This window comes from Mchenga conophoros, linkage group LG7 (assembly GCF_057382185.1).
Source record: "Mchenga conophoros isolate Kocher_MC1m ecotype Shallow Benthic linkage group LG7, M_conophoros_male_GT1.1, whole genome shotgun sequence".
Lineage (NCBI taxonomy): Eukaryota > Metazoa > Chordata > Actinopteri > Cichliformes > Cichlidae > Mchenga > Mchenga conophoros.
In genome coordinates this window covers 12782650-12926828 of record NC_140532.1, presented here as the reverse complement: position 1 = coordinate 12926828, position 144179 = coordinate 12782650, and the positions used below count along the sequence as shown (strand labels likewise).

The 144179-nt window shown below is 40.1% G+C and overlaps 2 protein-coding genes and 1 long non-coding RNA gene across 5 annotated transcripts; 2 read left to right on the top strand and 1 right to left on the bottom strand.

Annotated features, from left to right (window-relative positions):
- Nucleotides 1–9090: 9090 nt before the first annotated feature.
- Nucleotides 9091–12957, top strand: LOC146569698 (uncharacterized). Its single transcript, XR_014893394.1, has 4 exons — nucleotides 9091–9820; nucleotides 10171–10326; nucleotides 10779–10871; nucleotides 11161–12957. It is a non-coding gene; the product is annotated as an uncharacterized LOC146569698 (long non-coding RNA).
- A 31003-nt stretch (nucleotides 12958–43960) lies between these two features.
- On the bottom strand, nucleotides 43961–45750 carry c2cd4a (C2 calcium dependent domain containing 4A). The gene is made up of 2 exons (XM_085281097.1): nucleotides 45630–45750; nucleotides 43961–45513 (listed from the first exon to the last, which is right to left on the bottom strand). Exon 2 carries the CDS (start codon nucleotides 45485–45487, stop codon nucleotides 44144–44146), a length of 1344 nt encoding a protein of 447 aa, XP_085137223.1. The 5' UTR covers nucleotides 45488–45513; nucleotides 45630–45750; the 3' UTR covers nucleotides 43961–44143.
- Nucleotides 45751–48604: 2854 nt separating this feature from the next.
- On the top strand, nucleotides 48605–143131 carry tln2b (talin 2b). 3 transcript variants are annotated; one of them, XM_085282174.1, is made up of 57 exons: nucleotides 48605–48726; nucleotides 90226–90402; nucleotides 90490–90587; nucleotides 90776–90905; nucleotides 91558–91713; nucleotides 92157–92299; nucleotides 99801–99928; nucleotides 100225–100288; nucleotides 100447–100551; nucleotides 102304–102459; nucleotides 103192–103293; nucleotides 103413–103489; nucleotides 105768–105951; nucleotides 106169–106282; nucleotides 106698–106806; nucleotides 107410–107618; nucleotides 107865–107963; nucleotides 108617–108784; nucleotides 109136–109430; nucleotides 111749–111915; nucleotides 112586–112714; nucleotides 114003–114116; nucleotides 114292–114405; nucleotides 114495–114629; nucleotides 116435–116563; nucleotides 116707–116809; nucleotides 117539–117747; nucleotides 118189–118308; nucleotides 118476–118673; nucleotides 120054–120193; nucleotides 120716–120809; nucleotides 121260–121349; nucleotides 121465–121587; nucleotides 122684–122827; nucleotides 123052–123213; nucleotides 123362–123502; nucleotides 124196–124377; nucleotides 125151–125283; nucleotides 125401–125502; nucleotides 125618–125788; nucleotides 126498–126644; nucleotides 127722–127823; nucleotides 127952–128071; nucleotides 128742–128888; nucleotides 129791–129957; nucleotides 130309–130492; nucleotides 130847–130972; nucleotides 132476–132592; nucleotides 133045–133230; nucleotides 133689–133796; nucleotides 134540–134645; nucleotides 135934–136058; nucleotides 138436–138561; nucleotides 138657–138719; nucleotides 138820–139002; nucleotides 139084–139209; nucleotides 140945–143131. In XM_085282174.1, the coding sequence occupies exons 2-57, from the start codon at nucleotides 90267–90269 to the stop codon at nucleotides 141071–141073; spliced, it is 7635 nt and encodes a 2544-aa protein (XP_085138300.1). In that variant the 5' UTR covers nucleotides 48605–48726; nucleotides 90226–90266; the 3' UTR covers nucleotides 141074–143131. The 3 variants fall into 3 exon arrangements, with proteins under 3 accessions (XP_085138300.1, XP_085138299.1, XP_085138298.1); XM_085282173.1 differs by having other exon boundaries at nucleotides 123052–123237; nucleotides 138439–138561; XM_085282172.1 differs by having other exon boundaries at nucleotides 123052–123237.
- The last annotated feature ends 1048 nt before the right edge of the window (nucleotides 143132–144179 follow it).

The window sequence follows — 144179 nt, the reverse complement described above, 5'->3', positions numbered from 1 at the left end:
AATGTTAGCGCCTGCTGCATCGCACTCCATATCACTTCGCTCCATATGAAAAATAGTTTGCTATTTTGGAACCCCCTGGCAGCCATAGTGGATCACCACAGACCCAGAGCTCATTTATCTTTTGTCAGAGATGAAGCCAAACTAACGCCATCTCCTGAAGCTGCTAAAGAATGAGGAGGGACATAGGGAGGGTAAAAATAAACCTGGAGCCCAGGTAGCTACACAAAGAAGTCATTCTACAAGTAATGGGTGGCTTCTGAAAGTGGAACTCTGTGTGGAACTCTGCTTGGAACTGTCTCTCTGTGCGGAAAAAGATACTATTTACTGTTTAAGTTTATTCAGCTGCCTTTATGAGACTACACATGTAACAAAAACGTCTGAATGTAATGGCATTATTACCTGGCAAGTGTTCTGACCAATTAAATTATGACTTTGTTTGATTTACAAGCTCCTGCAAATCTCATACAGTTAGGAGACAAAAAAAAGTGCTTCTAATTGTATTATATTACACTGCTGCCGTAGGGCACTAATCATCTAATTAATCATCTGAAAAAAATACACCACTGGTGTAGAACACTGGTGTATAACAGCACTTACTTTATAAATGAAATCACTTAAACGTCTGCATATTGCTCTGTAAATAATTCCATATGTAGTCCACCTTTTACACTTTTTTATTATACTAATGTAGACCGAGGTATACTAAGAAACAAAGTAAGAGGGTTATTGCAGGTTATTGCAACACCTAAAAAGGGAAAGAGTTGAATAAATTATTATTATTGTTTTTATTTATATTTTTATTATTATTATCAGCTTATTATCAACTTACAGTTGTATAGAAAAAGAATTTGGAGCTTCAAACTGCATAAAAATACTGCATCTCAAATATTTCTTTTTAGTTTTTCATGTATTTGTAACTACTGCTATAATGCAGCTTTATCAAATATGTAACTATGCCATAGGAAGCTGTTATTAATTTGAGGGCTGACAGCAAATGATTGCTGGTTTCACTGGTTTGAATGTGGCTTGAAGAACGCTTTTTTTTTTTTAGCAGTGGTTAGCACTGCCCCTTCACCTTCACATATTTTGGTTGCAACCTCCCAGAATCCAAAGACATGCTTGTTAGGTTAACCGATGACTGTAAATTGGCTGTGGGTGTGAATGGAAAATGAAAAAAGGGCTTAAGTGCATAGAATATAGTGTTGTATGAATATTTGCAAGAATGTAAAATGCGCGTCAGTAAGATGGAGAAAAATAAGCTATAAAAGAACCAGTTCATTCCTTTCCAAATTTACCACCTGGCCTATGGAGATACCTGCTCTGGTATACAAACTACCACAGTGAGCTGGCTGGCACTGACAGGCTACACTTAAAAAAATAAATTCATGACTGCATCTTGCATGGTTGTAATGTTATCATACAGGCCAAACATGTCCACAGACAGACACGTGGGAATTAAAACACGTGCCTACGTACCCTAAATCACCTGTGTAGCAGTAGTTCCTGCTACAGTGGGTGTCTCCAGCATCATCTTTGGCTGAGATCCCACAGACACATATGCAGGTCAATGTAAACAGATTAGGTACTTTGATTTTGCAGCATTGAAGTTCTTAGATACATTTTCACAATATATTCCATTATAAAAATCCAAAATGCGATTTCCTTTCAACAGGTTTACGCTACCAGCAGACAGCGAGTCTGTGCTCCCTTTCACCTCTCTATGCTGCCCATTACATCATCAGCACCAGGTACAAAAAACACCTGCACACCACATCCAACCAAATAAATGAAAACTAACCTGTCTATTGCTAAAAATCTAAAGTGGTTTTAGCTAAATCTTTTATAGTCTGCAACCAAACATCTATTAATTTTGCCATGAATACCAGTAATAATATAGTAAAAACTCCTTTCTATATTTTATATATGTTCTGGTTTTCCAAATGATTTATTTAAGGTCCTTATCAAAAGCTGTTCAAAGCTCAGATATCTTGGGTTACCTAAGCTTTTTCATGCTGTTATTCACTGTAAACCAGTACCAAAAAGAATACATTTGGCTTATCCAGAATATTAAAAGGAATGTTTTATCTTTACCTTTTGAAATTCAGTTAATCTTCTAGTTGCTTACTTCAGAGTAACATCGTATACACATTTTGGAGCGATCCATGCTGCCATCCGAACAAGCAGGACAATGCCAGATGTCGAGCAGTACAGCTCTGTCAGCAGTCTAAACCTGTCAGCCAATGAAAGCATGTGACATATCATTTAGAACAAAAAAAGACACTGCTGAGCAGCAAGAATGCAAATAAATAAAAACAAGTAAAAATATTGCCTTTAACACTAAAGCAACCAAAGGCTTGCTTAAAACTGGGGGATGACCAAACATGCAAACATGGCGCATTCCAAACTTTTTACAAATTTGTTACTGGTCTCAAATTCATAACCATGATCTGTTTCCGATTAGATTTGTCTTGATGCATGTTCAGTCATTCAGGTAAGGAAATCCCAGAAAGCTGATTCTGTTCATCTGGATGTGGTCTCCCATTGAGACTGAAGAAGAGTGACAAAACATTTCTCCCAGTAAAAACCTAATGTCCAGATGCACAGAATCACCTTTATGGGGTTGTATCTTTTATTAAACAGGGGGTTTAAATCTTGTGCAATGCAGAAGATTCAAGTGTTACGAGATTTCCCAAGTTCTTTTTAGAAATTGGGTTTTAATTTTCAATTCATACAGTTTAACGGGGCATAGCGTGTTGTGAGAGGTGTTGGAAACAGGGTGACAATTTGTGACAATTTGTGCAACATATGTGTGAAACACTCTAGCCAAAGCCCTTGGATTGGACAGTTTAAAATTAAACATTAAATACATTAAACTGCCAGTAAACACCATTAGTACTGTAATGTTTTCCTACTGTCACCACAGGTGAAATAAATAAATGGAACGGCTTTGCGTGGTAATTGCTGTCTGAAAATAGCAAATGTTCTTGGAGAAAGAAATGCCAACAGAAATGTGTGTCTGTCACAAAATAAATCTTTCTCTACACCCCACACATTTATAGGCCATATGATCAGTCATCCTTTGCATATTTTCAGCTCTCCACATGACCGAATGGATGTGTGGCATACTAAACTGGAACTGTAGTGTAGCATATCTCTTTGACAAGGCAATGAAAGATCAGGCTGTGTCTACTCAAAATGAGTCATCTGTGGGTCCTGGTGCTGATCTGCTTTGCGGACAATATGACAGTCCTCAGGTATATCTCTCAGCATGGTGCAAGCTGATAGTGTATGTGGGCTGGTGTGATACACTGCTTGCTTACTGTTACAGATGGATGAACCTGATGTGTCTGGCTCTCTCCTCTATCTCCACCCCTGTCTTTATCTGTGTACCTCTGAGAAGTTCCACTGCTAAGGCAGGCAGACAAACGCACCCATAACCAACACAAAGCCAGGGGGCTTGTCATTGCGGAAAGCACACCATGACTAAAAAAGTCCTCGCTGAGATTGCCTCTCCATGCCTGATGTGGTCTGATGATGGCTCATCACTGGCCCAGAGATGAGAAGCTGATGACCTGTCAGCAGCCAAACAGCTAGAAATCGACAGAAAAAAGCTGCATATAGGGAACATAATAGACGAAGTGGGACGCTCTGACATCTCCTCATAGGCGGTAATACAGTATGATGGCTTCTCTCTATCTGCCTTGCACATACAATAATATGCTAAATGACACCAACAATCCAGAGTGCAGCCTCTTCACTTGAAAACAACAACTGGTTATATTTCCGTTGGAGTGTTAATTATAAAACTGCTGAAACAGGCTGACTGTATTGTTTCATGTTGCACAGCTATTATCAGTGAAACGTATTATTCTCTCTCACGGTAAAAGATTTCATCACATCTGCAAAGCTTGGAACCAGCTTGACTTTGATCTCGACGTGTCTTTTTAATCAAGTTCCAAAAAGACGTCTTCATTGTTGCAGGCCCTGGCTAGGCAGCTCTGGGAGACATATGCTAAGTTTATCTCCAGCAAATAGATCGGCTGTGCTTTAATATTTCTGCACTATAATGTTCTTTTTTTTCCCATTGCACTGGGCCCATTTGGCATTTTTTGCTGCTGGGCATGACTTCTTAATAGAATCGGAATTCCAATTTGACTCTCCCGCTTAGCAGCCCTAATTTGAAGACAGGCTGTCCACAGCCTTGGAAAGTGGAAGGCGGTAATTTGAGCAGACCCCCCCTAGCATTACCACTTCTGCATAAAGCATAATTCCTGGTTAAGTTTTTCTTCTTCTTTGAAGGCCACAAATGAAGCACCAGTATTTTTTTTTTTTACTGTTTTCCCATCGTTCAGTAGAATTATGTATTGCTATGTGATATTTAACTGGTCCCCACAATGTAAGGAGGTTCATCTTTTTGCTTGTCTCCCCCCCTTCCGGGTGGTCAAGGTACAGGTTAAGCAAAAGATGTACCGGGCTGGGGTTGGTAGCGATTCACACATCTCCTCAAGGACACTTCAAAAGGATGGATGCATTCTGTCATGGGGGCCTGAACTTAGACCTTTTGGATGAAGGACAGTCTGGATATCAGACATCTAACTTCAGAGTATTGCAATTCACTGATTCCTTTAGCACAAGGAATTCCAATAAGCTTGCACACCTAAGCTGTAATACCATGGGCGTCAATAAATGATTAGCTTAAAGGCAACAGACACAAAGAGGCTGCTAATTGAGTGTATAATTACTAGAACATGAAGGGAGGTAAAGTGGTGCATCACAGCACTAAGCACCTGACCAGGTGGGTTATTGAGAACCTCTTTTAAAAATAATTTCCTGCACTCATCCTGCAAGTGACTGCCTCCTGATGATGGTAAAGGTCTAGAAATGAACTAACATTTTGAAGATGTACATAAAAAGATGATATTTTATTGATAGGATGGGGCTGAAACTGTTGCATTTCCAGGTGAACTAGAAAGTAAGCATGGTTATGTTGTTTTTCCACCTCATTAATCTGTAATTTATAGATGACATTCATAATACACACATACACAATTAACTAAGTGAACATAGCCCTTATGACTGTACCATCATTTGTGAAACTGAAAAACAGCAGTTCAGTGTGTGTAATGTGGAGGGATAAATAGGGGAGCAGAACGAGATGAAGAGAGAGATGGCTGCCCAGTCTGCTGGCACGCAGACCCAGCTGGGTTATGGGGAGGCAGTGGCTGCCTAATGAGCCTCTTTTACCCTAGAGAGCTCACCCCACTCCTCCCCCTAGAGCCCCTAATATAAGGATAAAGGACTGCACACACTCCATCACTATCACATGTGTTGCTTTTCCAATGCGCAGCAGGGGATCTGATGAAAACACAATCTCTGTCTGTAAAATGGTCACTTGCTCACCAGTTAGCTGCACATTGTCTTAATCCACAGGAGTAACACTGATACCTAACACAAATACTCACACGTACAAGCGAGGCAGTTTTTAATCACCGCTTTGTTGTTTTCTGTGTCAGCTTTCAGAAAGGCTGCAGTCATGAGTGATCCTCTGGAGATCTGTTTCGCAGTAAAAGGACTATAATGTCCCCGCTAATGGCCACCAATGCTACTGTGGCAAAGGTGGATGCTGCTTTGTGTTTAACGACAGCGTGAACACATTTTCCCTTTTGGAGTTTTGAAATTCATGGCTTGTCCGCGAGGTCTGTCTAGCTTTCTTATGCTTGTAAAAACCCTGTTTAATAGCCCTTCCTTTGTAAGGTCAAAGCCATAGTTCAACCTATGCAGAGCTATACTCCCCAGACAGTTGTAAATTCCAATAAAAGGTTTGTGCCAAAGTGTGCGTAAGTGAGTTATTCTGTTAAGGAGGGTAGTGGGCAAAACTCCAGCGGGTCCTCTTTCCATTACAGCAACTCCCCAGTGCCTAATGGTCAAGGCCTGTCTCCACTGGGTAAATGTTTACCCTACAATAAGAAAAGAAGAGGCTTACCACAAACAGGCATACACAGGCCAGCATGGGCAGTGAAATAATGAGCTACTATCAGCCTCCTTGCTTCCCTGCCTCGGCCACAGCCAATGCTCATTAAAGCCTGGGTGATGTGCAGGAGAGTTGAGTGCACTCAGTCAAGTGGTTCTCCACTCTTCCGGAGTAGAGAAACCTGCCTTCATATTCAAAATGAGAGAGAAGAATCAACAGTGAAAATATTTGAACAATCTATTCAAACACCTTGTGGATTGTACTGAAGGCAGGCGGCCAGAGAGCAGTTGTTGAGAATGGGCAATGAAGAGATGGCGAAGACTCGCAGGCAGTTCAGTGGGTTTTTTTTGTCATGGGCTGCCAAAATGGCTTTGATTTACTGAGGGACCTATTGATAATTAATTGTATCATCTGTTTCCTCCTCCACTCAAGCCAAGAAATGCGAACCCCAACTCTTCATCAGAGGGCTAGGCACAATTTATAGCATCAGAGAGGGCGATTGGACTTGAGCTGGCTGTTCAAGCTGTCAGCAGATGGCAGCTAGAACTAAACACCTTTCACTCTCAGCCCCGAAGAGAACACAGACTCATGAGTCCAGAACTTTGCCAACGTATGGCAGAAACAATTAATAGTATACTTATGAACACGCCACTCTGTATGCCGATAACCTAAATGAATAAACTGGAAAATGAGGGGCTTCCTCATACCTGTGCTTTCCATTAAAGTAATGGCCGACAAAACAAACCCTCCCACTGATTATAGCCAGTCAAAGTCGATTTCCAGGTTTAAGCAAAAATCTGCCTTTGTGATTGTCCAAGACTAATATTTTCTGTCTGATTCCAGTTTTAAAAAAATAAATAAATAAATACAAATCTCCCACACTTCTAGGGAGTATACAATGTCTACATCAAGCTACAGTACATGGTTGTATATGGAACATACTTTTAGCTCAATAATTCATAATCTTGGAGGGATGCTGAATAATTGAAGTGAACTTGGAGGCCTTTCAGCTCAGCAGAGCTTTGCATGTAGCTGATGGATCTGTGGGATTCAATGTACATTACAAGGGGGAGAGGGGAAATATAGTGCTAAGCTGTGTTTCTGTTTTCACTGCAAATTCATTGATCAATTATTCAGCCGGGCCCTCTGACTGTGACCTACAGTTCTGAGAAGACGGGCCTGTGACAGCATTTCTCTTATTGTGCTTCTTTTTGTGCTCAAGCCAGCGCGCACTTGTATAGCGTATAAAAGACACTTAAACTTCTCTCTGAAATACTCCCGTGTTGTTGAGCTGCGTGGCCACGGCTTCACATATTACAGTAACTGTCTTTCATCTTCCTAAATGAGTCAAAGCGGAGAGGATGCTTATGAAATGAGCAGCACGGACACTTCAGGCAACCCTGTTTCTTCTCTTATTCTCCACAGTCAGTGGGAAAAGGTGCAAAAAAGAGAGGGGTGGGGTCCCAATTGAGGGTTTCTTTATCACACAGACCTTCTCATGACTGCTAGATCTTTTAATCAAAGAGATTATTTCGCAGTAAAACCAACCTCGCAGCCAGCATAACTGGGAGGGTCTAATTAACACAAAAGAAAAACACCTCAAAAACAGCAGCCTCCATCAAGGCAATCTTAGATACCCTTACATTACCCGCAAACGCTGTTTTTCACAGTCTGATGAATTTGCCCACTGTGGCCCTTTTACCGTGTTGAGGATAAAGTCAGAGCTTTCTATGCAGAAAACAAATGATTCACTGAAGGCTTAGTTTATCGTCGATCAGTAATGAGCTCATTTAAATACAAAAAAAAAGAGCTATTATGTGCAATGTAGGGCTTGAGAAGGAGGCGCAGCATTCTGTCTCCTCTCACGAGTGTCTGAAAGTACGACAGGAGCAACTGGACAAAACCAGATTGTGTGTTATGCAGAATCAGCCCTCTGGGATTATGTCTGCATTGTTCAAAGCTCATATAAAGTAAGTATACCTATTGAGGCCAAAAGACATCCTCACTGAATCAGAATAGCCTGATATACAACCGTTTAGAGGTCAAGCTGAGCTTTGTCTGCTGTGATTTATGATCCACACGCTCACCTACAGCTGTAGGAGAGAATACATGTCATATAACATTGCTTTGTTAGAAAAACACAGTTTGATACCGTTTTGATAGATGGATTTGAAGTTACCCGGGCTTTCTGACATGAGCTGAGTGTGTTTTAGACAGTGGTGTTTAATCTTCATCCTCACTGGTAGGCTCCTCACGTCCCCTGAGCTCCTTGTTTTCCTGTATTGATTAAAATCTGCCCTATCCACCTTCCTGGTGTAAGAACTCCTTCAAAGAAGGCTCAGTGGGATTATTCACCGAGAAAAACTTAGCCCAGTCTTTGTTCTGCCGGTTGCTCTACCTTGTTCAAAGAGGCAAGTCAGTGTGCCAGTATTGGTTCAGAAAAAAACTTAGTTATGAACAGGCATTTTGTAGTTAGCCCTTTTGTGACTGGTACATTTTATGTTGTGCATCAGGTCATTTATCATAATGCTGCATCACAAAGCGTATTTTGAGGGTCTAAACTGCAAACGGAGCAAGTCAGAGGTGACCTTTGTGCAGAACGGACAGCTTCCCTGTTATTTTACTTTGACCCTTGAAGCTGCGGTCTGCACAGAGCAAATGAAGAGGGGATTGAAACCAGGGATTAGTTTGGAAATGAGCCCTGCCCTATCTTTAAACAGGGACCAACTGCACTCAAAAAAATGAATGAGGTGGATTGTTCAGTGTATATTAATTATTTATTTTCATTTTACTTAAAATATATGTTTTTGTTAAGTTAACATATGTTTTTCTAATCAAGTCTACGTAATTGTGTCTATTATTCAACGTACATAATACTAATGTGTTACTTGATCGCATAACATTTAAGTTAAGTCAATTAGGATCGATATACCTTGTATATCCACAAGGTGGCAGTAATGCAAAAACAGTTGTAATGAAACCGCGCAGAACAAGAAGGTTTCACGGCTTGTGCCTGCTCATGCGCAAGACTTCAAATTTAACTGAAAAAGGCTGTTTTGGCGCCAAGCTACTGTTTCTTTGAGAGGTAAGACCACTTTTTTTCTTTGACTATGTTGTGTAGTATCTACATGTCGAGCATGGTTATATTTTGCGTTTGTCTTACAAGACATGTTATATCGTTTGCGTGCGCTTGTTTTACATTAGTTTTACTGGGTCCTGGACATGCTTATTTTGTGGACTGTGTAAGAAACATTTTTATTGTTTTTTGTTTTATTAAGGGATTAGCTACAGGGGTTCATGGGGTTATTCTTTCAAGGGGTTATTTTTCCATTTGCTTTCTTGGGATTCCTTTTCTGTAATCCGAGAGTCGGAAATATCGAATAGGATAGCAAGGATAGCATAAAGTGACATTTAAAATCCAAAAAGTCAAGGGCGAAAGCCACTGTGACACCATTGTTCTGCTCTATCAGTAATCTGTATTATGTAAAAATGGTCTGTAAATACAGCATGTTTCCTAGCGGAGTTATACATATCAATGTAGTTATAAATTACAGTTTGTGAAAGTACACACTTAATTTTTTTAATAAAATTATTCAAGACATGAGTGGACAGACAATGGAGGTCGACAGACCTGGTGATAATTGCTTCTATAGAAAGTTAGCACATGGCAGTGTCAATCTCTTGCTTTTCTTCTGAGTAGTATTTTATTTAGTTGTAATTCAAACAATAATTTGCTTCTTGAAATTAAGTAATGAATTTCTTGTTTTACTTTATAAATCTCAGATCCTGCCTTTACCTGCTCCCTCCTATACTGATGTGGTGTATGTGGTATTGCTGAGCTTGTATGTGGTATGTGAACTGTTATACTTTTAAAAACAAAACTGTTTTATAAGTTAAGTTTTCTTTTGTGACCCATCCCATGCCCCTGTTATTTCTTCTCCACATCTGAACCATGGTAAAGGTTGCAGTTCAAGGGCCTGAGGCATGAAATTCTTTTCAGATCAGCTGTGATCAATATTTTTTGGAACTTGATAAATAACAATAAAAGCTGTAATGGCTCCATTAGCATTTTGTGTAAATGTTTGTGTTAAAATTATAGCTTTAATGAGGTCTTACTACATTAGTTTTAGTTTGTATATGTGTACATATAGTATGTATATTTACAGTACAGTATGTTGTGTTTGTTGACATATTTTCAGGTGGAAGCAGAATATGTGAGGATTACTACTGCTGCACATGTTCCAAGGCTTTTTACACAACTTGACCAATACACTGACCAGCTCATAAAAGTCTTCAAGAAAAAAGGAGGCGTTGCAGGGAAGAAAATTAGACAAACTTTGGCCCCAGCCACACAGGTGCGTTATTCTGTTGGTAGCAAAATATTATGGCTAATAAGATCATTTTCAAATTTAAACAGCTAGTGTATGGTAGCTGCACAGTGCACTTACATTTATATTAAGCAAGACAAAGTTTGGTACTCAAAACGTTGGAAAATTTAAATTACCTAAACATATGTAAAATCTGATCCCTTGATTTAGGTTAAACCAGAAGTGAATGTTTTTATGTTATGTTTTGAATGCAAAAAAGATGATGTATTAGTTTGTCTTTACCTCCATTATGGACATATATAATGTGGTGGAAACCCTGCCCAACAGGTTAACTATTCATGTCCATGTGATGATTAGTTGGTCTTGTGTACATGTCTATCTGTGCAGTGGATATGTCATTCATTTTGCGTATAATGTGAGTTTCTGTCATCCTAAAGTATATCTGTTTTCTCTTCCTGTATCTCTGCCACTCTCTACAGAAGGAAAGTATTGAAAAGGGGAGGGAGTGTGTCCTCAGGGCACTACCTTTTTACCTGAATGAAGACCCAAGCATCCTCTTCAAAGAATAATTGGTTGGTAATTTTAGTTTAGTTTTTTATCTGTATTAAACCAAATTTTGAATAACTAATGTTGTTGCATGTTGTTGTTGTTGTAATTTGCATGGAACCTGTTTAAATGTTTTGGGAAATCTTCTTGTATACCCAAACTATTTATATTTATCGTTGAATCTGTAGTCTGAAATAGTGGCACACTGGGGTGCATGTTCCTAATATTGTGTTTACGTCATTAAAGGGTAGCTTTGGCCCTTTTTCTTTCTTTTTTTAAAACTGGATGCCATTTTTCTATGTTTTTGTGTCTAAGCTACAGCTGTTCAGAGGGAGCTGGAACAAATTACCCTTGCTATCTTTACCATCGAAAGAGCTGATGCCAGCACTCCTCCAGCCGATGTGGGTATAACCATCTAGTGTGTCCTGCATGACCTGGAAGACCTGGCCTCTGCATGTGCACTCTTAATGGGTGGGATATATGCACTGAATCTCAGTTAACCTCAAGACTGAAAGCTTTCTTTGAAGTACTTCAGAAGCTCTTCCTTCATCTGTATGTCAGCATACTCTTGACCAAGGTACAGTTGCTCAAGAATACACTGAATGAATAAGCCAACCTTTAATTTGGATGATGAATGTTCTGTCAGATGGACAGAAGTTTTTCGGAGGCTGAATGGGAATAAAATGGTAATTTGTAAATGACAGATAACGGGAAAATTACATTTAAGAGAAATTTAGAACATTTTGAAAAGTTTGTAAACTACTACAATTTGAGAGATTTTACTGTTGTGGGGGGGCTAGTAAGAGACAATCAAAAGTATTGAGATTTAAAGGATTTAATTGAGAGATGATACTGCACCAGAAATGTTGAAGGGTGGTGTGTATATTAGCGTTCAAGGCATATTGTTATGAGGTGGAAATATGTTCATATTCAGTTTGTGTTACATTGTGTGCATTGTAAAGGTAATTGCAATACATACTAAAAATAAGGGTAAGTTAGGAGGTTGATCTGATATCCTCGTGTTGGTGTTGTTCCCAGATCATCATACTAAATGTTGTTCCAGGATCAACATTGCAAGTGACCAATCAGAATGTTGTGACGTCATACTTTTGCGACTTCGGGAAAAACCGGCGTAAAACAAAAAACTGTACTTAAGCTGCGTGAAACCGCCTCTGTCCGCCGATCAACTGACCCTAACCCTAACCGTAACCCTTTAATAAACAGTAAGCAGAATTGATATTGTCCTTGCAACATTGAAATTTCATAAATGCACGAATGGCTTGGCGCGCAAAAGAATAACGTCACAACAATGTGACAACATTTTCATGATGGTCTGGGAACAACACCAACACGAGGATATCAGATCATCCAAGTTGGGAATGCAGGATGAATGTATATTTTGTGGACTTTTAAAGACGAACAATTGTTTCCATGTTAAAATGTTTACATCTGAAGTTTTTTGCCCAAACACTAGTAAAATAAATGTTGACAGTGGCAAGTGTTAAATGGTTACTGCTGTGCTGTTGCAAAAAAACTGAACGCTGACAAGCTGTTTTATTGTTAGACCATAATGTTGGCATGTTTTGTTAAAGTTTTATTTGGGATGGTGATGTAATTTTCTTTGATTGCTAATATCAGTGGACTATTTATTATTATTATTATGATTATTATTATTGTTGTTGTTGTTGTTGTTGTTGTTACATAAATTTTTTTTTAAATTGTGGCTGTTGAGGTGGACACTTCACTTTGCATTGTTAAAGGAAAGCACTTCATTGGCATTGTGTTACTGGACTGACCCTAAGCAATCATTGCAAATAGCAACTTTGCTATCCATTTTAGACACTAAAAGAAAAAAACACTCACAGACCTTACTAGCATCACATGTGCATAACTCAAGTGTCATCTTATCAATGTGTTATGTGATCTTCAATGCGTTTTTTTTTCTCTCTTCTATTTCTGGTAGATACAGACATTTAATTTAAAGTCTTGATGTTGCATCTGTCTACATACTGTTAATTACTAACCCTAATGAGCTGTTGTGTTTTATTTTGGACTGGGTTTACACAAATGCTCACTGAATGTGTTGGCAATAAAAGAAATTTTAAAAAATAAGTTGGATGTACTTAATTCATTTGTGTGGAACCTGTTGACAAAATAGATTTATGTAAAACTAATTAATAAAGCACAAGGTGGCTGAAAATATAATATTTGAATTAATCTAACTTAAATTTAACATTTTACTGCCACAAATAAGAAATGTGTTGAAGTAACTAATCTAAACTATCTAACCTGAAAATATATCATCTTTGTTCATACAACATAACTTGATTTAGTTAGTCTTAAATATGTCTTGTTAATCTTAAGTAGTTTTTTTAAATTAGATGAACTAAAGATTTTTGCTTTAAACTAACATAATTCAATTTCGTGGAACCTGTTGACAAAATAATTTTAATTAAAGCCAACGTTTCATTTTTTTGAGTGTGAGGACTGGGTAGCTTGCCTCTTATCTTTTTTTTTTCTATTATTGTTGCCAGAGCTGAGGATATAATTTGAACACACACATTCACAGGTCCATGTCTGTGGGTATGTTCTACAAAGGTATGATGGCAACAACCACTTAATTCGTGATTAGGGCTTTATTCAAAGACATGTTTATTCTCCCAGGAATTCATTAGATCCAGAAGCTGCTTCATTTTTTTTTTTCATTCCTGCGACTCATTCCCCCAGTGAGGTGATTTAATGCTAGTCTCTTGGTGATAAAAAACTGAAGAGCATGACCACAAATACACTGAATACATTAGCTCTTTTTTCCTCACAAACACAAGGAAGGTTATTCTATCATGCAAATTACCCAGTGCACCAACATATTTCTCTTGTGTCTCATTCCACAGACATCAAATTATTTTAGGTTTAGTGCCAGGTGACTTACCTGTAGTGTTTTTAATGTTGCTATATGAAAAAAAATAATGTTTGTGTTGTGGCAGATAAAACTACTTGAAAAACATTCTGTGCCACGAACTTTCTGTAAGGATTAATGCAGTAGAACAGAAAGAAAGTAAACCTTTTCAAATAAAGACAATTTTGAGGTCATAAGAGACAATAAAAACTGGAAGTGCACGTGTAAGTTTCTTCCTTTTAATTCAACAGCTTTTGACACAATATTTATTTATTTTTATTTTTTAAAGATTAAAATTAAGACACTAAGATTTTTTAAATGAAAGTTTTGACCTGAAATTCTACTGTTTAGTTTAATTAAACTAAATAAACAGAATTCACACAACAGTAGAGGATTTGCTCCACTTACATTTGTTTGGCGAGGAGGTAAGACTTGGGCTAAAGTAAGTAAAGTTACAAAATTGCAGTTATCTAAATGTAGAACTGAAACAAGACTGTAGCAGTTCAGGGGATTGGAGAACAACAGTGCAAAGACAGAGTCTCAAAAAAAAAAAAAATCAAGAATGGCAAAGTGCATTTACGACAATGACCTTTATGCTATTTAGCAAGGATTATTTCTTCATTTGTTTTTGATTTAAAACATATGGATGCAGCATCTCTGAGTCAGCACATATTTTTCATTACAGTATGTGTGATCTTGTGTCTGTGTTGAAATGCATGGAACAATGCATTGCGCAATATTGTTCTAATCATTCATTTTAAGTACAATAGACCACTTGACTTGACAACTAACAATGGTACTGTTTCTACTCCTTAGTGAATGACATCCATTTAAGTACAGTCACATCCCGAATGTATGAATCTGTTCAAATACTGTTTTGCACTGTAAAACAAAATAACTTTCCTAATCTTGTTACAATATCTAACCAGTGCACTGAGTGTATTCTATCTTCTAGCCTTATTAGTCCGAATTAATTATATTAATTATATAGCAACATAAAAATATATTCAAGTTGCCTTAACTTATTATTTTTATGCAAAAATGATAACAGCATTTTAAACTGGTGAACTACTGAGGAATAAAACTAACTGGATTCAAGAAACCCAAGAAGTTTATTTTGACTTTTTAATCCTAATATGTCTTTCTTCTTCTTCTTCTTCTTCTTTTGATTCAAGACGAGGCTTCATGTCCAGCTCGGTCTGGTTGTAGCTGTAGCTGCTTGGCAGATGGTGGAGCCCTAGCAGGATCATCTGAGGCCTCACTGTGATTTGTGCTTCAGCAAACAACCATACCAGTGAAGTCTCTGTTGCTAAATTCAGTAAAGAAATTTCATCAGTTAATAAAATTTTCTCTTTTCCCGTTTCCCTGTTGTGATGGACATCATTACACATTTAACAGATTTGTGGATAAACAAACTTAAAATCCCCAGAACTTAATTTCATCTTGGCTGAGGTAAAAAAAAGAAAAAAAAAAGAAAAACTTTTCAGAGCTCAAAGGTAAAGAAAAGCACACAAATCATCAATATTATTTACAAAGAATTAAAGCCTGAGTGACTAAAGGTTAAATGTAAGGTGGGTGTAAAAATTATAACCATCAAATCTGAGTCAGAAAGGCTTCTGTTTTTTTAAACAAAGAGGAAACGGTTATTAAATCCCTAATAAATAAAAAAAACTAACAATTTGGAGTTAAGTCACTTTGCACCTGTGCAGCATCAGAGTCTTGCCCATGTTAGTAGATGATGGGTGTGCTGTGAAAGCTATGTTTCCAGGCGGCTTTGAGCTGATCTGCAGTGCACCATCTGTAGCAGCCAAGAGGACAACTGTTGCTCATTAAATTAGCCAGTTCCATCATCCTGATGCATCAGAGGAGGACCTGGGATCTCAGTGACCTTTCTCTCCCCCACAACCAAGCCCTTTCCTTCACTAATATAGATGCAAACTCAAGTAGGTCAAACACCAGGTATAAATCTTTCTTGGCAAGCCGCTGCCGCGTTTGCCAGGTATGCACTGCAGGCTGGCGTAACGGACTGTGAGCGGAGGTGTGGCTGAAGCATGAAGTGGGCACGCTGTTGCTGTTGCCAGCAGGCTGGGACCAGCTTGCCGCTGGCCGAAGGGTTTGCCACCTACATGGGGACCATTTGGCTGCAACAATGTGTTTCTGAAAACAGATATTTGTTATCAGAATCAAGCTGACAGTGCATTAATACCAGCAGTTGTGAACAGAGTGCTGCACACCAGACTACACATATGCAAAAGTTTCAAGCAATTAAAAGTTTTTTTTAAAAATGGAAATGTGCTTTATTCATTTGCAAAGTATCAGAAATAGTGAGGTCAAGATTATAGATTTTATAGACAGCCCTTTGTAAAACGGTGAGTAGCTGGCATGGCATAAAGCTTTTAATTTTTTGACCTTTGAAGTTTTACTGCAGATGGAGATGTCCTGCCCTTACTCACGTTATAGCATAGCATTGAAGAGTCTTTAAAGTGTTTGTAATGGACAGAGCTGCATGAAAGAATTTAACAAATTCAAAGAGGTGAATTGTGGGAATAAATCAATACACACTAGAGTAAGAGGATGGGATGGTGAACACACATTACTATGGTAAACCTTTCTAAAATGTTTTACAGTTTTACTAGAGAGCACATAGCACATTGCTGCAGGTGTAGCATCCAAGTTGACTAATGTGAAAATCCGAGCACTTATTTATCTCAAAGGAGTAAGAGGCAACAATAAAACAAGTAACAGACACACAGTGTTTTCACATCTGCTCAGACTAGTTTACTTGTTTGACCACTAACCCACCCACGATGAAAGGACGAGAATTCAGCACTTCCACATTTTTTTCCATTTTTTTTTAAATGTCAGTGACTTGTTGTGTCGTTCAACTCTTGCTGGAAAAACTGCATTAATGACTCAGAATGGGTTTTGATTTGCACGCTGCCATTTCTTGGGAACACTCCTTACATTTTCAAACCTCTCTGGGAAAATTCACACCTGCGGTAAATTCACTCTCTCCTCTCCTCTATTCTGCTTACATAAGGGGCACAACAGGGCCTTCAGTCATATATGGTAATGCCTTTTGAAAAAGTAGTTGCTTCAAAGTTGCATGCTTTCCTCAGTACTTGGGATATTCGGCCTCAGCTATACATTATACTGAGCCTACAGTGAGGTGAAAAAGTGACCACAAGATTTTTTTTATATCTCACCTGAAGTGTTACACAGCACTGAGGTTTGATATGTCATGGGCTAAGAAATAATCTTGTCTCCTTCCTGTGACCCTAAACTGGATGATCAGTTGAGAAAATCGTTGGATGACTAATTTAGTCGCAAGGTATGCAAAATTATATTAATGATTGAATGAAGAAATTGGTTATGACATTGCTGAGCAAGTTATGTAAGCACCAGAACAACCTTGTTTTGTTTTGCTTTTTTGATCTCATACCTCACAGCAGGCAGAACAGATATCAAAAATCTACAGTTTACGATTCTGGGTGGGGTTACAGATGAGCTAAAAGCAGAAGACAAACCATTTGGCAGGTGGTATGTCCACATATCACCAGCAGCACTGACTTGGCTAATTCATTTTTCCTAAATGGAGTTACATGTAAAGTGTTCACTTCTTTTTAACCAGAAATTCCAGTAATTCTGCAAACATTAACTAACGTTTCTTTCATTTTAGCTGCTGCTCCCACTAACTAATTAGAGAGCAGCCTTATGTTACGAGCTTGTGAAAAATTGTATTTGCAAAGATATTAATAAAAGATTCAATAAATTATATGACTAGCAGGAGCATAGTAGCACTAAACAATTTTTCTATTGAAGCAATTAAGGACTTCATGGCTCAGATGGCTGATCCAATATGTGCTCTTCACACATCCACCCATGTTCTTCTCTTTTCTCTTTTCCTGCTCAAGGTCGTGGGGGGGCTGGAGACTATCGCAGCTGTCACAGGGTGATATGAAAAACGTCCAAGAAGTCTTCCAGAAATCCAAGAAGACATTAAGTGGTGTGAGAACAACCATGGAAACAAAAACTCATGCAATCTACCTTTTTTTGATTTGCTGGATTTATTTATTTTTTAAATCATTTTATCACAATTACAATTAAAGAATTAATATTTGGAGATTTAATCCATGCTTGACCTTTTATGTAGCTATCACTTCTCTGAAAGAATATTCTGCCTTTTTCTTTTTCTGAGCCATCTCTAAAATGGAGCACCGACACAAATAAAACATGTCTAGGAGTCCACCCTGAGTTTCAGAGGTTGAGGAGAGTTAGCAGAGGTTGCTGTGCTTAGCCAGTATAAAAAATGGAGGCCTGTATTGAGTTTGTAGGCCTGCAGCTCCAGGCAATGGTGATAAATCCACCTGTGAGAGAGCTTGTATCAGACAGGCCCAGGCCACTGGCAGATAAATCGACTGGCCCGTGCCCTGACTGGGAGACGCACCCCTGTGGGCTTCCCTGCCGCTGAGAGTTATATTTCCAGCTCTGTCCCTTGTAGGTTGGAGCAGCGCTTCAGGATACGAGCAAGCTAAATGAAACACTAATGCACCAAGTTTCCCATCAGAAATTTCCATAATTCATTTCCACACATTTCCTTGAGAGCACACTGTGGGATTTGAAGGAGGGGCTGGGAATCTAAATGCACCAGCTGTGTGAAAAGAGGTGTCTGATCAACAGCTCAGTGGCTGGAGCCTTATGTGAATTTCTGAAAGCCAGACACGTGACCTTACAGGTGTATTCCCCGTCTTTCTAGCGGGAAGGGCTTTTTTTCATTGTGGTGTGGGGGAGAGTTAGTGTAGTCAAAATGTACTCTCCTCCCCCAGCCTCTTTGGATTTGCAGTTTATACAGCTGAGAAAATCTATTATTTCATGTTGCACATTTCAAAGAAATCCCCTTTCTCAGCCATTTCATTTTCATCAATAAATAAGCCAGATTCTGCTTTCATTCAGCGCTTGAATCTATGTTGAATGATTTGAGGGGCTTAAAACTGCTTCAGCAGTTCACTTTGTGCTCCTGGTTAAATGTTTCCCCCCAGTTTGTTTTTGTTGCTGTTAAACTACTTACCGAGACCATTTGTTCTGTGAAAAAAAATAATTCTCTCTTGGATTGGAGTGCAATGGAGATATTACTTTTGATGTTGTTCTCTCAGAACAAAGGCTGCTTGTGTCTGTTGGTATATTGAACCGAAACTCAAGATGTCCAATAAAATATTCTACTCAAAAAGTTAAGGTGGGGAAAATAGACATTTTTGAGCTGTAGTTATTAATTATTTTATATCGGGTCAAAAATAATGGTGACAATGAATGACCCTTTTTAGACTTCCAAACAGCAAATTGAAAATAACTAACAATTAGTCATATTTAATTTGGTCATATCTAAAAATAAAGGAGCAGTAATGAGACTTTGCTAACACTGTTGGATAGAAAACAAATGGTTTGTACCAACAGTGTTTAGAACACAGAAATAGTCTGAACACCAGGTGCTGCAGAACAATATTCCCTGCAGTGTGATGAATTGTTTGACTAAAGAGGGTATTCATCCAAAAGCACCATAGTCTGCAGTATGTGATTGCTAAACCTGACAAAGTCAATGAGAAATGGCATGTTCTTACACCCTGCAATACATCAACCTGATTCTGGAAAATTATAAGGCATAAATTTTACATTGTCAAGAGAAAACCAAATCATATCTCAATCATCCCCATGATTAGCCCCCTTAAGTTTCAGTATCGGCACTGAAAATTGTAAAAATCATGGGTGCGGTTATGAGAGATAGGATGTCAGTTGTGTATTTTGCGGCGCAGTATAAGCGCAGCAGACTCAGAGGTCTTTCACTATGAAATGAAGCTACGTTTACTCTTATGTTCCATTGTCTGGAAAACAATCGTGATAGCTGTTTTTCCAGCCTTGGTAAAGACCAAGAAAAAAAGATACGCAATCCTCCAGGGCTGCTTTTGCCCGAGGTAAGACACAGGTGGAAGGAGCCCAGAGCAGGGTCACAGTAAAGATTTATACTATGTACAAAGTAAAGAACAGAAGAAAAATGGCTGTTCATGTAGCGTCTCAGTGAAGCGAGTGAAACAGCTGTTCACGGAGTGAGGAAGTGGTCAGGTAAGACAGGCCTGGAAATAATAATCACAGGCCCATCTGCTGACCTGGGACTGCATGGCCCCCGGGCTCCCAGCACAGGCCCTCCGTATGGAGCACAGTACAGCCCTCGCCCCAGGAAACCTGGCCATGCCGCACTAGGCTGCTGACACTGCCACATGCTCTCTTTCCCTGGCCGTGCGAGCCTGAAAGCCTGTGCGCTCTCTATATGATGATCACTTTAAGGTGCCACTGCAGATACTATCTATTACTAAGTGACTGCCATTAGATACTGCACCCTGGGATCCTATATATGGGTACCTCAGGGAGTATGTTTTAACTCGTGGAACAAACAAACCTCTCTTATGAGTGATGATAAATTGTTGTTTTAAAAGTTCCTTTTAAAGAAATGGGTTCATTAGATACGAGGACAAAGTTTTAGAGCGAAATGGCCAACAACAGGGAATCAAGGACCAGTCTCGTTCCAACTGCCAAACTTGTTAATTCTGATCATTAATTTAGCAGCTAATAGCAGTGTAAGATGGCGTTTTAATGTAGTGCCGGATTAAAACACATTTATCATATTAGAGAGCACATCAGTGATTTCCTGGTTGTGCATCCTTGATAGGTTCTACAGGAACAAATCAATATTGTGCTGTAATTGAGCGATGAGGGGGGTGAGAAGTGTGAACAGCCTAATCATAATTAAAGAGCGGGCTGCTAAATATGAGGGTGAACTAAGGCTGTGAAAGATAAACAGTGTCAGCAAGAGATAATACACCACAAGTCAGGCTCCGTTACAACTTCTCTGTGTTGTGTGAACTTACACGGGAGACCAAATTAAAAAGATCAGACATCCTGCTGAAGCTGAGCCTACAACAGCGGCGAAACCTCGGCTGATAACTGTTGAGCATTTCTGGTCGGTGAAGATATAAAATCCAAATGGTAATGACATTCCTGCCATTTAGACATAATATTAAGACTAATCATAATTAGTTGCTGATACTCACTTCACAGTCTGAAAAGTGACTGATGTACTCTTCAAAAACCACTTAAAGGAGGCAGCTGATTCCTCAAATCCACCTGCTCACACTTAAGGCAAACACATATAAGCAAGCACCCACTTAATCACTTTCTCTGCCTTTCCGCCTCTCTCTCTCTCTCTCTCTCTCTGTATTTCACACACACACTAACACACACATCACACACACATATTCTTTGCTCTGTGACATGCCGTCAAAGCACGCAACACAAAAGCACCTTTAATCTATTGGAAGAAAAGTGGTAAACAGATTTGCATCACTACCCCACATTATCTGCTGACACTCTGAAATGATTTGTTTTATGCACACTTGGCCTTGAAGTTTGCAAGCAGGTTGTCAGTGAGGATAGAATTGAGGTAAATGGTGTAGACTGAGAAAACAACAACTTTGCTGAGGTCCCCACTTTGAGTTTGGAGGCGAACTGCTTAACGCAAAAGGCAATTTTAATTGTATCGATTCAGCCATACAAATGTAGAATTCTTTTCAAAAGTGTGCACATCAGCACAGTCTCTGTCTTCTAAGCCAAAAGGAGTTAGTTTATTTTGCAAAGCCCTTCAACCCAAGTAGACAGCACACAATGAGTGGATGGGGTTTTAGTTTCGCATGATCCAACACAATGCACAAAAGTTATTTGACAGAGAAAAGTGCAGATTGTTCAAAGCTATGTTTAAATATGATCGGCACTGCAAAATGCAAACAGCCAGATAAATAGGAATCTTGGCACTTGCAACTTTATGTCATTTGTCAAGTGGGGAAGAGCAAAGTGGCCTTTCTTGCTCTTTTAATAGCTCTAAAACATTCTTTTGTTATGGAGCAAACAAAGAAGATTCAAAGACGCACTACTGCTGGAAAATGTTGAAAAAGCTAAACATATAACCTAAAATAAAGACTTCAAGCTAGCAAATCCCCATGCACTGCAGAGAATAACATTTCTAATTTTGACTTGTAAAACATACATTTGCTGTTTGACAGTGATTTACATGCCAATCTATCTTGTTCCTTTCACATATGAAAGTATGTGTCTGTTGTTTCTAAACTGCTAAACAGTGTTTTGTACAAATACAATTATGACAAATGAAATGCCCTCAGGCATGTGGCTGCCTGGGAATTGGCTTATAAGCAAACAATCAGCAGAGGTCTGAGGGTAATTACATGAAACCTGCTATACATTTAGATTTACAGACTGTAAATCTTTTTACTCCTTTTTATTTAAATTCGAGCTTTGTCTTCGTTTCTTTCATTGAATCAGTCAACATGGACAAATCATCAATGATTTTATGAGAATTTATGATTAAAAGCTTAAAAACTGTTATAATCTGCACTCATGTTAAACTTGGCTGTATAACTGCACTGATGTCTCATAATCAAGAAATCGCTCTCAAGACTGAAAAATTATTAATTAGTTAGTTAAAGTTTGATATAGGGCTGCAATGAAATGTCAGCCAAACAGCTCTATCAGTTGATATCTGATGTGTAAACTGATTTCAGTGACTGCTGGCGGTGACTGATATCTTTCTTTGCTTGTTAAGTGCTCAAAGACAGAGTCATGAAGCATTAAGGTTTTTCCTATAATGAAGATGATTTTATTTGGGATAAACAGGGGCTTGAATAATAAAACTAAACTAGTAAATACAATTTTAAAAAACATTATATCGGCATAGACTCTGGGCCAAATTGTTATTTCAATAATTTGTACCAAAATTTTCCAGTCAGCTCATCCCTAGTTAATAATTTAACAAGAGCATTTAGGATATGATCCCAGTGCAGACAGTATAGGAATCCATGCCTGGGAATGTTTGTGCCTTTGCTTCCACACACAGCCCATCTGACTGTATGAGACTACCTTACACTGACATGGATCAGATTAAAGGCCCGGGATGATGGGGATGGTCATTTCCCAGGTAGATGTGGGCATACCGTGAGGGATGGGTTCTGTGTGGCTGTCACAAGACATTACCAGACAGCACATACTGCTACACACACACGCTCGCACACACACCACAAGCCCATGAAGATGATCACATTGGATACACAGATGACATTCTATCCCTGCTGTGACAACACGGGCTCATTTTTCTGCTCTGACATCCATTGCTGTGTGGGTGTTATTCAAGTCAAATCTATCATTTTAATGGAGAAGTAGTCAGACCTGAGGATTATTTGAGGGATAAATATATCATTGTCTGTTCATTCTGTATCGACCGAATGTCATTGAGCCCTGACTAACTCTTTCCCAATGACAGCCTTAGGATCTTATAAAACATACATAGATGCAGGAGGCCCCGTACAGTGAAAACAAGCGAGCAACAGAAGTACAACCATTTGCGTAGGCTCTCATAACAGGCTCTTTAACGTATTCACAGTGGGATAATGAACGGGGTAATTGTGCTATCCTTAGTGAGTACAAAGATACAATAGACCCATCAATTAGAAATCCTCGGGACTGCTCTTGTTTAGCATCTTGAGTGCAACAAAGTGAATTTTCCACCATGATTTTAGCTTTTGTAAATGTGTTTAGCAGAGTTGATCTAAAGAAATTCCGATTTGCCAGCAACCAGTGCACCAGGAGCACAATGGAGTATTCCAGCATATTGCTTAAGCCATGGCCTCTGAAAGCACACTAATTGCATCTGGGATTTGGTTATCCAATCCCACAGTGCATTGCAGCCGGGTGAGGAGCAGGGGGGTGAATTAGAGTCTGGCGGGGTGAAGCTTCTGCTTGCTGAAGCCTTGACAGTGCTTTGTACTGAATGATTGTTCTCCAGACAGCTGACGGAGGTAGCGGCGTACGCAGAGTTGTTTGAAAGCCCAAAAGGATATGCGGCTGCATCATCAAAGTCCAGCAAGTCTTCCATGTGTCAGGGAGAGATTAAGCTCTTCCAGAGAGGGCAACGCCTCTGATCACTCTATTCAATCGATGGGATTTGAATAAAGGAATAAAAGATCAGGCATTGTGTATCTGGGTGCTGTGCAACCGCTGGATAGGATTAAGGCATGTTGGAGCTGTAACAGTGACAGACACCATCAATCACAAGTTCCCTACACTAGTTAGCTAAAGTTGATATTAGCCCTAAATAGGACACATCTGTTTGTTGCTGCACACTCTCAGACTTTAATTAATTCTCAAGTCATTTTATTTTTAGGCATGGGTTTTTATTTGTTGCTGCTCCTGTACATGTGCACAAAAATGTAAATTGCATCCTTCCTTTGCTCACAGTGAGGGGCTCACATACACTGTGATACTGCAAATTAAGCACAGAGGCAAATTCATATGCACAGCAGAGCACACACAGGCGTGCGTGCGCACACACACACACACACACACACACACACACAAACACAAACAATATGAAAGTCACTGTGCAAACAAACTTTGGTCTGGTGGTCTGCTTCAGCCTCATTTTCCTGGCTGAGTTCTCTATCATCGGCCAGTGCCTCTTCCACAGGCTGTGTCAGATAATAGCTTCCTTTCTCCACTTTTCAAGAGAGAATGAGTCTATTCCCTGGAAACGGAGTTCAAGGGCAGGTCTATGTAACCCAGAGAAACACACTCTTGCCAAGACTTTGGCTTCAGATCCTGAAAATCGCCTAGCACGTCTTATGCCTGATCCGAACACGTACCCTACACTGACCGGGAGCCCCGACTCTTCAACATCAGGGTAAGGAGTGTTGTTCCAGTTCAGGTCCATGAACTGTCCTTGCCATCTTAACTTCTATGTCTAACCAACTACTAATTGTTCACACTGTCGTCCTCTTGCATCAGAAAAAAGAGGTTTCTTGATATCTGAAGTACCAACTCAACTGATGCTCCCACTTACTCAGTTTTTTTACCCTCACTACTGCCTTCCATCTCTTAGCCCTAGCCTTTCCTCTTTTCACCCATCATGTCCCACAGTGGGATATAATTACTAGAATTCTTTGCCTGGCTATGCTCTCCTATTAATAGCCTAGCGTTTAAGCCCTTTCCCTGGTCAGATGGTCAATGCTTGAGGGCAATATGTCACACTACATGGGCACAAAAGGTAGCCAAACAATGCCTATTGAGGACCAGGTGCCATTGCAGTAATACCATTTGGCTACCATTCACTATTGTGGTGCACTGTGCTTGCTGATACAGTACATTAATTGCTAGCGGTTTCAAGCTACCATGTTAATTAAAGCACCTATGGACAAGGTGTGTGCAGTCAACTGTCCACAGACGCTATTATGACTGTCTGGATTAGCTCGTTGGCATCCTTGAATGACTCATATAAAAACACAATGACAGACAGGAGGAAATATGACTGCGCCCAACACATGAAAGAACATGCAATAGCATAGCTGAGGCATCATTACCATGACTTTCCATCATTATGCTGCATGAGAGATACGGCCTTTCTTGAAAAGATAGCCCTGGCGATCAAGCCAGCCTCTTTAATGATGTTTTGAAACTTTGTGTTCAGTGGGAAGAATAAATTTGATTGCTATTTTTGACATTAAGTCGTTCTTTTGTTTTTAAGTGGTCTCTCTTTTTTATACATAATATGAGCCTCAAAACATACTGCTCCTCAGCAGAACAATTGTGATTTTGCTTTTAAATGACAATCCAGTGAACCCAATCCAGACTAACAAATGTATAGTAAAACTACACGTATGAGGCCACAATTTAGGTATAACCAATTTATTTATCCTCATCTGAAATTGTGAAATGTGCAAATGTAAAATCATTAGGCTCCAAAGGAGGAGTAATAATAAGAATCCAAAACAAAAGGGCAGTGGATTTAGAGTGATAGTTAAGAGCAGAATCTTGTCTGTTACAATGAAACATACTTTGACTTCAAAATATTTTTTTAAGTTTTAGTTTGTTCTGCTAATTCATTAATTGCTTCAGCTGAATAATAATTTCATGAAGTTACTTAAAACTGCGTTTAATTTTTCTAAATAGTTCATAAGTAGCTGTTACTAACATATTAAATTGCAAATTCTAAATTACTTTACTACCTTTAATGAAGAAGGCTTTCCACAACTATATATTTTCTGAACTCTCCACAGGCTCTAAAGGTGGAGGTAAAGGTGGGTGGAAGAGGACAGGGGCCTCTTTAGATCCTGGTTGGGCCTCCTGCAGCAGCAGCTTGCCTTCTGGATAAGAGCAGCAGACCTCAGTCTCTTTACTTACAGCCCGCTGGAGCAAGAGGTCGAAGCGCACCTGAACCCTGCTCAGCACACAGTGGGCCACAGGGCCGAGCAACTCACAGGACAGCTGACCCGCTTTGACCTTTTCCTCTGCTCCGGGCCCCTGGGACTCCCTCCAATAAGCTCGGGGACCACTCACAACCTCTCTGTTAGCGCACTCTGGCCCTCAGCACCTCAGTCAGCGAGCACCCCACGACTGAAAAACACACACTCACTCAGTCATGTACTCAGCCATGTACAGTGTATATTGTACACATAACAAAGGGACACGCTCAAACACTGAACAGGCATCACATACTGCCTCATGCAAACACAATCTGTCGCACACAGCCATGTAGTGCATCTCCCCGTCTCCCGGTGTCTCACTCACTCAGGCTTTCTCTCCAATTCATGTGGAGTCAGATTGGCGGCGAGGATTAAACTGGTGAATATCCCCATCTTGTGGACAGTGTTTGTGTCATTATGAGATGCTGTGGAACAAATATTCACTGTCTGGTTCCACCTCTGGTCATAAAACCGATTTTCCAAAGCATATCAATATTACCGATGGGGCTGCTGTATATGTACCGTAGATCATGTTATCGTTTTCACTGAAACCCCTTTTAATTTTTTTCCATTAGCATTCACGCCAATTGTCACTGGTATAAACGATTTGTGTTCAAGTGCGAAACACTTTGTCCACCTCCACAGCCTCCCAGGGTCAAAGAGGCGACAGGGTGACTTTATCTTGAATGTCACTTTGTTTTTGGTTGGTTAGACAGTATCCTCTCTTGGAATGGCTTCTCGGATGAAGGCACAGGTGAGGCCCACAAAGGAGCAGCCCCCTCTCTCCGTAGCATTTCCTCGACTAAAACAGCCCTACATTTTAATATGCAACATCTGTGCCGGGAGAGCCTTCCAAAATGGCTGCTCCTTGGAGGATGACGGTAGAGTCTGCTCAAACTTGGGGTTGGGGCATTTGGTACTGCAAGGTTCTGCACAGATGTTAGCATTCACAATGTCATTCTGTCCTTTGCCTCAGTACCCAGGGAGGTCTATTTTAAGGGAGGGTGGTGTGTTTTCTTCTTTAGTTTCATGAGATCACTTTATCTGTGACTGTCAATGTAACAATTCTACATAGACTCGTTCAGCCGAACTGGGACTGCTGTCTCCGATCAGTAAGGTATGAAGGAGAGTTTCTGCCTGTTAATTTATTGCCTGCTACTGTATAAGGTGGTACTGCTTCTTTTGTATGTGTGAAGCAAAACAGAGGTGCGGTGCAATACTTTAGCCAATTACATTTAAAGTCTTCAAAGAGATAAAGACAATGGTTGAATCAGGGAACTCAGTGAATCGGCTGCATGAGTACATGGAGGAACATTAGCTCAACTACACAGAACTGTGTTTGTGGTGTGCTTTCGCAAAGAACTGAGAATATTTTCTGTGCAGAGACGCGATGACCTCAAGGCTGCTTGTCAGTCAGATTATTCAACTGATTCTCAAACAAGACTCTAGACATGGCTGGAGAAAATCAGAGAGGGGGAAGAAAAGACCAAAGGAGAGAAAAGGCAAAACTAAAGAGAAAGGGACATGTACAGTGCCTAATGCATCACTTACACAAAGAAGATGTTCATATTTAATGCTCATCATTAAAGCAGGGTTTGAGCATGGAAGACGCTTCTGTTATTTTCCCACACCCCTTGAGCCAAGTCCTTGTGACAGCCCTCCACTACATCCCGGCAAATTATCCGCATGAGCTGCGGCGAACAAAAACAGCCCATTGCGGGGGAAGTGAGGCCCAGCCTCAGCTCCACTCCTGTGATGGGGAGACACGTCACTTTGCATCAGCTCCAGCCTTCCAAACCACATCATCTGCAAGTGAGGAGAACAAGACCGCTCCATGGGGAGAGGACAGTCAGAGAGAAGAAGGCCGATAAGAATAAAGGAGATAGAGAAGAGAAGAGAAGAGAAGAGAAGAGAAGAGAAGAGAAGAGAAGAGAAGAGAAGAGAAGAGAAGAGAAGAGAAGAGAAGAGAAGAGAAGAGAAGAGAAGAGAAGAGAAGAGAGACTGTTGGCTCTGGGAGACATATTAGTGTCCTATTGGGCAAGTTCATGTAAAGTAAAGAGCTCTGAAAGCTACATGATTTGTATTAACCTTCAACTTTAAGTAACATGTCACATATTATAGGTGTAAAATATATGAAACACACATGAATTTGCAGTACACAAATAGAAAGCGGCTTAATTTCTCTTCTACATACTTATAGTAAAAATCACAATAAAGATGTTTGATCCACAAACTTCTGCAGGACGTATGTCAGCCAGTAGTTAAGTTAAACAGAGTCAGGGCACTCTCTGCTGGACAATGCTAAACTTGCAGGACCTGTAAAAACAAAGTAGCAGTGGTGGACTGTTTTTTTTTCTTTTTTGGACACATAGAGTACTAGTTGATTTTAGATGTTTAGAAAAGCACAGATGCCTATGGCCTCTTTCTCAAGGATATAGCCTGACGGCCAAGGAGACTTGAGAAAAATTGAGTTAACACCAAAATAAACCTGTCTTCCAAGATGCATGTGCTCCAAGCCTAAATTGGCCTATTTAAAGGCAAAACCATAGACAGCCTTTGAATAATATTGACTTGCAAAGTATGTAGCGGTCAAGGACGGGACAGTAGACAATGCTAGTTGCCACAAGAGTGATGAGCAGTAAACCAGATACATTTAGGAGTAGTGCAAAGTAAATAGTCAACTACTCTGCTATTTTTACAAATTAATGATTGCATTTGTGGTAGGAAGAATATAAGCTCATGAGAGAAAAACTAAAGAAAAATATACGGTTGTATTTTATGGTAAAATTCAATTAAAATTTGAATTATTGCGCCATGTTTAAGAATTAATTAAATTTTTTAAAATTAAACTGATGCCTTTTTATGGTTTAGTTCTGCCTTATGAATCTAATACTTCCATTATGAAGGAGAGCTATTTATGCCAGGTCTGATCACAAAAATATGTACTCTGGGAAAGAATAAAATTGTACCAAGCTAAAATAAATATATATATATTATGTTGGTAAATGTGATTTGCAGAATTTATTATACCCTATTATACCCTTTGTGTGTGTGTGTGTGTGTGTGTGTGTGTGTGTGTGTGTGTGTGTGTGTGTGTGTGTGTGTATATATATATATGTGTATATACATGTATATACAATCACAATATTACAAGTATTGAATACATCCTGGTCTCCTGGTCTCTATATTGTGTTTATCTTATCAAAAATCTCTTAAAAGACATGTTTACTGTCAACAACTCTTTGGTATTTTATTACTTGAAAACCGAACGATATGCCAATAGTGGTCCAGTGTACACACACACTGAATACATGCAGACTGTCTGTCTGAATCATCGCTCTCTTGCTGTAAACCACTCTGTACAGCCGAGCACACTATCCATATTCATGTGATTTTTGCCGGAAGGCATTGGTGTCTACTAAAAATAGCATGGTGAGAGAAAGGGGCTCACATTGTGTATCCTAACATTCACGAGCCCAGTCTCTGTGATTGGTTGTAAACAAGTGTCTCCTTGCTAGGAACCTTTCCTCATGTCGTCAAGTAAACACTTGTAAATAATTGCTGTGGGTCAGAAATGAAGACGTATTCAAGGCAGAGTACATACTGTAATTCAACAGAGTCACGCATTGTTTGTTTGCACACCTCAATAAAGATATCTCCAGATGGTTGGTGTTTGCACATAGAGACTGTGCTGGTAGATCCCCGTTAGCTGCATGTGTTTGTGGCTTTTTTGTGTCTTTATGTCATAATATGTGTAATTCCCAAAACAGATGGGCATCTATTGTTAGTTTGTGTGGAATTGAAATGAGCAAGTATCACTGAGAAAAACTGATGTTAATCAAAGGTTTTAAAACATGTCAAAACATTTTTATTTCATTTTTGTTTGTACAAAAGCACATTGGTTTGGGTTAAGGATGAATTGAGGTAGTATCTCCAGCAGATGGCACCACCTGTCTGCTACTGTATAAATCCTGTATAACTGATTGCTCACATTATAATGGTGTTCATAGTAGGTCTAAGAAAGTGACTATAGTGACAAATAATCACTGCTATTTGTAAACATAACTATCATGATCAAAAAGGTAATATACTGAACATAGATTAGGGACAATTTCTCACACAATATGTGTAAAATCCTAGATTTCTACATGTCTGCATGACCAATAATACTTCTCATTAAGGATTATAGTCGACTTTGAGCTATTTTAGCTTGGTTCCTAATCAGCCAAAATTACTCAAACGTAACTAACAACGCAGTTAATTAGTAGTCTCAGAAGTGAGTAATGGAATATTCTCAGCCAAAACAACAGTGATTTGCTATTCTGAGCCAAATACTTTACATACAGATTTTCCTGGCCCAAAGGGAAATGTGCTAGAATGTATGCAGGTCTGTGTTAATGTGGCAAAGTTGCAGGTCATTTCCGTTTTGAAGACATAAAAGCCTTTGGTGCCTGAGGCTACACTTTGACTTCCTTGAAACTGGACATGGAAACTGTGACAATGCCTCTGTAAGCATGAGAGGGTCTGTGTGTGAGTGCTGTTTGAACAGGATGCAAGAACTGAGGGGGGCAGATACATTCAGAATTAAAGTCTTTTATTTCTGTATCAAATGTTTTCCACATTATGTGTCTCCTAGTTAAGAACAACATTATAGCACACTAACGTGGAAATGAAAATTATACCCCCTTTACAAAAGGGCAGCTGCACGAGGTTGAGCCTTACTGGCCAATATCAGATAACAACTGATCTTTATGTTAACCAATCAGATGGCCAGGGATTTACTGATGTTCATGATGAAGTGACTTGGGCTGCAAGTGGCATTCATTTATTAATTTAATTTATCTGTACTGAAACATATTAAGTATGTAACATAAAAGGTTAACACTTTAGCATTTGGAGCAATACATGGAAGTAGATGAGCTTTCCCCAGTCACAAAACAGCAAAAACAAAATAATTCACAACACAAAAACAAAAGATCCATTCCGACCTTAGTGAGCAAAGACATCAACATGTGGATCCCCTGAAGCGGAAAAAGCCATTGGGTTTTACGTAAGAGAAGCTTAGAGTTCCCACTGAACATCCGTCATGTTAGTGAGCCATAGATCCTGAGTGAAATTAAAAGATCACTGAGAATGTCAAGATCTTAGCTGTACCGGCAGTTATAAATGAATATAAGATTAGTACTGTAGATTTATTTAAATATACAAAACAAAGTCTCTAAAATTTATTAACACCGTGACCATGTTTGGATCTTTGCAGGCATTCATTTTTACATAGCCCTCTTGACGTCCTTCCACAGCTTCTCAGTCAGGTTTAAATCCGGACCATTGTAACACTTTGATACTTTTCTCCTTCAGATACAGTAGATTTGCTGCTGTGCACTCAATCAATGTCCTGTTGCATGACCCAGAATCCTCCAAGCCTCACATTTGACTCTAAAATATTTTGGTTTACAAAGAAGTTCATGGTCGACTCGGTGACCGCAAGGCGCCCAGATCCTGTGGCTGCAAAACAAGCCCAAATCATCCCACCACTACTGTGCTTAACAGCTGGTGTGACAGAGTGCAACGCTATGCAATACAGAGTGCTCACAAACACACACTCAGCCTCTTTATGCAGCATTTCACACATGTGTACCAACACATGCAGCCTCACATGGTGAGAAACATGTGGCCTGCTGAGATCTGAGCTTTGTGGCCTTTAAAACTCTCGCTTCAGCTTGCCGTATGGAGCGAACGATGCCCAGCTTATGAAAACATGCAGTACTGTTGCTCTTACACCAACTGAATCAATTCAAGTTTTGATTAGAGAAGCACATTAGTGATTCACTAAGCCTCTAGCAGATTAGGCTGCTCGAACTGCTAATCAAAACCTTATTTTATCCATTGTGCATGTGACAGTGAGGCAGAACAGCAAATGAAGCAAATTATTATCCAACACTTCATAAATAGATGGGTGTGAGAGACTATGTGGTATGGAGGCTTTATTGTATCAGTCCAGAGTCACTGCATCACTACCCTGGCAGTTATTTGGTCTAAAACCTTCATCCTCCCAGAATTATGACATCCAAATAAAGATATATGAATGTAAAAAAGAGAAAAAACTCTTTTCATTTATCCTTTCTGTGCCAGCTCACTGCTGTAAAAATATTGTATAAATATATGTGCTATTACAATAAAGCAGTGCATTAAGGTGTTACATGAGCAAAAGACTCAAAACAATTATGGGACAAATATTTACAAAACCTTTTAACTACAATAAGGTAAACACAATAAATTTTTAATAACTGTCCACAATATTGCTTAGGCTGCTCAGTTCATTGGAAAAGGGAAATAATGTCTATATAACCATAGCGACAAAAAAAACAAAACAAAAAAAACCAAAAGAAACTCAAATGACGCATATTTTTCATTATGTGAATACATCACCTATCCACAGAGTTTATCTTTGGCTTCTAGGGCCAGACCTCATTACTCTGTATAATCATACAGCACAGAGAGAGTAACTAAAAGGGGTGACGCCAACCTCTATTTAAAGTTTACCAATGTGTTGACCAGGACGAGGTAATAAGAAACACTTTCTATTATGGGTTGGACAGCAATATATTCCATCAGTTCCTCTTCCAGTACACTATTAATAGACTGACACCAAATATAGTTTCTTTGTTTTTTATTTTTATTAAAACACGCAGTGCCTTTATCTATTATTCACACACAATCACACCCTGATAGAGGCATTGGGAGCAACTCAGGATTCAGTATCTTTCCCAAAGATAGAGGAGAAGACCAGAGGAGCCAACCTTCCATTTGGTGGATGATCTGCCCTGCCTCCTAAGCCACAGAATAGAAATAGAAAGGGCATCCAATATAAAATTTGTGTGCCAAATACCCAATATCCATCTGCTGTGGCAATAACAAGAATATAGCAGTCACCTTGCAAAGAACCACTGCATCCCTATCTAACACATAAGCAATCTAAAATACACAGTCTGTTCAGCAGTCCAGAAACCTATGACCTGCACTGCAGAACACAACAACTGCAATAATTAAACTTACCAGCAATACATCATTTAAAATTGCAAACCAAACAGAGCCCACTGGTTTAATCAAACATGTTTCTTCTGGGAAACAGTCTGCAGCTATATCTGGCTTCCTCGTAATGCTAATGCAGTGCCAGTAATCTGCCAACGTACAACAGCATCTACAATTTCCTAATTTTCTTAGCTCTGTCAGTTTGTGCACAGATTCAACTGGCTCTCCCTTTTTTGTACTACAGTAATTATTTTTTACAGTAACACCAACTCCACCACAATCTGACTGGCCCAGTTGGCATGACAGACTGTAGTCGCAGTAAAAGTAGTTATGATAAACGGTAAACACACGCTAAAATGTTAGATCAAGTGTAATGAAATGCTATTCATAATCATAAAATGTATTTCAGATGATAGAAAGCCATGTGACTTGGTGTAGTTTGGGATTAAATGTAAAGGTAATTAAATGTCTTAGTCATGTTCTTTTGGCTGCCATTGTTATGTTGCCATTTTTGCCAACAATAAACACAGTGGAAACAACTGGAGGATCAGATAATCAGGACAGTAGTTAGCTAGCATTATACTGGGGATCATTAACACAGCTAACGCACTAATTTAAGATATTAAAATTAACGCAAAAGGTACAGTCTTACCTCAGCCGTATACATAATGGTCTCTAATCTTGGTCTTGGAAGTGCAACAGATTCAGCAGCTAGCTAAGCAACTAAGCATTAGCTTAATGGCCAGATACTGTACTGTGCATAGTCTTGATAGTCTAGTCTTGATATTGTATCAGGGAAAGGGGTGCAGTAATTTACCGAAAAGTTGAAACTTGAAAGGCAATGTTTGGTATAACTACTTTTATTCTTCAATACAGCCTCTGAAGTAGGTTTTCTTGTCATTTCTTTCTTCTTCTTTTTTAAAAATGGTGTTCAGAAATATTTCTCCAGGGTTCTTAAAGGACATTCAAAGCTCTTCTTTTGATAGCGGCTGTCTTGTGCTCCGATGTCGAGCCCGCACTTTTTCAGTAATATTAAGGGTCCACGCTCTCGGGAGTACAATCCATGGTGGATCATTTTCCATTGTGTGTTTTTCTATCCAGGTATGCTTTTCTTTTATAAAACACACACTGAACACCATGCTGAGATGTGTCAGTGCAAAAATACTATTTTATGTCTTATTTTATGTAATTCGGCTAAAGAAATGGGAACAAATGATCTGCTTTTTGCAACAGCCTCCAGTAACAAAGTGCCTGAAGACAGAATTTAAAATTTGTTCTTTGCCAAGTGGTCTTTTATGTGTAGACACATCACTGGTTCATCCATTGAGTTAGTGCCTTTTTGCCAGGACCAAGGACTGGAATGAAAGAGTATTGATCATGTGGCCAGTTGAGTTTTGGCTTTGCAAAGGACCCCACTTCAGCTCCGTATTATAACTGTGATACAATTTGCAGCTCAACTAATCCATGTAACTCAATTTAATTGATAATATAAAACCTTATTTAAAAAAAATAATAGAATGAATGTGCAGTTTTAATAATATATTGTTGTAATCAACCATAGCAAATAAAAAGTCATTCTTTCATGGCTGTAACGTCTCCTTTCTTATTAGTCTTGGCAACACTTCCCCTGTCTCTACATAAAAGGCTTCATTTATTAAGTATACTACAGACTAGACTAAAGATTAGGTTATCGAGGAAATTTACAAAGTTATGGTAACACTTGTAAGTCAACATTTAGTTTTGATCATCTAGATTTATTGAAGCTAAATAATCCATATACACATACACATCTCCTTTTAGACAGAGAGGAATTTGTTGGCTCTATATAGAAACACTTCTCGAATAAAATATTGAAACACAGCACCATTCACACTTATAGGTGACGGTGAGTTGTTCTAAAACAATGAAACTTTCTTGTTTTTTTCTTTTTCTTTTTGATGGCGTACCAGAGGATTTGGTTTTTGTAGCTGTTGCCATTTTATTGGTCCCTTAACGTAAGACAAAAGTGTGACACTTTGTCAGAAGATTATGTGTCAGGAGATATAATTGAAACATAACAGCTTTTGATACCACAAGCAGCACACACGAGCTTTCATTATAACATCAAATTCTCAATATCACCAAGTACAGTGACACCTTGCTTAAAACCAGTAGGGAGATATCTGTTAAAACTAAATCAGGGCTCCCAAAACAGTCACTTCTTCTCACATCAGATGAGTTGCAGTTTTGTACTCTGAGGTTTAAGTTAACTTAAAAGCGTGCTCTTTCACACTCTGCGTGTAAATTTGTGGTAAAGTTAGAAAATCCTAAAAGCAAATTGTTTCCTCTCTGTCCTGGGGTTGTGAAACAGTGTAAAAGTAATGGACATGCAATGTACTCATGACTGTGCCAGTCAGTTCCCAAGTAAACTGAACTGGCAAACAAAAACCCATCACCTAGCTTCCATGTTTACCTTTAGTTAAATAACGTGACTAGACCGCTGAGGACAATTTGTCATCTATTAGCCAGGTGCACTGTTATATTTAAACCCCTTTTATGAATCACAGGATGATACAGTGTGTCCATATGCCAGTGGGAACTGGTTTTCCAAGTATTTCTGCTACATTCTACACAGTACCAAAAGTTTTTCATGAATCCCTCCTTTCAGGATATTGTAACATGTATAAATCACCATACTAGGTTTGGGTTGCCTAATAATATAGTTCTCTTAGAGCAGCTAAAAATGATTTGAAATCATAATCAAGCTTTAGTGGGGGGTTTTCAAGTAAAACTGTATTTATATAACACCTTTCAAAATATTGATCATAAAGTGCTATACAGAAGAAAACAAAAACATTAGATATCAGTACATCAAAATAGTTAATTACAAGGAAAAAAAATAGGTTTTTACATGCAGTTGGTTATTAAAATGCTCCACAGAGTCGGAAGAACTCAAACTAAAGGGGAGATTCAGAGTCCTGGTGCTACTATTGAGAAGGCTTTGTCACCTATAGTTTTCAGCCTCGTACGTGGCACAGCCAGCAGGCCTTGATCACATGACCTTAGGGACCTGCTAGGGACAGATGCAAAAGTTCTTTGATATATGCTGGTGCTTGATCATTCAATGCTCTATACTGTAAGCGAGACCTTTGACCATAAAAAGTAAAACTAGATTCAAATTTACCCCGAGGTTCCTGATGGAAAGTTTGGCATAAGGGGCTGATGAACCAAGAGTTTCTGTTATTAGAGTTGTGTGTTTTTCTGGAGCACAAACAAGAATTTCTGTTTTGGTTCTTCAAGGGCAAATGTAATTTTTTAAGGCTTTCTTTTTCATAAAAACAGAATGACTATATTTCTCCCCTAAAATATGATTAAACTGACAGTGATGTGAATTGACTCGCAAATAAATAATTAGTTCCACAGTCCACAACTTTTATAATATCTCAAAGTCAAGGACAAACACAGTCGAGGGAATTGGGACCGTGATGCCCCTTTGTGGTTTGGACATTATTGTGCAAGTGGATCATGGTAAGTAGGACAGTAAAAATGACACAGACAGACCTAAAAGTGTCTCATTCCCATTCTCATTCAGGGAACCTGACCAAGCACCAGTGTATGCGTACTGACAGATAAAACACACTAATGACCTATATACAAAGGAAGGATAAAAAGGGATAACATCAGCTTGAAATTTTATGGCACCATCTTTAAATACAATATATATAATCTGTTCTCTTGTTATAAGCTTTTTGGACAAGTACTCCTGTAATATGTTAAAAACTATTTTCAATGTATTTCCATGTACCAGAGAACAATTATATGGATGTTTGTCACAGAACTGTGTGGGTTTTTTCAAACTGTGAAATCCATACTTTGCCCCCCGCTTTGATTTAGATGCACAGGAGGAATCCATTGACAGCTAGTTTTAGATGCAAGCATCAGCACGACTGAGGCGGAGATATGTCTGAATGAAACAGACAGGGACTGCCTCATAAAAGGCAGGATCTCCATGGTTTCCCTTGGACCTGGGCCTCGTTGCCATGGGATTGGAGGGCACTACTGAGCGAGAAAAAACACAGAAAGACAGGAAGGAAGACAGTGTCATCTTTCCATGTGCCTCGTCATACACAGTTTATTTTGCCTTCTAGGTTTAAATAAACTTTATCATCGACAAATTCACCTTAAAAGTAACTGCGAAAGAAATTCTACTTAGAAATTGTGCGTCACATTTTGCGTACACAGTCTGCCCATTTTTAGAAGTGTCTAAAATTAGCATCGATCAAACACACCTTCCTCCCCCAACATGCACACACGATCCTTTCACATGACATGTATCTTAATGGCCTGTTTGCCTAATGGTGTAATGGCTGTTTGAACAATATTGTGCCCTGTCCTAATCCCAGTCCTAATGCCACTAACAAATCTCTTAGTATAATAACAGTATAATACTTATTATTACATATTAAGGACAGCAATCATTCATTCATGTTCTATAATAAGGTTGCACTTGCAGTAGTTCATACCTCTTCGGAATAAAGATAGGAAGTCTAAGCGTCTAAACAGGACAGGGTTGACCAAGTTCAAAAACACTGGTTCTGTTTATATAAGCCTTAACAGATGTGAGGAAGACCAAACACCAGTATGTTTGGTTGTTATGTACTAAACAGGTCACGCTTGGACTCAGCTCCATACAGTGCCTGAGGTGATTGAGTGGGTGGTGTAACATAGGGCAGGTGCACAGGCTAAGTGATGAGTCTGTCTACGTGCAGACACAGCATGATTTGTTCTCAGCCCTGTCGCAAACTGTGAATGTCTATACAGAAAACATATATTAGGCAGTTGTGTCAATTTAGTGCACTAATACACTGATGTTGGAACTGACAAAACAGAGCCAGAATGAATTACCCGAATAGACTGAATGGCATGGAAACTAAAGTGAATAAAGTAGAATTTAACTACATAGTACTGGTTATACTGGTAGAACACATTGTAGAAGCAAATCAAATTTGGTTACCTATGATTTAGAGCAAATGTCTTACCTCAATTAAATGATGCAGACTTGAGTGAGTTCGGAGCATCATAGGGCATTGCCAGTGTGTGTGTGTGTGTGTGTGTGTGTGTGTGTGTGTGTGCGTCTGTGTATTTCAGTCAGATCTGGTTTCATCCGGCCTCATTTGTCCCCAGACTAAGGTTGAAGCCTACTCAGTGCTTCCACGAACCTGGCGCAAAACTGGACGTTGAAGCAGCGTTAGTTTGAATAGTGGGCTATAAACAGTGATGTCAAAAAAATCACAGTCCTACCACTGCATCATGGAATATTTTGACCTCTTGTAATCGGGTACTCTGATGAAGGTTCTTTAATATTTCAACAGAACATTTAATTTGACTTTTGATAGGAATGATCTTTTGTGTATCTGTGCGGTGACTGTGCAAACATAAAATGTAGATCATTGTTGACAGGGTTTCTTTATGATTGTCTACATACATGTCAGTAAGCTCCACCATCAGCACATTGTGCCTGTTACACATAAGACAAAATTAGTAGTATGTTTGACTGTTGCACCTTGAGGTGGAGAAAAAAAGAACAGCATACATGAAAAACCTTTAGAGCATCGATTCTGTATTGTTGACATCAGATATCAGTTTATTTTACTTACTTAGGAGTTTGTCATGGGTCCAAAAACTGTCTACTTTAGCTACTGTTGGCACCTCTAAACTAAAGTTCACCATAGTTATAAAGCCCTGCTATGATGCCAGTTACCAGCACAGATAAGAGCATTGTTTATTTATAGTCTCAGGTTGGTGCCTGTCTTTTTGCTCCAGTGTCTCTCCCTCCCATTGTTCTTCCTCCAGTGCTTTTGGGATTTTTTAAAGTTTGTATTCTGGAATTTATGAGCCACAAAAAAGCACGTGTTTCATTAACTTCAAGTCCATCTCTTCAACCTTATCTGGTCCTATCTTCTTGAACTTCATGACACCTGAACAAATTTTAGGGGAATGTTTTGGGGTTTTGTTTGTTTGTTTTGTTTTATCTTTGTTTTGGTTGTTAAGCCACTAAAACTGACTTATGAATGATAAAATCAAAAATCAAAATATTACAAGCAGCCTGTTACAACAAAAACACATTTTCCGCCATTTCTTTAGTTCAATCTATGGGAAATGCCGAAGATAACACAATTTGATTCAGATAAAATAGTATTGTTGCACCAACACGATCAATCCCAAAGAAAGATTAGTTGAAAACTTGGTATAGCTCAGCACGGTGTGTAGTATGACCTAATTGGACAAGTGGAGGAAAAAAGAAACATTAGCAGGCTTAAATCACTACCTACAGCAGATGAACAATGTCTGAAAGTCATGTCATTAAGAAACAAACAAACACACAGAAACAAACTGACACAGGTCCTGAGAGATGCCGTTCTGGCCTGTCAGTTGATTCATCAACTGTGCACTGAAGCCTCATCTGAAATGGTCTCAGTGGTAGAGTGGCTGTCAAGAAACCTGGTTTCCCTTCCTTTTTAAGGATGCAAAATTAAGATACAGAATACAAAAAAATAAAATACCTCGAATACCAAACAATGATGAATAACTAGAAATGAACAAGTAATAGTAACCAAAATTGAAGACAAAGGAAAACATGAACCTAAAAATATATAAAAACTATATGAGAATGAAGGCTACAGAAGTAATGGAAAACTGGACTATAAGGACGCTAAACAACAACAACAACCCAAAACATAATCAGACAAACTATTTAATAAAAACCCATTATTGTTGACAACAACAAACAAAGACAGGACAGTGTAATAACCAAAAGTGTGGCTTTGTTTTCTAACAGCAGCACTGTGCCATAGAGGAATAATTAGCTACTGTTTCATTTTTCAGCATGGCAATGATCACAGACACATTGCCAATGTGGTAAATGCATACCTAGGTAAAAACATGAAATACTATGAGCCATAGATGGGCCTCTCCAGAGCCCGGACTTCAACTAAGGCAGCTAACATTCAAAGAAGAGCTTTGAATGTCCTTCAAGAAGCCTTGAGAACTATTCCTGAAGAGCTGTTTGTAAAGACATTACAAGAAAGCTTGACTGAGAGAGCTCAGCTCAAACAATACTGGATCATGAATCAAAAAATGCCCACTTGATGCTCACACCCACTTGCTCTTATTTCCATACCACATCCTCCATTCCTCTTTCTTTGTCATCCTCTCTTATAGGTACGCAACACAGGAGCCAATGAATATTCAGTGAGGCATTCACAACCAAAAGGGGGGTAAAAAATGCAAAGAGCTGATTAACACTGTACTTCTTGAAGTCAATATATGCAATTTTCAGCATAGATTTATTATTTTCATTTCATACTTTTTCAGCTGTGTTGTTACATACATATATAACATCATATAAAACTAACTAAGAAAAGCTCCACTTTAACTCATGTGGGCGAAACTGACAAATAAATGGAATAAATGACTGAGCAGTTTTCCATGAACAAAAGTTCAATAATTTCTTAATCTGAGAAGATAAAAAAGGTGGAGCAATAGAGGCCCTGCTGTCCAGAATGTTCAAACACATTTAAGTGACATGCTTAAGTGTTTGTCATATGCTTTGTACCATTAAGAGCCTGGTAAAACAGAAAACAAGATAAGGAAACTGGTTGGAACAGACTCTTACGTAGGAAGCTGTAAAATGGCAAGAGAGATATGGCCGGGGAAGGGGATGGTTTGTATATCTTATGATAACATTTTATTTCCATTAAAAGAAACGAATGGACACTAAATATGTGTGGATGCGAGCAGAGAGCTGAATGCAAGAAAGGAATTCACAGTAATGAAGACTGAAACATCTTTTATTATTTCTACTTGTTGCTGTCACTTCCAGGTGCCCATCTAATGTACTTTGTCAATATGCATTAGCTGGGCAAAGGCATCCTGGTGAATGAAGGTAACCAGGCAACTGTTTTCAGACACTTGAGATTAAGCCAGTGCACTTCCCCCTTTGTACGTTTATGTTCATAGTGCAGAGCTTGTAAGGAGCCAGATGTTTCCTACAGATAGTATGAAAAGAAGCTTCTAGTAATTGAACAGAAACACAAACCGAATTTGAAATATGTTTTAGGTTTTTACCATGCAGATAAATACAGAATTATTAGCCCCCGTATGAAGTTCAAGGTTTTAGTCAAAATTTTCACAGGTGTTTTTTTTAACAGAGCAAGAGATTTTCAACATTTCCAGCAGAGTGTTTTTTAAAATACTAGTTTTCCTTAAAAAACAGCATATTTGGAAAGCATAAATGATTTGTATTTGCACAAAATGAAATAATTATTCCAGAAAAAAACTGTGGTTAATATTATTAGCCCAGAGAAAACTGTTCATTTTATGGAACCGTAACACAAAACACTGCAGTGCAAGGATATTATTTAACTTTGTAAAGCTCAACAATTGTCAAATCAATTGGCACTGAGAAAGCATCATACCAAAAACAAAAGAAATCAGTTTAGACTTAAGAAAAAAAAACGAAAAAAAAAAAACCCTGCTGATCCTTACATAGTAGGAGATGGATATACAAAGCATTTCCAAGTGTCAAGAACTGGAGTGTCATCAAAAAATTCAAAGAGAGTCGCAGAACAAACTTGGCAGAGGTAGGAAGCGAAAGAGTTCAAAGACTCTGGGAAGAAAACTTTGTATGAGATGTGCCTAAAGACCCCAGAACAACTCTAGTGACTCAGCCACGTCAGGAATCATAGTTATGATTATAGTGAATTATAAGATAGTCGCTAGGACAGGAATGGACTGCAAGGTTGCACACCAAAATAAATTCAAAGCTGGTTTTGGGTTGTTGCTTTGTCTTCCAACACAACAACCAAAAACATGCAATGCCCCTGGTGAAGAAAATCTGTGGACTGAACTGAAGACCAAGGTTCATGCCAGAGGACCATCAGATCTGGAGGAGCTTGAGAGATTTGCTAAAGAAGAATGAGCTGGGGTTGCTCAGGAGTTGTGTGTGAGACTTGTTGAAAACTACAAGACTGCAGCTTGTCCAGCAAAAATGATACACAACTGATTATTAGCATCTGGGGTCTAATAATTTTCTGTTTTACAGAAACATAAAAAAATAATAAATTGGTAGTGACCATCACTGTTAATTTGGGGCAGCTGTTGAATAAACCTTATATTGAGTGATGATACTATAAAAATGTTTTTATGTATTAATTTTATCTTTATATCTGTGAATTAAAAGCCATGCTGAGATGGCCATCTACTTGACAAAAAGGGTGGAAACAGGAAAAAGCCTGACAATTGTTAAAGTGAGCCCTGTTTCCATGAAGTTCAATTATGGCTTTAATGCCATCATTTCAAATAAATAACTAATACGCCCACTAATTTAAAAAAAAAAATGCCTGTATGTGGCACCAACATGGACACAGAGTGTGTTGCTGCTGTTGACTATCAAGACTAGAGAAATCATTGATGGACGGGGTAATGGGAATCACAGGTAATTCTCTTTTATGATGGGATATTTCACAGTTGAACCAACAGTTGATGCGAAATGATCCAGCCGTATCAGCCTCCTTACGGAAATATTGAAATACATCCGGCTGTTGAAACATTTTGTTGGGGAATTTTTAAAGGCTTGTTTAAAAGAATCAATATGACCTTTCACATTACAGTAATACAAATGTGTTGAACAACAAACTAAATAAAAAGGTTTATTTTCACACAAACAAGTGTGAGGAGAGGGGATTTTCAGGCCTTTCTGACTATTGTGGAGCTGTAGTTCAAACTAAAGCTCGCACTGAGCTGTGTTTGTCCAAAGGCTTTTCTCAGGGACGTCATTCAAACTGTAATCCAGTAAACATATTCATTAAAAGCATCTGGCTTTATAATAATTAAAATCCAGCAGGTTATTGTTATAGCTTTGGTAGTATTTTTTTATTGTTAATGTATTTGTTTATTTTTCCCATTTCCTTGCATTACTGCACATCATTTTGTTATATAGTTTAGTTTATAACCAAAAGTTGTAAGCCCCCCGTCAGAGATATTCTGAGCCTGGAGAAACATATTAATCTTTAACCAGTAGTTATCGTGGCAGCTGGTGCTTTTAAGCCGGATCTTTATTACTCAGAGCAGCAGGATATGCTTGGAGCGTGTCTGCATTTAGAGGTGCTGCTCTGCTCGGTCGAGTAAACATATGTGTATATACACACGTTGCACTAAGATGCTGGTTTTTGGCTATTAAGGTGGCTGGAAGGAGCAAACATATTTAACTCGTACACTGTATTTAACGAAAAGCAGTGTATTATATTCAGAAATTAAAGGGACTTTTTGTTTGTTTGTTTTTATTTCCCATTTACATTTTTGCTTTGCTGTATTCTAAATAAAAGAGGATATTAGCAGGTTATTATTTGATATAGATTGACTTGTATGTGAAGAAAGACTGTTTATTTAGGAAATATGAGAAAAAAACTTTCTTTAACTACAATTTGGTGCAATAGATGCTCTTTTGATCTTCAGCAGATAATAATGAAATATGGCAGGAGGTGGATAAAGAAAACAGAGCTTCTCTTGTGCACCGCTGAAATTATACATACTCAAAGGTGAAATGGAAAAAAGCCCATGTGAGCTTTCTGGGTTTTATATATATTTTTGATCACAGAAAAGGTCAGGAAGAGGACAAAAGGCTTAGGAGAAATGGAGATGGGAGCCATCTCACTCCAGCGGATGGTACAACCACATTAACAAATTAATCACTGACAGGCTGTAAAGGGATATTTTTAAATGCGTGTTTTGTTTTTAACTTTTTCTTGGTGATTTGGACTTTTTTATTAAATAAAAATGTCTCTGTCCCAGGCTCAGTTTGTAATATCATGGTGTAACTCATCCTAAATTTAAAATTGAAAACGTACTCAAAAAATGTACTCGAGACAGATAAAGTCAACTTTTTCCATAATTTAATTATTACAAAATCTTCTTTTATAATACAAAAATTTAAATAAATAATTCAGTACATAAAAAAAAAAAACTGCCAAAGTACTTCACTTTATAAGGTTACAATGCTTGAAAGAGGCAAATCACAATCACCAAGCAGATAGTCTCTTTTCAGAGTGGACATTTTGTTCACGACTTTAAAGCGAAGGGACCGCTGGCTGAGGTCTTCCTCTGAGATACCATCAAAGAAGAAATCCTCATTGAAGATCGGATTACGGCTCTTTCTGATGACAGTGCTGCGTTGCTTCTGGATTTTTCCGGGAATCAGAGACAGGCTGACACTACAGTTGATAATCTTGGGGTCTACAGACAGAGGATAAAGGCCCTCTGCACTGATGAGTCGAACTCGCAGTCTTCGGTTATCTGGACAGTATTCTGCTGAGAGTCTCAGACTGCCCTCTTTTCCAATGGGCACCATTTTTTCCTTCATGACCCTCTCTCTATGCAGAATCAAGTCCATGGGGAAAATGGTGGGTGGTGCCAGGCTGTAGTTGCTGGGCAGCCCTTCAGCCAACCCCTCTGATGCCCTCCTCATGACATTGGGGCTGTTGTCGGTGGAGCTGCCTTCATCTGTGGACAGGGAATTGTTCCTAGACACCATTGCTTTCCTTATGTTCCTTGACAACAGCAGTTCATGGCTCAGCGCTTTGAAGAGGGAAGACTTGGCAGGGCACCTGGCCAGCAGCGGCGAGCTGAAAGGAGAGGATTCAGTAGAGGAAGTGGTATCACTGTCTAGAGTGGTCTGCCAGTTTAGGGTGTAGCCTCTTGGGGAAAGCCTGGAGGTCAGGCTGTTAAGGCTGAAGGAGGAAGGAGAGGAGGAGGGCGAGGTGGAGGGGGTGAGTTTGGAACACATGCTGGATCGACTTCTGGGCAGCAGCAGGGGAGAAGAGCCTGGATCAGAATGGAAAATTGACTCCTTTCTTCTTGTGTGGGGGCTCTCTAGTAAAGTGCAAAAGCCATAGCTGGTCTGGGTTTTGGCTAAGTGTGGAAGCGATAAGGCAGCCTGGCTCTGAGGGTCTGCATTGGTGCTCTCTTCATCACTGCAGCCATCGTAGGGGCTCTCATCCACACTTTCTACCTGAATAATGTGTTGGTTGAACGGCTCATGAAACGTCATCTCCGTCTCAGGGCTGGGTCCTTCACCTGGAGGCACCTTCATAATGCGAGCTGCTCGGCTTTGCTCCGTGTTCTTCTCCTGCAAGGACAGGATCGTTGGGGGAATGCAGAATTCTGGGATGTTGTCAGGGGTGATGATATTAGGACAAAGAGAAATCCGTTTGGATTTGTCAGCCTTTTCTCCCAGCATGATGTCACCAAGTTTATAGCTGAGTTCTGCTGTCAAGGTAGGCAGGCTAGTTCTCTCCACTGACATGCGGATCCTCTCCACCATCCACATGGGTCCTCTGGTAGAAATCCAAAACTCTGTGAAAAAATAAAATAAAATAATACTTGAGTTGCTGAATTATGTTTTGAAATCAAATGCATTCACAAATAGTCAGGATATCCCCAACAAGTACTTGGCAGGAAGGTTTTCTTACCTTATATTCTGGGGCTATGGATAATCCACAATATTATCCCAAAAAAGGACAAAAGCTCCAGTAAGGTGCTGAAAGATAGAGAAGTTGTAAGGGCTCTCTTGACAGCAGATGGAGGTCCTGCAGATCTGTGGCTCTTTGAGAGACGCAGGCGGTTTAAATGTAGCAGGAAACCAATAAATCTAACACACGCCTCCAGCTCAAACAGGATCCTCCTGCTCTCCTTAGCCGCTGGTTCCCATGGAAATATCCGAACCACAACAAAGCTCAGTGTGCCTGTAGTGGCTGCCGTGCTGTTTAGCAAGATAAGCGTGTTACTGTACTTTGAAAGTGAGCAGCTGGTTTTTAAACAAACTGTTTTTAAACAGACTTCTAAATCAGATGTTTGTTTTTCCATGGAAATTAAATTAGAATGTGGGCTTTACCTTGTTCTAAGAACATAAAAAAGGTGATCTGTTTGATAAGAGTTCTGAACACAATTAAATAATAACTCTTGCCATTGATGTCTAAATTGCATTGTCAAAAGTTCAGGACACAAAACTGCCTTGCGTATTAACTTTAGGAGACATCGTTTGGTTTAAAGAGTTTAAGAAAAATAAGCAACCTGGTTTTTAATATAATGCCGATGAGTGTTTTAATGAAATAAAGGTGGAAATTTCTGTTGTTTGAACCAGGTGAGGTTGTTTATATTTGCACTCTTATCAATGTCATACTTTTATGTAATGTGGCAATATGCATCGAGCATATTGGTGATGTAATGATGCAAAAGTAATTTACTGCCATATCACTGCATCACCAATATTCCTGATGCAGTTTGCTTCATTACACACATGTCCTTATAAATGAGCCGAGTACATTTTCTGTCTTGAGAGTACTTTGAATGTTTATTTGAAATTTGAGAGAAAGATAGCTTTCCGCACTACGGGACTAGAGTTTTATGAAGGAAATCATCTGTGAAATTGGAAAAATTAAGAATGTGCTAAATGTGCTTGCTGTAACTCTTAAAATGATTGCAAGAATTGCAACAATATTTTCGATGGCATTAAAATACAGGATCTTTAGAATCTCTCAGGAAAATAGATTTTTTTTCACCTAACTTCTATCTTTACATTACTTTTCTTGGTTAAAAAGATACAATCTGGAGAACTCGAGACCCCAAAAATAAAAAAATCCCATAACCTGATTCTTTTATATACAGATCTACTGTATTTATATCAATATGTTATAGATATACAGAGTATTTATCTATAAAAGATGACGTTTGATATACTGAAGAAGGTCCTATTACAAATCTGGCTTTTGAAATATCAATATCATAATTAAACAAAGGCCAATGATAACATTTATTGGTATACTGAACATTGCTCTTTAGATCTTCACATATCAATGCAATGTTATGTCAATGCTTCCCTCTTGTGGTGAGACAGTTTGACACCTAGATTTAATTTTTCTTGGACAGCACAACAAAAGTTAGCTTTAACTATTAGTTAAACTCAAACACTGCAGAAGAAAACCTACATCAGTTTTCTCTACCCTTTTTTTTTTAATTACCTGGTACTACTACATCAAAGGCAGTTTGACCATCTTCATACTGAAAAGACCCAAGTGGAAAAAAACTCCACTCTGAACACGACAAAGTTCAAGTGGAGTAACTTGGTTACTGCGTGTTACCAGGCAATAAATGACAGGATGATGTCAGAGCTAACGCTGTACCTGGAAAGTGTCCTAAACGAGAGTCGCCACTTAGAAATGTTTGCCAAAATGTTCACGCCGCATCACTAATTCACACGTACCTTTCGAACACCTTGTACCCTTTATAGTATTGTATTATTTTGTGAAGTGAAGGCTCACATTGGATAGCGTGAGAAAATGAAAAAACAAAGCAAACACATTTTGATTGGGCTTTGTAGACTAGGATAATCGGTCCCGCTGTGATATTTTAATAGTCTTTTTGGAATACCAATCATCCATACCTATTTTGCAAAATACCGACAATACTTTTCACTCTGTCCGAGTCCATCCCTTATTTTCTCAGAGATGAGCATGTCCTTGTATTTCCTGTTGGAATGCTTTCAGACATGTTTTGTTGGATGCGCTAACAAATTGATTGAGTGATTGATTGTTTGAGTGATATATCAACTAGGTCGTATGTTGAGTGTCTGTATGGGGCCTTAGGCCTGGATTGCTTGGGTGTATCTACGGTATGAGAATACTGTATTTTATATGTATTTCTATCTTTTATATCCTATCATTATAGTTTTTAAGTATTTAATTATAGTTTTTAAGTATTTATCTTTTGTGATGTTGCACTGACCAGAGACATCTTTCAATTTCATTGTACCTGTGACAATGACAATAAAGAATATTCATACCATAAATGCTTCCATATCTCCATTAGGGGGTAGTATATGTTTAGAAAACAATAGTGCACCCACCGATAGGGGAGGTGCTGGCCATATTGATACATTAAATAATATTCTCATTTTGTCGCTAAAATATATCTTAATGCCTTATCTTAATTTGACTGCTTGATTATTGGGTTAGTGTAAGTGTAATTAATCACGAAAAAACAGACAGATACTCTTTTTCAATGTTGTGTGGGATGTACGTTCCTGCACGTTATAGCAAGACTTGTGGAGGTTGCCCCCACTTTAAACATAAACCTCCATGCCAGGCTTCCATTAACGCTTAGTGTGAAGACACGCTTTTGGCAGGTGCTCTACACTGCACAAATTAAAGCATTTTCAAAATAAGAGAGGTCAGTCTCTCAGATCTTCCGTGCGTCTATCCCTGTGCATGATTGCCAGGTTAATTTTATCTGCTCATCGCACTGGTAAGGTTGTAAATCTGTCTTCATCGGGATACATATTATCTGACACTGTGCGTGAGTGTGACGCCGCTTCCTTTTTGCGGCGCACAGATTTGTGGTCTTTTTTTTCTTCTCCCCCCCCCCTCATCCTTCTCCACTGTACGATAAACGAGGAGGGGCTTGATGCCGTGGAGGAGGGAGGCAGTCAGGCTGAGCTGACCCGCTTGCGGTGTGTGTCGCTTCGCCTACATTCAAGTCAGCTCGCATGCACTGACGAGTGAGGGACATCAGGTAGGATTTTGCCTTTTAAGAGATTCTATCCAGTTTCTTTTTAAATCCTGGCGTTATTCTTCAAGGTGCTGTTCCTCCCAAATGATCTCACTACAGGGAGGCGGACCGCTCGATGTTGGCTCAGCAGAAGCGCTGGCAACATTTCACATGAGCAGTCTGCAGACGACCTTTTCACTTGATTAGTGTGATGTTTTCCACTCTGGTATTTCCTTTTGCTCTTCTTTGGACCTGACATCTGTCGATTCGTTTGCGCGTTAAAATAAGACTGGTAAATCTAGCCCATTTCTTCGCCTACTGTATAACTGATTGCTTTTGACATTGACAGATAAGAGGTAACAGTATTTGATTGACCCACTTGTTTGGCGTTGGTGTTGCATTTTAAATATCTAGGCTTCCCCAGTTTCGTCCTTAGAAGTACGCTAAATAGGTAACTAATGCTGCTCAGCTCCAGCATCCTCGCTGCTCTGCAAAAAAATGTTTTGTACAGTAACTTGGACTTGACCTGAATGTTATCTGGATCGGCTCAACATCAAAGCTGACATTGACGATGTGTAGTGCGCATGCAGGGATGTAGCCACTGGTGAATGACTTACTGTAGGTTAATGAAAATGTAGGGAGAATAAAATACTGGTCAGTATGTTAAGACTGTTAACGCTTGCAGGGACTGTTGTGCTTTGCCTCAGTTTTAAAAATCTGATCATTAATTCATCTTAGAAGAAAGATTAGTGCTTTTCCCTCGTCTGATACCTTTACCAATCCTCAGAGTGAACATTCACCTTATTTTCTCCATGATGCCAACAGGGAAGACGCATAACTTCTGAATGAAGGACACGTCTCCTTAACCATTAGAAGCCCTTCTGCCTCATACAGATGCGCTGTGAAGAGAGCTTTTTTGAGCTATGGGCTATGTGGGTGTTTCACAGATACAGCTGTCAATGCTGCTTCAGCACAGTGACTCTGGGCTGAAGGTGCCAAACTGTAAATCCCCGAGATGGTTTTACATTGAGTAACATGGATCATATGTGTTTTTACTGGTTTGACTCATATAGCAAACCACGTTAGCTGCAGACTTGCACAGCTTCTTTTCTCTGTAATGGAAAAACTGTTTGTTGTTGTTGTTGTTGTTGTTGTTGTTGTTGTCGTCGTCGTTTTTAAAGTCCATTTCCTCTTAAGTATATAATACAGCAGCTGTGCATTTACCACAAGAGGCATCCTGGATATTGATGGTCAATTCAAGGATACCGATGCCATCAGGGAGTTTCAGACAGTGGAGTGACATGTTTTACCTGAGTGATGTGACTAGAAAGGTCAAGCTGTCTCAGCATGATGTCGACAGCTGAGATTCTGGATGGCTTAAAGGCATCACTGGCATGCTAGAGCTTTGATTCCAACTGGGAGTACCCATCCTTAAAATGCACTCCCAAATGGTACAGTAAGGCACTAGAGAGTGTGGGATAAAAGCTTCCACCAACCACACATTTCCAGCAAGAAATGGTGTAGGAGTACCTCTGTAGTGTGTTTAAAGCACCACTAATGCAAAACACTCTTGCATTTTACAAGGTATTTTGTGTGCCTTCCTGACTTTGTATCGCTTGGTCTTACTTTAAAGTGTAAGCATCATATATACAGCTTTATATTCATGGTAATTTGGGGCTTTAAATGGTTTCATTTAACTGTTAACTGCACAGCATACAGCTTTAATGACTTTAACAAGAATTGGGTGCACAAGTTTGAATTTATTGGATTTTTCTCTAATCTTGCATTAGAGTTAGACAAAAAGGAATTTTATCCCCAATTCTTTTAAATCTTTATGTTGATGGCTTGTCAAAGAAGCCGAGAACCCGTTAAACTTGGTGCAAGGTTGAGTCTTTTAGCGAACCATATGATGTATGCAGATGATCCTGTGGTCTTTAGTCCTTGTAGTGCTGGTCTCCAGCAGCTCATCCACATACAGTGGTGTGGAAAAGTGTTTGCCCCCTTCCCCATGTCATATTTCTTTCTATGTTTGTCACACTTAAATGTCTCAGATCACCAAACAAATTTAAATATTTAAGAAAGAAAACATAAGTAAACACAAAATGCAGTTTCTAAATAAAGGTATTTTGAAACTGCTATCTGTGGTGTATCCCACAGATAGCTGAATTCAAACAAAGTGAAGATCTCTCAGTCTAGAAAAGGTTATAAAGTGATTTCTAAAGCAGTGGGACTCCAGCAAACCACAGTGAGAGACAATATCCACAAATGGCAATAACATGGCACAGTGATAAACCCTGAGTGGCTGGCTGACCAAAATTAGCCCAAGAGCACAGCGGCGACTCATCCAAGAGGTCACAAAAGACCCCAGAACAACATCCAAAGAACTGGAGGGCTCACTTGCCTCAGTTAAGGTCAGTGTTCATGATGCCACCATAAGAAATAGACTGGGCAAACACGGCCTGTTCTAAGATGAAAACCCCTGCTGAGCAAAAAGTTTGCCTCAGTTTTGACAGAAAACATCTTGATGATCCCCAAGACTTTGGGGAAAATACTGTGTGGACTGACAAGACAAAAGTTGAACTTTTTGGAAGGTGTTTGTCCCATTACATCCGGCATAAAAGTAACACAACATTTCAGAAAAGGAGCATCATACTAACAGTAAAATATTTTTGTGTTAGTTTGATAGTCTGGTGCTGTTTTACTGCATCAGGACCTGGAAGACTTGCTGTGGTAAATGGAACCATGAATTCTGTTGTCTACAAAAACATCCTGAAGGAGAATGTCAAGCCATCTCAAGCTGAAGCGCGTTTGGGTTCAGCAGCACCAATGAGGACAAACATCGAAGATTTCCAGAGTTTAAAATGTCAAATAATAATCTTGCTGTCTATAATAAGGTCAGACATCTTGAACATCTTATTACAGAACAAAAAAAGTTAATGCATATACAGATTGAATAAAGATCTCTTTATTTAGACAGATCTGTGGAATTACAGAAAAGCAAGTTTATGGAAATTTCATGTAGTTTATAATAGAGCTGGGCGATATGAGATTTTTTCATATCACGATATGTTTTTTTCATTTCAGGCGATAACGATATCTATCACGATATAAGCCAAATAACTATATTTGTAAGATTTAAATGTGCCGTTGCTCACAAGTAAAATGTGAAATAATCAGCAGCTTGTTTTTATTTAAATATTTATTTCCCATAATAAGTTCAACAGGGTAGATGTACTTAAGGAACATGAGACTTTTTCAGATAGATAAAGGCAAATATTGCAAACTACACAAAAGGCAGCCGCTAAAGCGTTTAAGTTTCAAAATAGAACAAACGAAACAGACTAAATTGTCAATTCCACTTAGAAACAAAATATAAATTCTAAAAATAAATCTTAGTTTGTTTTACAGAAGAACAGACAAAACTGACTAACTTTTGTCAATATCAAATAAACTGAGAACTAAAAGGAAATTCTCAATCTCTCCTTGTTGTATAGCTTAGCTTTTCAAACAGTTTTAACAGTTACTTTAGTCTGACAAAAGCCGAATGACGAATTAGCGCTTCCAGTCAGAGACTGAGGCTACGTCCACACGTACACGGGTATTTTTGAAAACGGAGATTTTCCGTTTTCGTTTTAAAAAATAATCCCGTTCACACGTAAAGGCAGAAATGAAGGAAAACGCTGCTATGAACATGCCAAAGCAGCAGGTGGCGCTAGATTCCTAACCGTGCAGAAATGTTGGCCAATCAGAAGTCTAGAAGCCTCGGTGGGAAAAAGTAAACAAAGCTGGGGCACAGAAGCAGAACCGAGTCGTATGTGTGGAGGGACAGTAACTGTGTGTATATGTAAGCATTTAAACACTGCAGAGTAGAATTAACAGTATTGTAGAAATTCATTTCACCGAAACAATAACGTGGCGCACAGTGTGACGCATGCACCAGTTTATTGTATTTCCAGACTTGCTTTCGGCACAATTTACAGTGCACGCTACTCTGTTTTTTGTCAGACTTGAAATAGCCGAAATACCTTCACACTACGGAACTTCTATGGCTCTTCCGTTCGACAATCTCTCCGGCATTGCAACCATCATCTGTTTTCTCTTCGGTCACGCTCGGTTGATTTTTCTAGTCGGCACACTCATTTCCTCCATTACGGCTGGCTCCATTACCCACTGGTTGTTTCCCAAACAAACACACGTGTGGCTTGGCACTTGTGCTGTACGTAACAAGTCACGCGACGTGACGCTGCGGCTGTGATTGGTTCGGCTCTGCGCTACTTAATTTGGATTGGCTGACCTTTTTTTTTTTTTTTTTTTTTTTTAAAGAGGACAAGAGCGGCGAGGTCTATCGCGATAGCTTAATTTCTCTATCGAGTAAAAGTTATATCGCGATACATATCGTTATGTTCTATCGCCCAGCTCTAGTTTATAATGTCACCATTATGTAATTAATGAAAAGAGCAAGACGCCTCAGTGCAAACATGTAACTGCTGGAGTCAGTACATTTGAAGCTTTATTAAGAAATCTCATATATACATTGATTTCCAGGCTCAACACTTAACAAATATAAGGTGTGGCACCACACATTATCAGTTTTTATTGTGGAGACATTGGTATAGTTGTTGCTTTGAGGGAAGGCGATTTGGGTGCCTTGCACTGAACGGGCTTTCAAGCATAGTCCAGAAATTTTCAGGGTAGAGATAAAGTCTTCGGGAAGTCCATTCCAGTAGCTTATTGTTAGCCTGCTTTATCCATTCCAAAAAACAGCTTCAGTGCATGTTTGGCATCATTGTCCTGTTGGAACACCCAGCTGTGTCCAAGTCTAGCTATTGATTTGAGATAGTCTTCCTTCATTACTCCATCCACTGCAATATACCAGTACCACTGGAAGCAAAAAAGCCCCAAAGCATGATGTTACCGCCATCATGCTTGACAGTTGATACAGTGTTCTTAAATTTGAAAGCCTCACTTTACCGTGCCTCTTGTCATTATGGCCAAATATCTCAATCTTTGTCTCAGCTGACCATAAAACCTTTTTCAAGAAGGAACTTGGCTTGTTCATGTTGGTAGCTGCATATTTTAGTCAGTTTGAAGGTGTCCGTTTTGTAGCAGAGACTTCTGTCTTGGTTCATACCCTCTCAGTCAATGATGTGAAACTCACTTCACTGTGGACAGTGATCTTGGTGTCCAGCCACTTTTAGTTCATGGGCACCCAGAGCCTTTATATTTCCTGGGTTGTTCTTGAACACCCCAACCAGTTTCCTCTCATCCAAGGGTGAAAGTTTGGGTCTTCTTCCAGACTCTAGCAAAGTGGAGACGAAAAGTTGAAAAGGTTGTACTTGGATACCTTGGAATCTGCAGTTGTTCAGAAATGGCTTGAAGAGACCTTCCTAACTTACATAAATCTGCAATCTGCAGATCGAGTTCTTAGGATTTTCTTTTCACTTGTTGTTCACAATGTAAGCCCATGGCTTGCCTGTGTTTAAAAGAAGAGACCTTCTCCTGCCTGAGCATCTACAATGAGTTCTGTACGCTTTCTCCACAATACAGTATTACACAGATATGATTAGATCTCAGGAACACCAATGTCACAAGCTCACATGCAGCATGCATCTGCCAGCGGCAACTGACTGCTGCTTCAAACAAAACACTAGATGCTATTCACAAGACCCAAGGTTATGAAAGCAGAGTTTGTAAGCTTCATCAAAAAGAGATTTGAAAAGTTTAGCTCAGAACACAAATAGAGATTCAACACTTCTAAGATTAAATAATATTCAGTATTTCAGTTTTATTGAGCACTGGCAATTAAAACCAAGGACTATTTAAATTGTAGCTTTTCACATTTATTGCCAACTACTTCGGAGGCCATTACTGCAATGATTTTGTATTATAGGAAGCTATAGCAACATCTCTGCTAGCATAGCTGTAGTTCACACTTTCAGCTCAGTGCCTAATTTGCTAATTTACATGTTTCAAACGTGTTCATGAAATACACCACACTCTCTCATGAAACACTTTTAGTCTGTGTTTGTTCAATTTCTGCGTTCTGGGGCGCAATAAGTGACACTAAAACTGCTCCGTGAGAACAATAACAAGGTCATGCATTTACGAGTAACTATTTTGAGCCACAAAACATCGAGAACAAGCAAATGCTAAAGACAAGGCCTCCTGCTGTTCATTAGAGAAGTGATTTTCCTCTCAGCTGTTGTAGTTGCTCTGTCATCAAGAATATATTCCTGGTTGGAATTCCCCAGGAAATGTTCAGTTGGAGGGTGGGAAGTAAGGGTTCTGAGAGTCATTGGAGAGTGTGATTGTTGAACTATATTGGATGCACGAGTGTGTAGGAGGTGGAAACTAAAACACACCCCATGCTGTCGGTGTGACCCAGCCTTTGTGTTCTGTGTTTACAAGGGAAATAGATTGGTCCTGTGTTTTCTCTCGCTGCTGTCACTGTGATCACAGCCTCTTTAGGGGCTGGCTTGCGTTTAGATTACTTTCTATAGAACAAATGTATGAGCTGGCCACCATTCCCAAACCCCTGCTATTACAGCAATCTGAAAGAACAGTTTCTCGAATTTTTCCATACAGATGAATGTGGCAGACAGGCAATTTGTTAAAGCTATATATAATGCGGATTTTTAATCGGCAAACACTTGACCATATTTCTAATTTGCTTTCAGATATGAAGTGAGGCTGAGCTCTCTTTCAATTAAGAAATGTAGTGGGATTAGATTAGACTGACTCCACACTTGATTAATAATGGTTGGACATTACAGCATAGCATTTAGACTGATCACATCCACAAGTCACTCAGTTGTTAAATTGTTAGTGCGTGAGGTTTAATGCAATATTGTTTTATTTTGGTGCTTTTAACTCACAGAAAAGCGAGCAAGCAATTCATTAATAATTCGAATTTCTATTATATACACATTTATATACACTATAAATGTGCTTTAAACTGGTGTGGCTGTGCCGGGATAAATCAACAGACTCAAAAAGTAGGTCAGTAGATGCCGCCATGATGTAGTTTTGGTCAGTGGCAGTCGCACAGCCTGTGGCACTTCTCATCAGCATGTCAAATTAAAATGCCAGTTTGAAGTACTAGACAACAGGTTTACCTTCGCTGCAATGCACACAGTATAGGGCTGTGCAAAATCTCATATCCTGATATAAGACATCTATCGTCCGATAACGATATAAATCACAAAAATGTAACATTTTCTGTTAATTCTGTGAATCTCGTGCACGTCGACTTGCGTGAAGTGTTTCCAGCTGCGCGTCGTGTACCTGGAGTCGAGTGTTTTAACCGATGCATGAAACTATACATTTTTAGAAATAAGTTGTAACAGCCGCTGTTTTCTTTGTGAGTATTTATTACACAGCGTGCTGCGGGGAAAAGCTTGTTCTAACGTTTGAGTCTAAGGTTTATTTTTTTTAGCACCTGGCGGGTTTTTTTTTTTTACTTCTCATCCGTAATAATCTGCTCTTTAAGTGATTCAGTTTATTTTGAAAAGTTTTAACAGGATCTTGAGCTTTATTGTGAAAGGTTTATGTGGAACGTAAACAACCGGACACGCAACAGTGTTACCGTCGTTGTTGCTAACGACAGCGCATAAAACAGGCTCTTGTCCGTCAGTAGTGTGGTTATATTAAATATAAGAGAAAGAGAGAAAGACGAAATTAATATAGCCACTACAGCGACCATCAAAAGGATGAAAACATATTGCCGTAAACAGTTTATTTTGCGACACCACGAAACAAATGATAGCATAAAATGAAACAGACGTTTTTATATCGTCATCCAATACATATCGGTATATCGAACAGCCCTAACGCAGTACAGTATTCCAAATTGTGTTAGTGACATAAAGTGGCATCCTCTTACTTTCTGTGAATTTTTTTTTCACATAAATTATTTGTAAATCAAAGAGTAATTGCTATTTTCCACTTAATTTGTGTGTGTGTTTTTTGAGTTCAGGCCACTTTGTTGACATTTAATCTAGCAGTGAGCACTTATCTAAATATTTGAACAAAGAAATTAAATTGTTTGCTCCTGTTCATATCGTATAAATTACTCATTGAGGAATCAGTTGTACTGGTAAAGTGCCAGTGAACAGGGTTGTGTTCAGCGCTGTTGACAGCACATACTAAGGGTTTTTTCAGTTAAAAAAAAAAAAAACATCAATGCTTTGGTTTTGAAGAGAAACATGATCTACTTTACTTGAATCAAACTAATGATCAGCGCTGAAGGTCATTTGATATATCCCATTAAAAGAGAAGCACAGCTCAACTTATGCCCCTTTGTCCCCAAAGAGTGAATACAGTTAGGTATTGCGTTTTCATTGCAGGAGCTGATTTGCTGCGTTTTTTTTAAGTCAGTTTATTTTGCTCTGTTTTTACAGTGCAAACGGCTGCTTCAGACAGGTTATCGCCTGGTTGTCTGTGTTGAGTTACAATGGTTTGATAATAATAATAATAATAATAATAATAATGGATACTTTATTGATCCCCATGGGGAAATTACTTGTTTTTCTCTGCATTTGACCCATTCACTCTGTGAAGCAGTGGGCAGCCCACTAAGCAGGCGCCCGGGGAGCAGTGTGTAGGGACGGTACCTTGCTCAGGGGTACCTCAGGGTAGCCGTTAAGTGGATTCGAACCGCCGACCTTCCGATCATGGGGCGACCACTTTACCTACTGAGTGAATAGTGACCATGCTGTAACCTGCCCAGTTTCTCTTTGCACCATTGTAAACTTACTGGTAGTGCCTCCAAGCTTCCTCTGCCAGAAACAGTGTGTTTGTGGGAACTGTGTATTGATATACTCAAAAGAAATCAAATACTTAAGTTTCTTATGCAGTCAAAGTCTTCTGAATAGCACCGTTATAATAATATTAATGCCAGCTGTAATTGCTTTACTACAGTCTAATGTACTGTATAGTGGTATTTATTTTTGTTCTGCTTTTGAAGACATTTCCATGTTCAGTTTCTGAAAGATCTCTCAAAGACATGATGGTACACCCACGATCCTCTTTTGTGAGAGCATTTTTCACTGGAATAGAATTCCCTTAAAATGCCACTCAACCAAAGGTCAATGTCAGTGTGGCCTAAATCCAACTATCCATCTGCTATGTGCGCGATAAATGCATCAAAGACAAATCCAGAGCACTGTAACGAAGTGCAGTTAAGACATTTTGTGGCTCGAAGACAAAAAAAGAGTAGCATTTGAAATATGAATGTGTCTACACCCTGCTAAATTTCTACATTTCTAAAATCCAATACACCGCTAAATCTCTAAAAACCAATCAAGTATGCGGGTCTATGACACAGATATGGAAGTTCAGGAAAATAAAAACAGGTGTATGGAACATGCAGCTGCACCGTGGGGAAAAAAAACAGCCAGAGTGTGTGGAAATATTTCATGTCTGTGTCACATGATCATAGACACAGATGTTTAAGATCTGTACAGATAATTCAAGGTGTGCTGGATTCAGTAACAGCCAGATAAAGTAACTAAAATGACATTATTATAGTATATTGGTTTAGGGACAATTGACGTGGCAGTGGTTTAACATCAAGGTTAATTGTGGGCTGTCAGGTCCTTTTTGTGCACAGTAGCTGTCAGCCTGTTTTTGCGACTGCTTGGGGAAAGGACTCCCCTGTCTGAAGAACAGCACTGAAATTACTGCTATCCTCTGCTCTGATCCTCTGCAGGCTGCTGACCAAGCGAGAACTCCTCCTTTTCTCCCCCTCTCTCCCCCCTGGCTCAGGGCTATGTAGTGTCAGCACCTCAGTTCTTCTTAGAGAACTGTGGACTCTCACAGACTATCAAAATTATTTTATATTGGTATGTCTAAAGTGCATTTAGCAGCCGGATGCTGTAAAGTGTAACTAATTGCGTTACTTAAGCCTTATATATTTAGATTAGGTGTACAGTATCTTATTGATATCTTATTCCAGTGTTTTTCTCTAATTTTTCTATACAACTTTGCACTGTCCACTGTTGTAACAAAACAAATTTCCCACACGTGAGACTAATAAAGCTTATCTTATCTTATCAGGAGTAGTGGCCTTGTGTTTAGAGCAAAATTATTGTCTGATTACATTGAGCAGAAGACACTATCAGGTTCTTTTTGAGGGGTTTTAGCAATTAGAGCTCATACAGCAATTGTTTTGGACTGAAACTGGATGAAACATATCTTGCTGTTCTTTAGAAACATGTAGGCCTTTCGTAGTCACACATAAAAAATAAAAAAAAAGTAGCTTTTTCAAAATTTACTTAGTGCTGATGTCATTTTATGTATATGGCTATAGACTGGCCACATATGAAGTACGCCAAAGACAGAGGATCAGCAGAGCTGTTTCACTAATGCTGCCTAACAGCAGCTAACACCAGCAACAAAACAGCAGCACTTACCGAGTGCTGTAGGATATCTTCAACAACTCACTTCTGTATCGCTGTCATCGGTCAGAAGTGAGCTTCACTGACTCATCGACTCGCATCCCTTTCATAAACCTTTACAACCTCCTCCACAGTGAACAGATGTAGACGCACATTGACAACTGAGGTAAAGAGCGGACTTGCAGCCTACACTGTAGATGAAAATAGGCCAGAGGTTGTCCTACATTGTAGGGGTGCAACGATACTCGTATCGATATTGAACCGTTCGATACAGTGCTTTCGGTTCGGTACACACATGTATCGAACAATACAAAATTTGTAATTTATTTTATCAACTTTCCTTCTGACGATGCTGTCTGTGTTGAGCGCTCAGTGAATCTGCGTTCGACTACTCCGCCTAGGCTGTGTGAGCTCAGACTCACTGGTGAGATGAAGTGAAGAAGACTGGATCATAAGTGAGGAAAACTCAGTATGATCCAATCTGTGTTATAAGAAAGAAAACTTAAAACAGAACAGTCATCAGTCATGTGCTTAACCTTAGTCCAGTCTTTATCTCAGTGTCCAGTTGGTCTAATTGGAGAAAAACACCTTTCTCTACTATTACAAATGACCTATTTTGAGCTGGAGATTTCTTTAACACGGAAAGCAGTCCTACAGAATGGTGAGTAGAACTATATCAAGGAAATTAAACTTGATGGGTAAATTAAAATGAAAAAAAAATATCCATCAACTAACAAAAAATACACAATTGAACTGCATGCTTCTGTCATCTATTGCTGCTAACCAGCCTGCAGGGCCTTGTTAGTCAGCAGCTTCACCTAAGTGCAAGCAGGATGCAACCCAATTGTGTATTTTTTGTTAGTTGATGGATATTTTTTCTTATATTAAACTATTTTATTTGCTGCACTGTCGAGCGCAGATCCACTGAGCGTTCAACACAGACAGCATCGTCAGAAGGAAGAGCGCAGGGCAAACTAGCGAGACAGAAGTTAAGCTCTCCTTGCAACATGGCAAATTGAACCTCCCCCACCCTCATTCAGAACTGGCGTTTGGAATTATTTTGGTTTTCATGTGACGTATGACCCTGAAGGTAAGCGCGTCATGGACTAAAGTAAAACAGTATGTTGGATGTGCCACAATGCTCAATTACATGGGTGGGAACTAGTGTGTTAGCGCAGTTAGCTCGTTAACGTGTTGGCCGTCTAGCCCCACGCACAGGGCGATCATGGGTAGCTCGTTAACGAAGATTTACCGTGTTGTGGCGTTAACGTCATTTCAACGAGATTAACGCTGACAGCACTAGTGGGAACACAACGAATATGACTGCACATGTACACCGACATCATTCTAGTGCAAAGACAAGTGGAAGCAGACAAAAACAACAAGCATGCATGCTACTAACTTTACCCGAGTCATTTAGACAACCGTTAGCACATGATTCTCCTTATGGGGACCTGATATGTTTAATATTGTGGCGAGCTCAGACAAGGAGGAGACGGAGGTGTCGTTTGGTCTTGCTTCCCGTGAGCTAGCCAGGGAGCACAGCCGTTTATTGACATCTGCAGAAGAACACTGCCGCTAGCTAACTGCTCAGCGCGGCAACCGCACAGCAGTAACAACAACAACAACAACACACAGGGCGCCCCCTGACCCCAGAAGGACAGACCGTGGCAGCGAGAGGGCGTCACCTGTCACTATGGCAACATAAACAAAACAGAACTGTACAAACAGAACCCCGAACAGCCCTGACCCGCTACATAGCCCCCACCTAAGGGGTCAGTCGTCCCCGACGACCCCACTACCCCACACAAAGTCCTGCAAATGTCCAGGTGCCTTCTTTTGGCGCACCGGCCGGTCACGACTGGCGGGGGAAAAGTCACTCGGGTCAGAACATGGGGTGCCACCATCATCCCACTTCTGACACCAATGTGGCGAGCTCAGACAAGGAGGAGACGGAGGTGTCGTTTGGTCTTGCTTCCCGTGAGCTAGCCAGGGAGCACAGCCGTTTATTGACATCTGCAGAAGAACACTGCCGCTAGCTAACTGCTCAGCGCGGCAACCTCACAGCAACAACAACAACAACAACACACAGGGCGCCCTCTAACCCCGGAAGGACACACCGTTGCAGCGAGAGGGCGTCACCCGTCACTATGGCAACATAAACAAAACATAACTGTACAAACAGAACCCCAAACAGCCCTGACCCGCTACAATATGCTAGCGATTTTTCCAGTCGGGCTACCAAAATCTATCTCTGCCCTGCCCGTCGGGCTATTGTAGGAAGGAAAAATATATGTCAATGCTTTTGCATACTTTCGGAAATGTAGCTGGGTAATTATGTCATTGGCATCGGTGAGCCACTGTCAATATGTGACATATTGAAATCCCGTTTGAATTTGCGCTTGTTTTTTGCTTTCACTTGTTTCACTTTGCAATCGCGCAAACTGTGTATAGAGAGCGACAGCACTGATTGGTGAGTGATGATAATTTGCGCACCAATTCCTCTGACATCGTCTTATCAATCGTTAGCTTACTATGCAAACATGACAAGTGAAATCTCCCGCAGCAAGCTTAAACATATGAGAGGTTGATCGCGCAGAGAATCGCTGACCGTTATGTGTGTGTGTGTGTGTGTGTGTGTGTGTGTGTGTGTGTGTGTGTGTGTGTGTGTGTGTGTGTGTAAAAGCAGCAGGATATATATTTTAGTTCTGCTGAGCCAAATAAGACAGGTCAGGGTGAAGAAGTGACAGCCAAAGAAAAGCTTACCACAAAACGGAAAGGTTATGACAAATCAGACTATAAGGCAAAAAGAAAGTGCAGCTTTATGGTTTCATGGACAAAAGAATTTCTGTGGCTGCAATATGACGAGCTATATAACCGGGGCTGCACATAAGTGGTCGCAGGTGCGCATTCGCTGTCAAAAAAAACCAAAAAAAACCGCGCACAAGATATGAAGTTGCAACGCGTGTTTGCATACATAAGATTTTCTGGAGGAGAACAGACATTTGTTTAAAACTCTTAAAGATGTCGAAGAAGCTCCTTTAAGCAATTACTTTGGTGTTCCTCCACCTCCAAAGAAATGTCAGGAGTCCGAACCACAAAAGAAGCACGTATTCTCGGAAAAGTGGTTGCAGGAGGTGAGCTGGCTTCAAACAAATGATGAACGCACAGAGATGTGGTGCGGAATGTGCCGTGAAAATCCCACTCTAGCGGACAAAAACAGTGCTTTTTATATGGACGCAAACGCGCGTTGCAACTTCTTATCTGGTGCGCGTCTTTTATTTTGACAGCGAATGCGCACATGCGGACCACTTGTGTGCACCCGTGTAAATAACATAATGTTCTGCCGGGTGTGTTGTTGGTTGGTCGATTTATGAGTCGACAAGCGCCTTTGTTACTGGGACCAGTCATTTTAAGAAAGGCCCCCATTAGAACCCATGAGAAATGCAAGAAATGCATTATTGCTCAGTCTGCAATATCTTTCCCAGAACAAACACCAATTGAAAATAACATACTAAAAATAAACCTGAAAAATCTGTTTAGAACAGCGTACTATGTTGCAAAGAGTGAACCACCACTGGCAAAATTTAGCAGTCTTTGCAAACTTCAAAAAGCAAATGGCCTCGATCTTGGTTCCACTTGCCTCTTACTCGTGACTTCAGCGGAAATTTCAAATTCAGGATCTGACACAGACTGATTCATGTCCTACACAGTTCTTACAAGTTCATAGAAATTTCTGTTCAATTAGAACCAAGTATTTGAGTTGATGATTGTAATTTTTATACAATGTTGTAATTTGTTTTTCAACAATTTTTTGATTAATGTTTTGTTTCCTTTACAATATTATACTTTAATGTATAATATTGTAAAGGAAACAAAACATCAATCAAAAAAATTGCTCTCTTTTTTTTATTCAGGCTACTTACATTTATTTTGGGCTACCAAAAACTGAAGAGTCCCTGCCCGAAGGGCTACCAGGGATTTTGAAATTTTGAGAGCCCTGAGATATATTTATTTTTTTAATTACTTTTGTTTCAGCAACATTAAATTTAAAAACTGTACTTTTGAGTTAAAATATATATTTATAATTTTAATAAATGACAAATTAAAAAGGCATGAACATCTTTTTGTATCGAAAAAATATCGAACCGTGACACCAAAGTATCGAACCAAACCGAACCGTGAATTTTGTGTATCGTTGCACCCCTACTACACTGATCACTATAGTTAGAATTAAGCACTTGAATTTTGAAAACAGAATCCAGCTGACCGCAGTGTGCAATCTACTGACATCTGGAGGTGATATTTTACACACTGTAACATTAATTCACCAAACAATAAAGCTCAAACTGTTGCCTAACAGCTAAGATGTTCTCGATATAAACCTGCTTTGAGGCTATTTTGTGTGGAGCTTGTAAGCACTGAATCTCCGTATATTGATGGCTTTTTGTTATTTGTCTGTGCATGTCTGTGCATGTTAGACCCTGTCTTGTGGCCTGTCCAGGGTATCCTCTGCCTGTCACCAGGTAGTAAAGACTGGTTGGAAAGCAGTTAAAACAAATGGATAGGTGGAAATAAAATGTGCAGCATGTAACACCTGTTCTTTTCTCAGCAGTTGCAATCTTCTGACCTCGTGAGTTTTTTGTCACAACCTTAGTTGTTATGCTGATTCATTAGGCCAAGTCCAACATAAATCATAAATTACCGCTGTGGGAATAAGGATCAGGCTTAATGATACAACAACTTTAGCAAATGAGGATATTTTCATTCAAATCATGTATTAATTATACAAAATACTGATGCTATGCACTGTAACCTTGCTTGAGTGTACATTGCTGTTCCTAGAAAAGAACGAGCACTGAATATAAATGTTGACTTTCTTAAGAACATGCATTGTTTGGCAAACCCGTAATCAATTTCCTGTTACTGTGTGAGCAGCCACTAAAACAGAGAAGAAAGCAGAAGACTCATAAAGCAGAGGTTAACAAATATTTCTCTCTCAATGTTTTTTTTTTAATCTACTATGATTCCCAATTTTATCTATGGTTGTTAATGTGTGTTCATCTCTTGCAAAGTAAAGTCACTTTGACCTTTACAGTGGGGAAGGAAAAAGACTTTTTGCTATATAGCTGTTGGAACGGTCAACAAAAATAGCCCATCATATCATGTGTGCATTATTTGATTGTTTCCCTTCCATTATGCTCTCTAATTTCCTTCCTGCAGTCATTTGCTTGTGACAAATCTGTTACAAGCACAGGGAACATGCCTGCTGTGAACATGTGCATTATGGTAAAACAATTACTCAGCAGAATAATCATGATATTTATAGAAGAATTGTTCTGTTTCACTGTGAGTTTTAAAGTAGGTTGTCAAAGACATAAAAACAAGTGGTGATTGTTTCAATGAATTGCAGAACATCCTGAATAATTTTATAATGTAAGATGAGATATTAAAAAGCTTTAAATAGGGTATCAGCATAAACCTAAATCATGTATATTTCACAGATTTCTTCCTCAAGCAGTAAGATTTGATTTTTCATTTGGTGACAGCATATCTTAAATGATACTGTGTGCAATATTAATAAGATTAAAGCCACAGCTTTATCAGTCAAAGTGATGACTTGCTGTTTTTGATTCCCTTATCGTTAATGGGTTTTTTATATGGACAGATGACAGGTTTTTTTTTTTAGACAAAAAGCAGCACTGTGTCTGCAAGCTTGTGTAAGTTTTCAAGTAAGTGTCTTAGCCCCAGGAAAAGAGAGAACCCTGAATATCATAAAAATTATGCAAACCTGCAGTTACATTTCAAATGTATAAAAAAAACACGTGTTATTTAAAATCATCATACCTTGATGTGCATTTGTAGAATTTACCTGTGTTTTTCAGGAAAGAATTTGAATGTTTTCGGCTTTGAATGCAGGGGCTGAAGTGCCGCTGGCAGCCCAGTAACTTTGTTACCATCCCTTGAAATACTGCAACATTTGTCACATTCCTGTCAGTGCGGGTGGCATAGGAAAAAAAAAAATGATGCTGTTGATATGGAGCACGGTGTGCTGACACCAAGTATCTAATTCCATAGCATATGAGGATGACTTGCAGGACACATGGCTCGGCATACTATCTCTCCCTCATATCTTGAAAAACGGTAAAAACACAACTTCTTTCCCATTTTCTGTGTCTTTTTATAAATAATGCCTGTCAATTTTTTCTGTTTTAAACCCCCAAACTGCTGCTGCGATACAGATAAGACTTTGGTATTGTGTTTTTATGCATTTACTGTTCAACAATATACACAAACTGCTTTACTGAACCATAAATTGTCATGCTGATAATAGATGGCTCTATATGCACCGCTCACTTTACGCAAGGAATCATCAAACCATTTTCTCATAGTGACAAATGTGAACAAATTGCATGCGTTGCGCTCTTCCAAATATATGCAAGATAAAATGTCATGCAAAAGCCAAGCATCAGTGCATTAGGCAGCCTGAGAAGTGTATTTTGTCAAAGTGGCAGACATGCGTCTTTTCTTTTCCCAAATTGAGATGCCGTGTGGATGTTTAAAATGATATGGTGTTACTTTTTTGCCACCATTACCATCTGCTCAGTCCACTATATGGCAGCTGTTTGCTTCTCCCTCTCTCCGTTGAGTCTTCAATTTCCACAGACACAGAGATTGATGGAGCTGCAGCTAATGGAGGCGGCTGCCCACCCACAGTGGACACGGTACACTTGTGAGGCTATACCCACAAGATGACACTCTCCTTTCGGTCTGGCTGATCTGGTGTCATATAACATACATACCCAAGTGTATCTGTGCCAGGCTCGGGTCAAAGGTCGTTCCAGTACAAATGAGCACAGCTGGTTCTTTGCTGATCATGCCTTTAAAAACAGAATGACTTAGATGATTTTTGGGGGGCTTGATACCTCTGGTAATGCTGAATTTCTCCTGGTTTGCTTCTGGTGTGTCTCATTCATTAGCTATGCTTTCTGCCCTTTTCATAATCTCAAATCAAATGTACTGCTGCCACATGTGGGATTATTGATGCTGTTATTTAATGACTGTCAGGATCTCTGGCATTTATTTGTGATCTATGGTCTCTGTGAAGAGCTCATACTGGGAAACATGCACTATATTTACAGTTTGATTTGATTTCTCTGTGCCTGGGAAAAGGCTGTCATAAATTACAGGAATCTCATGGAGTGAGGCACTGTGAAGCTTTATAAATTCCCCACAGGGAGGAGGGACAAAGAGACAGTGGAGGAGGCTGTGCTCTGAAAGGGCGATCTGTATGCGACTTCAGTGGGAGACAGCATCCTCGACTCATGGCACAAGCTCAGAGGCATTGCTTAGAATGTGGCTGGCTTGTCATGTAAGGCGAGACTGGCCGAGGCTCTCTGCTAGCCTCGGCCTGGAAACGCTTCTCATTCAGTCCCTCTTTGTGTCGGTAATGTTTTTCATGAGCGCTAAGGGCATTTAAGGAGCAACATCTTCAAGATGCTATTAGATATATTCCTGCATTTTGGTGTTCTTAGCAGTCTTTTAGCAAATGACACTATCTAATTTGGACCATCAGCCTGATCTGCTGCCAATTTTTCGGTGCATACACCAGCACAGCACATCCTGGGTGTCGTCCAGTGAGATAGATCTGTCTCCCTCTCTTCGGTGCAGAACCGTGGGACTAATTGAATTACACTTCTTAGTCCCATGGGAGTGCACAACTAATCAGCTGGAATCTCCGTGTTTGAAGGGGATGGTATGTCGTATCAAGGCTATACAATGCTTCCCCTGTGAGAAAGCGTTTGTATAGTTTTCTGTGACTGTAACATCTCCGAAAGGTGCTTAATCGATTGTTCTTTAACCTCTTGCTCCGTTTCCTAAAACTCATCTAAATAAATGTTTTAATAACTGTGTTTCGTATGTTCCAATAGATTGTTTTTGTTTTCAGGTATTATCTTATGTATTAATTTATTCTATATATTATGAGGATAATATTAACTATTATTACCTATTTAGAAGATAAGCTCATAATATCTTTTACAAGACAAAGATGGACAAGTAAGCAGCCATACAACCCAAAACATCTCAAAAAGTGGCTTCTGAAAAGAAACAAGCCTCAAAGTCTTCTTCCCTAGATTCCTTAATGTTTTCAACAAGAGATAGAAGCATGTTTAAATTTAGGTCTTTCTGTAAATAATTACGCAATCGAGGTGCACAAGAAGGAAATGCTGTTTTCCCAAGGTATGTCAGAAGTCATCATACATACATCAAAAAGAAACAGTTTAGAAGAGCATATCTGGTAACTGGGACAGAGAAGGTTGCAGAAGTCAACTGAAAGTTTACCTAAAAGGGCTTTATAGGGGAAAATATGCCAGTGCTGTTCTTTGAGTAGTCAATAATAGCCCACCATAATAACCAACCCACCAAATCATTAAGAATGCAATGGTGAGTTAGAGACTTTGCTTTTGCAATCCTAGAAAACTGAACAAGAAGCATGCAGAAACTTGGGACATAATTAGGATAACAGACCTTTCCATGCACAAAGAAGAGGAGTGTGTGAATGCCAAACATTATTAAATGTTTTAAGGATACTGTGAAGACAATAAAATGTATTGTGAAAATGTCAGCAACTAGTAAAACTTTCTGATCATCATAATTTACAGATCGTATTAACAAAACACCAGCCTTTTTTGCTCGTATGAAATGGTTTTTGTTTGCTTTGTTTTCATCATGAAAGTTAATACCATGCTTATAAATTGACCTCTGGTTGCAGCTGCATGAAAGTGTGTTCTTCATTAGAAAACTACTCTCTTTCCTTGTTAAACACAGGTAAGGCTGTGGGGAGAACTGCGGGTGTCTCCTACTGTGGACCCCTTCGTCTGTGGCTTTCTTTGTTGTCACCCTTTCATAAATCAGATTTACTGCTACATCTGTAGTGCCCATACTAATGAAGTAACACCCAGTGCAGAGACACAGCATTGATTTCATTTCCTGCCTCTTTGCCTGCTCCCTGGGTAGCTCGATGGAGATTACATGATGATATCATATAAAAGAAGAGATTAAAAAATCTGTATCCAACTGCAGTGTCACAGCTGTGTGCTCAGCTTCACAATTAGGTGCTGGAGTTTAAGAGGGAACTGCAGAGATGACCCTCGGTACCATGGGATAAGTTTTTTTTTTTTTTTTTTTTTTTTTTTTTTTTTCCTCTTTGGAGATGCTTGGAGCATAATTTTTTTTGTCTCGTTAAACCACATCGTTTCAGATGGGGAGATTTTTTTTTCTTTTCTCTTTTCTTTCTTTGTTTTGTTTTTTTTAACTGGCCACCTTATTAGTTATGTCTGGTTGGGCTGAGCCCATTTTTGCTGTCAGAACTAGCTTAATTCTTAATTACACAGATTTAACTAAACGTCACACCGCACAGTTGCTGCACATTTGTCGGGTGCACATCAGTAACTCAAATCTCTGATTCCACCACATCCCAAATGAGATCTATTAGATTGAGATCTGGTGAGTGTGAAGGCCGTTTGAGAACAATGAACTCACTGTCATGTTCAAGAAATCAGTTTGAGATTAATTGGGCTTTGTGACATGATGCAGTATCCTGCTTAAAACAGCCACTAGAACATGGGCGCACTGTGTTCATAAAGGGGGGGTTGAACATGGTCAACAACAATGCTCAGGTAGGCTGTGATGTTTTAACAATGCTCGATTGCAACTAAGGGGCAAAAGTGGGCCAAGAAAATCTCCCCACACCATTACACCACCAGCACAAGCCTGAACCACTGATACAAGGCAGGATGGATCCATGCTCTTGTGGTATTTACACCAATTTTTGACTAAACTATCTAAATGTTGCAATAATTTTTCACATTTTCTATATTAAATATATACATTGTAGCCTCAGCTTCCTGATCTTTGCTGATAGAAGTGGTAACTGGTGTGGTCTTCTGTTGCTGTACATAATCTGCTTCAAGGTTTGACATGTTGTGCATTCAGACATGCTCTTCTGACTACCTTGGTTGTACCAAGTAGCTATTTGAGTTACTGTTGCCCTCCTGTCAGCTGAGTGCAGTCCAGCCATTCTTCTCTGATTTTTGGCAACAAGGCATTTTTCCCAGAGCTGCCCCTCACTGGATATTTTCTCTATTTTAGACCATTCTCTGTGAACCCTGGAGATGGTCGTGTGGGATAATCCTAGTAGATCAGGAGTTTCTATAATAACAGCCAAGTCACATTCAAAGTCACTTAAATCACCTTTCTCCCCCATTCTGTTGCTCAGTTTGAACTTCACCAGGTCATCTCGACCATGTCTGCATACTTAAATGCTTTGAGCTCCTGTCATATCATTGGCTGATTATATATTTATGTTAATGAGCAGTTGAAAGGAATGTTTAATGAAGTGGCTGGTGAGGGTATCTAGTATTTAAAATGACGAACTTTACAAGACCGCTGACTGACAACTAATAATGAGACAGATTTTAATGTAAACAATAACATTGTGAAAAAATGATTAACACCAGGTTCAAAAAATTGCTGAGAGGAAACCATTTACAACAAAAAAGTGCAGCCAAAAAGTATAAACATGTTTTGCTTGCTTCTGTGTTGACTTTCTCAAACAGTTTTATGAGCTCTATTGCTCATCTTTCTTTTTGATCGTGCCATTAAACATATGGTTTGGAGAAATAATGCATTAGATGGAGTGCATTACAATAAATACTCATGCAGTTTCTAGGATATTAGAATAAATGTTCTAGTTCATTCTTTGCTAACTTTATGATCCCCAAGAGGAAGAATGTGGAAGATTAACATGACAAGTTGATAATGCCAAAATTTTCTTAAGAACAGATCAAGAGAGAAAAAGAAAGAAGTTATATTTTGACTGTTTAATAATAACGCTAACTCATATGAAGAAGAATGATGTACATATAGTATAAACAGCTGATATTTTTAGTCAAGATAGATAATCATCCATCTGATGTCCTTTGATTTTTGTTTGCATGTTTTTGATGTTTTGGCATCTTGTTTCTACCTGCTGTAGTTTTTCCTTGAAATTGTCTCCGTGACATCTCTTTGTGGCAGATGATTGTCATGTTCTGATCAGGCACCACTGCCACACTTCTCATTTCTCATTTAATGGCAAACTGTGGAAAGCAGTTATTGAAAATAACATTTATTCTGAAAAGGGTGCGGGTAACATACAATTTCTGAGGTGTTGTTTTGTGTAGATAATGGACTGTTATCATAGTTACTCAAAAAGCAGAAATAATAAGTATTCAAGTTATCAGCTGGCTCAGTGCCCCCATTTAACTAATTAGAAGCCTGTGTCAGCATTAATGAGTTGTGCGCAATGGTGGCAGAATTCATTGGGCTAATTAGTGAATCTCAGAAAGCATGACACTCCGTGGCAATTTGCTGAGCTATACAGTCCATGGGTACCTCATAACTGACAGCCGTATGCAGGCCTGAGAATGACCATGGGTATAATAACTGTGGCAATCAGCCACGGAAAAATTACACATTATGCTGATGAACTGCACGTCTCATGCTTTAAGAAATGGGAGTGTGATGTAAAGTCTGATTTGTTGCACGTGTGTCATGGAAAAATCTGTTCCGCTGAGTGAGCAAATTAACTTTGTGTATGCAGGAATTAGGAGCAGATGATGAGAATATGCCATGAAAGAAACCTTTGTAATCTTCCAAATTTACATTCATCCATGCTATCTGTTTGCACCCCAGTTGTTGACTTTGAGCTGTTCAATAGTGAACAGAAAGGTCAACATCTGGGATAGATATTGTCTCTGAAATTATTGGGGAAAAGCAGAACATTGTGTTTATTTATAAACTCAGATACAGTAAGTTGATTTCATTAATGACCAACGCAGTGTGCCAAGGGGACGGCAAATTAACATGGGGCAGCAAACAAATACCACTTGTGAGGATGCAAGTAATCTACTAACAACAACACAGGCACAGCTTGTTACTTGAAATCTGACAAACATGATAAAGTTGTAGATTTTATTCATGTGTTTGTGAACAGTAGCACAGACCAAATGAGAGGCTGCTGAAGGACAAGCGGTCTGCTTTATAACTGGAAGTGTTAGTGGATCGTTCTACCAATTACAGGAAAATTACTCCAATGTTGCAATATTCGATCCACTCCCAAAAGGAACATCTGTAACTATATTGTGGGGAAGTTTAAATGCATTAGGGGAAAGGTGAATTTCCGTGGAATGGAGTTGTTTTTTGTTGCTTCCAGCTGGTTGTGGGACTGTTTTCAACATTAAAACATTGTTGTGTTTATGGATGCATTCTCCTAACTATATACAACACATGGCCTGCCTGATTATTAAAGTAACTATAAAAATCTGCCAATATGTAGCTGACAATTTAAAACAAACATTTATGGAACCATAATTAGATAAATAATCATAACATATTGACTGGCCTAGTGTTTAGTAGATCAAGATTTTTATCAGTCACACAGGAAGCAGATATGTGATGGTTATTGTTAATTATTTATAGTGTATTATTGTGTTACAGGACTTTATGGGTGAACCCAAATTACTATTATAACTTTCAAATTAGCTCACTCTACCGCTCCACTCATCTTGGCCACTTTCCCTGAATTTTCTCTCCATCTGGTAGCTGAAAGTTGGCAACCATGTCACAAACGCAACAATATTTCAGTGTGGAGTGACTAAACACAAAGCAAAATTAAAGTAGACATTATTTAATAGGCAGTAGTACGAGATTAGCATGACAGCTGTGGCACGTAGATGTTATTTTGTTGTTTTTGTTCTTATAGTAAGGCTCATCTTTAACATATTATGATGCACTCGCCTAGATGCAATTTAAGAAAAAGATTGGAGAACAAAAGTGTGATGCTAAATGTCATTTCACAAAAAGATACATGACCCTTTTGTTACGTGCTGTGATTAAGATTCAAGGAGTAGCATGTCTTTTTCTGTTAACATCGTTGCAGAGATCCTTTTCACTCCCACAGGATTTGTCATTTACCAACCACTGGAGAGAAACCTACACACTTTCTATGTTTTTTTTAACAAGTTTTTCCGACGGTGTTTCAGTTTGAGTCATTATATATATCGGGCAAACTGACACAATTTGTTTTTGGTGGTATGTTTAAGAAATCATGAGAATCTTTCAGAAGCTAACCTGCAGAGCATGGAGATGAGTGGTGTAGCTCAGGGGATGTGATATCCTCAAGCACAGACAGATTTTTAGATTATTAAATGGAAATGAGTGGTGTAGCTCAGGGGATGTGATATCCTCAAGCACAGACAGATTTTTAGATTATTAAATGGAAATCTGCCAGTGATACATTTTCCTATACTTGTTAGCAACAATTAAACCTAGTTTAACCCTTTCAGGAAGTAACCTGTGTATCTTTATAGAGCAGACTGTCTAAACTCTGAATTATTGCATTTTAATGGGTCTTGAATGTAGCAGAAGGGGCAGAATACCTTTTTGTGAGCAGGACACTCTCAGCTGTTCTTGTAGTCACTTCATCCTTTGTAACAAGCTTCGTCGTTGACAGGCAGGGTAAAAAAACGGTGGCATTTTCAGTCTTGAAACCTGTGCACATAAAAACTAGGTGTGTGCACGTGAGATGAAAGCACAGAAAAGTGCCTTTGAGCAGAAAGGCATCCTTGCGAGGGAACATTAATTCTTTGCATTCACAAAGATCGCTTGGAGCTCGGTTCACAGAGGGTAAGAGGGTCTCTTAAGAGGATAAGCGTTCAGGGACCAGCAAAACCATTTAGCTTCCCCAATGGCATCTAGGCTATATGAGAAATATGGATTCTTACTGGACTGAGCTAAAATTTGCATACATATGCATCTAAGAAACACATCAGTTTATTTGAGTACACGGTTATAATCAGATTAACTGCTGTGGCTTGATTGATATATTGATAAGGCAGCTAACTGGAAATGCTCTCACTGATCTGCTATGTTCAATGAAAGGATGATCAGCCTCAGATACTGTATGTCTGATTTTGTGCAAATTTAAAACATGAACTTGAATCAGTAAATACTGCAATGTGGATCACAGCAATAGCAAATAAGGCATTTTATTTACTTACTTTTGCTTTAAACAACTAACAGCTGGTGATTTTTGTCGATGTTCAGTCAAAGGTTAAAAAATACTTTTGAGATAAAAGTTGAACCAACATAGACCTCACCTTGAACATTACCTTGAACATCCTTGTTAGACTCTCTAGAAAATTCTCATCTCTTATTTATTTTTAAACAATTTCAATAGAAAGAATTTTAAAAATAAAACACGTGTCCACTTCAGGCATGAACCTGTGACCTTTTGGGCCCATTTGGTTTCCTATGGAGCTAACTGATGCGACACTTAAGTAATTATATTACTCTGGACAAATTCAATAAATGTGACAGACGTTAGATGCACATAAATATAAATCGGTGGTGCTTTAAACAAACCTGTCTAAAACTAGTCTTTGTAAATGGGAAAAACACGATATGTGGCCATCCGTTCAAAACCATGTACTAACCAGCTTGGAAAAAACCCCACACAGTTGCATTTAAGTGCCGCATTGCAATAATTTTCACTGTGGTTAGCTTCACAGCAAGAAGGTCCTGAGTTCAATTCCACCATCAGGCCAGGGCCTTTCTGTGTGCAGCTTGCATGTTCTCCCCGTGTTCGTGTGGTACTTCGGCTACCTCCCACAGTCCAAAGACATGCAGTTTTTTGGGGATAGATTAATTGGATTGGTTAGGTTAATTGTCAATGCACTAGCAGTGCGACCTGGGAAAGGTGTCAGGGTTTGATGTCCGTTGATGATGTCATTTTCTTAGGAACTATGATTGTTTTGCTGCATACGAATTTGCCAAAAATCACATCTTCCATGAAAACATAGCTTCCCTGAAACTAAATATGTTGTGTAACAGCCTATCAGACTTTTTCTTATTAGTGAGAAATAATAATGACTAGTTGTTCCTAAAATAAGTATCTACCTTCATGTCCTTTCCTCTAGTTAATGTATAGAGGTTTTCTCCCTTTTGTGTGTTGTTTCTTGTGAGTTTGGTCAGTTTTAGTTAGCTGAGTTTCGGTTTGATGAAGCCATCAGTTTAACTCTTTTATAGATTTTTCTTTTGTTCTTTTATACGTGTATTTGCATTTTTATAAATAGTGGTTCATATGTTTTGAGTAAAATTTAACCCATTTAAAAAAAATCTTATTTCTTTTGCCTCACCAGTTCAAAATATATGAAATTTATATTGTTTATTAAATATATGACATAAATTACATTATATATAACATTATAATTATTTGAATAGTATGAAAGTAAAACGTATTTCTGTGGACCCCCCACACTGTTGCTCAAACATGCTGTCAACTCTGGAAAAGTGAAATGCTGAGAATGAACAGCTGTGCCTTAATCTCCTAAACTTTGTTCCTTCTTAATGTGTTCTTATGTTCTTCTGTTTTTGATGAAGTACTATAATTACATTTTGAATTACATTTTCTTACTGCATGAGTCACATAGACTACATTGCAAATGCAATCACAAACCTGATGGGATGAAGTAACTACTAAACTTTTTTAAACTTTCTGCACAGGCACGGTAAGTGTGTATAGTGAAAGCATGATCATAAACCTAGGAAATGAAATCATTATTCATAACTTTATATGACTAAGATGACCAAATAATAGTAAACTCAGCATTTATTTATTTATTGCAGGCACTGAGTTGGGAATGATTTGTAATAGTCAGGTACATATATTTATACCTTTTTGGGGAAAAGGATCATTTATTTGCATTTTGACAGCTTCTCGATGATTTACCTCTTGCTTCACCTTCAGGAGAAAATTGCAGTTTCCTATTCTGATCCGCCTGTCTCTAACACTTTCTGGCTAATGGGCCATCTAGCTACAGAGGGTTGCAGCATGATGATGTGCTTTGCATTCAGCTAGGAGTGAGAGTCAGGGAGTGCAGTGTTGTTTGTCTACATCCACATTAGATGTTGTGCATCCAACAGTCTCTAAGCTCATTACGGTAATCAGGTTAAAGAGAGGAGAACTGGGGAGTGCTTGGCTTATGGCATGTTTCCTCTGGACTTCCCCAGTGAGAAGGAGAACCTCTCACACAAGCTCCGACTGAGCTTGTGGGACCCAGCCCTGCAGACGCCTGCTTCTAATGATCGGCTCCTGCTGCTTCTGTTTGTATGAAACCCACACTGGGGTATCCAAATGCACCCATGCTGTCATAATGACCAGCTTGTAATTGTAAAGCCTTTCTCATACACGCCCATTCTTTTCTGTGTTCTGAGTTTCTGACCCATTTATTGTGGTTTAGTTTAGTAAATAGAAAATCCTGCTTTGTGAAATGAACTGTGTTTTTTGTACATCTGGAGCAATCTGCAAGAATGCAACAGATAAAAAAACACATGAGTCTTTAATGTGTTCACAAATCTGCAAAAATAGTAGAGAACCTGTGGAATATAGTTGACTGTATAAAGCAGAGAAAAATTGTTGCCTTTGGTTTTTGTTAGTTATAGTTGTATGAGTCACAAAAGCTGTAATTCAGAGAAATAATAGTGTTTGCCCTGCATTTGCCTCTCCTGTTTATGCCTTGGTTTCTCCTGAAATTCTTGAACTCTTACTGCTGTTTGTGTTTTGCCTTCCTTGCGAGAAGCTGCATAAAAGTTCACTAAAAGTGTTTGAGACGCACTTCAGCTGGTCTGTGGCAGTGATGGGTTGTCTCTTAAAACACTGAGTGTTTGCGAAGCCATTCAAGTAAGTTCAGTTACCATCCTAAGAACTACTTCTCTTTTTTTTTATTATCAATTGATTTCTTAAGCACACTGCACCCATTTTTTTTCCTGCTTTGGAGCTGACAAAAGCCACCTGACCTGAGAAATTCCCAAAACCAGGGTTTCCATGGCAACCAGCAGATGTAGAGCATGAAATATGGAGTCTGTGAGCCCTTAACTAAGCATGGCAGCATCCCTTAAATGCTCCACTCCATAGCATGTGGCTTCCCTATCTTAGCGAAGGTCCATGTCTGTGATGCTCCTCTGCCCCGCTGAGCACACACAAAAAAGGCTTTTAAACAGTCAGCATGGTTCTCATCAGTTGACCGTGTTGCACAATATGCCAAAGATTTCCACGCTGTGTGTGGGAGGGTGGTTAGTTGACCAGATGTTTCTGATGTGGATTTAAGCCAGAGATGTTTGTTTCAGCTAATCAAAAATATTTTTTGTTTAGGGTTGGAATTCCAGAGAGTAGGTGTTGTCTGCACTTCTAGTCTTATAACAATATGAGGGTAATACACTGAACTCTTTCCCCTTCCCCTTCTTCTTCTTGTTTTTTTTTTATTTTTTTTTTTTATATATAATCAAAAATGCCTTTTTCTAAAGAAAATATTGTTGTGACTTTTGAGGGCTATGAAGTTTCTGTAAATACTTTTGTCGAATACAAAAATCTGAAATTTGCCCTTTTCTGTTTGCTGTTTCTGTGTGCTTCAAAAACATTCTTCAAAAAGTCTCCCAATTTGTCAGCGGGTCTCCTGCACTCAGCCTCTTCTCATAGAACTTTCTGAAGTGTACAGTGCTTGTGTGAGGGCACATTGTTGTATACACCTTCCCCAGCCAATTTAAACATTTGATTCTCCAGTGCTTTTAGTCCTTGCTGAGAGAAAAACAAAGCTGCGAGGAGTCACACAACAATACAGTGCCTGGAATGTACTCCCAAGCTAACTAAATAATGGGTTTTCTTGTTTGCCTTGGTCTTCCACAGTTTGCTCTAAATTTTTAGTTTCATTTGAGATATTGACCAATCATTCATCGTTTTTGGAGAGTTTGCACTAATGAAAGCTGTTTCATTATTGACTGGAGGGGAAAGGTTCTCACTTAAGGGCCTTCTCTGTACGTTGTGCATCTGGCAGTCTTTGTGCATGTACATCTTCTTCACTATACTGTAGGGATCAATGCACCACTAGGCAATTTCACAGACAGTCTCTCCTTCTCACAGCTCAGCTCTCCACACATAATACTATATTATGTTTCTCCGCAGAACCTTCAACAAAGCAGCGAAACTGAAATGACACTCTCACTGAAAGGTGTTTTCATTTTTCAGACATGCTCTATCAAAGTGAATCAAAGTCAACTCCTTCAATCTCTTTTTCTGCTTAACATCTCAACGTACTTGTGACAGGATAGCCGCGAGGCCCTGTGGATCAGCCAGGATTGCATAGTCGCGTACACAGAAGAAGCAGCCCTTAAATTGTTGACGCTCACGCTTAGACGCTCGTCTAGTTGACATTTAAAAGCCAGCTTTACCTAAATTCCTTAAATAACTGCAGACTATCCTACACCCAGATGACCGCAGAAGAAGATGCAGCCTTGGACCAGAGGGCAGGGGGGTGATGGTGACTGCTCCTTCTGCTGCTGTCCAGCCTTATATGTCCAGGAAAAGGTGGACACGCCAGCAGCCATGGCAACTTGGGCAGAGTTGGTGATCTGGAAACAATGGGCCAACAACATAGCCTCTCCCTGAACCTCCTCTCGCATAACTACATAGTTTCACTCACTGCACTGTCAACAGTAGATATTACACTTACACAGACCATTTTGATTATTATTATTACTAGCAAAACTCCTCCTACAGTTGGTTATTACCAGACCTGTGGTCCCTTTTTTCTTCGCTCATGTCGCAGTGTGTTCTGATATCAGCTACTACACACAATGCATGTAATTTGTAAGGATTTGAACAGAGATGTTGATAATCGTCTTGCCCTACGCAGTTAAAACACTAAGTTCTAATTCGATAAAAATGTGTCTAGGACTTCGGGAACAGACAGGCATACACTACAATCATATTAGTAACTATTAGTGAGTTCAGTAATTATTATTACTATTATGTTAATAAGGGTTAAGGGTTAATACTTTACAACTGGACTAATTATTCTACTGATGATGCCCTTAGCTAGAGCGTGTTTCCTTTGCTTTCCTTTGTTTTGTTTTGCTTGAAGAGCCAGAACAACGAATCTCTACCATTGTGTCAAGATCCCTTCCTTACAGCATGCCAGAGGATATAAAATGCTGATAGAGTCCCTCACTGTATCACACTTTGGAGCGCAGCCAGCATATGTTCCATTCCACTGCTCTTGATACTGTAATCAGCATGCAAGTGGTAGTAGGCAACTGCCAGCTACTGAAGTATGAGAAAGTGACTCAGTGGTTGGGAGGCAGCGCAGACAGAAGATTGGAGTTACCTGATTTGGAGGATATGAGACTCCAGGCAGAACATACTGAGCGATCATGGGAGCAAGAGTCGTGAGAGTGCAGTCTAATACTTAATCCTCTAATACTGCTGTCTTTGATTGTCCACTGGAGGGTGATTCATTTTTGAATATTTAAATATGTGAAGTCTGTAGGGTTTGCATACAGAGTCCGGGTGTGCCACCGTGTGTTATATGTCTCAAGCTCTGTGCAGCCATCATCAAACATAAAAGACACGATCCCATCTCATTTGTTTTTCTGTCATTAAAAAATTGTGCTGTTCATTTTTTAACAAGTATTGTCATTATCAGTTGTCTGATTAGCAGACAGCTCTTGCAAGCTGGAAAGACGTCATATGTTTGATGCTGGTGTATGGTGTTGGAAGGGAGGAGAGAAACTGGTGTTGAGAAACTTAGAGTGGGGTTGGCATCTTAATTGTGACCTTTATAATTGTGATGCAATGATTTCATGAGCCATGTCGGCCTTGTACTTACTTATTCTTCCACTAATTACTGTCACATCTGTGGAGTTTTTCCTTGCTACCCCTTAATCTTCCCAGTTCTAAAATTGTGTTATAGTTTATCACTGGTATATACTGTATTCCTACTATCAAAGCAGAATGTTTGAAAAATATGGATGAAAGAATCTATAAGAACACACCCTCTGACTCGGTTTAACTTTGCTGTGTACTGAAATTTATTTTGTGTTTAGAAAGGTTGCATACTATACAGGGTGTTATTAGAGAGCAGTAGTTGAAATGGTTCATTCAAATTGACTCTGCCCTTTTCTTCTGTGTGACCCTCAATTTGCACAGGGCTCAGCGGCATGTACTGTCTCATTGACTAAGTTGGCATCAACTTAGCATTCATCAGCGTTTTGCTAAAGGTCACAAATTACAGTCGAGAGTTAAGATCTGTCTAGGATCGCCCATTCTGCTGATGTCATTCAAGCTTATCAAAAGGACATTAAGATCTGGATAAAATCCAGTTGTGCCTGTTAGAGGTACAAAAACACTGTTTATTTGACTTTGTATTGCTCATTAAGGTGACATCCCATTTTTAATCCATAGGGTTTAATATGTGAGAACATCCTAAAAGTGTTCTGTTGGGTTGAGTTCAGGACTCTGTGCAGGCCAGTCAAGTTCTTCCACACCAAACTCACTTATCCATGTCTTTATGGATTTTTATTTGTGCACTGGTGTGTAATCATGTTGGAACAGGAGGTGCCAACCTCAAACTGTTACCGGAAATTTGGGAACATGAAATTTTCAAAAATATCTTGGTATACTGAAGCATTAAGAGTTTCTTTCACTGGTACTAAAGGGCTGAGCCCCACACCATAATCGCCCCTCCAACAAACTTTCCACTTTCCAAAGTTCAGGCAGACAAGTTGTCCTCCCAACCGCCAAAACCCAGACTATCCAACAGATTGCGAGACAGAGAAGCTTGATTTGTAACGCCAGAGAACACATCTCCACTGCTCTAGAGTTCAATCGCAGCGTGCTTTACACCAATGCATCCAAAGCTTTGCATTAAGTTTAGGGTGTACGGCTTGGGTGTAGCTGTTTCTGTGGAAACCATGAAACTCTCTATGCAATGGTCTTGAGCGAATCTGAAAGAAAGTTGGCGACCTCTGCACACTCTGCAATGACCGCGCTCATGGCCGTGTTTCCATTGTTCTCATTTGCTTCCACTTTCTTATAATACCAATAGCAGTTGACTGTGGGATATATAGTAGTGACTTGTTGCACCGGTGACATCCTATCACAGTATTTACTGAGCTCCCTAGAGCGACCCATTCTATCACACGTGTTTGTAGAAGCAGTCTGCATGCCAAGGTGCTTGATTTTATATACCTATGGCCAAGGAAGTGATTGGAATACCTGAGTTCAATGATGGGTAAGTGAATACGTTTGGGAATGTAGTGCAGATCAGTTATTGTTGGTGCTCATGTTCTGTCTAAAGTGTCGCCGTTGTCCCATGTTGAAGTGACCCTCATTAATTAAACAAACCTCATTTTATACAGCAGAAAATGAGGTTTTCTCCATCCATTATATCTCCTCCGATGAGCTGAGTGAGGTAGTTGATTGCATAACAAAACTCAGTTTTATTACTGTTGCACACAAGACACGTCTCAGATGACAGCGTAAATGGCAGGGTGATGCCATCAAAAACTGAAAGTATGAGTGCAAAAATGCATATGTGAAGTAGGAGATATCCATCAAGTGACAAACTGTGATCAGCCCAGATTGTTTAGAGGTACCTGTTGAAACTGTTAGAATGAAACTGTCCTTTTTTGACATAAAATGAAAAGCAGTCTGCTTGTGTCGTTCTTTTACCTGTGCTGGCCGCTGGGACCACAGAGATGAGATGTTAGAACTGAGAGGCAATACCTTTTTTTTTTTTTGGTTTTCTTTCTGTGAGCAGCAACTAAACACAAGATTATAGCTGAAAGCAGCAATCAGAGGGCAAAGCAGTAGGCACCAGCCTGTACAGCAAGAAGAGAGATGTTTTTTGTTTTGTTTTTTTGACAAGATCTAGAAAGTGTTTGAGCCAATACAGCCATTTCAATATTATTTTTTTTACTTTTATTGAAATATGTATCTTCTACACTGATTTCAACTAGCTGTAATAAGCTAAAACTAAATTTCTGTAAGAGTTCATCTGTGTCAGTTCTCTTAAAGATTCCTTTAGATGGTGGGCCTTGTATTTGTTTGTATTTACTTAACCCTGAGTCACAATTCAAGTTTGGTTTTGACTGATCAAAATGATGCTTGGATATTATTTGATCTCTGTATTGGTGGCTTTGCACTGATTCTGACTGTTAATAATGGACGAACTCTTGGTAAAAATCCAAAATTCCATGATAACTTTGGTGAGAAGGTTTGGGCTTTTGAACTCTGCCGCAAAGTTCATTGAGGTTCTGAATATTGACTGATTTGAGGAATCTAAATGTTTCTTTATTTATTTATTTTTATTGATTGTACAGTAGATATCAGGAGAAGAACATGTTAGTTTTTGGCTGACTACAGCGTGTCTAACCTTTCCATGTGGACATTTGCATGTTTGCATTGTGTGTGTGTGGGGGTTTCCTGGGGATACTCTGGATTCCTCTTACGTGTCAGGTTAATTGGCGATTCTAAATTTGACATAGGTGTGGATGTGAGCGGGGATGGTTAAGTCTCCATGTTAGAGCTGTGATGGGCTGCTAACCTGTCCAGGGTAAATCCAGCCTCTTGCCATATGTTACTCATTGGCCACCAAGCCTATGCTACTTGAGCTGAAACATCTATGTAGTGATACTAACAGTAAAACCAAGTTTGATTATTAAGATCAGCATGAGCTTTCTGATGAAATGCTTTTTACAATGCTGAAGTGCTTTTTTTTTTTTTTGGGCAAATTAGAATAATTCAACTATATTTGTGGATTATTAAAACACAAACAAAAAAACATCCATTGTATTTTTCTGGTTTTAAATTATATTCTGGATTTAATTGTGTAGAATTAATGCTTTCCAGACTGAACATAGAAAAATATGTTCAATCTGGAAACCCTCAAACCCACCATATGGTCGGCAGTGAGCAGTGCATAATAGGCACACCTGCGTGGATTGAGTGGTTGAATGTACTTGACAAACACCTGTTCTGTATTTTATAGTCGTAATAATCATAAATACAGCGATCACGTACCCAAATATGTATCTGTGACATTGGATAAATCTGTAAAGAATTTACTTGTTACTCACTCCTCGGCATGAGCTAAGTGCTGCTCATTAACAGGGTAGTGGATAGCAGATTTTAATTATTACCATTTTGAAATAATTAAATATTTTTCTAAATTTTGGTACTTAAAGGAAATTTTCTACATCACTTTTGCTCTATTTTTATGTTCGTTTGAAATTTCACAACGCTGAACTACTGACTCCCAACATGGTTCCCATTTCATGTTATTGCATCACTTTGTCTGCCATAGTTGTTATCAGACAAAAAGCAGATGTAGGCCAGTGGAGTAGAGGCCACTTAGTGTAAATTCTCATTAAGAGATTTATGGCTAAAACTGTGCTTGACAATGATAATGAAATCATTGTGGGGTAAGATTTTCTGCTGGGGACTGATCTGTATCCATCAGTGTATGTCATAAAATAAAAATGTTTGGGCAACATCTGCCCGAGCCACAGTTAACCGCTCCCACTGCGAAGCCAGGCCAACTCACAGTCAGTCTCCCAACTTAGTGAATGGCTCAAGGACTGACTGACTGACTGACTGATTGACTAAAGGACCAACTCACTGGTTGACTGAGTCCAGCTGGGAGGGTGGAGTTCTCCTCCTACAGAAGCTGTTTCTGCCTCCATTGATTAGGAAGCCAATTCTTCAAATCTCTAAATGAGGGATGGTACATTCAGAATATTTTCTGTGTTGTACTGAGTCCAAACTGCTGGACCTCCTAACGTAATGACATGTCAGTGTAACTTAGAAGAATTGGCATAAGGATGCACTTGCCCAAGTTCTCAATTTACCAGCTAATGTATTGAGTGCTTGTCTAACCTTGAAATAGAATAAAGAACTGTAAAGATTTTTTTATTTTTTTTTACTCCCTGTCAGCTACAAGTGTAAGTGAATGCCATTTGCTTTTAAAAATAAAGGAGAAAGTGTTAGATGTATTGCTCTGTTTCTGCTGTGGATCCTTTTGAAGCAGAGCTGCTGGAGGACGCTCTACTTCACTGGATATTTTTAGTGTAAGAGGAGCTGTTCTCTCCCTTCTTACAACAAGGACAAGAATCATAATTTCTGTCAGTATCTGTACCCACAAATTGCATTACAGCAGTGTGCATCACCCAAGAGCAAATCCTATAGTCCACACAATGGGTTACAGCTGCAAGGTTCTTTTATAAATGTAGCTGGAAAAAAACAAGTTGATGTAACTGTGAATGTCTCTCATTTTAGACTCTGGGTCTAATGCTTTGTTTTAATCGTAATCACTGCTTGACTACCAGCCCATTAGTTAAAATAGTACTGTGCAAACCTCTTATAACAGCTTGTTCATAGTAATCATGCTGAACTTAAAATAGCAAGGGTCAGTGCAGCTTTATCATGCTGTCCATTGATTGCTATGTCCTGCATGAGCAATGATTAATTCATTTATGAAACATGTGGAGGAAATGATAAGGGTTAGATGAAAGCCTTTGACTTATTAATTATTTGAATTGCATTCAGATTGGTGCAGTGACTTTCTTTCTGCATGGAAATGGGCGAAAGGACACCTTGATACAAAATTTGATATAGTCTCTGCAAGACATGTAAACCTAGTGTACTACTGTATTGTTGCGCTATATATTCCTTCAAAGAATAGAGCAAATATGCCCCACCCATCATTCTTTTGGCATTCCTTGAGTATTTAATTTTTTTTGCATCAGTGTACCATATTAGCTTCAGCTGAACAAAGGGTGTCTCTGTGGCTCCATGTGATTTTCAGATGAATAACCTGGGGCTATTAAAGCAACAATATGCATCATATCTTACTGTGGAAAGGGTCTCAGTTGTTTTGCAACAGCAAGAAGTGGCCGCTCGAGATCCTTATTGGTGCTACTTTTGTTTCTTTAATGTCTGTTTCATATGGACATCAGAATCTCTGGTTTTCTTGTCTGCTACAGCATAGAAGTCACACAGCCAGCACAGGAAGTTTCACAATTTCAGCTTACTACAGCGACCATGTCTCTAGTCGCCTAACGCCAGTGGTTGGGGTAGGGTATTTTGTAATCGGTGCATGAAGGTATATAAGTGCAGTGGAGGTAGGTTAAAAACCATAACTCATGCTGCTCTCCAGTGGTCACTTGCCAAGAAGTCTTTATTGTTTTTAGTGTTGGAGAGTAACTGGTTATATGTAATAGAGTAATTGAATTATAAAATTAATGTACCCTGGTTCTTCCATATCTTACATATTGTGTGGAAGTGTGGGGAAATGCATATAAAAATACAACTAATCCATTAGTCACAGTACAGAAACGAGCACTGCGTATTATTCACAGGGCTGGTTATCTAGATCATACTCACAAATTCTTTCTTCAGGCAAAGTTACTTAAATTCCAGGATCTGGTTGTATAAAGCTTTTACTAAACTTTTACCGGCAAATTTACAAACTAGATTTGAAATTCGAGAAAAGGTTTATAATGTGAGAGGCTTTGGAGAATTCAAATTACCCAGAACTCGAACAACCCGTAAAGGTTTTTGTGTGTCTGTATGGGGTGTGAAAATCTGGAACAGTCTGAGTTTACAATTGAAACAATGCAAAAATATTCGATTGATAGATTTAAATTTCTCTACAAACAGTTGGTCTGGTCACAGTATACTCAATGATGGTTTTTAGTGTGCTCTGTAATGTCTGTTCTCTTACCATTGCTGGTATGGATTCCAAAAAAAAAAAAGTGTGCGCATGTATGTACATATATCTACATGTGTGTGTAGATATATATGCATGTATATGTATATGTGTTTGTTACTTGTAGTTATTACTGCCTGTTACCTGTGGTAATGCAATTTATAATTTATATATTCTGTATTCAGTTATGAAGGCTCTAATTGTTGTTTGCGAGCTGCTGTTTAGATGCTTGTATGTGCCCGGGGCTGTTGATGGGTCTGTATGCAATGATGGGCGTAGCTGCGGGAAGTTTATTGTTTTTTTTTGTTGCTGAGTGAGTATAGGGGTGGGATTTAATAAGTTTTCTTTGTCCCACTCCTTTTTCAGGCAATTTTTGTTTTTTGTTTTGTGCATTTTATGTTCAATATAGGTATTTGTTGTGCCTGAAAATGAATAAATAAATGAATGAATGAATGAATGAATGAATGAATGTAGCTGTAATCAGATACTGTAAGAAGGCATGTAATTATAGTTGCTAATCAAAATCATCTGTAATTTCTTTAGTGAGGTGCTTCTATGCAGAAATTCATTCTGTTGCTTTACATCTTTTTGGGACATACTTCAGTGTTTATACATGAAACATTGGATGGCTTACAAAGAGCTTCCAGAATGTACTTTTCTTTTCTTTCTTTTCTGTTGTTTGAATTTGCAACACCTCATCTGCCTGCTCAACACAAAGTAAGTCTGCTATCCCTAAGCCCAGCTGGCCACGCTAAATTCAGTAGCCATGTCATCTAACAAGAAAATGTCTTCCAATGTTTTCTCTTTGACTTTTGAAAACTTCTCCCATATTAACTTTATTAATGTATAAAGCATATAAAGGTTGGCAAACCTGAAGAGCAAATCCTGCAGTGTATGCAGGAATTTCCTACTTTGTTGTAAAGTTTGTTGGAAAACAAATCAAAAAGTAATTATGATATAAGATTGTATATAATAAACGGGGTGGCTCAAGTGGTATAGCGTGTTGTCTACCAACTGGACAGTCAGTGAATGGATCCCTGACTTCTCCAGTCTGCATGCAGAAGCATGCAAAGCACCCTAGATAGCAGACCTGAGTTACTCCCAATGGATCAAACAGAGTGCGAACAATGGAATGTGTGTTTGAATGGGGGAATGAGACAGCTGTAGAAAGAGCTTTGAGTGCTCAACTGAGTAGAAAGACACTATACAAGGGCTAGTCCATTTAAATTAAATAACCTTTCATAAGGATCTTTTACAACTTTTGTCATTATGTTAACTGATTTGTCCTCTGATTGCTTGTTTTTCACCAGTGTACCGGCTAGCTTTAGCTGACTTTACAGTGCTAACTTTAGTGAATACCATAGTGTATATACATATTTGGAGTAGCCTGATAGCTACATTTTCAAGAGAAGGTGAAAAATGAAACGCTATCTTTTGAATATTGCCTATTTTAAAAAGTCTGCACTGTGTTTGTTGTAAATGAAGTCATAATAAAGATGTACAGTATTTATGGTGGCTGATTATTGCCTGTTTTCTTTGTAACACATCTGAGCTTGGTTGCTCTCAGTTTGTGGAGCTAAATATAAATTTAGTTTGTGAATTGCTGAGATATAGAATTTAACTCCATAGCTGATTAAAAAGGCCCTCTCTTGCCATTACATGCCCTGCTGTTGAACTTTCCGCGCTCCAGATGGTATCCAGAGGCATACAGTGGACATGAAGGGAACTGACCTTGCTTTCAGTCAGGCAGGGATAAAAGGCTGATGTTTTGCTGAGTGTCAATGCAGGATGTAAAGAGGTGGCAGAGGAGGTGGGGTGTGGAGCGGTTTAGCCAGTTAACATTTTCTCATTGCACATATGCTTTAATGCTGCTGTTTGAACAGTCCTGAGAACTGCTGAAGTCGGGAATTACTCTCAGCTCTCCATTCATACAACATCTACCTTTCAAAATAATAATACACCATGGGCTGAAGATAATAATGCATACTATATAGCTACACTACCTGCTGTTTTACTGACGGCTTCGCTCCAGAGTTACATTCACTTGCATTCCAGCTTGTTAAAATCTAATTGTTGGTCTTTACAATAGCAGTGCTTAGTTTAGAGTTGCCCTGTGATCTACCTTTTATCCCAGAGTGGCTGTTTTTTATGCTCACAGTAATAGCTGCTGATTGTGTAAGTAGAATAAGAGTGGTTTGCATCTGCATGCCTATTTCTGTGACTTTTCTACAAATGCAGCAGAAAAAAATTCAAAGAAATAATTTCGGTCTTTCCAGTGTTGTAAGTTGCAGTGGAGTGACCTTGAAACTCCTGTTGCACTGTGTGGAAATATTTTATACTCAAAGAAAAAGCTATTGTAAATGAATAAAATATATATATATTTATCATTGTGCCACTGTTTTTTTTTTTTTTTGTTTCTTTTTCAGAAGGTTTTGTCAACCTAAAGCAATCATTTCAGAGAGCAATGTGCCGTAGTGTTACGTTATCCTTCAAGGATTGTCATTCGCACTTCTTTTAAGCCTCATTCTGCGTCAGGTTTTTCATTTTGTTTGGAAGCATTTATAAAATCAGGTCTGATTAGGCCCAATATTGTTTTCTGTCTAGCCACCTCCTCAGTTGTTCTGTGACAGACTTGTGCAATAATCCAAGCAGTTGTAGCTCTCAGGTTCTGCTCTGCTGCTGGTGTTACAGTCAGTCATTAGAGCTGTATCCTCTCCAGATGGCTCCTGACTTCCATCATCTCTATTGAATTGTACACGTTCAGACTCCCCAGCAAGCTGCTCTTTGGCCATTTTCATGTCTTAATATTTGCAGGAGCAAACAAACCTAATCTAATGCAGGACTCTGCTGATGGACTAGTGATGGTCAAGGGAGATGGAATTACAGAAATGTTTGTCTACCGTGCTGTTTTAGTGAGCGTGATAAAATACAAGAATATGAGGTTGAACAGAGAGGCACACACAGTCTTGATAAAAAAGGAAAGTATATCCTCCTTAAATTCTAAGGTTTTATGTACCAGGACACATATAAGTATGGTCTGGTCCTTAGTGGGTCTTGGAATTAGATAAATACAACTTCAGATGACCCATGACATATTACACTGTGTCATTATTATACAATCTAAACCAAAATTCAGGAGCAGTCCATGCACATCCTTACTTCTGAGAATAAATAGGAATTTAAAGGGTTAAGTAGCAGCCAGGTGCTGTTAATCAGATCCACATCATTAAGTAATTATCAGCGTCGCCACAACTGTAAGAGCAGATGTTTTGGCATTTTGCTTACTGCAGCATTCAGGAGTAGATTAACACAATGACAAGGAGGAAAAACATCAGCGGTGATCTTATAGAATCAATTGCTGCCCATCAGTCTGTGAAGGGTTATAAGACCATCTCAAAACAATTTGAAGTGAATTATTCTACAATCAGAAAAATTATTCGTGGGAAAAGTCAAATTCCAGACCTCAGCCTGATTGAAATTCTGTGGCGAGATTTTAGAAGAGCTCTGCATAAATGAATGGCTGCAGACCTCCATGAACTGAAACAATGTTGCAAAGAAGAATGAGCCAAAATTCCTCCACAATGATGTGCAAGACTTATTAAGTAATTTAAAAAATAATTAGTTCAAGTTACTGCTGCTAAAGGTGATTCTACAAGTTACTGAATCATGAGGTGCACTTATTTTTTTACACAATGCATTTCCATTTTGCCTTAATGTTAGTTAAACAAACGATGACAGTGTGATATGTCAGGCGTTGTTCGTCTCAGGCTGCACTGACCTAATTTTAAGGCCTCGTAAAATCCAGGATGAGTTTTCACTGACAGAGGGTGTGCTTTCTTTTCACCATGACTGTGAGTTTTGTCTCATCTTTTCTCGAAAGCAGAACTGAAGAAGTGTTGAATGCTTTCGAGTGTTTGCATGAGGATCTAAGTGAAAAATTTTCTCTCACACTACTGCAGCTCAGGGATTATCATTATCCTTCTGGATTTCATCATGTGGTTTCGGCACTACTTACTCTCTGATGTCACCGATGCTACTGACAACTTACTAAAGCGACTGTTTCTGCAGACCCAGTCTCCACAAAGTATTTGTCATCACAGGTAACTGTTGCTTTTTGGATGAGACGGCCTCTGTTTTGAGAAACGTCCACAAAAATGCAAACATTTTCTGCTCCCTCCTTATATTTAGCGTGTGGTGGGAGATGCCACGGAGCCTGCTGTATCGTCAGCCTGGGGGTCTCTTGCTGCTTGTCTGGAAGAGTGTATCTGTGGAAGTGCTGGATGACAAAAACTCAGTGGGACTTCTCTACCAGCCTGCATAGAGGAGAGCTCATGCGGCGCCATTACCCCTTCTTCTTTGTGCTCATCTTTTCCACTTTGTTTGAAGAAAAACTCGTAGAAGGAAAGGAGCTATTGGAGAGGAACTCACGTCTATGACAGAGGCTCCATCACAGACGGTCTCATTCATGCCATCATTATAGAAAATTTACTTCGCAGACTTTCTCTGCTTCGACTCAAAGGGGGACTGTGGCTCAGCACAAAAAAACTCATTGTTTCCGAGTGTGGCTGAAGTCTGAATCCTGTCAGTGTGAAGACTTGAACTTTTGCCTTTATATTCAACCATGGAATAAAATACTAAAAATTCTTTTGGTGTCACAGTACATTTTAGAACATATAATCAAAAAAAACATCAGATAGTCAAGTGTTAATTCAGAGCATAAATGTGTCTCTTTTTGATTTTCAGCTAAATATCTGGATATATAATATTTAGATCAGCAGTATGAATGTCTCCAGGTTTAAATGGATTTATCAGGCCATTGCCGATAAACTACCCAGGCTATAGGTCGTTTTATTTTTTCATTCATCTCTATGTAAAATTGAAGGTCAAGGAAAGCTGGAGGAACTCAGTCTCTTTCCTTTTTTTGCACACGCCTAAGAATACCAGAATTGACTCACCCTAATAGCAGTAAATGATAAGACACCCACTGATTTGTCTCACACTGAAGTCTTCTTCCGGAGGAGAGTGCGAACAGGGAGAAGTGAGAATAATGATGCAGGGGTGGGGGGTGTTTTGACTTGTCTCCGTTATTCTTGCCAATTAGAGAGATTTGCACTTCTTTTCCCCGCGCTCTTCTCCTGAAAGGTTATGTTTCTTGCCTTAGTTCAGCTAATTTTACATATACTGCAATCAGGCAGAAGCTCTTCTTGGGGTAACACTTTAATATCAGAACAACTCAGAAATGATGAGCTGCTAAGGCAGAGCACAATGCACATTCAATTCCAGGTAAAAATGCCCCCGCAGGAGGTAATTGTGAGGATTTGTTCTGCGCCTTTAGGTGTTATATTCGGCCCCTGAGATTTCCTTTTCACAGTTTTGACCTGAGTGTTGTTGGAGAGCGCGTTTTAATAATGACCTGTTGACATAGACGCAAACACATTGGAGCATTGATATGACTTCACAATCTCTCCTTCTGTGTCTTCCAGGAGTATAGGTCGGTCGCAAGGCCGTTATACTACCCACCAAGATGGTGGCCTTATCGTTGAAGATTTGCGTGCGCCAGTGCAATGTGGTGAAGACGATGCAGTTTGAACCGTCCACCCCTGTGTATGATGCCTGCAGAATCATCAGAGAGAGAGTCCCTGAAGCCCAGACAGGACAAGGTTGGAGGATGATTGGTGAAGCCGAGTTACATAATGGAACTTTATGGGCTTCTACATTTGTATTCTCTGTTGCTTTTTCTGTTTCAGCCTCGGATTATGGCCTCTTCCTCTCTGACGATGATCCCAGGAAAGGAATCTGGCTCGAGTCTGGAAGAACCCTGGATTACTACATGCTGCGAAACGGAGTAAGATTTAGTCATATAGTCCTGGGTGGAGAACTGTCAGTGTCAGTTATGGGTTCTTAAAGTGATCTATATTTTCTAGTGGAAGCCGAGACACTTATTCCTCCCAGCTTGCTGGAAGCGGCAGTTTACGGCTGAGGATGATTAGTAGGGCTGTGGATGTCATCGCGTTTCCTTTGCTGTTTTCTCAGGATGTCTTGGAGTATAAGAAGAAACAAAGGCCACAGAAGATCAAGATGCTGGATGGTGCCATTAAAACTATCATGGTGGATGACTCAAAAACAGTTGGCGAGCTGCTCGTCACCATATGCAGTAGAATAGGTTTGTATCTGTGCTATGAGTTCGGTGAAGATTAATCATGTCATGCCACCACCCAAAGCTTAAATTATTCATCTTCTGTTTTATTTTTAGTCAAAGGCATACCACTGACTTCATCTTCAGCTACATTAGGAGACTATGTTATCATGTGCTGTTTAGTTTGTATTTGAAAAGCATATTTGTCTATGCTTGATAAAGTCCTAATCGTGTTTTGCTTAGACCAATGTGGACATGATTCATCGGGATAAAACAAGCTTGTTTCTAATCAGCGACTTAAGTATTCTTCCTAATGCCCAGAAAATGCTGTCACTCTTTGTCATAGAGGTGTTCCCTAAGCTGTATATTTCAATTACAATGAGCTGCTCCCATGCCTAATTGGGTGAGGAAGAGAGGGATGTGTGTCTGGCAGATAGCTTTATTGGAAAATGTTTATTTAGAGTAGGGCTTTCTGCTTGGCTTCTTCTCCTCTTCAGCTTCAATTTTACTTTGCTGGCTCTATACCAGCTTTCCTGAACTTCTGTTTCAAAGCAAAGAGAAATGGATAAAAAGAGAGTTGCAACAGTATTGCAGTGATGCTTTTCTCTGTCGTGATTATTGAACCACTTACTTGAAGCATTTCCACCTCCTAAAAAAAACTCCCTGGCTAACTTTTCAGGAATCACCAACTATGAGGAATACTCCCTCATTCAAGAGGTGCCAGAGGATAAGAAGGAGGATGGGATGGGGACACTGAAGAAAGACAGGACCCTGCTGCTGAGAGATGAAAGGAAGATGGAAAAGCTCAAAGCAAAACTTCACACAGATGACGACTGTGAGTGCAAGCTTGAAAAAGCCAAAATGCTACTGGAATCTTGATGGCTTTACGGCAGCCATCTGACTCAACACCATCATATGGACGTGTACTTTATCACTCGAATCAAATTTATTGCATTGACATATGAAAGTTAATTAATTTTGTGTTATCTTTTTCCCCCAGAGGACACCAAAAATGTTTTTGCAAATGTATAAATCAACCTTCAACTAGCTTTCGTCTCAGCAGAAAATAATGCAAATGAGACTCTTCACGGCCCGTCAGGATTTTCACTTCCCAGTATTAAATTTGGTAGATTTTTTGTCAAAGCTGACGGGTCTGCAGTTCTCAAAATCCCTGGTTAATTTCACTATTACCATCCTCCTCTAGTAACATCTTTGTAAAACTGAATGCCTGTTCATTTTGATGTATTTAGTAATGGAGCATGTGTATTGATTGGGCAGTGAACTGGCTGGACCACAGCAGGACATTCAGAGAACAGGGGGTGGAGGAAAGCGAGACTCTACTGCTCAGGCGCAAGTTCTTCTATTCAGACCAGAATGTGGATTCACGGGATCCTGTTCAGCTAAACCTGCTCTATGTTCAGGTAAACCTGTTACACACATCTTTATAATAAGATAGCAAAAGAGAGAACAATAAGAGAGAGACCCGAACCCCCCCCCCCCAATGTAAGGCCCATAATAACCAAGCATATGAAATATTTCAGACACAGGACCCAATAACTGTGTCGTCTTTGTGCCTGTAACTTCTGACCAGGCCCCGACAGACTGAAATGTGGTTAGCTTAGATGTGGTCCCGACAGGTTTGACTTGTTTCTTCGCTCTTACAATACAACAGCACAACAACACGGAAAGTTTGATCACCGGATGATGAAAGTAATATTTTTGTTTGGCTAATGTCTGCGGCAGAAAAAGTTATAAATAGTAGTAGGACAGAGTTATTCAGAACTTTCTGTTTGCTTGGCATTGCTCACAATGCATAATGAATACGGTCTGATAGAGCTCTATCCATCCATTCACTTTCTTCCACTTATCCAATTCATTTAAGGCAGGCTGGAGCCTATCCCAGCTGTCGTAGGGCAAAAGCCAAGGTGCATGTTGGACAGGTCGCTACTCTGTCACAAAGCTAACACAGATAGATAACCACTCATATTCACACCTACAGCCAATTTAGAATTGCCAGTTAACGAAACCAGGAGAACAAGCAGACTCCCAACCCTCCCAGTACAGTGGCTGGCAAAAGTATTCGGCCCCCTTGAACTTTTCCACATTTTGTCACATTACAGTCACAGACATGAATCAATTTTATTGGAATTCCACGTGAAAGACCAATACATAGTGGTGCACACGTGAGAAGTGGAATGAATGGCCCAGGATGTGAGTGGGCGTTAAGGCGTCTGGGGAGGGAACTCAAAAATGTGGTGTATGCTGTACAGTGCAGCGAGGAATGCCCAGACCTCTACATTGGAGAGACCAAACAGCCACTTCACAAGCGCATGGCACAACACAGAAGAGCCACCTCCACAGGACAAGACTCAGCTGTCCATCTGCATCTGAAGGATAAAGGACACTCTTTCGAGGATGCCAATGTTCACATTTTGGACAGAGAGGACAGATGGTTTGAAAGAGGAGTGAAAGAGCCATCTATGTCCACTGTGAGCGACCATCTTTGAACAGAGGCGGGGGTTTACGACACCAACTCTCTGCCATCTATAATCCAGTTTTGAGATCCCTTCCCAGACGCCTTAACGCCCACTCACATCCTGGGCCATCTGACCTCAGGAATTCGCATGATAAGGTGGGCCCAGGTTTCACAATGAGCTCACCCGAAACCCTGGCTGATTGGGACCCACGCCCAGTTTCCCACCTTGGCTCAGGCTATTAGAGGATCATCAGGGGGTCCTTTTGTCCCTCTTTGGGGGGATACTCCCACTAGGTTTAAATCTGGGACTCCCCACCATTTGACCTTAGAACTGAAGAAGCTTCTCGGATGAGAGGTGAAACGTCTTCAAGCAACTTAAAGAAGTCCAGACACTTTTCTTTGCAAGCTCCTTTGACTACGATGACCTGGATGACTGAGAACCTTCACAGACAATGAAAATCATACATGATTCCAAATATTTTTTACAAATAAAAAACTGAAAAGTGGGGTGTGCGTAATTATTCAGCCCCCTGAGTCAATACTTTGTAGAACCACCTTTTGATGCAATTACAGCTGCCAGTCTTTTAGGGTATGTCTCTACCAGCTTTGCACATGTAGAGACTGAAATCCTTGCTTCTTTGCAAAACAGCTCCAGCTCAGTCAGATTAGATGGACAGCGTTTTCAGATCTTGCCACAGATTCTCGATTGGATTTAGATCTGGACTTTGACTGGGCCATTCTAACTCATGGATATGTTTTGACTTAAACCATTTCATTGTTGCCCTGGCTTTATGTTTAGGGTCGTTGTCCTGCTGGAAGGTGAACCTCCGCCCCAGTCTCAAGTTTTTTGCAGACTCCAAGAGGTTTTCTTCCAAGATTGCCCTGTATTTGGCTCCATCCATCTTCCCATCAACTCTGACCAGCTTCCCTGTCCCTGTTGAAGAGAAGCACCCCCAGAGCATGATGCCGCCACCACTATATTTGACAGTGGGGATGGTGTGCTCAGAGTGATGTGCAGTGTTAGTTTTCCGCCACACATAGCGTTTTGCATTTTGGCCAAAAAGTTCCATTTTGGTCTCATCTGACCAGAGCACCTTCTTCCACATGTTTGCTGTGTCCCCCACATGGCTTGTGGCAAACTGCAAACGAGACTTCTTATGGTTTTCTGTTAACAATGGCTTTCTTCTTGCCACTCTTCCATAAAGGCCAACTTTGTGCAGTGCACGACTAATAGTTGTCCTATGGACAGATTCCCCCACTTGAGCTGTAGATCTCTGCAGCTCGTCCAGGTGGACGGCCTTGTCTTGGTAGGTTTACAGTTGTGCCATACTCCCTCCATTTCTGAATGATCGCTTGAACAGTGCTCCGTGGGATGTTCAAGGCTTGGGAAATCTTTTTGTAGCCTAAGCCTGCTTTAAATTTCTCAATAACTTTATCCCTGACCTGTCTGATGTGTTCTTTGGACATCATGGTGTTGTTGCTCCCAATATTCTCTTAGACAACCTCTGAGGCCGTCACAGGGCAGCTGTATTTGTACTGACATTAGATTACACACAAGTGCACTCTATTTAGTCATTAGCACTCATCAGGCAATGTCTATGGGCAACTGACTGCACTCAGACCAAAGGGGGCTGAATAATTACGCACACCCCACTTTGCAGTTATTTATTTGTAAAAAATGTTTGGAATCATGTCTGATTTTTTTTTTTCCCACTTCTCACGTGTACACCACTTTGTGTTGGTCTTTCACGTGGAATTCCAATAAAATTGATTCATGTTTGTGGCTGTAATGTGACAAAATGTGGAAAAGTTCAAGGGGGCCGAATACTTTTGCAAGCCACTGTATATTCAAACCCAAGACCTTCTTGAGAACACAGTGCTAACCACTGCAGCACTGTAGTGCCCCCTATGAAATGTAACATTCATGGGATTAAAAAACTGGAGAGATGTGATTAAGGCAGTATAGCTCAAGTTTGAGATTTTTTACAGTATTTTAAACTAATAAAATACCTTTCTTTTTCTATCAGGGACACTACAAACCACTTTATGGGATGAGCCATTTAGGTTTCACACATTAGACAAGCAACAGCATGTTGTACATGCTACATAATTATACACCTAACATTTGCATACCACTGGAGTGCAGTGGCTAGCACTTTCGCCTAAATGCAAGTACATTACACATCATGTGTTGTCGACAGAAGTCATGTGTTAATTCCTTAAGCAACCGTTCATCCGTTACAAGAATGATAAGGTTTTATGTGCAAATTTCGGTTTTCCTGTCAGACCAAAACAAACAAAATGAGATTAGCATTGTTTGGTTTATTTTAATTCTAAAGATTAGGTGTACATTTGCTAAATATGAAATAAACTGTAGCCCTTTTTGCACAAAGAAATTATTATTTATTTAACTCCCTTCACTCCTGTTTACTGAGGGACTGCGCTGCAAGCCTCTGGACAAAATGCCGCCAATTTCCGTACAATGGAATTAATAGGACGTGAAGCAGCTCGGGGAATGGCTCTGGTATCAGCATGCATGTACGCTGATGCTAAATGCTTTCACTGATGAGAGCAGCGAGCGTAAATCAAAAGCAGAGTATTCGCACACAGTATAAAACAAAACAGGGAATTAAAAGAAGCTAAAATGCTCCATTAAGCTGAATGGAACTACAGAGCCTGTCAGGGTTTGTCACTATAAACAAGGCTTTTATTAAAAATCCACTATTTCTATGAAATATTGATTATTGCAGCTTTAAATCACCTTTTAATTGTAAACAAATAACAAATAAACATGTTTTTCTATATACAGACATGTACTCCAGAAACACATCACTAGCCAGTAGGGAGGAAATCCCCCCACTGACATCTGGAGATGAACAGCAGGGTGTGGAGTGCCCAGACAAACACACATACTGTACAGATGTACCCTCTGAGATTGAGGGAGAGCTCGAGAGTAGTGTTAATGCATTGGATGCTCCCCCTCACAAAAATGCATAATCTCTGAAAGCAGCAGAGATGTATATCGCAGCTGAAATGTATCTATACATATATAGTTATTTATATTTGACTCTCCCGTCTTTTCAGTTCCTCCTTCCTTGGAAGTTCTTGAATATGTTCAGAATTGACATCCTGCCATCCACCCTCTCTGTCTGCTACAGATGCTCTCCTCCCTTCTATCTGTCTGTTCCTGTTGTTGCCTCTATTTTTTTGTACCCTCCATTTCCTTATTTTGCAGTTTCTCTGTCTCCACTCCCTTTCCATCGCTTACACATTCTGACAGTCGCATACATCCCCACCCTGTTACCCTGGCACACATTACAACACTGTGTGTATCATGCTCTCCTCTCAACACAGGCTCATATTTCCTTTCACAATAACAACTCCGCCCCCTGCCCTTGCCCTCCCCCATCTATCTTTCCCGCGTTCTCTCTCTCTCTCTCTCTCTCTCTCACACACACACACACACACACACACACACACACACACACACACACGCGCGCACGCACTTGGCTCGGCACAAGGCAGGAGCTCTAATTTGTCATTGTGTTAAAAAGACCGAACACAGCCAGAAGAGTGGATCATACCACAGGCTGCTCTTGCTCTTTCTCAGTGTTCCTTTTTGAATTTTTTTTAGCCTACAAATGTTCCTCTTCGCCCTCTGTCATTCATAATTCCAGCAATTCTTAGAAACTCTGTACTATTATTGTGTAACTGTTCATGTAGTTCATGACATCATTGCTGGTCACTATTTGACAGGACCCTCCTGCATATTTGCAGTGATCTCATATATGTATTCATGATTTTAAGCTTACATGATTTCAAACTCAAACACCCTATTATGCCCACACACACACGCGCGCGCACACGCACTCTCACACAAACATTAATGAAAGCTCTGCCAGTAAAAGAGTAATCTTCTTTACCACTTGACCGCTCCCTTTGTATTTATCCTAAAACCAGCATAAATCTCCATAGCAATAGTATCACCCACTGAGTTTTGCTTTTACATTTAACCCTTGATCACTTAATCAGATGTATTACATGTGTCAAAAGTTGGCATATTTCAGCACAGGGTCAGGTTAAGAATTTGTCTTCAGGACTTGATATTCTACAGGATGTAACACAGTTATAATGCTGATATTTTAGGGGTCAATTCAACCTTTACCGCACAATACATATAGAAAGAGAAGAGGAAAAAGGAATCCATTATTTTTAACTGGTTTTAATATTTCAGTCAAGCACTGCTATTTGACTATATACCTTTGCCATCATTTATTTTTGGGGCTATGTGTGCTGTCTGCTCTGCTTGGCCAGAGTGGAACAGTTGACCTCAGCGTTGTTGCCTCAGGCTGTATGTGTCACAGCTTCTGATGTCTTGTGCTTCACTAAAACCAGTTCTTGTATCACTTACCATATCTGCTTCGAGAAATTCGGGGTCTGTCTTCACTCTGTTGCCTTTTTACAAATATGGTATAATATTTATCCGACTGGTTCTGTGCCTAATGTGACCATTAATCTGAAATCAGCCACTGTCAATTAATTCTTTATCAATGGTCAGCTCTTACAGAAAGTATAAAACTAGTAATGAAATGCATAAAAATCAGCTTCATTCATAATTTGCCATCACTAGCTCACATGCAGCTGTGTGCCTGTCAATTTCCAGTAATGCACGTACACAATGAAACGACTACAGGCTAAACAGCATGCTGTATTTACATTGAATACAGTGACACCAGATATTTACCTCACTATACAAGTTATATTATCCAACAGTAATATTCTGATTGATGATTATTTGAGAGTCGAGCCATCATTTCTGAGCCAAAACAGCAATTGAGGATGAACCCACTTTGGTTTCTGGCTGAGTGACAGCTGTTACATTTACTCTGCTGAATATTGACTCCCTTATCTCATTGCGTTGAGGAACAGTGAAGAGCATACTTTGGATTTGCAGTCAACCTTCACTTTCATTTAAGTAAGGGTTTAGTATCCACTGATATGAAACCCCATTAAGTTTTTCTAAATCAGATTTTGTTTAAAGAAAAATTAAATAAAAACATAAATGAAATACCATGTGCATGCCACAGCTGTTCTAAATTAACAGCAAAAAATAATTAGCAAGATTATTTTTTATGTTTCTTTAACGGTTAATCAACCAGAATGCGCAACGTCTAATGAAATGTATATTTTTAATGCTAAAATATAATTATGGTTGTTATGAATGAATTTTCAAATTTACCGTTTTACAAAATAGCAGAAAAAACTGTAAAGCATCTTATTATTTTCTAATTAATTACTTCTTTTAGTTGTTTAATGTTACGCTTGATTAATTTCTGACTTATCAGACAACTCCAGTGTACATACCCACTCAAAATTAGGTATAAAAACATGAATTTGTTATTTACTTAATAAATAACAGTACACACACACACATGGATGGATGGATGAACTATGCTTTACACATTGTAATACCTCTCCATGATCGTCTGGTGCAATTGCCACCTAAATATTTTTTCTAAATACTTGTGAACCAACTGGTCGAAGGAAAACTCTGTGTACAGTGAACAGTGTGTAGCGGAGTGAATGGCATGTGTGAGGGCTAATTTTAGAGTGTCTTCTGTGTCCAGCAAGAGCTTATGTACTCCACAGTGAATTGCACTTGGGAAAAGACTTGATTGTGAGTAGAGGAGATTGTTGTTCTCATTACAGCAGTGAGCTGCTGCTTAGTGTTTCATTGATGTAATGGGACGTAAGAATGTATCAAGTCCACGCTGTGTACTGATATGCTAATGCTAAGAGCATGGATGGAGCCTCTATCACCAGCAAGGCCTCTCAGCTTTGCGGCGATTAAATTTGCTACAGTGAACTCGAAAGAGAGAGAGCAGGGGGCAAAGCTGACTGCCCCCTGGAGCACACAGGTACAAGCATTATACAGAAAGGCTTCTGCTTCTGTGTCACCCTAAAAGGTATACATATTATAAAGAGCCTGAAAATGTATTGAATCATAAATGACATCTCAGTAGCACCAAACAGACATAAGGGTTAAAAAAAAATCCTTCATTAGATTGCTTAACACCAAACTGAGGACCATTCTGTGATGCAGACGGGTACTGTGAAAAACTGGTGCATTTTTGCGATATCCTTTCCTTTTTAATAACACATAACTGAGTGTGATGACAAATACTCGAAACTGTTACATTTGAAAGCCGCCAGAATTGCTTTCATTGTCACAAACAAATTTTATTTGGCTCCCCTGTGTGCCTTAGTCTGAGATATGATGTATATTCTCTAGAAATGCACTTAGTCACTTAGAAGACTTCATTCTTGATGCTACAGTGCACGCAAAGCGCACAATGAATTGTTCATTGGAGAGCTCTGTTTGTGTCCTGGATGTGTGTTACTTCCTTACACTTATCCACCCATACCTCTTTTCATGTCTCCTCCAGGCTAGAGATGATATATTGAATGGATCCCACCCTGTCTCCTTTGATAAAGCATGTGAGTTTGCGGGGATCCAGGCTCAGATCCAGTTCGGACCCCACGTGGAGCACAAGCACAAGCCTGGATTCCTGGAGTAAGTTTTTATTATGAAGAAGATGCCTTGATACGAAGATTCAGAATACTTGTTTAGCACATGCTGTACTTTTATACACAGGCTTATTTCAGCTGTATGGTAGCTATTCCCTTCCATCAGTAATGGTTGTTACTTCAGGGATTTCCTCCCATGGAAAGCTCAGGGGTGATGTCAGCTGTTACAACTGTTTCCTGATATGTAGGCAGTAAGGCAAAAATGACCTCATAATTAGAGGTATGTTAGAAAAAGGAAATGCCTGTAGCTGAAACCAGTTAAAATGTCATTTGTCTCCGTAGCCTGAAGGAGTTCCTACCTAAAGAGTATATCAAGCAGAGAGGGGCCGAGAAGAAAATATTCCAAGTATGTACATTACACTTCTCAAATGCAGCATGCAAAAAGTGTAGTGTGTTCTCTGTTGAGGTGTAAAATACTTACATAACAGCCAGTACATGACATTTCAAGCATATTTACATATGTACTGATAGGTTTAAGTTGGAAATGTAACTGTTGTTTTCCAGGAACATAAAAACTGTGGAGAGATGTCTGAGATAGAAGGAAAAGTAAAGTATGTGAAGCTTGCTAGGTCCCTCCAGACATATGGAGTGTCCTTCTTTCTCGTGAAGGTAAGCGTTAGCAGGCTTTTTTCCCCCCCAAAAAAATACATTTTTATACAATTAAAATAAAAATATCCTCACCTTCTCACAAAATAAGGTTAATTGTAATTGGGTCTTTCATAAGTTACAGTTGATGAGGGATTGTTATACCTTTTAGATTTAACTTATTTAAGTAAAGCTTTAAATAATCTGGCTAAACTGGTGTATTTGTTTCTTTCCCCGTTGTTACTAAATGTGCTAGTAAAAAATGCAGTCCAGCGATATGAAACTAAAACCTAAAACAAATGTTAATTAAATGATACAGGCATGCAATGCTTTTGTTCTAAAGAGTGGCAGCTACGACCAGAAAGCTGCCCCAATATGCAGAGTGTTGTCACACAGGAATGAGAGCTTGCTGAAAACACCAAAAAGCCCCATTATCACAACAAATCAGAGTCAGAATCGGAGTGGAAGCGTGTGCGCTTGGAGTTCAGCGCTGTGAAATACTTGTGACAATAGCAATTCTGCTCTGTTCTGCTTTGGCAAACACAAAAGTGGAATGGAAGTGCAGCATGTGAATGGGATAAAGTTGCAGCAGGTATTATTAAAGCTCTCTGACAGCGGCCCATTTGGCTACGGACTTGCAGGAAAGAGGGAAAAGAGTGAATGTGCAGTTGTCTGCTGGGGTCTTAATGGACGATAAATGGAATGTTTGGCCCCATAGTTAAAGTACACTGCAGGGTTCAAATTATCTTTGTGTGCATGGAAGAGTGCATGTGCATCTATGTGTGCGAGCGCTGTCTGTGCTCGATGAGGAGATGTAGTGATGGAGGTTTCAAGACTCTTAAATAATTCACTCCAGCTGCACTCTGCTCTTGACGCTTGCAAGGGCAAAAGCATAGGCCTGGCTTTGTTGGAGCATTTAATGTAACCTTCCATTTCTCACCTATGAGTGTCTAATCACTGCAGGTTTTAGGGCGAAAAGCTTTGTTTTACTGTAAGTATGTGTGTGTGTCACGTGGGGGAAAAGTAAGAAGCATATTTTCCCTAACCGATAACCATCAAGTTTGAAATGATATTATACTTTCCACTTGAGATTAGAATACCACACTTCCTGCTTGAATGCGGCCTTGGTAATTATAACATTGAGGTGGCGTACCCTAAAACAATGGAAGTTTTTAATAAACCTTTGCACAAAGATATCATGATCACTGGGATAATGTTATCTGTCCTTGTGTTTAAGAGCAGTGAGCTTGAAAAGCTCTTCTACTTATTGGCCTTTGTGTGGTTCTCAGGGCTTTTCATTTTGACCCTGTGATAAAAACAACAAAAGGATTGGACACATTAAACATGAGCAGTCTGCACTCCCCGTCTCTGCTCACTGCTAATTTTTGTTTTGTCCTTCCTATTCCCCTTGGAGGGGAGCCAAGTGTAGGCTTGGCGTCTCAAGTGAGCTGTAATAGATTTTCAGTGGGCAGATAGTGGTGGGGCAGTGGAGCTGGTCAGACAGAGAGCTGGTGGAATAGCATGTTGCTGTGCTGACAGTCTGTGGAGACCCTGCTCAATAAAGCAGCAGTTAAACAAGACTGAACTCTGCTGGGTCACTTCGCAGCTGCCCTTCTCCTCCTCCAAGTGGGGCTTCAAGCCACAGACACAGCCATGTGTATTACGGCAGCATCGGGAGAACGGAACAATGATCTTGCATTTGCGCCTTGAATGAATCATCTGTGTAGGTGTTTAAGCACTGACATAAATGTCGTCTGATGTTTTCTTACTTGACAGGAAAAGATGAAGGGTAAAAATAAGCTGGTCCCGCGGCTGTTGGGGATAACCAAAGAGTCAGTGATGCGGGTGGATGAGAAGACGAAGGACGTGGTGCAGGAATGGCCACTGACAACAGTCAAGAGATGGGCAGCCTCCCCTAAGAGTTTCACCTTGGTACTGTGTCCTCAGCTCCACTTAGAGTGTGCTGTTATATACACTTCTAGTCCTATGCATTATTTGTATGCAGAGTGTGATACATACAACTCTTTGCTCTTTCCCCCATTTTTCTTCACTTTCCAATACAAACAGAATCCTAAAAATTGTAGAGACCTCAGACTGCAATATTGAATGGTTTTTGGCATTGCTAGCCGGCTATTTCTTCTGACTTAACAATAGATACCCGGGGGGAGACTGTGTTTGAATGTTTTATTTATCTGAAACCTTTTTCAATTTTCTTTACCAGCTGTTGGCTGTTTTCTTTCTGTACTGGAAAGGGTCTACTCCATTTAAAGATTAATAGATTATGCAAAGTACTCTGAGGTATATTTGCCAACATTGATTTAAACTAAGAATACTCGCCCACGTGTTTCTGTGGAACGCTTTGAAGTGAGCAGGTTTCAGATTCACTACATCTCATTTTTAATCAGCTCTTTGGAGAAATCGGATGCTCCGTGGAAGCATGTCACTTTTTTTTTTCATTAAGAGCAGAAATGAGGAAGGTACTGCCATGTTTATTCAGCCCCAGTAAGGGTTTTTTGTTTGTTTTTTTTAATCTATGCACAGATAGTAAGGGTTTTATCACGAATAGAGTATTTCTGCAGTCTTGGGTAGATGTTACTATAAAATAATTTCAAATGACTAACTTGTCTTGCCCTGAATCTTTGGACTCTTCCTTGCATTACGAAGGATTTTGGAGAGTACCAGGAAAGCTACTACTCTGTCCAGACTACAGAGGGAGAGCAGATATCCCAACTCATTGCTGGTTATATTGACATCATTCTTAAAAAGGCAAGTAGTTGAAAATAAAATAAAAACACATATCTATCTGAATCAATATGAGATACATCCACCTCTTCACATATTCGGCCCACGGTATTCACTGGTGTCTGTTAAACTTCGCTCTGCAGAAGCAGAGTAAGGATCGTTTTGGCCTTGAGGGGGATGAGGAATCCACCATGCTGGAGGAATCAGTTTCCCCTAAGAAGTGAGTAGTATCTAGTGTATAAAAATGCTGACCATTGTGATTCTCTTCACACAGTCTAGTTATTCATGAATTTAAAGCTTACTGTTTAATTGTGCATGTAATTACATTTCTGCCTGCCCAGCAGTGTACTCCCCGAGAGACATGATGTTAGAATTAAACACAAAAAACAGCACTTTATACCTGAGACAATAACATTAATGCTCTTCTCGATACCCCAGAATACAATTTGTTAAATGGGTAGTTGTGTGATTTTTATAAAAGCTGCCTCAGGGTAAAGCTACTAGAATATAATTTTATTTTGGAAAAAAACGTTGCATCATTTGGAGGTCAAGATATCACACTGGTAAAAAAAAAAAAGAAAAAAAGAAACAGCTTGCTAGAAGCTGTTTTAGTCAGGTATTTTTTTCCTATTTGGTTTCTGTCTGTCCAGATTTTCCAGTGTAGCTCAGTGACTGATGGAAATCGAGGTAAAGCAGCTGGACTAGGGCTCTGTCACACAGAATCTGGAAATTTGTTATCACTGGAAATCCACATGGCTGTCAGTGAAACCGCTCTGGCAGAATGGGGCATCATATTCCTGCTGCTTGTGGACCAATTGACTCATGTTGTGGTTCTCAGTACAAAAACATAATTGCTGCCTCTCAAAACAAGCCGTAATTAACTGGTGGAGTCAGGAGCATCTGTTGAGTTAGGCATGAAAACACTTTTTTTGTACAGTATTTCTTCTGACGTTGCCTGCGTACTGTGGGAGCAGTTGTTGGTGCGTGATAATTGTTTTAATTATAATTCTGTCATTTTTGTCATTTCAGTTAGAAACAGTCACATTATCATTTTGAAGAGTTATTTAAAAAGATCCTCCTGAGTAATACAAGGGAAAAGTTTACTCTAAAATGCCTACATATGCAAGTAATTTAGTTTTTAAATTTTGTCTAGACGTACACGTAAATTTATGTGATAGAAGATCAGATTAAAAGCCTGACAGATGAGAAGATAAACATATACGCCCTATGATCTTGGCATGAAACTGGACAAAGACCAAAGGTAAACAAATACAGAGACAAAGGCTGACTATTCAGAGATGAGACAATGAGTGTGTAACACTCTTACAGTACTAACGAACAGGAATATAAATAGCAAAACTCACAAGCAGAAAGAACATCATTAACCTCCTAGGACCTGGCGTCCAAATATGCGGACATCACATTTTGGGTTGTCTGGACCACAATACTACATTTTGCTCTGATATCCACTTACAAGGACATTATACTGCCACTGTTCGAATGAAATTTATAAACGAATGTCCTCATATGTGGATATCAGGCCCTTTACAAAATGGAGTAAAAAGATAATTCTTTGTTTTTACACAATCATCAGGTCCCAATCAGCCCAAATAGCAAAGAGAAATTAAAAATGCATGCCATGAAAGAGTTCGGGTCTTCGGAGGTGAAACTAAGAAGACTAAATGTTAGAACTAGAACCTAAATCATTTCACCAGATCAGAAAATAAAGTGGGCGTTAAGGCGTCTGGGAAAGGATCTCAAAACTGGATTATAGATGGCAGACAGTTGGTGTCGTAAACCACCGCCTCTGTTCAAAGATGGTCGCTCACAGTGGACGTAAATGGCTTCTTTCACTCCTCTTTCAAACCATCTGTCCTCTCTGTCCAAAATGTGAACATTGGCATCCTCGAAAGAGTGACCTTTGTCCTTTAGATGCAGATGAACTGCTGAGTCTTGTCCCGTGGAGGTGGCTCTTCTATGTTGTGCCATGCGCTTGTGAAGTGGCTGTTTCTTCTTTCTTCTTCGTTCAGAAATTTGTTTGAAATGATGATCTTTAAATATGCAGTTGTTTAGAAACGGGTCCAAAAGGCCTTCCCAACTTAGAAATCTACAATTCTTCCTCTTCACAAAAAACACTTCAAAGAAACCATTTGAAGGCCAAAGTTACTATGACATTCATGCCCATGATGAGTGTAAGTAACCTTCTGACCACAACAGCATGTACAAGCATATAATGTGCATAGGGAACAGCTGTGGCTTGGGAAACAGTGTGGGTTGGCCACTAATCATATGGTCGGTGTTTTGATCCAAACCTCAGTGCTCCTAATGTAGGTGAATGGGTGAATGTGGCTTCTAGTATGAAGTACATTGAGTGGTCAATTAGACTGAAAAATGTTACAAATATGCGGTCTATTTACAATACATAAAGTTAATGTTTTGGTGTGATTAATTATAAAATTCTTCTTACTGCTTTCTATTTCTTTTTATTTTTTAATAAGGTCCACAATTTTGCAGCAGCAGTTCAATCGGGTAGGCCGTGTGGAGCACGGCTCGGTAGCCCTTCCAGGTATAATTCGGTCTGGGTCTATTGGCGGGCCTGACACTTTCAATATGGGTACTATGCCCTCTGCTCAGCAGCAAATCACCACAGGGCAAATGCACAGAGGGCACATGCCTCCACTGGTGAGTAAGCGCTGACAAACATGCTGGTCTGTTTTTTCTTTTCTTTTTTGCTTTGATTCAGATAGTAACTGAAACTGTAGCTTCCAACCTGTGGGCCATTTAGGAAAAAATGTGCGACCTAAAGAAATCTGATCAAGAAAGTTTCACAATCTTGCAATCAGACTCCTTTTGTTAGGCCATTTGCAAACACTGTGTCTGTGTTGTTTGTTGCTGTCAGAGTCTAGCCCAGCAGGCCCTGATGGGGACCATCAACAGCAGTATGCAGGCTGTGCAGCAGGCCCAGGCTGACCTGGGACATGTCGATAATCTGCCTCCACTGGGCCATGACTTGGTGAGCCATATTACAACCAGTTACTTCAGTTGTGGAAAATATTTCAGAACAGTTGCACCATGCATAGATGGTGCACTCTACCACATTCCCACAATCCTAGCAATCCCTTGAGTTGTGCTTTTCTAACACTCGAGATTGTGTGCTTTCTGATATTACAGCCTCTGGATTTGCAAAGCAAAGATGGCTTAAAAAGAATCAAGCATTCTAATCACATCAAAGTCCATCAAATATCTCAAATATAATTAGGATGTAGGACTGACTGTAAATGTGGAGGCTGTATTTAATGCTTGAGTGTTTCCAAAGCCATAGGTGTTGTACTAGCCTAGTCCTTTAATCCTGTGAAAGAAAGCTGATATGAGCTGAAAATCACACACTACGATGAATGCCAATAGCTCTCATTTTCCTCCACCAAAAGGCATCCAGGGTTTGGGTTCAGAACAAAGTGGATGAATCCAAACATGAAATCCACTCTCAGGTTGATGCCATCACTGCTGGAACAGCATCTGTGGTCAATCTCACTGCAGGTGAGTGCCTGGGAAAATGCTAAATAACTAAAAAAAGAAAAAACAAGGGATGGCATATGTTATTATTTTCTGGTTTTATTAATTTCTATATATGAGCTTTGGTTTCTGAAGTCTGCACTGGGCATAGTGCAAATGGTGTAAATCAATATGTTTTCCAAGTCGGCGTTACTGAGATGGTATTAAAACTAAAATGTATGTCTCAATTTTGCCTCAAAAATATTTCTATGATTCATAAATCTTGAACTTGTTGTCCTGAAGCTGAGTTTACTGCCAGTGTCTCTTTCAGCGCCTCATGATTTTTGGCGCAATGCCAGTCAGGTTCCAGCCAGCCTTTTGCTTGGTTTTAATCTTACCTTGCCATCTGTTTGGTTGCACGTATGCTAGCTTCTCTGTCTAATACAAAGCGTTTTTGTCAGCGTGCTCATCTTCCATTTCAAATGGGTTCAAGCTACAGCACTGGCACTGATGTGCTTGTTGCAGCATGTGAAACACAAGCTTCTCCGTGGCTTAGCAAAATTAAGGTGGCAACAGCATAACATATTAAGATGCACAGCAGAGATGTAACCCGATTAGCTTGTAATGATGGCTATCCATCCTCTGCAGGTGAGCCGACAGAAACTGACTACACAGCAGTGGGCTGCGCCATCACCACCATCTCCTCCAACCTGACGGAAATGTCTAAGGGTGTTAAGTTGCTTGCGGCATTAATGGACGATGAGGTGGGCAGTGGACACAAGCTCATGGGTGCTGCCAGGATGCTGGCAGGAGCTGTGTCAGATCTGCTCAGATCTGTTGAGCCCGCAGCCGCAGAGGTGAGGCACCTGCTGATTATTGTAGTGATTTGGACCTCATCCTTATCTGTAATCGCAGTAGTCACAAAGGCACACACAGTTTTGAACTGCATTTTTTTTTTATCTGTGTCCCAGCAAAGATGTATTACAGAAGGTTTTACGGGGATGATTTTTTTGATCCTAAATTCTGTTTGGATAATTCATGGGAGCCTCTGTGAGAGCAAGCCAAGCCTGTGTAATGAATGTGATGATGTCATTCCCATACAGCCCAGGCAGACGGTGCTGACGGCAGCAGGAAGCATTGGACAAGCCAGCGGGGACCTGCTCCGTCACATGGGGGAGGGCGAGACTGATGAGAAGTTCCAGGTTGGACGCCACCCCCTCACTGTTTCTATGACACTGCTGGCCAAACAGGAAGGCACACACATTTTCTGAACTCTCTTTAAAAATGTCAATACAAACTTATGTAATCACCTCAGACTTTATTATTAGACCCTCACTTTATGTGGATTTGAAACAAAGTGTCAGAAGGAGAGCTTTTAGTAGTAAAGTGGCAATGCATTGTTCCAGACCTCCACTAACAGCACCGTTTCAGTAGCCTTCTCTAGCTACCTAATTTATTCTCTTACTCTGAAATTCATTTACATGCCATATACACCTTAGTTTAGATGTCCTCTCGCAGCTTTTATACCACTCTCTTTAGTGTTAATGCCTGGAGAAGAGGGCTCATAAATCATCCACGGTCTTGTTCTCATTGACCTTGAGACAGTGTTCTTCTGTTACATTAACATAGTTTGTATTCCATTTGCTATACATAGTAGCACAGATGTGCTGCCTAAAATTCTTAACCATTTATCTCTTTCTGTTATGTGCTACACTTGTTCCACATGCATTAGCTGTGCAGTAATCACTCTATATCGATTGAAAAAATATGAAAACATTTACTTTCCTGATCCCATCAGTCACATGTTTGCAGCTGCGCTGTGTTTCAGTGAAGGACATTGATTAATATGTTGCAGGACACCCTGATGAATCTGGCAAAAGCAGTGGCCAATGCAGCTGCTATGTTAGTCCTGAAGGCCAAGAACGTGGCCCAGGTGGCCGAAGACACCATATTGCAGAACCGGGTGATTGCAGCTGCCACTCAGTGTGCCCTGTCCACCTCACAGCTGGTCGCCTGCACTAAGGTACTGATGTAAAACTTGTTCGTCTCAGCAGCCCAGTAGGTAAAGGACAAACTATTAACCAGAAAATGATCCAAAAAAAATGTATATGGGACTTATATGACATATTTAAAAAATATGTAATACTAATGTTTTATCCAATTGAAGCAGGTCATCATTGTATTTGTTGAATTCTTTAAATAGCAACTAAAGAAATGTATTCCGTATATATGTAGCAATATGTTTTATTTTAAAGCCTCACTTGTTGCATTTGGTTAGATGAGGTAAGATTAATTGTAGATGCAGTTTGTGTCTTCAAAATGTCTCTATTTTGTTTCCTTTGACTATTTCTGCCAACATCTGTGTGTGGTGCAGGTGGTGAGCCCAACCATCAGCTCCCCAGTGTGTCAGGAGCAGCTTGTCGAGGCCGGGAAGTTGGTGGACCGTTCCGTGGAAACCTGCGTCAAAGCTTGCCGCTCGGCCAGCGACGACGGTGAGCTGCTGAAGCAAGTTGGGGCAGCAGCTGGTGTGGTGAGCCAGGCTCTCAGCGACCTCCTGCAGCACGTCCGCCACTATGCCAGCTGCGGCGAGCCTATTGGACGTTATGACCAGGCCACGGATACGATTATGAACGTGACCGAAAACATTTTCACTTCCATGGGTGATGCTGGTGAGTGAATACCTGTGTTTATTTGAATTGTTTTAATGTGTTTTGACTTTATCACAGAGGTGCTGAAGGTATATTTGTGTTTATGTGTATGTTAAGTGATCTTAAAAGTCCTCGACGTGTTTTGAAAGCTGACACTGTTCGTAATGGCTTGAACCATGAGGCCGAAGAATTTTCAAACACAGTCGATTCTCAAGGGGTTATGGGAAACATGTCATCCAAAACCACTACAGAGTACTCAATCTGGTCCCAATCAGCATCAGGAAGACTTTGAAATTTAACAGAAAACACATGACCTGGGGATTTTTTGAGAGAACAAATGTTTAAATGCTGAGGCACTGCTACGCTTTTCTCATTTAATCTCTTTGTTGAGTTGATTGTCAACAGAGTGTGTTGGTTGAATCCCAAGAAATTAGCATGTAGGCTGTAATGCATATAAATGTATTTCATAGTCTTCTCTGGGTGAGCTATTTTTGAGCCGGAGGTGGGTGAGTGGGGAAACACAGCTCTTTGTAGCAGGTGTGTGTGGAGATGCAACATATATCAAAAGATTGTTTTATTTGTGGGAACAGGGATGACTCACTAGAAACCTAGCTATGAGAGTAGATGAAGATGGTGTGAACCTGCACGACTACAGAAATTTCTTACTGATGCACTAGGTTTGCCTGTTAGGATGAATTAATATACTGTGCTAATTTGTCGAACACTGAAATACTTACAGCTGTAATAGCTCTGGTCGTGTAAGTTTAAGTAGTATGATTTTTCAAATTTACATAAAAATTGTTTTACCTCTACAGTCTCATATGTAAGATGGTAATGAGAGCCGAACTTACCAGTAACAGTCATCGTCCAATCACATCAATTATGCCTTTAATGAAGATCTGTATGTATTAATGAGGCGCTCTTATAGTCAAAGTGTTAGAAATCCTTTTAGTGGCCTCACAAGCGTTTTGTCTACATTTTCATAGGTGGCAATATTTCCAAAACCTTTTAAAAAATATGCTGGCTGTCAAGGCTGATACAGATGTACAGTTGAGAATTACGTTATTAGTCTCCGAAATTTAAAGTTTTTGTCAAAATTTCCAGAGTGGCTTTTTAACACAGCAAGAAAGTTTTAATTTAGAAAGCATAAATTAATTCTGTTTGCACACAATAACTGGTGGATCATATCAGAATAAATAAAAATGACCAGGGTGAAATATTAATAACCCACTGAAAAACTGATCTTTTTATTGAGCCATAGCACAAACAACTGCTGTGCAAAGATTTGCTTTAACTCTGTAATGCTCGAAGCTTGTACAATCAAGTTATTTTATGGTGTTTGTGTTAAAGAGTCATCAAGAAATTGTCAAAAATTCAAACAAAGCCACAAAGTACAGATCAGAGGAAGGATGTGGAAGATTTCAAGGACTCTGAAAAGCAAACTAGTGAGAGACGTGTTTCACACCAAGAACAACTCAATTTCTGCACATGAGATACCTTCAAGCCTGACTGAAGAATCCTAAGGACAACCTGGAGAATGATTATGTATACTGGAAGCATCTCTTTTGGTCAGATAAGATTCAATTAGAGCTCTTTGAACACAGAGATGTGTGGAGAAAGAAGGGAGTGGTGTACAATAAAAAAAATATCATCTTCACTGTTGAAACACGGTGGTGGGAGCATTATGCTGTGGGGATGCGTCAGTGCATCTGTAACTGAGAATCTTGTCAAGGTGGAAGGAATCACGAAGAAAGAAAGATATACAAAGATTCTGAAAGAAGGTTTTGACTGGTTTGCTCAAAGCCCTGACTTGAATCTGATTAAAAATCTGTTGGTTGAATTGAAGACCACGGTCCATGCCAGAAGACCATCAGAGACTCAGACATTCGCCAAAGAACAATGGGCTGGGGTTGATTAGGAGATGTGTGTGAGGCTTGTTGAAAACTACAACAAAGGACTGCAGGTTATTGTCCAGCAAAATGATACACAATTGACTATTAGCTTTAGCAGGCTAATGACCCTAACCCTTGACCCTGCCAGCTTTAGTTTTTTGTTTGTTTGTTTTTTGTCATTTTGTTTTAAAGTAATATAAGTATCAAAACTAAAACTAGGCTGTTTGGAAAAAGAGTGTTAAAAATCACTGGCTTTCTAATAAAAATGACATTTTTGTGGAGGTGCTAATAATTCTGTCTTCATTAGCATAGATGTCATCACTGAAAAGACAAAAGAAAAATGTAAATGAACAAAAGCCCAAATCAGCTGAATTTCAGTTGTAACAGTTGTAATAGATCATTTTGATGTTTATACGGGGCACTAACTTGGTGTTTGCGTGTGAACAGGTGAGATGGTCCGTCAGGCCAGAGTTTTAGCCCAAGCTACCTCTGACTTGGTCAATGCCATGAGATCAGATGCAGAGGCAGAAGTTGATGTTGACAACTCCAAAAAATTGCTTGCTGCAGCCAAGCTCTTGGCTGATGCCACAGCTCGGATGGTGGAGGCTGCTAAGGTAGGAAAGCATCAGGCTTAACCTCACAATGCAGTGTGGTTAACATAATACCAGACAAGCTAACTGCTTTCAGTCATTATTACATTACTTTATTGTACCTTATTATATTCTACAAAATTTAACCTAGCTCTTGATGCAGTGCATTTTATTTTGTTGTTGTTACATCTAGAACAGTTTTAAAGGAATTGAACTGAATATCTTCCCTTTGATAGAAAACAAGTGTTGGCATTACTGTATGCACTATCTACTCGCATCATTTCACATCCAAAATAAAAAGGCTGCTGCATCAGTGGCTCTTAATGAGCCCCTGGCACTGCTGAGCAGGATATTATCAGTGTGAAATACGCAGGCATGTGAAACGCTGCTTATGGCTCGTTAGATGTTTTTGATCTGTGACACATTAATCACCACGTCACTGCCATTATCAAAGAGGAAGTGAGGATCTGGCACTGACGGTTTCCTTGGAAACTGTCAAAAAGCAGACAGATCTAAATGACTCTTTCCATCTATTGCACAACTTGCATAACCAGAGTTGTTTAAACTTTTATTGCTGAGATCTGATTGCTGTTGTTAGATTCTGTATGTGCAGTACAGTATGTGTGAGGGAGTGTGTGTCCGCGTGTGCACATCTGCACATGTGTACATGAATGTGTGTTAATGCGTCCCCCAGGGGGCAGCCGCCTACCCGGACAATGAAGACCAGCAACAGAGACTCAGAGAGGCAGCTGAAGGGCTACGTGTCGCCACTAACGCGGCGGCTCAGAACGCAATAAAGAAAAAAATAGTCAACAGGCTGGAGGTGAGTTAAAGGACTCAATGTGTCATCATTTTTTCTGTTGTCTGACCTTGATCAAAACATAAATCTTCTTCTTGTTTCACCTTACTGACAAAGGTGTGACCCAAACATCTCTTTCTGTTATTGTATAATACCTGCAAAAGAAAGATGGTGTAAAAATAAAAGGAGAAAGAAAACACTGAAAAAAAGGATGAAAATAACCATGTAGAAACAACTGCTGGGCAATTTATTATATTTGTATTATTTCTCTTTCCTATAGCACTGTGCTATAAGCCCCATTAGTGCTGTGAATGAGCCACCTAAGTGTAAAGATCTGTATTTAGCCCTTGGTATCAGTTTGCCTCTAATGACTTCCTGCTCTCTGCACAAGAACACACAGTGTAGTGTTCAGTTTTCTAGGCACATAAACTATGCATTACTGAGGGCTCGAATAAGCCTGCTATCAGACATGCAGCATCTCAGTCATCCTTCTTGCATCAGATGTTCACACTAATGATGGTAATAGCATCCTCTATCGAGACAGCATGTAAGCTGGGGAAGACCAGAATGTTGAGCATATCCAAGTGCATGTGACAAATATAACAGATGACACTATGACCCTTAAGACCCCTTAATTTATCCAGTTTTATACAGACAGCATGATGAGCATATCACTTTATGTATTCCACTGACAAGCCACAAGCTGAAGTGGCAGTGTAATAGGTGGGGTTTGTTTGTCTGTTTCTCTGCAAGATTATGCAAAAGCTACCAAGCCGAATTTCATGAAACTTGATTGAGTGGGTTAAGTTCAAAGGAAGAAGCCATTAAATTTTCTTTTGTATACTGATCACATTCTTTAAAATTGCAAAAGAATAACAAGGGCACTTGATCTGTCTGTCTGTCTGTCTGTCTTTAGGGTTATGTGAATTTTCTCTATATAACGATACCATGTGTTACGTATATCTTTCCATCAGTATCTCCTCACCCATTTAACAGCTTTGTTTTCAGTCCCGTCATTGCTTCAAACCCTGTCTTGTGTCTATGAATTAATGTAAGCCAGGCTATTTTTAGCTTTAGTTCTGGAAATCTGCCCAAGCGAAGGCAGTACTGATCACTTCATGAAATCATGACCGAGCAGCATAGTTCCATCCATTTCCCTCTTCTTTTGGTTGTGACCCCTTTTAGTCTGATTAGAACTCTGTTGGAGTACAGAACATGACAGCATAATACTGCGCAGAGCAAAAGTGAACATTCCTCTTAGCCAAGCAGCACTCTCTTACTTACATTTTCTCCATTTGTGTCTTCTGAACAGATCGCTGCTAAGCAGGCAGCGGCTGCTGCTACACAGACCATCGCAGCTGCTCAAAACGCAGCTGCATCCAACAAAAATACAGCCTCACACCAACAGCTAGTTCACAGCTGCAAGGTATGATCCTGTAATCTTTGTGATGTGCTCTTTTGTACTAATGTTATAGCCTGTATTTACATATAATACATGTTGTCACAGGGAGTGTCTTGTTTGGGAGCCTTGTTAGCAACTTTCTCAGTAAGTCATGATGGTGTGGCATATGAAGCAAACATTATGTGGTGTTTAATTTCAGATGGTAGCAGATAGTATTCCCCAGTTGGTGCAGGGAATGAGGAGCAGCCAAGCCCAGCCTGAGGAGCTGGGCCCCCAACTCGCCCTCATCATGGCCAGCCAGAGCTTCTTACAGGTTTGTATTTCACCTTGACACAGTGAGTGACTGTAACCCTCTATCAAAGGAATCTCATTTCTTGGTGTGTTTCTATTACTGTCTCTCAGCCTGGGAGTAAGATGGTGGCGTCTGCAAAGTCAGCAGTTCCAACAGTGGCCGAACAAGCTGCTGCTATGCAACTGGGCCAGTGTGCCAAGAATTTAGCTACCTGCCTGGCGGAGCTCCGGACTGCCACGCAGAAGGTATCCGTGAGCATGATTCTTTTCACTGATGCAGGCCATCAGTGAAAAGATTCACTGTCCAATTAGAGTCTAATTCTGTGATCTCACATCACACATTTACAGTGGGGCAAAAAAGTATTTAGTCAGCCACCGATTGTGCAAGTTCCCCCACCTAAAATGATGACAGAGGTCAGTAATTTGCACCAGAGGTACACTTCAACTGTGAGAGACAGAATGTGAAAAAAAAATCCATGAATCCACATGGTAGGATTTGTAAAGAATTTATTCGTAAATTAGGGTGGAAAATAAGTATTTGGTCAATAACAAAAATACAACTCAATACTTTGTAACATAACCTTTGTTGGCAATAACAGAGGTCAAACGTTTACTATAGGTCTTTACCAGGTTTGCACACACAGTAGCTGGTATTTTGGCCCATTCCTCCATGCAGATCTTCTCGAGAGCAGTGATGCTTTGGGGCTGTCGCCGAGCAACACGGACTTTCAACTCCCGCCACAGATTTTCTATGGGGTTGAGGTCTGGAGACTGGCTAGGCCACTCCAGGACTTTCAAATGCTTCTTACGGAGCCACTCCTTTGTTGCCCAGGCGGTGTGTTTTGGATCATTGTCATGTTGGAAGACCCAGCCTCGTTTCATCTTCAAAGTTCTCACTGATGGAAGGAGGTTTTGGCTCAAAATCTCACGATACATGGCCCCATTCATTCTGTCCTTAACACGGATCAGTCGTCCTGTCCCCTTGGCAGAAAAACAGCCCCATAGCATGATGTTTCCACCCCCATGCTTCACAGTAGGTATGGTGTTCTTGGGATGCAACTCAGTATTCTTCTTCCTCCAAACACGACGAGTTGAGTCTACACCAAAAAGTTCTACTTTGGTTTCATCTGACCACATGACATTCTCCCAATCCTCTGCTGTATCATCCATGTGCTCTCTGGCAAACTTCAGACGGGCCTGGACATGCACTGGCTTCAGCAGCGGAACACGTCTGGCACTGCGGGATTTGATTCCCTGCCGTTGTAGTGTGTTACTGATGGTGACCTTTGTTACTTTGGTCCCAGCTCTCTGCAGGTCATTCACCAGGTCCCCCCGTGTGGTTCTGGGATCAAAGCTCACCGTTCTCATGATCATTTTGACCCCACGGGATGAGATCTTGCGTGGAGCCCCAGATCGAGGGAGATTATCAGTGGTCTTGTATGTCTTCCATTTTCTGATGATTGCTCCCACAGTTGATTTTTTCACACCAAGCTGCTTGCCTATTGTAGATTCACTCTTCCCAGTCTGGTGCAGGTCTACAATACTTTTCCTGGTGTCCTTCGAAAGCTCTTTGGTCTTGGCCATGGCGGAGTTTGGAGTCTGACTGTTTGAGGCTTTGGACAGGTGTCTTTTATACAGATGATGAGTTCAAACAGGTGCCATTCATACAGGTAACGAGTGGGGGACAGAAAAGCTTCTTACAGAAGACGTTACAGGTCTGTGAGAGCCAGAGATTTTCCTTGTTTGAGGTGACCAAATACTTATTTTCCACCCTGATTTACGAATAAATTCTTTACAAATCCTACCATGTGAATTCATGGATTTTTTTTTTCACATTCTGTCTCTCACAGTTGAAGTGTACCTCTGGTGCAAATTACTGACCTCTGTCATCATTTTAAGTGGGGGAACTTGCACAATCGGTGGCTGACTAAATACTTTTTTGCCCCACTGTACATGCAGGATTGCATCTTGTCTGCTGCGTATGGCTTGTGTTTAAGTAACAGCTATGTCTGTGGGGTTTTTTTTTACTTTTTTTTTTTTTTTTTTTTAAGGCACATGAAGCTTGTGGCCCTCTGGAGATTGACTTAGCCCTCAAAACTGTACAGACACTCAAGAGTGAACTTCAGGATGCCAAGATGTCTGTCATTGATGGCCAACTCAAACCACTTCCTGGAGAAACGGTCAGTAAATAGAAACAATTACAGTTTCTCATCTAGCCCATCTCATTAGGCTAGAGATAGCTGCTGTGTAGAGATACCAAAATGCTAAAGAAATCTTAGCCATGAGTCAAATGAGTTATTTATGTGTTCTGTCGCTTATACAGCTGGAAAAATGCGCTCAGGATTTGGGAAGTACGTCTAAGACTGTGGGTTCTTCCATGGCCCAGTTGCTGACATGCGCTGCGCAAGGCAATGAACATTACACAGGTAGTGTATTTTATACACGAGTGGGGCTGAGAAGTTTGAGCAGCCATTTAGATACATATGGAATACTGCCTGTGACTTTTATTTAAAAGGAATTCTCAAAATTGTGCCGAGTGTCAGTCTTGAGGATAAACCAAGCTAAAGATGTTATTTTATTTGTGCTGTCATTACCGCCTTGAACCGAACCCCGGGAATCCAACATGGCTTCACTGCTTTGCCGTCAGTTTTGGCTCAAACGGGGATCTCAGTGGAATTGAGATGAAGACGGATAAAGAATAACATTTATAACAATGAGTGCTCCGAGGCAGTACTTCATGCTGTGGCCCAGGGTGCTGCTCTCTACTCATTAATCTTTTTTTTTCACTGGATTTAACATTCCATCAGCAAATGGCTCCACTCTGCTGGTTAATGCAATTTTATGCAATTTGCAGCTTTTTCTTTTTTTTCCCCAGTTCTATGTGTAATAAGCTGAGGGGACCTCCAGTGTGAGGCTTTATTTATCATATTAAGTGATTTATTTAAACAATGAAGTTATTTGAGTATAATGATTTTTTTTTCTTTTTTTCACAGTGTGGTGCTGCGAAATCCTGCTTGTTGACTTGCACAATGTCATTACAGTTTTAGTAAAGACAAGAAATACACATAGCTCTCAGTTAGTACTGCTTAAACAGGGCTGCTGAAATGCGACACTGGAATTAATGTATTTGCTAAATCGTCACTCATTTTTCACAGGTGTTGCTGCTAGGGAAACAGCACAGGCTCTGAGGACATTAGCTCAAGCCGCTCGAGGTGTGGCAGCCAGCACCAAGGAGCCTCAGGCTGCAGCTGCCATGCTGGACTCAGCCCAGTGTGTGATGGAGGGCTCAGCCATGCTCATCCATGAAGCACATCAGGCCCTGGTTCATCCTGGTGATGCTGAGAGTCAGCAGAGACTGGCACAGGTAGCATACCACTTATTAGCAGATAGATAGATAGATCTGATAGATCTGATAGACTGATTGATTGAGGAGCACTGATGGCCCCTGTCTCCCTCATCTACTGATTTGTAAAGATTTTCCCATTAGAGTCGTCCCCTCTACTAAGTGTTGCTCTTTTTTTCCTGTCTGCTATGCATTTCTCGGCTGGTTTCCCTCTCTCAGGAGAGGTTTTGCTGGAGTAAAATTGTTCATTCTCCTGCAGCCCTTCAGGGGATAAACATATTGTTTGGCATATATCTGTGACAGCAGCATAAATTAGTGACACGGATTATTGTGCACTGCCGTGAGCCCAATTTGCATTTGAGATATTTCTCCACATATAGCTTTGCTCTGGGGCTTTGTTGTGTAGCACATTTTTAGAATGACTAATGACGGACCATTGACAGATGTTGTACTGTGTTGCAGGTGGCCAAAGCTGTTTCGCACTCCCTTAATAATTGTGTGAATTGCCTGCCAGGCCAGAAGGATGTTGACATGGCCCTCAGGAGCATAGGCGAGGCCAGCAAGAAGCTACTAGTGGACTTCGTGAGTGTTGCTTAAGCTTTTTCTTAGGGATTTCTTGCCTTTTATGTTTGCATAATGACATGAGAGTATTTATATATCGACCCTTTATCCCCAAACAGAATATTTCCTTTTGCCTGCAGTTTTAATATTCCAAAGTGTGGCCTAATGTGCATGTCTTGTCTTTGAAGCTCCCTCCCTGCAGTAAGACATTCCAAGAGGCTCAGTCTGATCTGAACCACACAGCAGCTGAACTCAACCACTCCGCAGGCGAGGTCGTCCACTCCTCTCGTGGAAGAAGCAGCCAGCTGGCTGCAGCCTCAGGGAAGTTTAGCCAAGACTTTGATGAGTTCCTGGATGCTGGCATTGAGATGGCAGGACACACCCAGGTAGGTTTCATGACCATACAAAGACTTCATGCTCCAGTGACACAGTTTAATAGTGATCCAGTGCCAGCAGTTCATTTAAAGCTTTTATCAAGTAAACTCAAAAGCTTCAAATGCAGAGTGCATCTTTGCATTACTTTACTAACCAAAAGCTATTGCATTCAGTTAGTCACGCTAATTCCTCCAAAGAGCTCTAAAGTATTCAGATGCTTTGTGTGATGTTCTTGTTCTGAATATTTTGCTCATTCATTCAAAATTCTAAATATCAGACACTGAAGAGGATGTACACTAGTACACATGGGAAATTTTATCTCATGTGTCCTGAAGATACTCCCACAGCTTGGACTGGTTTGTAGGTCCTGACTCCTGTCTAAGTAGAATACTATCAAACTGATCGCTCACCACCCAGACTGTGCTGGTCATTCCATGGTAAACAGAATAAAGGCGAACTAGGTATGTTGCATAATTTGCATAATTAACCTGTACTAATCTCTTACTTTACAACAGCTATCGCATTTCTTCAACATGTCTGCATGGAATTAAACACCTCAGATGTTTATTTTGTTTGTCCACAACTTTTTTTTTTTTTCAGATTCCCCTGATAACGTTTGTGTTTTTCTGCCACAAATGGCTCATTTTAGTGTATAGTCTCAGATATAAGCTTTTTCTTTGTAACCATGCCTTCAAGGCCAGCATCTTGGAATCACCTCTTCACTTTTGGCGCTGAAATAGATTTTTGTGGATACCGTTTAATGAAGCTGCCAGTTGAGGACCCATGAGGTGTCGGTTTCAAAGTCTAGAGACTCTGATTAACTTGTCCCCTTGTTCTTTTCTACACCGGAGGCTCCTGCTTCTCTTTTATTCTGGTTAGAGCCGGTTTGTGCTGCTCTGTGAAAGGAGGCGCGCGCACCGTTGTCGGAAATCTTTCCCACATGAAATAGCCTAACGGTCTTGGGTACTCTGAGTTTCAGGAGAAAATTCAATTTTGTGGGGAATTTATGAGACTAAAGTCAAACCCACAAAGGCTCATATAAGTGCATTACTTCTTTAATCAGAACAGCAGTTTTTAGCCGTGACAACAAAAATTAGAGTTAGGCTTTTTGATATAATAAACTTGGAACACAATAATATTGCATACAAATTATTAATCGATAATTGTCACTTATACACACAATATTAATTTGACTAAAAAACAAACATTACATAAATTTGACAATCAAAGACTCAAAAATACCTGTTATGTGACAAAAGAGGATAGCCATTACTGTAAAGTAGAACACTCTAACCAATACTGTTTAATAATTGTAACACAACATTTAATACAGATTTGAAACCATCAAAAACAAAATTCACCTGAATTTTTCTTCTTCCTTGCATGTACAGAGTAAGGATGACCAGATCCAAGTCATCGGTAATCTGAAGAACATCTCCATGGCATCCAGTAAGCTGCTACTGGCTGCCAAGTCTCTGTCTGTGGATCCAGGTGCAGCCAATGCTAAGAATCTCCTAGCTGTGGCAGCAAGGTGCGATAAAACTCAAGCAGTACCTGAAATGTGTCAAATTTTCTGAATGCTATGTTGTATTTGCCAGTGAGGTGAACAGCTCAGTAGTATATATCATGTGAATCCTGGCTCAAGATCCGTAGCAAGTAATGATAGCTATAGAAAACAGCTTCTTACTACATCTGTATGCCGCTCCTACAGCGTGTCTGTTCGGCATTGCTAGGGGGAGTACGTATCCTCCCCTTAGTGGAGAGAAGCCAAGCAGCTGGTCCCGCAGGGCTTTAGGCCTGACTGACTTCTCTCTGTCTAATTAGGAAGATGGAAGCCTTGGCTTGAGCCTGTCTGTGCTCAGCAAGGCTGAACACAAACTCGAGACAATCTCGGCACTCCTGTGAGCTGTGTTATCCAATCGCAGCGAGAAGCCGGCAGTGCCGTGCTTGAATAGGGGGGCTAAAAGCATGTGTGAGTGAAGCCAGCCTGTGCGTGCATGCAGAGGACACATGTGAGAGCTAAAGAGGCTGTGTGGCTGCCTGTGTGTTTCAGGGCGGTGACAGAGAGTATTAACCAGCTGATAACGCTCTGTACACAGCAAGCAGCAGGACAAAAGGAGTGTGACAACGCCTTGAGGGAGTTGGAGGTAGCTTTCCTCACATATAGGATACCACACAGACATTTTCTGGTTTCTATGCATGCCTGCATTTCATGTTTTTTAAATAAAGTTTATGAGTTTTGTATTTTTTTTCTCATGGTTTCCCACTATTTTCCATTAGATTCCTCCTATATAGCCATGTTTTATAGCTGGATAATACATTCAGAACAATAGTGCAGTAGCTGCATTAGCAACACTAATATAACAGGAGCATTTTTACATTCTGAAGCCTAACGATGATTATACTATGAATAGTTTTAAATGATATTAATATTGTTCATTTAAGGCCTTGATTATGATGATTTATCTCTGCACAGATCAATTTATAATTATAATGTTAGCCTCAGGTCTGAATTAAGTAGCTGATAAATTTCCAAGGATATCAACGTAGAAATGCAATATTGTAGTTTAAGTTGTTGTGTCTCCGTCTGTATTCAGGCTGTCAGAGGTCTGCTGGATAACCCCAGTGAGCCTGTCAACGAGCTCTCCTACTTTGATTGCATCGAGAGCGTCATGGAGAATTCAAAAGTACAGGCGTATAAAATAACTGAGTGCACTATGTATACTAACTGTCAAATATTTTACATGGTAGGCAGCTGAAGAGCTAATTTGTCCACATTTTCTCCATTTTCATGTGCCTCAGGTCCTAGGGGAGTCAATGGCAGGCATTTCTCAGCACTGTAAGACAGGTGATGTGGTGGCCTTCGGGGAGAGCGTGGGCTTGGCGTCCAAAGCTCTGTGTGGGCTGACAGAGGCTGCAGGACAGGTGAGATCACAGCGCCATACTAACTCGCTCTGACTTACCCTGCTTCTGCGCTCGCCTTCCCTTTTTCTCTTTATTTTTAGATACCTAGAATTAAACACACACTTTGTTTAAAAAAGCAAATTGCTATCAATTTTTAAGGTTGACATAGCCCAAGACATACGGCGTAAAAGGAAATTGAGACATCTTCACAAGGTGGAAATCACTTTCACGCATGAACTGCTGCCCTGAACCCTTCTAGTCGATACCCAACAGAGGTGCAAATATCTGACATACTCAGAACAGACATTAAACAATCTTCACCCTGCCAGCTGACTAGTACCAACTTTGTGTGATGTCCTATTGGATCGATCTGCACCAGTCTAAGAACAGTGGAGGTATTAGCCTTGTGAATCAACAGCTATGAATGATGTAACGGATCTCTTCCTTGGCCTTGCACTGCTGGGTTTTCCCCTGGTTGTCCTTCTGTGTTGTCTTGCAGGTTCCTAGTAGGTGGGGTTAAGTAGTACAACTGGGAGCACTTGGCCGGGATCATTTAAGATCTGGCTTTCTTAGCTTTTGCTCCCTCTTTATTAACCGAGCTTCAGCCTGGTTATTTAAGGTGTTACCCCATACAGAATCACACATCTAACATTGGATCACTACTTGAAATGCAGAGGAGTGGGGTCATCTTCTTGTGTGTTCCACAGAAAATGTCAGATGATTGTGGGACATCCAGTCCTTTCTGTTGTGCTCGGTTGGTGGCCACACAGAGTCATTGTCTTTGTTGTTTTGTGTGGGTTTTGTGTTGTTTTGGGTTTTGGTGTGAAGCTCTTGTCCACTCAGTCATAGATATAAGCACTCGCATTGTTGTTGGCGTAGAGAATTTCAGTGTTTGTGCAGGTTCTCTTGATGGTTTTCATGGACAATGGTTGTTCAACATTTATCAGCTCTTGGTGTCCCAACCACAGACTCATAAGATGTGGACCCCATTCCTATGGAGTGGGTGTAGCAGCCTTGGCCACGGCCTGCTCTGTATTCCCCTTTGTGTCCCTTTGTGTTTGGGGGGTATCCAGTGTAACTGGGAGCACATAACACGCTTTTGTTTTCTACTCCACAGGCCTCTTATCTTGTAGGCGTTTCTGATCCCAGTAGTCAGTCAGGCCACGAGGGGCTGGTGGATCCCATTCAGTTTGCACGAGCCCACCAAGCTATACAGATGGCTTGTCAGAACTTAGTGGATCCTGCCAGCAGTCCCTCACAGGTAAGATCCATTAAAGGCTGCAGAACATTAGTCCCCTGGCATATGGAGACTGAGTAGTCTTTAATAACTTGCTGTTAATTCTGTCATATCTCTTTAATTAAATACAGTTTTTAAGAATAAACCTGACCTCTGTGTTTAAAGAATCAATGCCCCCATGCCTTACCTAATTTTATTTTATACAGCTGTTCCTCTTTGTTAATGGTTTTGGTTCATTTGTTCATAAGGTCTTGTCTGCAGCAACAATTGTAGCCAAGCACACCTCGGCTCTCTGTAACGCCTGTCGCCTGGCCTCTTCTAAAACTTCCAACCCAGTGGCTAGGAGACAGTTTGTCCAGTCAGCCAAAGAGGTGGCCAACACCACAGCCAACCTCGTCAAAACCATCAAGGTCAACTCTCCAACTGATCAAAACGTTGAGTGTAAATTTGTTACAGATATCTTTTTCGTCAAGTGAGAAGATACAGATGTGTGTATAAGTAGTTACACACTTACAAAAACAGCCAAATGAACAAATATTCATGACTGTCTTATTTCAGGCCTTGGATGGGGATTTTTCCGAAGAGAATAGAAACAGGTGCCGCGTTGCTACAGCCCCGCTCCTCGAGGCTGTGGAAAACCTGACGACCTTTGCCAACAACCCCGATTTTGCAAGCATTCCAGCTCAGATCAGCAATGAGGTATTCGTTCAGTTGATGCTTGTTTATAATGCTCCTTTAAAATGTCCTTCACCTTTTCTAGTTAAATGACGGAAAGTTAATAAAAATCTTTTCAACAACACAAATGAGATCTGTGACTGTTTTTTTTAGGAGCAGTGAAATGTTCAGTTCATCCTACAGAAGATATTGCGCTTTTCAGTGAGATTAAACGAGTGTTTGTGACTTGTGTATTCAGTTTGCTTAAAAACTGCCTTTTACTTGAGCCAACAAGCAAAGGTTTGTGCTGTGAGCAGGAGAGGAAATTGAATTGAGGTCCTTTTGTTATTGTCAAGGAAAGGCTCAAAAAGAAGGATGTATTTTTTGTTCAATCTGAGTGCAATAGTTTGCGCATAGTCCTCTAAAAGCTTTATGGCTGTAATCTGTTGGAGGGCAGTGTTTAACGGCACTTTCTCTTAGCACAGCTGCTCTAATCTTCAGCTTGTTAATCTAATTGTCAAGGGGGGGTTTGCTCGTATCATAAAGACTGAAGGTGTTTCTTCGTGAGTCTGTGTAAAGCTGCCTGTCTAATCTCATCCCTCCCTTTGATTGCACCTTTGATCTCGCTCAGGTAGTCAAGGAATATTAACAGCTGTCAGACCAGTATAGCTAGCTCTTCACTGTCGAGCTGTTACCTGGGCCGTTGTTTCTCCTACACTAATCTTTTCATTTCCACAGGGCTCAGCAGCACAGGAGCCCATTGTGCGTTCAGCCCGCTCCATGCTCGATAGCTCCACTTACCTTCTAGAAACAGCCCGCTCACTGGTCCTTAACCCCAAAGATCCCCCCACCTGGTCCATACTAGCCGGCCACTCCAGGACAGTTTCTGACTCCATCAAGAGTCTCATCACCTCTATTAGGTTTGTGTTAATCCCGCCTGTGATCATATCTGTCTCTGCAGCCATGTCTTCAAAGTTTAGAAAGGTTTCCTTGCAGTGAGAGAAAATAAATTCTCATATTGGAGGACTTTTTTGTGACATCTTTTCAGCTAAGCAGGAAATTGCTGCATTAGTATATAGCTACTGAGTTCCCCACTGCTTAGTAATAGATTAGCGAACGGTGGGGCTCGCTACGGTGGATCTGAAACACATTTCATTATGTGGTGTCCTATCAGCTCTCACAGCAACTAAGACCTACAATTAACAGACATTAACATTTAACCTTGACTGTCAGTATTTTTCGAGTATTCAAGCATTTGAAGGAAACGTGTTGCCACTTTCTCTCGGGAGCTGAATGAAAAATGATGGCGTTCTCATGCCTGCATAACAAAAATGAGTTTCAAGCCAGTGGCTGATTAGCTAGGCAGACCATTGTGACTATGTGCTGATTGCCTGGTAAAGCCCATGGTAATAATATGACTGCAAGATTACAGATTGCATTACAGATTCATTTGTGAGCTTTAGGGCTTTAGGTGAATATATATTTTTTCATTTTTTGATCTTTATTTTTTTTAACCAAGCAAGCTTCTTTTCCTTGTTTTCACTGTTTATATTTATCTAAGCTAATCTGCTATGGGTAGATATGAGCATCATTTTTCTTACAACTCAAATCTCCAGATTTTCTTATTATATATTTATTTGCACATTAAGGTGGAGACATTTGTCTCTTTTTTTCCCATTATTTCTGGTGACAGGGACAAGGCACCGGGACAGAGGGAGTGTGATTACTCCATTGATAACATCAATAAGTGTATCCGGGACATTGAGCAAGCTTCACTAGCAGCGGTTGGCCAGACCCTACCCTGCAGAGATGATATCTCCATGGAAGTGAGTTCAAATCCCCCATCAGCTGTATCCTGTGTGAGAGGGAAGAGGAACTTAATGAGATCTGTAGTCTTTCTGTTGAGACTTTTACTGTAATTCTCTGCTGTTGTAACTCACCAGGCACTCCAGGAGCAGCTGACATCCTCGGTACAGGAGATTGGTCATCTCATTGATCCAGTCTTTACAGCTGCCCGAGGCGAAGCTGCCCAACTAGGACACAAGGTGCTAGTCTGACAGTGTATCTCTTCATTCCCTCTGAATTTAGGAGGCAAACACACAGTTTTGTATGTTTTGGTTCAACTTTTCTCTGACTACTGTCCTAAATGCTTTGTCTCAGGTAACCCAGCTGGCCAGTTACTTTGAGCCACTCATTATGGCATCGGTGGGCCTGGCCTCTAAGCTGCATGACCATCAGCAGCAGATGACCATCCTGGACCAGACCAAGACGCTTGCTGAGTCCGCCCTGCAGATGCTTTATGCTGCCAAGGAAGGCGGGGGAAACCCAAAGGTAGTGCACAGAGTCAATTTTACTATTCGTGTCGATGCTGTGTTTTGCCTGACTTCAGAGATGAGCTGTAATGGAATGGAAAACAACGAGTTTCAAAAATAATGGAACATCTTTGTCCATCGTTGTCAGTCCATTCATTGTTGCACATTAATGAATCCCTTCTTTCACAGTTTCTCTAATTCTTTCAGCTATAAACCATTTGTATTATCAAACTGAGCAGAACAAAGCCTCAGGAGTTCTTTTTAAGTTTTCTATATTAGTGCTGGAATTGATTTTAAGATTTAAGTGATTTTTTTAAAACCTGTTCATTGCACAACTTCTAATCCCATTCTGAAATGATTGTGCTTTTACTCAAACTCTGCTGCCATCATTACAGCCATAAAACATTGAAATGAGCTCCTTAGAAGCTTTTTTTTTCTTATCAGATTGTCTGGCTACCCCAGGCTTTTATAATTTTATTTTTATGGCTACATTCTGAGATATAGATTTACAATTGTACAAACTAGACTAAGTTTGAATTATTAGCCAGCAGGGATGATGTCTGTTCTTAAATCAGAAAGGAACCAGCCTGGTGACACGTCCTCTAGTTGGACACTGAGTTCTTACTAGCTTGAGGTGCACTGTAGAGCTGTTGTCAAGCTGATGAATTACCTCCTGGCTAAACCGAGATGGCGTCACAGTAACGTTAATCAGCTGCCCGTGTCCTCAGGCATCCCACACACACGATGCCATCAATGAAGCAGCCCAGCTGATGAAGGAGGCTGTTGACGACATCATGGTGACTCTGAATGAGGCAGCGAGCGAGGGCGGCATGGTTGGGGGTATGGTAGAGTCCATCGCTGAGGCTATGGGCAGGGTGAGTAAAGATTGTTGTTGTCGTCATTCAGTTTCAAGAGAATGTTTCTTGGGTACTTTGAGTGGATTTCAAGTTGCCACTTGACCCCCGACTTGTCTGAAAGCAGAATGAGCTTTCTCTCAAAGCCACAGTGGGTGTTCTGAAAGAGTGTGCTTGTCTATGACTCTTATTAGTCCAGAAGATGGCACGTTTTAAAATCCACAGCCCACTGGTGATGTTAGTTTTCAGTCATATTGCTAGAGGACATGTGTGTTGACAGTCTAGTTAGTAACTGACAGCGACATGTGCAAACTCAGATGTAAAGCACTTGGCCCAGTTCAGCAAACACCTATTTTTTCCCTTCTTGTGCCTTTTACACTTTTAATTAGAATGTGCATGTTATCTAGAAAATGGAATATCCGTGAAGAACACAAAGTGGAAACGGCTTAATAAATGTATACATTTAAAAAAATATATCATTTGACACGTAACTGTGAAACAAATGGGGTTGTATCTGCTTCAGGGGAAAGAAATAAGGTTGGAATTAGCAAATTCAGCACAGCACTTTTAATCTATTCATTGTAGACTTTTGTAGGAATTGTAGGAAATTTCATATGTATCCTTCACATGTGAAGTAAAGAATAAAAATTGTATACTGTTTTGGTGTAATCTGACATCCAGGACATTACAAGTATTTTGTCTATCTAAGATTTATTGACTTTGTCAATGCACTGCAACCAACATATTTACTAATTCACTGGACATTCTCCAGCTGAAAAAATAAAACACTCAGCGCTCTCTCTTTGGACTCAGAGCACAAATGCATCTGAAAAAGGCAGATAGCATATCATCCTTACATATTTAATGATCAGCCTGATCTGTCTGGTGTGCAAAAATTTTCCATTTCTTTCTGGAACCTGCATCAATGGACAAAGCAAGATACACTTAAAGGATTTTCAAATGATGCAGAATAAAACTAACTCTGTATTGTTCATTATTAAGCGAAATTAGGTTATTGATTTTCTAATTCATATTTGTGAATATTTGTTTATGTATATACCTTAAACCAAATCTGTAGCTACCGTTTAATCTTTACAGCTGGCTGAAGGAACACCCCCTGAACCCGAGGGTTCCTTTGTAGACTACCAAACCACCATGGTCAAATTTTCTAAGGCCATTGCCATCACAGCACAGGAGATGGTGAGCATGCAAATGCATTACAATATTCATGCGTAACTCACGTCTGCAGTATTTACATTAAATCTTCAATGCCAATGTTTGACAATAGTGCTGAAGGAACATTAATCAGTTGATGCATATTCTCGCAGATGACTAAGTCGGTAACCTGCCCCGAAGAGCTCGGTGGCCTTGCCTCTCAGGTGACGGTGGACTACGGACAGCTGGCACACCAAGGATACCTTGCTGCAGCCACTGCAGAGCCAGAGGAGGTGAGAACACTTTTTTTCTTTTTTCTTTTTTGTGGAGGATGTGGGGGGAACGTTACACTCCTGTATGGAAAAAAAAAAAATCATTATTCATTGCATCTTTTAGCAATTGTGCTGCAGAAATGTCAGACTGAGTTATCAGCATAGGTCTGCATTTTACACCAAAATGCTTCCGGATGTATTTGCTCACACACTGATCAGAGCAGATGTTTGGTGTTCTTTGATATGACGCCTCTTCCTCAAGGCTGCACCAGCAATGTGAGATCAAACAGAAATGTAACCCTCCAGCATCAGTCTCTCGCAGCACCCACGGACTCTTGACTTGAAGCTTTTCTCTGTTGTCCAGAGGACAGCAATGTGTGGAAATATTGCACTAATAAGCACACCGCTCTTATCAATATCTTGTATATAACAGACTGCTGGTTACCATAGCGACATTTTGCCTCTACAAGTCTAAAAGCCTATAGTGATGCTTGTAATGAAGTACCACCCACCCATGAATTGCAGTCTGGAAATTAAAGGTGTAGTGCCAGCATTCCCTCTCTGAGGGTGCTTGAAATCATTTATCACCCACCCGCTCGATAAGAGAGATGCCAGTTAAGGAGATTATTGTGTAGTATAATGACACAAATGAGATGGCTGCAGTGAAGCTGATGCCTGGTTATGCTTTCAGGTTGGCTTCCAGATAAAGACGCGGGTGCAAGAATTGGGCCATGGCTGTATTTACCTGGTCCAGAAGGCTGGAGCCCTGCAGCTCAGCCCTACTGACAGCTTCTCCAAACGGGAGCTCATCGAGTGCGCCCGTGCAGTCACAGAGAAGGTAAGCGATATGGATAGAAACCTAAACGGCTCATTCAGGGGAAAAAGCTAATTTTCCACATTATTTTGACTTTCAAAATCTCATCTATGTAACATGAAACATGAATTCAGTTTTAGCATTTTACAAAATGGTTAAATCATTGCTCAGTGTTATAGCTGTATTCTTTAATTATAGCTAATCACATAAAGCTATAAAGAAGATAAGCTTGTGCAGTAATATATAATAATACAATAATTTATTATTATTATTATTATTTTAATCTTACATTTTGTAGAAAAAAAGATTAAATGAATCAAATTTTAGCGTCGCCTCACTGTATTATTGTAGCACTCATGAGGCCATGTTCTTCTGACCACCCTCACACTGTGCAGTTGACAATATTAATGTCTCCACGCTGTGACCCTGGCAGCTTCTAGCCATGCTGCTCACACATTTTGTCTTCACTCCAAGGAAATGATTTGATTCGGCGCTCATATCAGTCTTGAATAATTTGTGCTCTCACACTTGTTGATATGTGAAGCTTGTGCCTTGTTGAAATGCACACCTCAGGGCCCTCCATTTGTTTATGAGTGATGAGCAGACACGAGTCTTCGAGGGAGTTGTGTGACTTGCAGCATTAGGCTCACTGACTTAATGTGAATGAATAGCAGACTCTGATTTAACGTTTAGTGGGGCCCATTCCTCTTATTCCCAGCTTCCTTGTTTAATCTATATCTTCCAGATGTTTCTGAACATTTGCAGGGTAACTCATTTCACTTATAAAAGTCTCAGAAAACACCTGCTGTACAATCATTAAACCGGCACAATATATCAACAAGGTTAACTTTTAGCTGTTTTACGCCTTCTAACAAGATGTTTAAGGGACCTTGCTGTCTAACTATTGTAACACATGCATGTTCCAGGTGTCCTTGGTACTTTCAGCCCTACAAGCAGGAAACAAAGGCACTCAGGCCTGTATCACTGCAGCAGGCGCAGTTTCTGGAATTATTGCTGACCTGGACACCACCATCATGTTCGCCTCAGCTGGAACACTTAACCCTGAGAATGAAGAGTCCTTTGCAGACCACAGGTGCGATGAGACACAAGCAAGACATTCAGACAAAGACCAAAACTCTAAACCTCCTGTTACCATAAAGTCCCATTTCAGATGTTAAAAATGTGAAATGGATTTACAGATTCGCGGCACATGGGAGTTATATCTTTAAGTTGCTGCACTTACACTGTTCTCCATACACTTGAGCCTCAGTCTTGTTTTGATGACTCACTTGAAAGAAATGCAGCTGCCAATAAAGCTAAATACTGACCTGCATTTCACATAATGTGCAGTAGTTTTGCTCAGAAAGCAGTCATGGCTTCCTTTCCTATCGCTGTTAAGTGTGACTTTGGAGCAGATTGTGTCACAATGTGTCCCATCCTTTAGGGAAAGCATCTTGAAGACAGCCAAGGCACTAGTGGAAGACACCAAGCTGCTGGTTGCTGGGGCAGCGTCAACCCAGGAGAAACTGGCCCAGGCTGCCCAGTCTTCAGCAAAGACCATCACTCAGCTCACAGAAGTGGTCAAACTGGGAGCAACCAGTATGGGCTCTGAGGACCCAGAGACACAGGTAATCAGAATCTGAAATAGAGTGGTTAAAAAAGTATATATTTATCTCCAGAAAGCACTTTTCTAATTCAGCAGTCATCATAATATGGTACTCTATTGTTAGTCATCTACTATCTTTCTTGTAGATAGTAGTAAGTATGTAAGATTTTTCTATATAATTGCAGTTTGATCTGATAAACATGGTCTCTTCCTTCCCCTGTGTATATGTCTCTATCTCTACCCTCCACTAAGTCTGAAGTATCATGACAAGGTGGGAGTGATAAGGACTGCAGTGGTAAATCCTCTCCCTAGGGCTCAACTGATAAACCTTTACTTTGACCATTGTGCTGTATTGATTCCAGCTCTATCCCCCCAGGTGGTTCTGATAAACGCGGTGCGGGATGTGGCCAAGGCTCTGGCCGAACTCATTGGTGCCACCAAATGTGCTGCAGGCAAACCAGCTGACGACCCCTCCATGTATCAGCTGAAGAGTGCTGCCAAGGTGAGGAAATAAACCACTCAAACTGTCATATCTGTTTAGCTGTGCAGTGATTTTTTTTTTTCTTTCTTTCTTTTTTTTGTGGCGCGTATCTTTAATTTATTGTTCAGCTGAGTCTCGCTCACAGAGAGGATGCTCCATGTAGATATGTATTTATAAATTTTCTCCTTGCATTGTTGCTCTAGTTTGATATATGTGGTTGCAATGCAGCGTGAAGCTGTTTTTTGCAAGGAGGATATGACAGCTGTTATCAGGATGTGTAAGATTTGTCGTATCTGTGGGACTTGAGCCATCACTTTCTATGCAGGAGAGAGAGGGAGGGGACTGTGTGCTTTACTGAAAACTATAACAAGATGTTCTGCATTGTCACTGCTGGAACTACAGTAATGCAGGGTTTTTGTACCGGCTTTAATATCAGTGGAAGGAAGACACAGGCACAATGTAGAAGATTCACAGTGTCATAAAATGTAAAAATACAGTGAAGATGGTGGTGCACATCTAATGTGGTGTGCATATTGCAAAAGGGATCAAAAATAAATTATATTAATACAGCTGATGGATGGCTTTTCTATGTATGAAGAGGATACAAATACAGATAAAATCAGTAATCAACACTAATCAGTTGAATCAGTTAGCTGAGGTTTTGTTGGTCTAATTTATAATTTATGCATCCCCTATTACTGTTTCTTTTAAGGGTATTAAATATCTAAAACACCCAACAGGCATCCAGCAACAATGGAACGGGTGAAATTTTTTAAATATTTGGTCTGGAAACAATGGTTTAGAACAGGGGTAGGCAACTCCAGGCCTCGAGTGCTGGTGTCCTGCAGGTTTTAGATGTGTCCATGATCCATCACAGCTGATTTAAAGGGCTAAATGACTCCTCAGCATTTCTTGAAGTTCTCCAGAGGCCTGGTAATGAACTAATCATTTGATTCAGGTGTGTTAACCCAGGGTGCGATCTAAAACCTGCAGGACACCGGCACTCGAGGCCTGGAGTTGCCTACCCCTGGTTTAGAAAATAAACTTCTGGTCCAAATGGGGGTTGTTTTCTCATATAAACTGAATTGGGGCCCACCCATGGACAACCTCATGTTGACAGATTGTTTCAGTTCATCCAACATATGGTGACCTCCAAATGGGACCCTTCCAAACCCCTGGTGGCGTTTCTCAAATTCCCAAGCACATAATGCACACTTTGCTTGAATACAGCACAGACAGAGCAGAATGTGTCGCCATGAGTCAGTGAAATTTTAATCGCTTTTTTTCCACATCTGTGACAGTAAATAAACTACATTACCAGTATTTAATAATCCTGTATTTTAATTTGAAATGCACCACTCCGTCTTGATCTCCATTAGATAAGCACCCTCAACACCATTTTCTCTGTATAAGAATCACTGAAGAGAAAAGCAATGATAATGTAATATGTTTTGCCATTGAGGAGAAAGAGCTCCACCTCCTGGTTTGTCTATAGGTCTCATCGTTGCGCTCCTTATTTGACAGGTCATGGTCACCAACGTGACGTCGCTCCTCAAAACAGTGAAGGCAGTAGAGGATGAAGCCACCCGTGGGACGAGGGCACTTGAAGCCGCCATTGAGTGCATCAAGCAGGAGCTGACGGTAAGCGCACCTGACAGGTCAAAGGTCTTCTTTATGATTTATTTGGAGTCAAAATGTTGAGACCCTGCTTTTCTGGAAAAAAGATCTCAAGGAAGATATCTGTATCTATAATTCAGGGGACAGAGAAGCTTTTTGTTCTGTGTTCTTTTGTTATGGCCAGTTCTTTTCCTCCTGATTCCTTCTTAACTCCTGCAGGTTTCCCACAACACTTATCAGGGTCTGGGTAGCAGATGTGAGTGAGGAAGGAAGATTTTAAGACTGTTTTTTTCCCTTGAATAAACTGCTAATTCTTATCAGATGACCTTACATTCTAATTATTCTGGTTTCTATGTCAATATTTTCTGTCCATTTAAGTCTATAACTGCTCTACAACATTCACGTGCACTCGTGTATTATCATATCTGAGCTCCATGGCTATATCAACCTGTGCTTGTGGCTCATCATCGTGTCAGGTGTTCCAGTCCAAGGACGTCCCAGAAAAGTCCACTTCACCTGAGGAGTTCACCCGCATGACAAAGGGCATCACCATAGCAACAGCCAAGGCAGTGGCCGCAGGCAACTCTGCTCAGCAGGAGGATGTGATCGCCACTGCCAACCTGAGCCGCAAAGCCATCTCCGATATGCTGACTACCTGCAAGGTGCTAATCCACACTGCTCGACCAAAGCAGACCTCACGCAGACAGCACCAGGCTGCCAGGGAGAGCAGATATTACAGAGGCTAGTCTACTGTATGTCTGCTCCCACTGCTAATGACTCAGTCACTTTTCAAAGTCATGCAGCGAAGCATCACTCAGGACGTCCTTCAGCAAACAGCAGGGCGCTTGTAAAAAGACAAAAATAAAACCATGTACAAACATTGCAGGCTGTGGTTTTAAAAATCAAAGCACAACAGTGACTGAAGACTTGATTTTCTGGTAGCTTTGAATTTTATCTGTAATTGGAACTATGTAATGTGCAAAATGCTCTCTCAATATGCTCTCCCTGACCCCACGCAGCGCATTTGCACTCGTGTTAAATGTTACCTTTCCTATGGGAACAATTTCAGTGTCCTATCCTAAATCTCCTGTTCTCCTGTATTGTTTTCTTACCCTTGCAGCAAGCAGCATATCACCCTGAAGTCAGTGAGGAACAGAGGAGTAAAGCCCTGCAATATGGCTCTGAGTGCACCACCGGATACATCAACCTTCTGGAGCAAGTCTTGCAGGTTGGAAAGAAGTAGTCTCATAAATAAAGGATACAAGTGATTTTGTGTGCATCTCCTGGCCTCTTGCACTCACCCTGCACTGATAAAAAAGTCTCAGACTTCCTCATAGGATAAAACGCAAAAATTGTGTTAGGCCGCTATGCAAGCCTTTAGAAAATCTGATTTTGATTTTTGTTTATTTTTTCTGTTGTTGAATATATTTGCATAGAAATTAGCAACTCATTATGATGAAATTGCTTTGTTGCAAAAATTACTGCATGAAGACTGCGTGAAGACAAGTGTGTCCATGTGAGACAAATTGCCAGTTAATGCATTAAGTATCATAATTACGGATCTCGTTTGCATAATTAATGGGCACATCATACCGAGTCTGGCAAGACATCAGGCACACGAAGGACTTTAAAATCCACAATATATAACTTAGTTACAGAAATAGTTGCTCAAGTAACAAAAACGGATCCTCAACTTTTACATTCTGCAACATAGGTTAGTGTCTTTCAGCAAGTTAATTATAAATTATACTCTGAATTCTTAACATGTAATCAAGAAAGATTAAAAATGAACAGATTTGTTTTGTAAAGAATTATCTCTGACTAATCTTTTACCTTGTGTTTACCTTTGCTTCGCTTCTTGTGTGTGTGTGTGTGTGTGTGTGTGTGTGTGTGTGTGTGTGTGTGTGTGTGTGTGTGTGTGTGTGTGTGTGTGTGTGTGCCTTTGCACATGTTTGGCTCTTGTGTTTTCAGGTGCTGCAGAAGCCCACACCAGAGCAGAAGCAGCAGCTGGCTGTGCACTCGAAGCATGTGGCAGCGTGTGTGACGGAGCTCGTCCAGATCGCCGAGGCCATGAAAGGTGAGTCCAGACGCACAGCTGATGACACACACGCTCTCACAGAACACACAAAAAAAGAATAGCTTGATAGTCTTTACTTACGAGTGACCCCATCCTGACTGATGTCAGGATTTTACGGATGCACATAAAAGTTGTGCATGCTTAACTTTTCAAGTGTTTCTCTAAATACTGTTTCTCTAAACAGTATTTTGAAAAGGACACATTCATTTTATGAAGGTATGGGTGATAACCATAAAGTTTTGACTGAACGCTTTTGTTTTATAAATGACTGTAGGTACACTTGGTGTAAAACCCTAAAGTGAAAACTGGATAATACATTTTTCAAGGAGGGGAATTTCCCCTAGGAGCCAACTCAATCAGATAAAATGTAAAAAAAAAACATGACAGGATTGTGGAGATGGCAGAGATTAGTCAAAGGAGCCCTAATCCTCTTGTGCGTGAATATCATGGTGCTAGTCAAGCTCCCAAACCTGTGTGTGTGTGTGTGTGTGCACACCCTGATAAAGATGGGTCACGAGAATCACTTTAGAATATTGAAATCACACCAAAGAGTGATTACCGTGCTGTCTTTCAAATTAAGCTCTGTAGGATGGTTATGACACAAACATATTAGAGGAGTGTTTTTTTTCTCTAGATGTTGCAATGCTCCATCTGACAGGAGTAATAGATTGTGTTTGGATGAGAATTTGATTTCAGCGTACTGCCTGAGACACAGCGGGGCTATCCACTTCACCTCTCTAATGTCCCATGTGTTCTCTCCCTCTCTCTCCTCCCTGCTCTTTCCTTGCTGCCTCAGACGGAGGTAAGTGGGATACGGTCTGTTTTGTTCCTCCAGATCACCTTTCATGCAGTCAGAAGGGGGTAGAGAGTAGATGGTTTCGGGGTAGGGTGGGGGTGCAGAACAGATTTCCCCAGAGCTCGAGATAATCTATGAAAACATCGTTCCATCTGCTTTACCAAGCTGTTCAAAAACGGCTACATTTTATGGGCACTTAAAAACGTCCAAAAAAACAACGATCCATCAAGTGTGCATTTCGTCTAATTTTAGCCAGCTTAATCACTTTTCAGACATTACTGTCATACTGCAAACAGTTTGTGGGAATGTATAGAAAGCTCAGATTTAAGACATACAAGGCATCCTGCGTGTGAATAGGAACATTTGTTTGAAGCAAAGCAGGGCTATTTCTTACTTAAAATTATACCATCACTTTTTTCTTGTACTTTTTTGAAAGTCTGTTCAAAAACTACTGCAATAATCACTGTTTGGCTACGTTTTGATCTCTTCCAGGATCAGAGTGCGTGGACCCCGAGGACCCCACTGTCATCGCTGAGACTGAGCTGCTCGGAGCAGCAGCATCCATTGAAGCTGCAGCCAAGAAACTAGAGCAGCTGAAACCCAGGGCCAAGCCCAAGGTAAAAGTGCCCCTCTCAACCTTTTCCACCCACGCAAACCCACGCACAGGTTTTTGCCATTAATCAGCAGGGAGACAATGTGGGGTGTAGGCAGGAAAAGGTGACACCGGCTTTGAAGTGGAGTCTTTCTTTTTTTCGTTTTCTTTCTATTAACCGAGCTGCAAACATGGGATCATAAAAGGATAAAAATTATTCTGTTACACATGCCGTGTTGACTCAGACAACTCGGTCCAGTGATCTAACTTGTACGACTTTCTTCAAAGGTAGTTTGAGACTTTATTTTGAGTTGCGCTGCCAAGAGACGCAATTACACAGCTGGGTCTTCAAGCTTATTTTGGAAGGGAGTTCAAAAGTGCGATGAACTGTTGTGACCCTTTGTGAAAGAGGTTCTCTGCCTTATTGGACACATTTCCTTTTGTTTCTTTGCAGTGTTCGTCATTTCTAAACGAAACAGGGAGGTTTTCTCAGCCTGTTGTTCACCTTCCCCCACACACACATTGCGGTATTGCCTAAAAAAACAGAGCGACTTTAGCCCTTAACAAGCAGATAACTGTGCTTTTGTGAAGTCAAATTACTCGTGTTTTGTATGCAATACAGGATTGTGGTTTGAGGTGTGCTCTGCATGATTGTGTCTGTCTCTGGAGACTGGATAGTTAGATCTATGTGGTCTTGCTTTTTGTGCCTCTAGTGCTTTTCCCCTTTTCTATCAGTTCAAACCTCTGTCTGTGTGTGATTTCAAAATCTCTATATTTATAATACATCAGCTTTTATGAAGACTCTATAATGCTCTGCTTTGTACTACAATTCCAGAGCTGCAGACTGCATTTATGATGACCTTTGTGTTTATGAAAGGGGATTAGTGGGTGAAAGGCGCTTCCTCTTTTTGATGTCAGTGTCTCCCTCTAGTGATCTAAGAGGAAGCTTTAGTATTTAAAAGGTCCTGAACTAATCTGTCCTGTGAGCAATTTATTTTTATTTATATATATATATACATTTGTAGCTGTGCTGTCCTGTCATTTGTGCTCATGTAGCTTACAGGACAAAACTAAATCCCAGGTCTGAGATACAGATTTTATGGGGATGTGAAGCAAGACGGTGAACTGTACGAGCTATTTTTTTTTTTAATATCACAAAGCAGGCCTAATGTCTCTTAAAAAAACACATGGGTTCAAACAGATGTTTAGGTTATTTGTTTAAAACTGCTTGAATTCTTCCTCGTCTCCCCCCCCTCCCTTCCTTTCTGCTCCTTCATCCCTCCCATCCAAAAGGAGGGAGGGCTCTCCTGCCCCCCAAGCATGCTTCCTTGCTCCCTACCCCTCAAGCCATTGTAGACCTGGAAGCCTTCTCTGCAGGGCTCTGTCTGATATGTTTGATATATTAGGTTGTTATTCAGTCCAACTATATATCAAACATATTCCTACAGTGTCCCGCCCTGTCTCCAGCCGCGTGTGCCTTATGTGTTTATCGAGGTCTGTGATCAACTGCATGCTGTTGACTGATGTTGCAGAGATGGCCATTTGTTGAATGTTCTTGAACTGATGCCTCTTGTTTACTTTGGTGTAATGACTGGAATTATCATATCACATATCTGCTGCCACTTTGTGTAACGCTAAAACTTAAGCAGTACTGCTTATGTTCCATTATCAGGACAAAGATGCAATTGAGGACAACGTGTTGTTTTTTTCTTTAATTCTGAAGGTTTTAGAAAGTAGTACAAGGCAGAGTGTTTAGTTTGGATATACTGTATTTTTAAGCCATTCTAATGTATTTATAAAGCTTTTTAACACTCTTGAATGTAAGGTTCTAAAATAATTTGTGGGCACAATTATTCCAAGTTGGCACAGTATTATGAGATTCTTGGTGCTGGGTTACACAACACATTAAGTTTAGTCATCTATAAAGATGTGTATAGAGAACAGATTAAAATTTCTAGGTTTGAAAAATGAAGCAGTTTCTCACAAACTTGTGCTTTACCATGGCTTTGAGCTCTTAGTATCAGCACTGAGGTTATAGCACCATTCGTCTAATAACACAAAGGATTTATGAGCAGTATTTGCCAGTATATAAGTAAATTGTAATAGAAGAAAACACCACAATTATCAAAGCTTTGGCAGTCTCCATATACGGGTGTGAATGTGCAAGAGTGTGAAGCAGGTTTTGATTGGACGGACTGTGGAGGATCCGAGCTTGGCCAAGACACGTTGTAAAAATAAAAATTGTTTTTGTGAAATTGTTTTTAAATTAGGATTGTACTCTGTATTTTAATTAGTCCTCTACATGCCACAGATGCGTCTCCCAGGAGTGTAGATGCAAAGGTGATGATGTCTTTAACTAATTAAATTCACTTTAAATGTAAGCTATGTGGTTTACCTTCCAGCAGGCAGATGAGACGCTGGATTTTGAGGAGCAGATCTTAGAAGCAGCAAAGTCCATTGCTGCAGCAACTAGCGCTCTTGTTAAATCTGCATCTGCAGCTCAGAGAGAACTGGTGGCACAGGGCAAGGTCAGTCTACACAATCTGCAAACCTTAGGCACTTGTAAAGTACTCTGTAGTAACACAGTGCAACATCTGAATTTCTCCCCCAAACTCTACCTCAGGTGGGATCCAATCAAGCCAATGCAGTCGACGATGGCCAGTGGTCACAGGGTCTCATATCAGCTGTAAGTCGCTGTGAATTATTCTAAAACCTTCCTTCTATAACACCAAATGAGACTTTAAATAAAGCCAACTTGTTACATGCATATTTCTTCAATGCTGCAGGCACGTATGGTAGCAGCAGCCACCAGTAATCTGTGTGAGGCAGCTAATGCTTCAGTGCAGGGCCACGCCAGTGAAGAGAAGCTCATCTCTTCAGCCAAGCAGGTTGCAGCCTCGACAGCTCAGCTGCTGGTGGCCTGCAAGGTGAAGGCAGACCAGGATTCAGAAGCCATGAGGAGACTACAGGTAGTACTGAAACACACTTTTTAATTCGTCCCTGGAAACGTTTATTGCACATGTACTAATTTTGGGGATGTCACTAAAAAGGTGGCTGGTAATGCTGTGAAGCGAGCATCGGACAATCTAGTCAAGGCGGCTCAGAAAGCAGCATTTGACAAGACTGAGGATGACAGCGTTGTGGTGAAGACCAAGTTTGTTGGAGGCATAGCTCAGGTAAGAATCCTGGAAAGAAAAAATGTTTGAGGGCTAGAAGAGAAATCACTACTTCTCTGTGATGTGCCCTTTTCTTGCCAATATGCCAAAATGCCACAGTTGTTTTTCTGAAATCGCTGAGAGCTGCTGTAGATGAGAAGCCCGTCAGTTTTGTTTCTCACTTGTTTACCAGGTTTGCAAGGCACCCACAGCTGAATATCTTTTGAAAGCCTTTAGTGTATTTCTCTTCCGGCAGAAACAAATAACAGTACTTTCTGTGGCCGTGACTGGTTTCCCAAATTAGTGCTGCACCCCAGCTGGACTTCAGCCTGTCACCTGTCACTGCTGAGTACTGTATTCAAAAGACATCAAAAAGTTTTAAGTTCATCGGTTGCTTTTTTTTATTCTGGTTTGTTCACATTGGTACAGGGTGAACATCCAGTCCTCATGGGCCAGTGTGCTGAAAAACATGTGTCCCTGCTGCAACACACCTGGATAAAATTAGTAGGTCATTGGCAAAGCTTTATAGAACTTGACTGCATGCTGAGGTGGCAATTCAGCCATTTGATTCATGTTACAGCAGCTCATGAATGAATTAACATGATGCAACAAAAGTACTTTTACAAGTACATTTTTTCAGAAAGTACATTTATTTAAGGTTCCCATCTCACCATGCAGTCAGTTCTTGCTAATGGCCTACGGATTTTATTCAGGTGTGTTGCAGCAGGGACACATTTAAAAGTTTCAGGACACCGGCCCTCGAGTTCAACACCCCTGGTCTAAGTAGTTAACACGTTTTGATTCTTCACAAAAATGTCACTCGTATATTTTCAATTTTATGTATATATTTATAACGTAGTTACAGTCAGTTACCTATTTTATGGTTTGCTGAGGTTTTATTAGATAATGATCAGTGGCGACGGGGATATCCTTCTGGATGTGCGAGCGAGTCTCAATGCCGCATGGATGAAGTGGCGTCAAGTGACGGGTGTGCTATGCAACCGTCGAATGCCAGACCATCTCAAGGCGAAAATTTACAAGACTGTAGTCCCGGTTTCCCTGTATGGATCGGAGTGCTGGCCAGCCACTGCCAACCACGAACAGGCCCTGCACACAATGGAAATGCGAATGCTCAGGTGGTGTCTAGGCCTCACGTGTTGGGACCAAGTCAAGAATGAAGACGTCAGAAAGCGGCTCGGCATTGCACCAATCACGGTGAAAATGCGCAAGGCACAGCTACGGTGGTACGGACACATATTACGCTCAGACGACAGCTCAGTGGCGAAAACGGCAATGAGGCTTGAACCCGGTGGCCAGCGACCCCGTGGCAGGCTGACGAAACGGTGGATGGATAGAATAAAGGAAGACATGAAGATCGTCAATGCCGCCCCAGAAGACGTCCTCAGTCGTGCCAAATGGAGACGGATTTGCCGCAAAGCGGACCCTGCCATGCAGGACAAACGCTAGGAAGAAGATGATGAGGTTTTATTAGATATGTAAATCTGACAAACTCAATTATCAATGAAGCTGTCTGACAGCTTCATTGATATTTGAGTACAATCAGCTCAGTTTGCCATAAAGTTTCTAGCAAAATATATTTCGTACTGTTTAAATTTATATTTCTATCTACATAATGAAAGTCTTGGTGTTCTGCCATGTTCTGTGCTCGGGACATGGCAGCAAGGGTTTATCATGTCAGCCTATCCACAGGCATAGTAGTGGTGAATCTTCTGTCAATTGTTCTCATTTTCCTCAGATCATTGCGGCTCAGGAGGAGATGCTGAGGAAGGAGCGAGAGCTGGAGGAAGCTCGGAAGAAGCTGGCTCAGATCAGACAGCAGCAGTACAAGTTCCTGCCCAGCGAACTGAGGGAGGACGAAGGCTGACGGACGCAGCGGATGGGGACGTGCGCTGCGCTGACGAGACCTTCTTGTCACGGGGAGGTGCCAGTCAAGTATTGGCTATTTCAACTCTCATAAAACCAAGGACAATATAGCACTTGAAGCAGGCCTGTTTGGTGATAAAACAAGTGCCTGTGCTCGGTGTATTTCTGTGTGTATGTGGCTGTGTGTGTGCGTGTATGTATTTGTCAGTGAATGGCATTGACATTCAGACTTTAATATGAAGAAAGCTGTTCCTATAAGCAAGTTGAGAAAGTTTAAGTCGTACGATAAACGTGTCATTAATTTGTGGGTGTTACTGCATCATGAGCATTACTGACTGTTACAATCATGAATCAAAGAAATCTCGTATAATCACTGAATGTTCTCAAAAGTGTTTGAGGTTTAAAACAAATAGAAAGGAACTGGTGATATCGATGTAACCGGCAAATTCAATCTAAGGGTCCACAGTTTGTATTCCAGGTATACAAAGTATTAATAGAAAGGCAGGAAGATTTCTCACGTCTCATTTCACCACTGGCTTGCATGCACCATAATGTCTAAACATATCAGCGAAGCTACTAACCAATAGAGTAGTATAGAGTAAAAGACACTTGTATTTTACTAAAAAAAAATGTGAACACGTGGTTTGCTGTTAAACTAGCAAATCTTGAAAAGAGAAAAATCAATGATTATGATTAAACTATGTTGTTCTGCTTGATGCCAAACGATGAGAGTCTCTAAATGATAATATAACATGACCACTGGCCATCACTAGCTATAAAGATGTTTATTCTTGACCACTTTCTTATATAGGTATAATCTGTGGTATTCAGAGTATCTGGATGATATGTGACCAAATATGTCTTGCTGCTTGTACATTATGTCATTTGATGTAACCCATCCCCCCCCCCATCCCCCCCCGCTCACAGTTCTTCCCACACACGCTTGTGTAAGGAATACTTGTTTACATTTTTTGTCATGTTTGTTCTCGCTCGTCTTTGTGTTTTTAATTCCTTCTCCATTTACACTGGCCAGATTCTCTTTGGGTGTCGCCAGTGCTTTTATTCTACGTACACGCAGTCACTGCCCCTGTCCTGCTAAAGTCATTTCACTTCAGATGGTCTGTCTATAGCAATACTTTACACTGAATATTTGAGAAAGATAATACGAGTCTGCGCTGTTATTGTTTGGAAGAGTGTGCAATCATATTGAACTCTAGGCTCTTGAATGAAATGAGCACACACTGTGCTATAAAGTGGCTCATAACTTTATGCACTGAATTTAAAGCTCCCATTATATTGAATGGAGGACATTTGCTTAACAAACTAGAAGGAAATGGCATCACACTCTGAGAAAACTGATTTTCTTTTCCTTTATTAATATATAATGTATTTCAAATTTTCAGCATTCAGCTCCACCATCTGTCCGCGTCAGTGTCTGGTCTGCATTTTTATTTTTTATTTTTTGTACTAGTGCCTTACTTGAGTCTGCCCTACGAGCAGCTGAAAACCAGGTTGGGTGGGAGCCTGAGCCTTGTCCTCTCTGGATCAAAGCATTATGCCAGTCTATTCCCTATTGGGGTCTTAATTTAAAAAAAAAAAAAGCCCTTTGCCATACAGTACAATGCCTTGGCTGGTGGCCTACCTGCTGACAGTGTTCTAATGCTGATATAAAAGGGCATCTGTGGATACATTAGGATTTAAAGACTAACGCTAGACTGCATTCAATGAGCATGTGGCAATTTGTGTATGAAGTTGAGAAATTGTTTAAATTCATTATGCCAAGTCCCTCTTAAATGTTTCATTGTCTAACCACTATAAGAATTAAGTTTCTATCAGTAAATGTAAGAATTACCCTGAAATATATTGTCTGACCGATTTGTCAAAGTATTAATGGAAAATAGAAAAAGTTATTAGCTCTGTTTATGAATACGTGTTGTGCTTTCTTTAACAGAATCTGTTTGTTTTCTGATTTGATGCTGTATGTATGATATTTATCTGGTCACAAAAGTATTTTTTGTATTCACCACAAATAAAGCTTTCAGACAACCGGTAACATTAAGATGATTGTTGCTTTTGTTTTTCATGTGAAATAGTGTCCCCTGCAGCTCTACTACTACTCTGACCCCAGATAAGGAGACCAAAATCAGGCAAAAGTATGTCTACTCTTTAATATATCTATATACATATATATTATTTTTTGAAACCTCAAGATAAAAGATGTCCAGTCGAATAACTCATCCTGCATTCTTGCCAGAAGATGTCAGCATTTATCCTTCATAGCTGAATCAGGAGGTCAGAGGATGTTCAAGTGGAAGGACTGGCAAAGTTAGCCAGACCAAATATGGACATTGTGGATGCATTTTTTTCTCCTTGCTTTACAGGCCAGACCTTGAAATATGCAACAATCCCCACTTAGATATTTTGGTCAATAATGAGAGTTCACAGTATTTTTATACTCTGGGTTACTGTTCCACAGCTACAGCCTTTATAAGCCTCATGTTTGAAGAATTAGTCAATCAGGAGAGTGAACTTGACCTTTTTTTCTTCTCGGGTGATACATTGCTTATTTCGTACTAAAGCTGATCCTTCTGTGCTAGAAGAAAATGTGGGCATAGTGTGCAAAGTATGGTTAAAGGTGGCCAGCACAGCACACTGTCCTTCTAATGAACACCATATTTGGTAGTTTGAATGTTTTGGTCTCATGCAAGGCAAGGCCACAGTGAAGAGGGGAAACTGAAGCCATGTGTTTAAGAGCGAGTACCCATCTACTACTCACCCTCTCCCCTCCAGTGCCTGAGACCAAAAAGATTTTTGTTTTGTTTTGTTTGTTTTTTGGTGAACTTTGGAAAAACTCAGCAAATTTACGAGTTAATAGAGAAACCGTTCAATTCCTTCCTGCTATTGACCTGCACTTAATAATTTTGCCATGAGTTAAGCTGCATTTATGGTTTTCTTCTGCAAAACACAAAAAGGGGTATTTTAACCCACACCCTTTTACCTTTTCAGTGTGTGGCTTTTTCTTAAGCGCTCTGTCTTTTTTAGTCACTTGGCACGTTGCATATTAAACAAACGGCGCGTAAAGGAAAGAAGATGCAAGATATGTTTAG

What these genes read in the sequence shown, in the direction of transcription:
- c2cd4a (XM_085281097.1), bottom strand. Translation starts at nt 45,487, where the DNA reads ATGTGGATGGTGGAGAGGATCCGCATGTCAGTGGAGAGAACTAGCCTG.
- tln2b (XM_085282172.1), top strand. Translation starts at nt 90,267, where the DNA reads ATGGTGGCCTTATCGTTGAAGATTTGCGTGCGCCAGTGCAATGTGGTG. An exon ending in AGTCTCATCACCTCTATTAG is followed by an intron (nt 124,378 to 125,150) that starts GTTTGTGTTAAT and finishes TTCTGGTGACAG; the next exon opens with GGACAAGGCACCGGGACAGA. An exon ending in GAGATGATATCTCCATGGAA is followed by an intron (nt 125,284 to 125,400) that starts GTGAGTTCAAAT and finishes GTAACTCACCAG; the next exon opens with GCACTCCAGGAGCAGCTGAC.